This window comes from Melitaea cinxia, chromosome 14, assembly GCF_905220565.1.
Source record: "Melitaea cinxia chromosome 14, ilMelCinx1.1, whole genome shotgun sequence".
Lineage (NCBI taxonomy): Eukaryota > Metazoa > Arthropoda > Insecta > Lepidoptera > Nymphalidae > Melitaea > Melitaea cinxia.
This window is the reverse complement of record NC_059407.1, coordinates 11,134,889-11,277,882: the sequence shown is the minus strand read 5'-3', so window position 1 is coordinate 11,277,882 and position 142,994 is coordinate 11,134,889. Positions and strand designations below refer to the sequence as shown.

Below are 142,994 nucleotides of genomic sequence, written 5' to 3'. Positions count from 1 at the left end.
GCAACGCAAGTTTTGTAGATATTATTTATTTTACATTATTATTGTGATGTCACGAAATATTATTATAATTACATGATAATTTTTAAATTTAAACCACGAAATTTAGATATTATCTTACTTAACTAAACTTTATCGCAACTTTGTTGTGTGTTTCTTTTATTTATTAATAACTTTGTCGATATTCTTACAGAAGGCTAAACATTTTAAAATAATTTCGTTGTTTCAGCCCGTAGCATCTTTTATTTTCGAACATTGGCTGAAAGTCAAGGAACGCGGCACTTTACAGCGAATGATAAACACATTTTGAGTACCGTCCGAGACCCGTCTCATTAACGACCACCAATGGTTTTATCACGTACGAAGATTTTAAAACTTGAATACAAAAACGGTGCCAAAGGAATTATTATAATTTCACTACGAGGCTGTATGTCTAAATTTGTCAATTTCTTATACCTCTACCTCTGTCACGCAACTCGATGTGTTGTGTTTGCTCGTGATAAATACCTACTGACCGCTGGGACTCTAGATTGGAAAATAATATCCTTTATTAATGCGGGGATCCAGCCTTCTAAAAATCTGTGGTCATAGCCAAAAGTACTAGTCGCTCTTATTAAAGGGTTTTATACTCGAGGGTAAATATATTTCGCCTCAATTTTTTTTTGCTGTACAAAAGTTATAAACATACCCATTTATTTTGTGGCTGTATAATTGTATATATGTATAGTAATATAAAACATTATTATGTTTTAAAAATAAAATTTAGTCAATATGTGCCGCCCTAGTTCAGCTCGGCCTCCAGCCTACTCAATCAAAATAAAACGTAGAAACAAAAGGAATTCCACCACTGAACAAACATGAATGTTTTGCAGCGGTGTATCACACATTGACTGATGATTTCATAAAACATCGATAACATAGATATAACATTCATAAAAGCAAAATTATATTTTCCATTGTTGTTTCTTGAACATTGGGTGATCTAATCATTACAAAAATGTGTAATGCAATGATGCAATGTTTTGTTTTAATATTATTATATTTTCCTGTAAAAACGGGGAATATAATAATGATTATTAGTGTAGTATTAAATAGTATAATATATTAGTTATATTACACACAACTAAACAGTTAATACATTACTAACTGACAACGGATGAGTCATGGCTCGCGACCGAAGGTCAAATTTAGAGGTCAAAAGGGACTGAATAAGGAAGGTAAAATTGGTCTTCACCGCTAATTTGTAAATAAGTTTGCGTTTACACTAAACAATATTATATTAACTCGACATTATTATATTTATAACTACTTTTTGAATAATGATTTTGATAACATTTTTTATGTAATTTTTCTGTGATAGGTATGTGTGATGCGTTCATCAACATAAAAAAAGGAGTATCTACGTTTTTTTATAAGAGTCTGTTTTATAAAAGCATGCATTCTTCCTCAATAAATTATTGATTTGGCTCTACGAAGAGTCCTATCTCTACATATCTCTCACAGACTTTGTAAAAAAAAATACTTTTTATTTAGTTATTAAAGATATAAGAAAGAATATAAGATTTTTGCAACTGTTCATAGTCTCTGCCTCAAAGGAACGGAACTAGTATAAACAGGAAAAACATCTATTAGAAATAAGTAGAGTGTGATCACAGACTTTTATATGATGAACTAGATGATTATATAATACTTACTAGTTTACAAAGACAATCAATTACTTTTTTATTTGGTTAAAATTATTACTATTGAGTGGTGTTATAAAGCAAATTGGTCGACTAGACAGTTAATTTTTGTTGGCTAATTACTGACAGGTCTGCAATGTTGTCTGTCTTAGAGCTCTGCTTCAGCCTGTAATATCTCACTACTGGGTATAGGCCTCTTTCCCCATATAGGAGAAGGATCAGAGCTTAATCTACCACGCTGCTCCAATGCGGGTTGGCGGATATATTCCCTACTATGAGTAACGATCGCTATCAGATGTACATGATAACAACCGGGACCGACGGCTTAACGTGCTCTCCGAGGCACGGTGGGGAGACCCACAAGGACTGCACAAACACCCAGACCACGGCAAACACCTGTATGGCCAATACAAATCTTCGTCATGTACGGGGATCGAACCCGCAACCGCCAGCGCAATAGGTACAATCGATGGCTGTGATATTTTATAGAAATCCTATTTTTTTATTCAAGTACATAAAAACCTTAAAGCAGGTGAAACGAATATGGATGTCTATTAACATGCGACTAAAGTTTAACAAAATAAACAATTAAACGTAGGTAATAATCGAGATAGTGTTCAGACGAATAAAAATCTTGTTATACATTTGTACATCTCAAGGTTAAAGCAGAGCGCGATAAGCTCCGGCCAGCCGTACAGTTGTAGTCAATAAAAAATAACGATAAGTCGGCAAATGTCCTCGAAGGGTCAGTGACATTACAAACGAAACGGAACTTGAAAATACTCACGAATTAATTTACTAACCCCGTAGGGTGGATTAAGGTCATTACTGACAGTTGAGGCTATAAAGGTTAGACCTAAACGATAAAAAACATTTCTAAGAACTGAAGTTCATTAAACGTACTACTTTGATTTAAACAGAAAGTAGAGGTGATATGTTTTGATTAAAATTAAAAAATACAACTGCTATTTGGTTTGAACGATATAGATCAATGGTTTGAACCGCTAAATGTTTCATTTTATTTTTCAGAATGAAAATTGAAGTGAAAATTCTCAAAACAATCATATAACCAATAATAATTAATGGCCTGTTTAAAAAGTTGAAAGATTAAATATACCTACCCCATAATTCAGCCATTCGTTTTATAAAATAATTCGGTTTTAAAATCGAGTAAGTATTACTTTATTAGTAGTACTAAATTATTGTATAAGCATTTTTATCAATCAATTATTTTTGGGTGGGGCTATATGTAATTAACTGTCAAAATACTGTATGTATTATGTGTACTGTGTGTACCTGAGCAACGTGCATTAATAAATTAAATTACAAAATACAAACTCGCATTATGTTATAAGTGAACCTTGCCCTCCCAGAAAGGGAGGCGTTTGGTGCCAACATTACTTTTATTAAGGCCATCGTACTCGTAAAACTATTGTATTCAAATATAATGTATAAATATAAATAAATGAAATTGCAAAATATACAATTTTTTTTTCCTGTTTGACTATTATATTTTGATTTATACCGAGCACTTTTTGTAATTTTTATCCCAAGATGGCATTTAAAATGTTGTTCAGCTTTTAGTATTCTCAAAAACTCGAGATATTGTTTAGTACATTGAACAAAAATAATAAAGTACTTATTTGAATATGTCATGTAAATTTTCCAGTCAGTAAAATCTTTATTTGTCATTTATACCTTATACCTAGAAAACACATTTACGCAGATGTACGTTAACTTACTTCGTTGCCTTGGAATAGATTAAAATATTTACTCTGCTATAAGCTGAATACACACACTTATCGAATGTCCAAAACAAATCTGTAATTATAAATAAGGAAGCCATGGTAGCAAAATTAACAAACAATTAAGAAATTGCATCATTTTACGTAACATTACAAAATTAGGTAATTTGTAATGTTACGTAGATTTAGCTCAGTCTAATGAATCTACTACTGATATACGTCTAATACTAATAATAAATAAATTACCTTCATTAAATAATTTATGAATTGATTTGCAAATAGTACGTGAAATCATTTTATTTTTACAACAACTATGTAGGTACTTAATTATTTAGCACTACTTATCACCTTTTACATAATATATACTTACATAACTGTAACTGGTTTAAAATATGCCATTTGTCATTCTCGTAACAAATAATTCAAATTATCTTACATTTTCTAATAGTACTATTATTATAATCTTTTTAAAAAAAGTTAGGTATTTTAAGGCAGCCAAAATAGAAAATTAGTAGCGTAGTAGTATCGTATTTTTAGTAAAGAAAATTTTGAAAAACAATGTACTCCACGTCGTACTTAAGCCTCCACTGGAGACAGGGGGTTTGGTGCCTTTTTTGACCAGACAGTTGGTATTGCGATTCAATGATTATATGAAGGTTAATTAATATTTGATGTATAAATATTGGAAGGAAAGTACTAGGTGTACTTTATCATTCTTCAGTTTATCACAGTCTACTGCTGGACATACATAGGTCTCCTCAAGAAAAATAGCTTTTTAGAATTGTTAACAATTGAATATTATTTAGCTAAATAAAGTCATTGATCTCTACAAAAATGTTCTTAGCCTCACGAGTGTTTGTTGACAGTAAATTGTGAAATTTATATAATTCTACTAACCTCTATATAGTTGTGATTATTTGTTTAGATTTTGTGACAGAGTTATTCACTTTGGAATTTTTGCGAGTTTAAATTTACAAAAGTATTATAAGTAAATACATATAAAGTATATGTATTTTATGTATGTATTTATTTATGTATATATGCGTTTATTTACATATGTATGTATGTATGTACATGTTCATTTAAGTGTGTATGTAGTCAAGTGTACATGTAATATAATATGTGTATGTATATTCACATTTTTTTTTTCTAAACCTATAAGGATTCACAAATTCATTTTAAAGGTGGAGCTGTTATTGAATTCTTATTTTGGTTTAGTAAAATATGCAATGACTAGTATTTTTTTGAAGTCACTGGACTATATTTTGATTGATATCTAATATACTTTTTAATTTTTTTGTTTTCAATAATTAAATTGTTGGTGTGTAATTTAAAAATAAAACCGTTTAAAAAAACGACTGTAACGATTAGACTATTTATTAATGTGAACTAATTGACTGTGACTAATTTTTAAATAAGAAAAATGTTCGTCAACTGTACACTACAATAGGTACATTTGAGTATCTATTATAATAAAAAATTAAACAAAACAATATTTCTTCATTTTATTATTCGTATTAACTACGACTTTTTTAAATTGGGACCAATCCTGTAGGGCCAATCAATAAAAATATGTTGCGTGATCGACGATGTGTAGACTTGCATGTCTGCGCTATATCTATGGCCTTCAATTTTTTATCACTTATCATGTTAAAAGGTCAGATTACAAATTGGTATTATGTATCAACAAAATTAGCGCGAGCTTGTTTCCTGTTATGGCGCATTATATTGAGAAGCATTGAACACAATAATCTTATAATTTTTTAGAGATTTAAAATCATTTCACCAACCGGTTTTTGACTAGCAACGGGCTATTGGATTTCCGCCTGAGTCTGTGTGTAATATGTGTATTTATATATAATATATAAAATTTCCGTGTCGCGGTGTTTGTAGTTAAACTCCTTGACCGGAACGGCTTGACCGATTCTCATGAAATTTTGTGTGCATATCGAGTAGGTCTGAGAATCTGCCAACATCTATTTTTCATTCCCCTAAGTTATAGGGGGGGGGGGGATTGAGAAGGTTAGTAAAATATATGGCCAAACAACGTTTGCGGGGTCAGCTAGTTTATATATAAAAAATAGTTATAACAGTCGGCTGTTACCTGTAAAACAAGAATTAAGTTTCTTAGCGTGGGAACTGACGACCATGTGTGTATGTTATAAGATATTTTCTATTTTTTTTTTTCAAATTGTACCTCTATTTAAGGATATAAATAAACAAGCTTTAATAATTGCTTAAAATCAAACTTGCTTTGGTTGACAATAATTTATCAACTGCATTATTGCCATTAGTAAAAAGCTTTGTAACTGTAAAATAAAAATTGATTACGATACTGATGATTTAAGTTTTCGTCAATAGCGAATCTAATAACCCCAATAATTTTATTTGTTTTAAAACAGCATATAAATTAGCAACTAGAAAAATATTCAAACAAGTGAACATACTTTCATAATAAGTGAATTCAACCTCGTAAACAATTAACATCCCTGTTTGTATCTTTATTGTTTTTTATTGAATAAAAGTTTACAGACAGCTTAAATTAAATTCTATTACCGAATTTCAACAGATAATCAATAGGTCTAAAGGAGGAGCCTATATACTGATTGTATTTAGTATGATTATGATTTTGTCAGCAATATTCTTACATTTACTACAAAGTTGATCTTAGTTAAAATGTTACTTAGCCGAATATTTTATATTACGTAAACAATTAGATATAATATAATTATATAGCTATAAATATGATTATAAGGTATGATAAGCTCATAAATATGTTTTTCGAGCCTATATAATAGCCTAAACTGATAGTGGTTGATATCCAAATACTGAAATCTAAGTTAGATTTAAATTTATATAGAGTGTGAATACATGTATTTCGACGTGCTTACGATGAATTTGATGGACAATACACCCGCATAATTCATTTTCAAGGTAAACCTTGCAGAAAACAAAATGGAAAAAAACTCTAGATTTGTGACCGGAAATAAGTATATAAGACAAAAGTGAGGAAATAAGCATTGAACACAAAATGGCAATTACTTTTTAAAAATATATAAACAGATAAGTCAAAGGTTGTTTGGAAGTTTCCTCAGTATTTCTATAAACAAATATAAATATAAGTTAAAATTCTATTATAGCAATGAATAAACTTAAAACCTAATAATGTTCTCTTATATTTGACGAAACATTTCAAATACCATTTTACGAAGCGTTAATAAATTTTTAATAAACAACATACATATATATGTCGCTTTAATGTATCAATGATCGTTTAATAAAAGTAATTTGTAAAAATGTATAGAATCGCCTAGAAAGCCATGGGCTCCACCTAGCAATAGAGGGCCGCTCACCTCTAGACGTGACCCGACTTTATTGCGTACATTTTTCGATACTATAATAATACTACCATAATGTTGCCATCAATACAGAATATAAAACAAACTGTATTATAAAAAGTATAGCGATCAACATTAATCTTAACCGTAAGTTCTACGCAGTTCGCATATGAAATATTCAAGGTTTTGTTTACTATATCACCGGAACAAAATATTATTTAATGATACATGTAGGTAAGTCCTTGTGACCTTCAAAAGCAAATTCGTTTGATTTTAAAATATCGAGTTATTTTAATTCGAAAACGAATTACATATTCTATTGTAATAATTGTGTTTGCTCGCAAACGAAAAAAAACCGACTTCAATTACATCGACGAGTAGTACAACGTAGATCGACGAAAAAATAGTCAAGTTACTGCGCGTTATTAAAGATTACTCAAAAAGTAGTTATCAGATCTCAATAAAATTTATATGTGACCACATGACAAACATCAGCTTTCGATTAAATTAAAAATTATTAAAATCGGTACACCCAGTAAAAAGTTATTGCGGATTTTCAAGAAGTTCCCTCGATTTCTCTGGGATCCCATAATCAGATCCTAGTTTCCTTATCATGGTACCAAACCAGGGATATCCCCTTTCCAACAAAAAAAGAATTATCAAAATCGGTACACCCAGTAAAAAGTTATTGCGGATTTTCAAGAATTTCCATCAATTTCTCTGGGATCTCATCATCAGATCCTGGTTTCCTTATCATGGTACTAAATTTGGGATATCTCCTTTTCAACAAAAAAAGAATTATCAAAATCGGTATATCCAGTAGAAAGTTATGTGGTATAATACAACGTAGGTCGACGAAAAAAGCGACAAGTAAAAACGCATTATTAGGTATAGCTCGAAAAGTAGTTGTTAGATTTCAAATAAATTAAAATGGGACCAATTGGCACACACCACCTTTCGATTAAAAGAAAATTTGTCGAAATCGCTCCACCCAGTCAAAAGTTCTGATGTAACATACATAAAAAAAAAAATACAGTCGAATTGAGAACCTCCTCCTTTTTTGGGAGTCGGTTAAAAATATGATAATATTAAATATTCTTATTTGTCTAAATAACACGTTTTTGACATTTTATAATTGTGTTTGCTCGCAAACGAAAAAAAAAAAAACGACTTCAATTACATCGACAAGTAATACAACGTAGGTAGACGAAAAAATAGTCAAGTAAATACGCGTTATCAAAGATTACTCAAAAAGTTATAATCAGATCTCGATGAAATTTAAATATGACCACATGATAAACATTGGCTTTCGATTAAATACAAAATTATCAAAATCGGTACATCCAATAAAAAGTTATGCAGTACAATACAATGTAGGTCGACGAAAATATAGTCAAGTAAAAACGCATTATTAGATATAATTGGAAAAGTAGTTGTTAGATCTCAATTAAATCATCATCATCAAAAAAAAATTGTCGAAATCGGTCCAACCAGTCAAAAGTTCTGAAGTAATATACATAAAAAAATACAGTCAAATTGAGAACCTCCTCCTTGTTTGGAAGTCGGTTAGAAAGGAATATCAGCGTGTCAAGTCCACCATAAGAACACCCAAAATAAGACATTGAGTTATACAGCACGTTACGATGAGAGAAAAGTGAATGAGGTTGACTTGTCATTAAGTAAAGTCCATGTAAATTAAAATATCTTAAATTTTAGCCTTATATAAAGTATACCACACGTATCTACGAGTACAACTAGTATGTATATCTACTAAAGTGCGCTATTAACTACAATGCGTTGTGAAGGACTTAAATGTTTAGATAACAGACTAAAATAAAGATTTACTGGCTTTAATTTTATAATCGTAGCAATGAAGATTATTAACACGTATCTTTGTTTTCAAAATGTGGAATGTTTATCATCACATTGCCAAGTTCAAACCTTGGAAGATATTAAATTAGGCCATAAAATGTTTACAAATAAACATTAACTGTAAATCTGTATAAAATTGAAGAGTTCGATCGTTGCAAGCTCTACTCGTGAGATGTTTCAATTCGATTATAAGCATTATACCGTAGGCTAGAAAGTTTATTAAATGAAAAAGTAATCGTTCATCAGTTATATTTAGTTCTTAATCTAAAGGACTACAAATATGTACTTACGTTACAGGTCATAGGGACGAAGAGCGGGATTAATTACCCATACACGTGAATGACCAGTGTGGTTCTTGTGTTATTAAAATTCAAAATATAACGTTATGTATTTTGAATTAAAAGTTCAAACCAGAAATTATTCAAGAAGGCTATTAAAGTACTTTTAAATGTTATCTTACGTACAGTTTGCGAACTAACTAGTTAATTGGTTAAAACTTATAGAATATTTACATTATTCCTAATTATATATCCCTGTTTCATTAATAAATTCCATGGATTATAGCACTCCTGAAAATACACAGTCTGGCCATACTGTTACAATTAAAAATAAACAAAATATTATAATACATTTGAATTTGGAATCTGTCATTTTTATATGATTGTTCATTGTATTTTCTCATGTTTTTCGCCAATACATTGTAAAAAAAATTGTGATATTAAAATGGAGTGGGGTCCTCCCGTGACCATGGTTGCTGTAAAGTATCCGAAACGTCGGGAATCAAAAGTTAACAATAAACCGCGATAAAATCCGAAAAAAGTTGTTTCATTAAATGAGTAAAATTCGCGTAAACATTAGAAAACAATATGGAGTGGGGTTTTAAATTTGTATTTTACCTAAATTTTATTTTTGAAATATTATTATATATACCGAGAAAATTAGTAGCCATGCTAATACAGTGAATTTGTACGTACTCTAAAGGGCCGCTAGTGGGAAAGTTTTGGGATAGTTCTGATTTCTTTCATTTCAGATTTGCGGACAAAATTTACAACACATAGTTAACCGTGTGATACTAATCAGATCATCTAGTCCTATTCTGCCGATATTATTAGTACAAAAGTTTTTTTCATATGGGTCTCCTTCATGCAAATGCTACTCAATCGATTGAAATAAAACATAGTAATAAGTCCATATAGTTTATTGCGAATTTTAAATCAGAATAATATAGGTTATTTTTTATCCCACAATAAACATGGAATCAAGAGTAAAGCGAGTTAATTCGCAAGGCAAAGCTAGTAGTTTATTATAAGAAACTGTTAATCAAACCTAAATCAAAAAGTTATAGTAGGCAATTTCGGTCGAATTCGGTTATAACATTACCAAATGTGGGTTAATTTTCTACTTGTACTTGAGTTTCATGGCTATTAGTAGTTACAGTTAAACCACTAACAGCTTCATAGAAGTCATCAAAAGACAGTCGGGATCCCAACGAGGAAGCAATTGAGTCTGACCCAGAGTGACCTCTGAAATTGGCCTGATTCGACAACAGAATTCTTTTTTGTTCTCTATCTGCTCTCAATGATATACATAAAGCACTCGATTCTAAAATAAAACCAATAAATTATGAAACAAAGATTGTTGGCAGCGGTTTTATGTTATTTTAATAGCGCTCTCTTGATTGCTATTGATTTTTACTGTGAATCATTTTTTCTTTATCGTAGAAATAAATCATATTAAAGAAATATATTATACTGCTGCAAAATAAGAGGTATTCCATCTGAATTATTTTTTAAAAGTAAGTTAGTAACTTAGTAAAAAAGAGTATGACCCACATGATGGTAAGCGGTTACCGTAGCCTTTGGATGGCAGCAACCCCAGAAGCAACGCAAGCGCGTTACCGACTATACCTCCGGTCCTTCCCAGGAGGTCACCACACGAACACAACAATACTTGATAGCAGTATTATTTAGCTGTAATTTTCTGTAAGGTTGAGGTACTTAACCAGTCAGCCTGCTCCAAATTTTGAGCAGGTTATACCCTACTGTGCCTTACCTCAATAAATTTAATCAATAAGTTAATTTTTATGAAATGAAATGTAGAGATAATTAGCTGTTATTCAAATCTATTATTTCCCTAGTTTCTAATATTCTATCACACAAAATTACTACACAAGTTTTTTGTTGATCCTGTTTAGTACCGTTCAAAATCAATAAGCTAGCTAGGTCTACGAGCGATTGTCACCTACGTGACATGATTATAATAGTTGATCTGTTTTAAAGTCACAAAGTTTTGATTGATGTAGAAAATTTGACGGTATTTAATATGCATTATTATTAATTTTAAAATGAAACTAGCTGAACCCGCAAACGTTCTTTTGCCATATATGTTAATAAATCCCCCAATATCCTCCCCCTTATAACTTAGAGGTATGGAAAATAGATATTGGCCGATTCTCAGACCTACACGATATGCACACAATATTTCATAGTAATCGGTCCAGCCGTTTCGGAGGAGTATTACTAACATTGTGACATGAGATTTATAATAATAATATATATAAGATTAAAATAAAATATTATTAAATTAGCAGAATTATTATATCTATGTATTAAACGTATTGGGTAATAACAATACTAACTTTACATAAGAGGTATGGCGTATATTTATATAATTACTTTACTACGTTGCGTGCTAAATTGTGTTAGTTCTTTTCGATACAATATTGAAATTATATGAACGCAATTAAGAATTACGTCAAACGCCAACATTTAAAGAATGAACTGTCGAATTAAGTATATCAATATGTTTTTAGTAGCTCGTTCAAAACAAGTTGAGACTATATATAGAATTGTATACATAACGCAAATACGAATTATACAGAGTCGTAAAATTTCGCTTGAGTTTAATTTTACTATTTATAAATCTAATACTAGTTGTAAAATTGTAATAATTTTTTTTATCTATTCTTAAAACTTTTATCTTCTATTTGCTATTTTCGAATTATATAATTTATTTCATTATATATTAAATAAATATAATAAATATCTACACAATACACACAAGGTCGTTTTTTCCTAAAGTAAGCAACTTAATGCTTGTGTTATAGGTAACAGCCGACTAGTATAGCTACATATTTTTTTAGATAAACATAATTATAAATAATCCATATATAAATATACAAATATATATATATATATATATATATATATATATATATATATATATATATATATATATATATATATATATATTACACCCAGACTCTAGGTGGGAATCGAACCCACAACCCCCGGAGCAGAAAGCAGGATCACTACAAACTGCGCCAACGGGCTAGTCAAATTTTCAATTAGTATTTCAATTAGTTTTTATCTATTTTTCATCTATTTTTTAGTATTTTAAGAACATATTATGCTACTCGTATTATTAATAGTGAATCAACTGAAACATTCATAATATAATTTTATATACGATTTTGTTATGCTTAAATGGAATTCACGCAAAATATTTAGATAGTTTTATGTCAGTCATGGCAGTAATCTGAACTGTTAACTGTTTGGAGCGTTATGGCTGTTATTCAGCAATCAGAATGTTATTTGGATAGTTTGAAAGTGCTAGTATCGATTAATTTGATAGTGGCAATATGTTTTTGTTATGACCCGCACATCGTAGTAATTTTGTAATACATATACGAGCGTGATTGATTGAATTGGTTTGGATTGTAGGTGATTTGGATAATTGTGTTTGCTTGCAAGCGAAAAGAAACCGACTTCACTTACATTTACAACTAACACAACATTGGTAGACGAAAAAGTTGTCAAATCTCAATCAAATTTAAATGACACAACATTGCAAGTACCACCTTTCGATTATTTATTTATTTCAAAAAAGGATCATTAAATCGAATTAACCAGTAATTTATGAAATAACACACACAAAAAAAACACCTGAGAACCTCCTCCTTTTTGAAGTTTGGTAAAAATAGAAAATGATACGAAAAATTAAATTGAAGTGTATTAGAAAATGTTTTATTGGTCAAAATTTTTTAATAGATATAATGGCCATGCCTTTTATTAAACATCATGCATAATAATTATGCTTATCCTACAAACGACTGGCTTGTAAATCTCAATATCAATGTCTTAGGTTGCATTAGGTTTATGACATTTAAGTTTACTTCGCTTATAATACTATTATTGTGGACCTTCTGCTGGGCGCCCCCCTCCCCCCTCCTGGCGGATAGGGGAATGCCACTCGCAATGTTTCCGAGTGGTAGGTGCCTTCGGACCCCCGCGGAACAAAACCAGAAGTAGGCGTTGGGGCTGTAGTCCGCGGTGTACAGCAAGCCCACAAGGAATACCACAAGCCTCTGGGTCGGCCCTAAGTCTCGGACTTAGACTTATCTCCCGGCTCGAATGTGTCTGTTCGGTGGGTGTGTGGTATTGGATGACGCGGAGGTGCGGACAGTGAGACGACGCAGAGAAGTGGAGGGCAGTTTCTTCCCTCCACGCGGAGAGCGGGACCCCCACGGATCAAAACCAGTAGGAGGAGGGTCCGAATGTGCACCGGAGCGTTGAGGCTGTAGTTACTCCCAACTCGCCGGGCTGGCGGGAGGTGGGTTGAGAAACCCGTCATCCGTGCTGATCGGCCCCAATGAGGAGGTGCGCTTAGTGGTCGAGAGCCCCTTTTCGGAGTTCTGTCACCACGATGGGTCCGCAAGGGCTGGCGGGATTGCGGAAGTGCTAAAGCGATCCCGCGATTCCACCATAAGTGCGACGAAGGATTACCCCAGAGATTTTGGTCATTGCAAGTCCGACATAAACCCAAATAATATAATACTACTATTATATCAAAATGTAGAGACATCACAAGAACCTTACAAAAAAATTAATTAATTACTCTTACAATTTATTAAATATTATCAAAACATTGCGTGATGAAACACATTTGAAATAATTACTAGAATAAGAGAGACCATTTAACATTTAAAAAAAAACTTTTTTAAAAATAATATTATGCAAACTACGTCCTACAAATTATCTCGATTGCGTATTTATCTCGAGATAAAAAGATTGAAGTGCAAAATAAAATCTTTAAGAAACATATTTGACATATAAAAATTTAATATAAAACTATGCATATATATATCTATAAAATTGGCTTTGTTAAATGGTATAAGAATGATAAAAATGATCACAGTGCATTTCAAATTTACTCGTACATTATTTCATTTTAAAGTTATCGACATAAGACTTTATTGTCTCTTGTATCTGTTTATTTGCAAAATGTAATTATTATTAAATATAAACTTCGTGTCAACCTTAATAACTGCGATAATCTTGACGAGAGTAGAATATAAATGGCGTAATTACTTGTAAAATAATTTTAATAATGTTTGAAAATGAATGTCTACTCAATATATCCTTCGGACATACTATTGCATAACTTCTGCGTTATATTATTACGTCTTAAATTTGTCTATTCTAAAAAATAATGCGACCTGATCGACTTATTTAAGTCTTAGCTTTTGATGCTTGAAATAGCACCTATAGGTATTGCTCTTATACCACACATCTAAAAGCAGGTACTATGAAAACTAATCCTAGCAAAAAGAGAGGAAAATGTGTATGAAAGTCGATAATGTGTAACACTTTCCTTATTATATTGTAATATTTTTCTTATAGTTTTTAATGGATCTGGCAATTTAACCCTTTACGCGAGTCATGATGTATTACGTTTGGAAATAATAACTAATTAAGGGTTGGAAAAACTTCTGTTTCATAATGCACACATTACAAATAATACAACGTACCTATACTAAAATTTTACTATACTTTTTACTTTCATGTCATATTACAATACAATTATTATTGATACGTACCTATTTAGAATCAAAAGAAGTAGGTATTTTTTTGCGTGTATGAGTGCGAGCTCGGTGCAGGTGTACTAGCGATTCATAGCGGAGTGATCACACCGCGATCAAACGATCATTTACATTGCCTACTACCGCAACCTTGTAAGTGGAAAAATAAAATCAAATAAGCGCGACTATTTGTGACAATTTAGTTTGACTGATAAAATTTTGTGTTAAGTATAATTAAATCTATACTAATATTCTAAAGCTGAAGAGTTTGTTTCTTTTGTTTGAGCGCTCTAATCTCAGGAACTACTGGTCCAATTTCAAAAATTCTTTCAGTGTTAGTTAGCCCATGTATCGAGAAAGGCTATATGTCATTACGCTAAAACCAATAGGAGTGGAGTACCAATGAAGAATGTTTCGAAATCGGGGTTTTTATTTCTTTTGAGAGCTTCCCCAGTTAGCCCAAATAAACTGTTCCACGTAGACGAAGTCACGGGCAGAAGCTAGTTACGTTATAAACACAAAAATTTCTTTGAGAAACGAATTGATCGATTGACTTCGACAACGTTATTGATGTTCTCATTTTACAACGTGACGATGTAAGTTTTATTAAATATATTATAGCATAATCAGACACAAACAAAAATATTTTAAACTGAATTAAAGTATTATATCAGAAGCAGAACTAAATTAAAATAACAAAAATCTAACTACAATTCAATCAACGCTTCAGTAAGAGGACGCTGTGACATAACAGTTGACAATAGGGCTCGTGAAAAATGAACTAGCCACTAAAAGCGGGCAGACGGTTCGTCTCTTCAATGACACCCTTTTTTTATTCTTTTTATCATAACAAAAACCATGCACGTAAGTTTTATTGCACACATAGTATAAAACATCGACTATTTTAAAAACTACCTAGCTCTCTAATATTTACGTCTCTGGTCACTGCTACAAAGTAGTGCCATAAGGTGTTTTTTTTAATATTCGTATTATATATTTACATACATATATGTATTTTTTCTATATATACTTATCATTATTTTTTGTAATATTAATTATATTTATTTAAAAAAAAACGCAAAAACAACATACTTTTATGTACTTAATTAAAAACCAACCAACAAAAAAAAAAATCAAGAACTACAAAATATATATAAAATTCAACATATTTTTTTTCAAATTGTGTTGCTTCTATACTATCCGAAGGAACTTCGTTTATACCTGGTGTCCCATGACACCACATATTTCAATTAAAGCCTTTATAAGATATGACATGAATGTACGTACACTTTTAATTTATCGAGAACCTTATGACAACTTGCTAAGCTTGAATGTTATCAAATAAGCTTAGCTGATAACATACGTTGATACTATTAATAAGTTGAATTATTATTTCATGACATAATTCACGTTAAAGATAAGACACAAAATAAAATTTCTATGAAGTTCTACAGCACATTTAGCTCAGACTGACTGAATTGAATCAGATTGAGATCTGGGTTATAGTAATTGTACATGAGGATATTTAAAGTAGATACACCTATATATATCGGTCGGTTCCTAACTGAAACAAGGAAATTAAATAGCCTACCTGGGGAACCTGATGACACTTGATAGTGTGCATGCGTTTAATATATTTATGATTTATGTATTTGTTACATCCTACCTCCTACAATCACACATACAAAAACGTATATCTTGTTTTAAATACGGTCAGCAAACAAGCGTACGGCCTACCTGATGGTAAGTTACCGTAGTCTATAGACGCCCGCAACACCAAAGGCATCACCAGCGCATTGCCGACCTTCTAAGCTATGGCCACTTCAATCAAAACAGAAATTCAACACTACTGAGAGCAGTATTAATAAGCTGTGGGCTTCTGGAAGGTTGAGGTACTTCCCCAGACCGACTTCTCCATATCTTGAGCAGAATATAGCACGCTGAGCCCTATTTCAATAATTCATTTACGTATATTTTCTCAATTTTTGTTCTCAACTATTGTTATATTATTAAAATTAATTGACACAACAATAACACGAAAATGTATTTATAGGTGTATGAATATCATTTAAAAAAATCTTATAAAGATTTTTAACTTTAAATTTAACCAATAATAGTAAAGGTTTATAATGTAGCTATAGATTGTACCTACTAAAGATGTAGTAGGTTCGCTTGGATAGATTAATTTCAAGAAATATTAGACAGAATATATAGACATTTTTACTGATAATAATTTGGTAAAAACCCGCATGAAACATTTCAAAGATTTATACATATTATCATATACTCGTAAAAATGACATAGTTGGCAACCATTTGAGTGATACCAACGTATCAACTGCATGACATTATTATTTAGTCATTATTATATTTTAATACTAGCTCTGCCCGCGACCTCGTCCGCGTGGAATTTAAAAAAAAAGTTAATTTCAGTTCCCAGTTATAAAATAAATAAATTTTCAAAATAAAAGTAGCCTTAGTTAGTACAAATTACATCACCTATCTGCCAGTGAAGGTCCCGTCAAAATCGGTCCAGAGATTGGCCGGAACAAACAGACAGACAGATAAAAATTGTAAAAGAAATATTTTGGCATATGTATCGTCTATACATCCATATGCATTAAGTAAAAAGCGGTTATTTTAATGTTACAAACAGACACTCCAATTTTTATTTATTTGTATAGATATTATAACTCGTGTTTTTTGGAAACTTTATTTAAACACGAATTTCATACTGATGAAATATGAATAGTATTTTTGGATCTTACCGACGATGACGCAATAATAAAAATATGAACTGTTTTTTTTAATATAGGTACTTACGATAACGTACGAATTATATGCATTGTTATTGATAATACGAATGAGCTGCGTTGATAAAGGAATCCCAATACTCGTAATAGTTTTTCTACGAAAAAAAAAAAAAAAATCGGACTGGAAACATCTAGACTCTCCTGCATTTATACTATTTAATCTGTACAAATTAAAAAAAAAAGTATGCAATATGATACAAGTATATTTTAATTGCACAACTTAGGAACTAATTACGAGTATTTAAAGATAATTGCTATCTATATTAAACAGGTATTTGGTTTATTTTGTACTCTCACCGCTGGGCAAAGGCTTCTTTTCCCATGTAGGAGAAGAATCAGAGCTTAATCCACAACTCTGCTCCAATGCGGATATTTCGAAACTTGTTATTATTCAATAGAAAACAGTTTCACCTAAGACATTGTTACATAACCGTTAATATAAAAATATATAGTGGAATAAATATTTTCTTGTAAGCATTCTAGCCCAATGTTACTTAATATTTTTTTTTTATGTCACTAGGTAGACAAACAAGCGTACGGCTCACCTGATGGTAAGCGATTACCGTAGCTTATAGACACCTGCAACACCAGAAGCATCGCAAGCGCGTTGCCGACCCAATCCCCAATCCCCCCAGGAGCTCTGGTCACCTTACTCACCAACAGGAACACAATACTATAACAACTTTTAAACTTTCGCGTTGCATTATTATATTTTAATGTTCATACGGGGATTAACGCGAACAAAATTTTTTAAGGTAAAATATGCCCGTGGTCGCAGACAGACAGAGTCTGCCTGCGACCACGGCTGGTGTAACCTGGCCGAAACGTCAGGCCTCAAGGTAATATATTTTACCTTAAAAAATTTTGTTCGCGTTAATCCCCGTATGAACATTAAAATATAGGAACACAATACTGCTTGAAAACAGTATTATTTTGCTGTGATCTTCTGTAAGGTCGTACTACCCCAGTCGGGCTGCTCCATATTTTGAGCAGGAAATTCCTGCTGTGCCCTACCTCAGTTGAATTGAATATTACTTATTGTTATTAATTAATAAAAATGTGTTAGTGTTTTCTTTTTTCTAACAAAGCAAAACAGAAAGAAGTGGCCGTGATCTTGAAAATAAAAACAAAGTTAATTTCAATGTTTAGAATATATCTAATTTTAAACCTGAACGATTATAAACTTGTTGATGATTCAACTTGACATAAAAACCTAGTATCTTCTTCCGTAGTTCAGTCATTACTATTATAACCACCTTTTAAGGAAAACAACAAATGCCATTAGATATATATAATGTGTTATATATATACGGTGTTTAGTCATATAGTTTGAATCACGAGGTAAGTAACCTCCCAAGTATTAAAATAATAGGCTAAATACGTAGAAAATTGTTTTATTCATATTTTATTTTATTTTTAAGAAAAATTTCTTAGAATATAACTATAAATGATATAAAAGAAAAATGCTCGTTTATACATTTACTTTAGCGCATGATACACAAACCGTTATACCCTTACAATATCGTAACTTAATTGCAAACAGGTACTTCATGTCTGAAAAGAAAAAAATAGTTACTCAGCGTCTAGTTAGATCGAATCGTCAATTATCAAAACACTCAATATTTTATTATCTTAAGCGTCTGTTGAAGAGATTCGTTTTCATTAGCTAAATCGAATCTAATTTTGTTTCACTCAATACAATCTACACGTTTCATATAAACCACGTAAAAGTCGGCGCCTATGAGATCACTCTTCAATCAAGCAAAATCTTAAAGGAATTATTAGGATGATATATTTCTTATCCACGACTTAATCGTGACCTTGTCGGTTTTAGCAGAGATTCAAATTAATATGCAGCTTAAATTTTCATTTACGGCAGTTGAAAAATTTGTCAAACAGTGGACTGTATAAGAACGATGAAGATGATCTAATAAATTCAAGTTAACGCTTTGAAGACATTAATCTTACTACACCATTCATATTTCAGTTAAATCTGCATCGTCACTTATTTATTATTCTGACGAACTTTGTTAATAATAATTGCTCCATTCGCTGAGAATCAAGTTTCTTCCTACGAGTGGAATCTATAAATACCAATCAGGAAATTGAACTTCATGCGTATGGTTTCTAACAAGTATTAATTCTTTACGATATTATGTAGTACACATTTTTATATTACTCACACAAAAGTAATTTAATGTATGTTACACATACACCTATAGATTGATTGATGTATATATTGATTGATTCACCCTGTAACAGCTCCTCAGTGTTCTACACTTGGGCGATGGCCTCTTTTTCCATATAACAGAGGAGTTAGAGCTATTACCAATTTACACATAAGATTAACTTGAGCATTTCGTCAAATCGAACCTACTCACGAAGATACGGTTTATAATTAATCACTGACAAAAAGGGGATCTGCTGGACTGTTACTCCACCACGCTGTTCCACTACGGGTTGGCAGTTTACATACACCCGTGATAATTTATAACAAGTTACTATTATCAAAAAGAAGATGTTATTTCTTGAAGACTACAATCATAGGAACTACTAGTACTTTTTTTATTTATTTATTAGTCCGAATTTAAAAAAAAAAACGATTCAAAGTGTGTTTATTGAGGAAGGTCATATTGTCCTATAAAACATTTTACTGTAAGCTGTTATAGCTGAACAGTAACACTAAATTTCAACGTTGATAAACAGAGCAATTCAGTTAGAATTAGAATGCACAGTACCTATTTTTGTTTCTTTAGAAACAATTTTAATTCAAAATATGGCACTTCATCTGTATTTATTTCAAGAGTTTGCTCTACATTTTTATTAGAATATTAATCGCATGAATAAATTTGATAAAAGATTTTTGTTTTCGTTTTAAAATACATCTTATTAGTAGTATTTGTTTATTTATTTATTTACAGAAGAAAAAAAAGATACAATTTACAACCTACCATATATATTGCGACTAGCTACACCTCGCGATTTCTCACGTGTAATATCCAATGGCATAGGAATTTCGGAATAAAAAATAGGCTATGTGTTATCCTGGATATATAGCTTAATACGTATTAAGTTTAATTATATTCAAATTAGTAATTTTGCTTAAAATGTCAAACATCTATCCTCAAAAACTTTCGTAATTCTAATATTAGAGCGAATTATCTACAAAGGGAGCCTAATCAGTTTGGGCAACCACAAATATAAACTATTACATTTACATCTTTTGTTCGTTTTCTCATTGATGTACATTGACTTCGTCCCACGTCAACAATTTTTCGGCTAGCCGAGATTCAATAAGGGGGCATCCATTTAATTACATGAACTATTTTTCGATCAGTTTAGACCCCCCTTCCCTTACGTGAGATTGACGCTGAATATAATAGAGATTGACGGGAACTGATAAACTGCTCAAGTATACCTACTAGGTATAGTTAATTTATTTAAATTAATCAAATTCAAAGAAAATACTAAATTATTTTAATAGCCATGAGATTTATTTTAGCGCGACAAATAAACACTCAAAATATATATCTTTTAATATCTGTGATATTTTATATTTTTTGAATTTGATGTGAGATTTTCGAATATAATCCCCTCGGTTTGAATGATATTTGGTGAGATTACATTGGACCCCTCCCGTTTCCCATTCTGAGCTCACATAGGTAATTAATGGATGTCCCCTAAGAGGAACATAATAATTTATATATCTACCTCCCACTACCTAATGTTACTACTCTAATTATAAGTCATATTCGATACTCAATAAACTAAGCCAAACTTCATGATTAATTTGCATTTGACTCATTTGTTTCTATCGAATAAAAGAACCGCTTAACCACATAATCTGTATCATATTACGACAAGTACGTACGCAATTCTTGCACTAGAACAAAACAATGCACCATTAATACGTAAGTAATTTATAGTTTTGTTCCTGACCATTGTAAAGTCTTCCGTTCTTGTAATATTTTGTAATTTTATGTGACACATTCTTTCACAGTTCGAAATGTTTATTCCGAGATTATGCAGCAGTATGAATATAAAAAGCGATTTGCACACGAAATCTTCAAATTATTTATATAAAAATACAAGTTCAATTTATTTCTGGTGAGAATTTATAATAACTACTTTGTATCAAAATTACGAGTAATTTAACTAAAGTTATTTCTGTTTTTATTTTTGCTTATTTTTGTCATTAAAATTTACATAAAATTAAAACGTTTTATCGCAGCCAACTAACTAACAATAAGATACCCTTTCAATTACATGATAAGCCCTTTCATTGAACAATGATGTTCAGTTGAACGTCTACATACCAATGACAATAATAATTATATGCAACACAACAACAATTGCAGCAAAATAAAGCTGTGTGTAGATTTTAAATCATATTTTGGGATTTTATGAAATTTATATAAAAAGTTACAAGATAAACTATTCGTAAGAAAACAAAAAATGTATGCTAGATTGATTTTAAGCGCAAGCCGAGCAAGAGAAGCAACAATTTTACGCCAATGTTAAAAATTTAAAATTCCGTAATTCTTAGTGAATCCAAATTTTAAAACTATTTTTAAAATAGCACTAAAAACTAAAAATGTACATAGCAATGTTAATATAAAGAAAATCTAAAATTCGACGCGCTGGCTATGTTTAAATCCGCGACGTCGAACAATCACATTTGATTGACTGGTTTAACTACAAAACGCGTGTTAGTTGAATGGCATCGTTTAATGACATGACTAGCCGTCCAATTGATCGGTTACTTGAACCATTTAGCTGTGACATGGTATTTATTACCTTAAGTTTTGACCTTCATTATTTAAAAATCAATTTTTATATCATTGATATTACATTTTGTTACTACACCAAGATGAGAAAGTAAAAACATTTACCATGAAATCGTGGGAATCCGATATGTGAATGAATTTGTAATGGTAATAATTGCGTATTGTGGTTAAAACTTTTTGATAATAATGCAAAATTTTCACATGAATTATGAACTTTGTTGACATAATTGATAAGTAATAGCGTTGAGAAAGAATTACGTTGATTTACTTTTTAATAAAGACTATTTATTTATTTATTTTTTTATAAATAAAAACTACTAATACGTTTATTTGCCGTATACCTATTTAGGTTCGTGTAGGAATCCAAACCAGTGGCGTTGTGGTGGTGTTTGCCGGGGGGGGAGGAGGGCATGTTCCTGGGCGGCACACGAAAGGAGGGCAAAATCACCACGATTTTTTTCAATCAGCAAAAAAATAAATTATAAGTCGCGTCTGCAAAGTAACATGTGATCTATTTGATAAAAATAAACGATAAAAAAAACAGTCGCTACGTGCAACAAAAAAGGGTGTAGATTGTTCAACTTGTGTTGTAGATTGTATATCAAATAGATAAAGCGACTTATCTTGTTAACTGAAAGATAACCTTCTGATCCGGTGCAAATTCGGTGTGCGGGCACTTGGCCTCTGACCAACAAACAGTTGATTTAAATTGCAGGAACAAGTGCAATTCGGGCTCGTTAACCGTATTGTTTAAGTAGACATATATTTATTACAAACATGAAATGATTTGGTTATTTGCTTTGTTTAGTTTTATGTTTATTCATAAAGAAAAATTGAACTGCACAACCAATACGAACAATTTTGTCACTACATTATGCAGATGTAATAGCAGGAAATAGAAATTAAACAATATATCAACTAATCTGACTGATATATTATAGAAAACTAGCTGTGCCCGCGACTTCGTCCGCGTGGAATTTAACAAAAAATTTATTGTTCAGTTCGCAGAATTATAAAGTAAATAAATTTCAAATTTTTTTTAGTCTAAGTAACTCGTTACTACATCAGCTATCTCCCAGTGAAAGTCCCGTCAAAATCGGTCCAGAGATTAGCTAGAATAAAGAGATAGAGAGATAAAAATTGTAAAAAAATATATTTTGGTATATGTATCGTCAATACATCAATATGCATTTAGTAAAAAGCGGTTATTTTAATATTACAAACAGACAATTCAATTTTATTTATTTGTATAGATGTATAGATTACACAAAGAAGGTTGTGTCTAAACTGAAAAATAGTAGCAAACAGAAGTTATTTAAGCGGACTTTGAGCTAGGCTTTCAGGTTTTCAGTAATTTTTTTATACCTTTGGGGTGATAAACAAGCATACAGTCTGCTTGACTATGAGTGGTACCGTAATAGTATCGTAGCCTTAGGTAGCCCGACCTTCCCTGGAGCTCTGGCTACCTTATTCACTATAGGAATACAACACCACTTGAAAGCAGTATTATTAGGCTATGGTCTTCGGTAAGGTCGAGGTTCTTCCCCTATTCGGGCTGCTCCAAACTTGAGCTAAATATTTCCTGCTATCCTGTATGCCCTCATTAGAAATTTGCACCAGTTTTTCCGGTATCTAACATGGCTCTTGTAATATTTTTTTTTTTTGGAATATTTTTACTTTACACATTTTTTGGGAAGTTTTGTTTGAGTTCCATTGCGAATTTGGCGCCTAAGAATCTCTCCATGCAATTGTTATACCAGCTAAGGCTGGCTGACTAGCAAATGACAATGACTATTATAAGTGACAAGCTATCTCAAGACGTATCGAAATGATATCTTACGTCGCAATCCTTATAAAAAGTATGATAGAATTCTATTGTACAAATAACTTTTCTTTTCATTACATTTCCATGGCACTCTGCCAGAATATGTTTATTACTGTAATCCAGATGAGGCAGACTTATAGGTTTTAGGATGAGAATCACATGGTTGAACTAGAATTAGATATACTATAAAGATAATTTGACCTTAACGATTATACACTTACTTACTTATCTCTCAACACCGGGGGGGTCAAGAAACAAAATTTCGTTTGTGTGAGAACTGATACGTAGATGTTGTCAGTAAATCACAATAGTACTTAAATATCATCATTATCGTGTCTAAATAAAATAACATTAACCATCAAAACATTTTGACAGAAATATTTTAGCTATATATTGACAGCATTTTTTGGATTTATTTTGGTTAATAAACACCGTTGTTTGAGTATTTACATGTTCTACGTGATTCTTTGAATTGGCATTACTTTTTTATTTATCAATCGATTGACATGAAACAAACACTGTATGTACCAAAACATATTTGTGAAAACCACATTTAGCGTTATTAGCTGATTAGCTGAGATTGGCGTTTACAAACGCACAGACTAACAGACAAAAATTCTAACAATCATTGTTTTAGGTGCTATTTGCGTTGGTAAAGGTCCCAATATTTTTTCTCATATATCTTCCATGTACAAACAGCGATTCGGTACATTTTTATTATATGTATTGATGGTGTATGCATGGTGTATGTAAATTTTAGTTTCGTTAAGAGCCATTTCACAAAAATCGGTAACAATCCGCGAAATTGTAATATTTTGACGTCGTTAATCTCAGTGTTGGATGCAATAATGTAATTTATATTCTTGAAATATAATAGAGCAACCTTTGTTGTAGTCCATAGTCAGATCAGAATTTTGATTTATATTATGTGTATAAAATTATTAACCTTTTCATCAGCCTCCTCCCTGGGTAAACGGTCGCAATGTATACTTTGAAGTCCTACTTTTCAATAACCTCTACGTTGAAACCATTTTAAAAAAATATCATAATATGTGGAATATAATTTTGTTGTCCACTATCATAGATTTTTATTCCATTTGTATCTCTATTAAACGATAAAAAAAATTTAAAGTTACGAATATTTTCCAAATAAGTACAATTTTAAAAGCGATATTTCTCTTAGAAAACTAAGAAATTTTAACGAACTATCTTCATCAAAGTAAACTTACATCATTAAGGAATACAAAAAAAATAATTAAAAGATGTAATTATTTTTAATACATTTTATATTAAATAATAAAAAGATAGTATATATTGCCACGCATCAAGCCCGGTAAATCAGTCGAGCGCTAGCGCTCTTAGAGGTAAGGTCCACGCCAAATTCTGCGCAGCCGTCTCTTTCGCTCACACGCGCCAAGCGCCTGTTGTTATAGCGGATAAAACGCATTTGATACTTTCATAATAAAATATAAATAAAATAAACATATTACGAAAATGACTGTAAAATAATATAATGATAATTTCTGTAAACAAATGTATAATTTAATTTTCTTTTCTCACACTATCAATACAAATAGGCATTTCAATCTGTTTGTCTTGTTATTTGTTAATTAATATGTTTGTCGGTGTCGATGTCATTAAATGCTTTTTTATTCATATCGTAAATATTAGATTCATTCGTAAACTGAAAAAACTAAATCAATTTAAAAAAATTGTTTCATAAAATTGATTTTTTTAATTTTATTTTAAATTTATAGACTGTTGTTATATAACATACTTGAAATTTTTAACAAATTAATTATGTAAAAAACATTTTATACCATAGTTATAATTTTTATTATACATCAGAAAATGATCACGATGGTCTTTTGGTTGTCACACTATACGTACTAGCACAAACATCGCGCGGCTCGCACGACTCGCGCGATACAACCAAATTTACCTAAACTTGCAGAGCGTAAAATTGTGAAATGGCTCTTAAATCAAATTGAATGAAATATGTGTTATAATAGATTGACAGATCTGGCGATTGCTAAGGATTTTTTGTTTACCATTTTCGGGGTATTAAGTGGAACTCATTTTTAACTGACTTTAAAAAAGGAGGAGGTTACTCAATTCGACCGTATATATATTACGTATGTTCGGGGATAACTTAGTCGTTTATGAACAGATTTAATTCTTTTTTCGTTGGAAAGGAGATATCCCAAGTGTGGTACCATGATAAGGAAATTAAGATCTGATGATAGAATGTCAAAGAAATCAAGGGAAACCCTCGAAAATCGTAGTGATGACTAGTGCGTTTGTTAATTTTTTTCGTCTACTTACGTTGTATTACTTGTAGATATAGTTGAAGTCGGTTTTTTTTTCGTTTGCGACCAAACACAATTATTATACACAAACACACATTACACAGTTGTTATAATATAACCTTCATCAATGCAGTAATTAACTAAATAGTTGGTTAATCAATACAGTCTGTCTTGCAAAGCTTTGGTTGAAATAAATCGTAAGTGCCAATTCTATAGTTCACTTAACAACACATTAGTTTACACTATAACAGTACAATACGTAATATTATTAATATTGTATATTAGATCAGATATAATTATATAAACTAATAAAGTTGATAAATTACGCAAAAGTACATCGCCGCAAGTTATAGTAGTTTGGACGTAATTACAACTGCGTATAATACAGTATCCATTATTTCTTTGCGGTTAAATGCATCGTGATCGCATTGTTAAATAACTTAAACGCAACGGTAAAATGTAAATATTCAACGATAATATTTGTATGTTTTTATTAAACTAGAATTTTCAATCGTGCGGAAATCTATGAATGAAAAAAATGTTACTTTTATTTTTCTTATATTTCATTCGTAATTTCATATTTTATTCGTATCTACCTACGTTACAAAATTATCACGCTATTTTTTTGTTAATACATTACAGTACAGCACTATGATATAAATATATATTTATTAATTTCTACATTGTATTAGAAAAATTAAAATATAATGCACAAATTTATTACTAAGTCCTATTTACTACTAGCCTTTAAATATATGTATATTTATAATATAATACTTCCTAAGTAGTACCGCCACTTATTGATTATTTTGATTGGTTTTTAATTAAGTACATAAAAGTATTTAGGAAATTTAGTATTTTAGAAAATAACAAATACCGTAAAATAAAATAAAACAAAATAATAATAATAATATTTTAGTTTTACAAACGTCATATTATATAGTCGTGTGACTGATATTACGTCACTTCCGTTATATATTTTTCTTACGGTTTTAGTATCACATTTTTTTCAGTTCGGTCGCCCAGCCAAATTTCAAGCCTGCCGTAAGGAGGTTCGTTCTAATTGATGTCAGAAAGATGAAAGATGTCACTACCATTAGCTAGATTACTAATTTCTTATTACAAGGATTTACTAGGTACCTACCTAACTAATATTGCCAATAAAAATACTATAATTATATAATATATGCAGTTTTCAGTTAGTTTTGTATAATTCCTTAAAATATGTTTAAACTGAGGTAGCAGCAGGAAATTTCTTGGTGTTGTGTCCTTGTTGGTGAGTAAGATGACCAAAGCTCCTGGGGGAAAAAGGGATGGGGTCGGCAACCCGCTTGCGATGCTTCTGGTGTTGCGTCTTTAAGCTACGGTAATCGCTTACCATCAGGTGTGCCGTACGCTTATTTGCCAATCTAGTCGTATTAAAAAAAATGTTACATTAATGAACTTTACCTTGCTATGCCATATAGAAAAATAAAAAAAAATCCTTGTGCTACACCAGATAATTTGTAGAATTTGTCGTCATTTTAATAGTTCATTACATTTCATAAAGTATCTAATTAAAATTTCTCTAAGTTTTAGAACGTCGTCAACATCTCTTTTGAGGTACTCTATCGTCGAGCATTTAAATGCATTTTGTTATAAAATCTCGTTAATTACTACTATTTTTTTATATAATTTTTGCATTACGAATTTCGATTTTAAATTAGTATCAAGGTTCTAAATAAAACTATGGTTATAATAAAATGAGAATTTTTATTATATTTATCTTAAGTTGGAGTTTAGATTAATTATGAGCGAATAGTCATTATTCTTATTATAAGTGAATAGTAGTTATGTATTAGTATAAATATTATTATTTTATATTATTATTTAAAGTAGTTTTATCGATAAATATTACTGAAATCTTTTTGGAATAACTATACGAACTATTTGCTCGTGAAGTTTACAGTTTATTCTAAAATCATTGATCTCTCTGGTAGAAATATTTGTTTGTAATCTTAAATCTTAAGAACTCTTCATAACTCTGCATAAGACTTTTAAAAGAATAATAGTCTTTATAACTCTGAAAAAGTCAAATATTCTCTAAAATTTCGGAATTTCTGAAAAACTCTTCAATAAAGTAAAGTGAATAATAATATTTGAGTGGAATGAAATAAAAACAATGTTAATTAAATAATATATATAGTAATTTTTATAAAATATTTAAAATGAAAGACCATTTATTGAAACAAGTGAGATTGTTCAAATGTGTAAACTACTTAAAAAAACAGATAGGTCAATTAATCAATTAAGAATTAGTAACTAAAAGTGATAAAACTTAAAGTTGTTCATTTAAAATTTCACAATGACTTAAAAATATTAACAATATATTAAAGATTAATTAATAATTTTAGTGGATTCATTTGCAACTCCAATTAAATGTGCCAATTTAATTAGCTATATTTTTATACGTAACTAAAGTGTATCACAAAAAATGTACATTTAACTTTAACGTGTTCGTTTAGATTGTGTAGTCTTAAGTCTATCATTTAGCACGAAAGTCCCCCGCCTTGATTGCGTTCCAATTCACGACGGACATATTCAGCCTGTTTCTCGCTCAAGCCTAGACGACCAACCTCCTCATCGAATTGTGCCACCCCACCAACACCTACGAGGTACCCGTTGAGTCTTGCCGCCAAGTGTGAGGTCTGTAGCTTTGAGGAATCGAGATCCAAGCTTCGGCAGAGATCTTTATGTCCTTGCAATCGGTATTTCTGATGGTAACTGTAAAAATATTTTTTTTTCTTAATTTATTGAAATTTAAAGAATCTTGAGGTTAATAATTTTTTTTATTTATATTCTTTTTCTATCACACGTCACGCATTTATGTTTTAAAATATAACCAATTACAATGAAACATCACTCAATATAACCAAATATAATGAAGGTACACTGCGCACCGCACCACGTAACCGCACACATCGATAGCAGTGACTTAAAGCGGCGTTGACGCGAACGCAAGTTATGACATTATTGTACTAATCTTTCATCATTGAAATTGAGCTTAGTTTCCTGACCTGTATAAAAGAGCGTGCTTTTAAACATTTAGTTACGAAAGAATTAACGAATGAATGTAATATTATAATGTAACTGTAGTGCTTGTTGTGCTGTGTTGTGTCTTGTAAATTTAATGTGTAAAATTATATTTGTAATTTTACACATTAAATTTACAAGCGGGGCTGTAAAAGTTATTTTTACTCTCTACAACGCTCTAATAGGGTCAATAGTAACTGTAGTCAAACTGAATATAAATAAATCAAAATCAATGTGTTTCGATCAAACGATTCAAATGTCAAATGATCAAGAAGAAGAAGAATCGTCATACGATACGCTAATAAAGAGATTTTCTAAGACTATAGTTTATAGTGACCCGTGCTTTCTGCTCCGGGGGTTGTAGGTTCGATTCCCACCCCGAGACTGTGTTGTAATATATATATATATATATATATATATATATATATATATATATATATATATATATATTTTTATGTCACTAGGTCGGCAAACAAGCGTACGGTTCACCTGATGGTAAGCGATTACCGTAGCTTATAGACACCTGCAACACCAGAAGCATCGCAAGCGCGTTGCCGACCCAATCCCCAATCCCCCCAGGAGCTCTGGTCACCTTACTCACCAACAGGAACACAATACTGCTTGAAAACAGTATTATTTTGCTGTGATCTTCTGTAAGGTCGAGGTACTACCCCAGTCGGGCTGCTCCATATTTGTGACCCCACCTTAAATAAAGCGTTCCTTCACCCAAACATCAATGTTTCATGTTTTTGTTACGCTTTTAAGACAAAAAAAAAATTAGCAAACGAAATTTGTAACAGGTCATATTTTCTTTTAAAAAAATCTTTATCAGTAAGATAGACATTATGATACAAAATGTTCTGATATTTAAAGACATCCATATATTAGGAATACCAATGCCATATAAATAGAGGTTAATTTATACAATTGACGAGCATTCAAAAGGAGCCGACCATGACATGGTTATTGTTAACAGTTAACTTTGTGATACAAATCATTTGAATATTAATACATTGTTACTAAGACTATTTTTCAAGGTCAATTAGGCATAGCACAAGCAGAATTTAATAACGATATCTATCAAGATAAAGTTCTAAAATTACACTCACGTGCCTTACGTGCTTCCATTTTTAAAAACATACATGCGCTGCCTAGATATTGTTGTAATTACGGTCAAACTCAATTTAATCTTAAAGTAGTAAAAATGACCAGTATTCGACAGGTTACGTGAATCTAATTTTGTATTATTTTTTAACGCAAGAATTGAATTGGTCAATTGCTAAAAAAAATTGCCTGGACTCAATAAAATATTGCTCAATTTTAATTTTAGTAATTTGCATTTTTGAAGTTGAGTGTGAAGCGTTTAGTGTGAAGCGTTTAGCCTAACCTTACCAAGGCCTAAGATAATTCAAACGATACTGTGTATAAACCAGCTTACTCTTCTGCGGGATAAAAAACACCAGCTGGTGCTATTTCTGTTCTTAGCTGCTCGTTGCAACGGGTTTGCATTGCTTTGTGAGACGCCTCCGCGGCCAGGCGCTGTTCCTCGTCGTGATACAGGATCATAGATTGGTACTAGAATTTGAAATGATAATAGTAATTTAGTGATTACATTTGACAACTTCATAAATTACAATTACATAAATTATGAAACTGCTGGAATTTATTCTTTATTTTGGGTCAAAAATTGTTCTGGCACAGAGGAGACGCAAGAGGCTTTCTAGCCTCATTATCTACAGATAAATATGAATATGGAAAAATCCAATGACACTGAAAATTAGGGTAACAATTATTTTATTTTAAATTATATGAATTTCGTGAAACTTTTATTTAAACAAAAATATATATTTTTAGCAGCTGACCATTTTCGAAGGTAGAGCGAATTTTCTTGTTTATTTTTTCTACAAAAACCTAAACAAAGTTTTAAGCTACAATCTTCACAAAAGACTATACACATTTTCATTTTACCTACCGACTGACGACGCGACTATTGGACCGACGGTTTAACGTGCTCTCCTAGGCACGGTGACCCCCCCCCCCACCCTCCCACAAGGACAAACCTCCAGACAGGAAAGAAATATTTGTACAAATACAAACATCCATCCCAAACGAGAATCGAAGACGCAAACCATCGGTGTTGTAGGCGACTACACGCACCACTACACTAGAGCGGTTGTTATACATATATTCTTTTATCCTATATTTTAATTGAAGAAATAATAATGTTACTATCTTCTGATATTTTCAGAATGTATAATACCACAACTAAAATAGGCACTTAGTAGAGGCAATAATTGTTAAGAATGATTGAAAACATAACAATAACAATACACTTTATTGTACACCAAAAACAGAAATAATACAAAGTAAAGAAAGAAAAAAATATTAACAATATATTCACGCCGTGAATCCATATCATCGTAAATTAAAAAAAAATGTAATATCACAAGTGTAATACACCCGCACAAGTTATGCAATATCCGAAACAAATATTAACTAACGTAAATTGTAATAACTCACAGCACTGGTTTGTGGCTGTTGCGCTGGCGGTTGCGGGTTCGATCCCCGCACATGATTAACATTTGTATTGGCCATACGGGTGTTTGCCGTGGTCTGGGTGTTTGTGCAGTCCTTCTGGGTCTCCCCACCGTGCATCGGAGAGCACGTTAAGCCGTCGATCCCTGTTGTCATCACTTACACCTGATAGCGATCGTTACTCATAGTAGGGAATATATCCGGCAACCCGCATTGGAGCAGCTTGGTGGATTAAGCTCTGATCCTTCTCCTAAGTACATGGGTAAAGAGGCCTATGCCCAGTAGTGGGATATTACAGACTGAAGCTTTTTTTAGCTCAACTATGCACAGAAAAAGTTATCTGAACGTGAAAACCTTACCAGATACATAATTAAATGTAACTAACACATTTGTGAGTCATAGATCCTGCTATCAGGTGTATACGATAACAAATGGGACCGACGGTTTAACGTTAACATGATTTCCAAGACACGGCTGGGAGACGCACAAGGGACTGCACAAGCATCTTAACGGTCGATACAAATGTTTGCCATGTGCGTCATGTGCGTTGTGCTAAAATTTGACAAAAAATACCTTTGAAGAAGAAAACACACCTGTTTCTTTATCTTCGTGGTAAGTCCGTATTCATGGTTAGCCCAGAACTTGTCAAGTAGCTCCTCGTACGTGATGGTTTTAGGGTCGTAGTCCAACTCTATTACTTCTGTGTGGTCACCTCTGTGGATTATGACATCACGTTCTTAATTTAATGTTCTTTATAACTTTGATAAAAAAATAAAATGTAGAAAGTCTACAAATTTGTGAACTCATTTCAAATTTGTTATAAGTATAGACAAGACTAAAAGGATGTACAGAACATATTTAGAGAAAAAAGTTTGTCTGCTTGTTTAAATATGCTGCTCTCAAATCTACCGACGCTTTTTAAATAATAATTTTGTCAGATATTCTCTATATTGCGGGAAAGTCTATGCTATAAGTCTCACAATGTTCTGTAGAGTGAACATGTGAAACTAAATTATACATATAAAGGTTCAGTGTATTTTCTTATCTATTCATATATAATAATTCTAAACAATTATACATTTCTATCGCGTACTTAATCAACTTAAATTACAGATAAGGGTTATGTTAAACGTTAAATGGTCAAATATATAGGTGATAATATAATAGTGTATATAGTTTGTCGACCGTCTGGCCTTGGCGTGTAAAGATAGCCTTCACGCAATGAACGCTCTATGTCAAATTTAATTTGATAACAACATCTAAAATAATTGTGTTTGCTCGCAAACGTAAAAAAAACCGACTTCAATTACATCGAAGAGTAATACAACGTAGATCGGTCGAATTGAGAACCTCCTCCTTTTTTGGAAGTCGGTTAAGAAAGACTTCCGTCGCCAGTGAATACTAGTAAAAGCAATTTTTTTTGCAAAAATATAAGGTCATTAAGTTTTAATTATATAGAGTACAGACAGAGATATACTCATAATTCTAAGATTTTGTTATTTTCTTTATCCTTGTTTAAAAACACAACGCAGTGTTAATGCTTCATAATGATATGGCAAACTTTGTCTGTGAGTGCCTACTACAATTAAGATCTAAAAAAGTATACATATCGAACACACCATTGGCATTACTAATATGATAAAAAAAAATCTAGATAAGACAAGATAATCAACTCCCATATCGAAGATATGCCATTTTAAAATATAAGATTTTTTTGTATTTCGAAATATCGAGTTTCGCAAAACGAAAAATAAATAAATATCCCGTTATTAAATAATTTTAGTAACAATTTTAGCATTTTAAAATAATTATCAAAATAATTTTTATATATGTATTGAATACAATGATTATATTATATTTAATTGAATATTATTAAAATTACGTTAGTGAATTTAAAAGTTTAACGAGATAAAACATGTGGAATCATCGATGAATGCGAAATATACGTAATTCATTCATAGGCAAACAAGATTGCAACGTATGGTTTACGTAAATGGAAAACAATATAAATACCAATACGTTATGGTTATGTAAAAAGTTATACTTAAAATTATAAATAATTCAATATATTTTATTTAAATTATTTATTAATAAATTTGGTCCTTGTAGTTAAATACAATTATAAATTTTGAGAGACTGTAAAGTCTTTTGAAACATAATTTTATTTAGTTGCATAATTACAATAATCATAGGTATCATAGAGATGTTTTTGCTTCTTATCTAGATTCAGAAATGTATTTACGTTATGTTTTTACAATTATGGCTTTATAAAATGCAGTCGTCATGTCGATTTCTCATGGGTTCATTCATGGGTTTTCTGGGATTAGTTCTATATTTATCTAACTAATTATTTTATTAAAATTATTTATCAAAAACGCCGATCATGAAATTAATTTTTTTTATTATACCAGATAGATTTTCGACATTCTTTCATTTTTAACTGCAGCTAATGACTACATTTATACAATGAGTTACAAAAACAATTAATGCGACTCATACTAAAATTATTAAAAGAAACAGTTGCGTAGGTAATACCTAGTTCTTGTTCATACAGTAAATAATCATAATAGTACGATATTTTTACTAGCTGTTTTCCGCCAATTTGCTCGCATAAAATTAATTATATTTACATAGACGCTCTTATATATTCTTGTCTCAATGATAAATTCAAAAATTACAGATTTTCAACACATATTTCAATTCTTTTATATAAATAAATGACTTATTGAGAGTTTTCGACGACTAGTGTACATAAAGTGGTAGGCAAAATTTAAATAGCGCTAATCTATGTACTAAAATAAAATCTTTTCCTTGACTCATAGCGACGTAACACAGGTATATCTCTATTCATTGACAATGAAAGCAACCTTCAGTTTGGTGCGATAAGCACTAAAAATAAATTAATATTTTTTAATTATGACTATGGTATTTAAAATTTAGAATATCGTATAATGTAGACAGCCTTTATAAGGAGATTTTAGAAATAAATTAATAAATAACTAAAAATAAATATAGGTATGACAATTAACAGCTGAAGATCGTTTAATCTACGTTCTGTCCTAGACATGATCTTCACCTATTTGCTTAATGGATAAAAATTAAATAATGATCTTTTTTAGTGCGTTTAAGATAAATCGCGAAAGGGTTGGCTGGAAAATACCTGGAAATGGAAACATTATACTCGCCAACCGCCATTCAATCAATCCAGATTTTTTTATGACAACAGCGCTCACTTTGGTGTAATATTGGGTTGGATTCAGAATCGTTTGGCACGAATTTTGGCGAGAGATTATTTTTTCAATTTCCACAAATACCTACTGAGTGACCTTCGTTTTTGTGGCAGTACACTGCTGTACAGGCATTCATTAATAATTAATTTATAAGAATTAATTAATAAGAATTAAGAATTAATAAACGCTTCACACTCAACGGATCCCCAGTAGGATTTTCTCCTGTGTTGGGGATCCGGAAATACACACAATACACAAACACAACGCCGAGACCACGACTAACATCATCATTCATGACTTTGGCCGATGAATGTTTTGCTTTTAATTTTGAATTGAATAATTAGGGTTGGCTGAATAATTTGGAATTTTTCAGCCAACCAGTCTGAACGGGTCAATTTTTGATATGATATTAATAATTGTTTAAATATAAGACAATTTTCATTCATTAAACAGATAGGCGAAGTTAGTCTCTAGTTTGGATCTCCTACTAATTATAAAATATGAAAGATTATTATGTAATTTCACACAAGCTTTCGGTTTCAAGCAAGCGGTTTCATTTTTAAAATTTCTTTTTCCCCCATGACTATTATTTTAAATAAACCAACTAAAAAAAATCTTCACTGTTTTTAAATGCGTCAATTAATCAATGTATTTGTGTACAATAAACAACAAAAAATTATTAAAATCTACGTAGAAAATTGTATTACAAGTTTAAAACTAGATCATGCCATTTTTTGTTACTGATACCAATATTGATTTTTAGTACGTGCGAATACCGGTAAGCCTAAATGTCAAATGGATAACCTTGAACTTTAGTCGATACCAAATACTTGTTTTTGCTGCCTAAAGAATGTGCAATGATAATGAGAAAAAAAAAATGTTATGAAGTTTGAAAACAACAGTAATCTTATCTACAAAGTATTTACGTTACTTTAAAATGTTTTCTTTTAAAACTTAAGGCATACATAATTATGTTATAATTTTTATTTATTTAACATCATCAGTATTTGTTATTGCTGTGTGGCTACGGCAGTAAGAATAAAGCCTCAAATAAGCCCTCACTTCCCGTAGGTGTCGTAAGAGGCGACTAAGGGATAACACAGTTTCACTACCACCTTGGACCTTGAAAAACCGACCGATGGCGGGATAGCCATCCAATTGCTGGCTTTGAAATACACAGGCCGAAGACGGACAGAAGCGTCTTCGGTGCGACAAAGCCAGCCCTGCGGTCACCAACCCGTTTGCCCAGCGTGGTGACTATGGGCCAAAATACATGAGTTCACGCCATTTTTGGCACGAACTTGTGGAGGCCCTTATCCAGCAGTGGACTGTATTAGGCTGAAGTAAAGATGATGATGAAGTGATGAGTATTTGTAAAATCTTATCACACAATCAATGAACCTTAAACCATAACACGGCTAAATGTGATTTTTTGGCGAACAACACATGCAAAAAGAAGTGTTTACTTTAAAGCATTTTCTTTATGCTTTATTGCTATGCTTCTTTTTACACATAAATTAATATCTATGAAAGTTAATAACATTGATAAGTAAAGTTACTTAAAAAAGCAGCGAGCTTAAAGACAATTCGTCCATGAGTCACAGAATTGTTTGAACTTTTCTAACGAGTCAGCAAAGACGTCGACGTTGGTTGATACTAAAGAAGTTTGGATAATGTCGGTACCACTAATTTTGCATTTGCACCTAGAGTTGTTTGGCGGGTATGGTGAGTACGCTGGATTAATAGAAGCTCGAGGATAAAAATAAAGAGAGTAGGTATTAATAATTTTTATTTTTATAGAGCGCATTTCGAAAAACAGAAAAGGTGATTTACATGATAATAATCGTTGCTAGCTTTTCTCAAAAATGTATAAACATATAAAATAGGTAGTTCAAACTTCACGGAAAGAAATTTGATACAATTCGCACTTCGACATTTACTGTTTAGGTTTACCGATGCTTGTTTGAACGAAACAATCGTTTCCAAAAAAAGGTTATATGCAAGAACGAAAAGTGCATGATTACGGACTTATATTAATTTTCGATCGATTGTTTTAAAATTAAACCCGTGTATCATACAATTCACTTAAAGGAAGATTTTTTTTAACTGTTACAAATGTGATTGTTACGAGTACATAAGCTACTAATCTAAATGTTTTTTCTTAAAATTTATCATCATGTTTATTTTTATCACAGACTTTTTAAACATAAATACCACTATGACCTTTAACAAGTTTAAAGGTTTCTCTTTATTTTTATGTACCTAAATCACAAACAAACTATATTTATAGACTACCTATCAGCTGTTTACTGTTTTTAAAAATATTTATACGAGTACATAGGTATACGTTTATATCAACTTATTTAGATGATATATAAGAACACAAAACTCACATGTTTCTGTAATTGGGATTCTTAGTAGTCCCGCCAGCATAACCCACTCTTGTTCGAATGATGCCGTTTGTAGCTCCAAAGAGGGAATCATTTGACCAGAAACAACCCATTCCGAATGTCGCCTTCTTCGTCGATATGTCCACATCGTGAAGTAAACCACCCTGTAGTCGATCACAAAATGTTATTAATTTATTCAATAAAAATATTAATTAAAATTATAGAGTAAAACAGCGTCTGCTTGATATTTTATACAAATAGTATGTTAAACAAACGTATTTTGCGCATTATGACAAGTGGCTACAGTAGCCAATAGATGCTTACCACATCAGGAGAGTTATCAGGGCGTTAACGGCGTTATATAGTATATACTAAGACCAGCGTATTAGTATATACTAAGACCAGCTACTCTAGATTTTAAACAAGATATTTCTTGCTGGGCAACTAGGCGCAACAAATTTTATTAATTAAATTATAAGTGATTGTTACATAGATTCAGAGATCATTTGCTCTTAGGGATGACATTTTAAATAGTGAAGTCTCAGATTAATAAACAAAAGGTTTTGTTTATTAATCTAGACTGAAGTGAAGCATTACGCGTTCCAACCTCTTTTCTCTTCTTAAATCTAATTTTATGTAATTCCGATAAAAAGCAGAAATAAATTTTATGCCTTTTTTGTTATTGCCGTTGTGTTTTTGTCACCAATTTTGTAACTCAATAAAGTAATCATGTTCATCATTTTGCCGTCAGCTTTGCACGTTGTGTTTTTCCACAAAGTATATTAACAGAGTAAGATATATTGACAAAAATTTGCGTGTTCGTTAAAAACGTAGATCGCGGGCCCTACCACCCCGATTTGTTAATTTATTTTTCGAAATAGGCTATAAAAACTGACAGTATGACCTATAAGGGAGCGAAACAGTAACTAGTAGACTTTAGTGTTACCGCAGCGATAATCTTACTTAGTTATATGTATATTGGATGTACAAAGAAAAACCACAGACCATAGAAATACTATATACTCGTACTACTCCGTGAGAAAAACATAATACTCGTAATAGATCTTCACAAAAATCCGGAAACACTTATTTCCAGAGCTGTTATCAGCCGGAATTCAATAATTTAAGTTTTCGCGTTAAATATTTACTTTTTAGATTTTATTATCTTTGAATGATGTAAATAGTTACTAATATAAAAAAAGAAATATGAAAAATTTGTTATTTTAATGCACACTGTTTAAAGTCATAAGGTAGTACCTAATTATACCAGAACCGTTTCTTAAAGGTTACAAGATGTAAAGAGTACACAAATTACAATAAAATGTACAGCCAGAAAAACTGACGGTTAATCACTACATAGTATAAAACAAAGTCGCTTTCTCTGTCCCTGCACATGTATGTACGCTTAAATCTTTAAAACTACGCAACAGATTTTGATGCAGTTCTTTTTAATAGATAGATTGATTCAAGAGGAAGGTTTATATGTATAATAACATCCATTAAATAGTGGAGAAATACTGTTATTTTTGAGTTTTCTAATGTTATGTCGTAAATAATTAATTTTTTTTTGCATAAATTGCAAACGCAGGCTGAACCCTACGAGATTTATCAAAATAATGTACTAAGTATTGTACACATTGAAAAGGTCTACAGAAAACTCCGCGATGGTATATACCTATCTCTTATGGATATCCCACAATAACATTTTTTTGTCATTTACTTTTTACGACAAATAATGGCTAATTTTCGAAGCGATTTTAACCAATACAGCATTAATCCTTATCAAATTAAATACCTTAACTGTATTTTTTATTTAATATAGATCTATATGGCCCTTTACAGCATATGATTTAAATGAATATTTTCGAAGATATTACAGATTTAAAAATCGCGGTACGTAGCGTTTGCGGCGGTTCCGGCCGGCTTTTACTCTAAAGTTAACGCGTGCGGGCCACGGGCAGTAATGAATAAATCTAAACTACTGGATCGATTTTAATCATTTTTTCAGTGAATGACATAGGCTATAATTATATTTTATACCCGTGCGAAGCCGGAGCGGGTCGCTAGTTCCTTATAAACAGTTTTTGTTGGAATACTCATAGATATAACGCTTTTAAAAACTAAAAACAGCTGCAACTTCCTTTTTGTAATAATAGGTATGTCCATTATGTTTGTATTTTAAAATGGCTAAAAAAAAAAACAAATATCAATTTATAGAAATAAAAAACGAATATAATGTCATAACTTCCAGTTAGAGAAAGTCGGATAAGCGGTCAGTCCTGGCGACCGTGTATTCACAATTACCCGCAATTTACAAAAAAAAAAAAATGTTTACGATGACGATGCTGTTTACATTTAAATCAAAGTGGACGATCTCATTCAAGTTTTTACATGTATAATTGCATATAAATAAATATTGGAAGTAATGCATTGTCGTTACAACAATATTAATGTTATCAAAAGTTTGAACTCGTACAAGTTAGTCATAAGCAATTGCGTTTAATTTTTGTATAATTAGATATGTCTTATCATAATTAACAAAGATTTACTATATTCATTACTTTCTCGTGACCAGCATGTACCACTTTCGATCGTTGGAATATTGCGCTTTGCAGATTATGGCGAAATTGGTGAATGGTTGTATAAATAAATAAATAAACACCTCATACTCAACGGCCTCGACTAGGATGTGCTCCTTTGTAGGTCCGGAAACACACATAAAACACAAACACCCGGACCACGGCAAACCTCGGTATGGCCAAATTTTTTCCATGTGCGGGGAACGAACCCGTAACGGCAAGCGTAACCGCCAAAGACAAGTGTTGTGACTGTTGCACCAACGCGTAGTTAGGGGGCGTTCATAAAATACGTGAGATGTTTAAGGGGGGGAGGGGGTCGAGTGAAATCTCATCTAATCTTACGTTGGAGACAGGGGAGGGCCTCGGCAAATATCACGCAATTTTTTTTCCGATTGAAACAAAAAAATATATACTATTTTGGTCCATTGAATCCAGATTGTACATGCTTAAGATTTAATCTTAAGCGTAATCGTAATACGATTAAGATCATTCACTACTTCGTTCGAAAGAAAATAATTTCAATCTTACTTCGACGTTATACATCTACTGACTGTCAAACCACCATATTTGTTTTATGCCAACGGCTTAGAGTGGCTAGATCAGAACGAAGTTAAAGGAGCAGATGATTTTACTGAAAATCATATGGACATGTTGGTTCCAATAGTCTCTCTTGAGACCGCGCATGATTCTCCGTGGATTGAATTAGAGTAGATATTCTTTATTTAATCACAATAGTTACGATTTAAGTATTCTATTGGTAAATTTTCATTACACTTATAATTAAACTCTCAGCAATATTGATTACTAGTCTTAACTAGTCGTAAATAAAAGCACGAAACATTTTTTTTTCCTTTTTACAATAACAATCCAACGCGTTTACGTAAGAAACCCACATTTTGAAAAATCTCACGTGATATTGGAGGTTGGGGGAGGGGGTTGAATAAAATCCCACGAAATCTCACCAGAGGGGAGGCAGGGACAGAAAATAAAAAAAACACCTCACGTAATTTATGTACGCCCCCTTAGTCTAATATAAAAAAGTCTAAATAAGCTAAATTGACTTTTTAAACTTTCTCTAAACGTAACTGTTTTTTATCAATTTCTATAGACTAAGAAAAAAAAAAACAATTTACTTATTATAGTTAACAAAGAATTATTTCGATATAAAAGTAAAATTATGTTGTTTTTTTTTTACCAATTGCAACAAATTAAAAGCATTAAAAATATTTTTAAGCCTACGATAATATGGGAAACAAACGTACTAAAATATCATATACCCTTCCAAGGTAAATGGACTATCCATCTCTTTAGCTTTATAAAATTAGTATAGATGGGCAGATATAGCTTTTGTCAGGTAGTCATTTTCTTTTATAGACAACTAAACTGTAAAAATCGTATTTCCAACTGAAAGAAATGTCAAATAAATGTTCTTGAGCTTCGTTCATCGTAGCACATGTATCTAGTCTAAGTCTATTTCGGTCTGAAATTGAAGACTTCCCTTGAGGTACCAACTCACAATTGCTGATACGCATAACCGTATTACAATACTATTTTGAATTTTATTTTCTTTATTCTTCTATCACGCTTCTCTTCTAACTATAACTGATTCGTAAATATGTAAACTGTATTGGCATATGTGATCTGTTTCCCTATTAAACATAAAATAAAATAAATGTTAGGAGGAAGATTTTAACACTTAGATAGAATTAGAAATTCGTTTGTGAAATAAAATAGAAATATAAAATAGATTCTTTAGCGATAAGATCACCTTTATACATATTTTTCTATCATATACATATATGTTTTAATATTGCGATATTGAAGCGAATAAAATAATTATTCTATTATAGAGCCGTTTCCGCGATTCAGATTATACCTATATAATATACAAGAATTACTCGTATAATAGTATTAGATTAGATCATACGCTTGTCGGTTATTCCCAGAGTAAATACCAGAGTACGGTCACAATTAAAAATGTTACAATCATTATACACAATCTTGAGATTTTTTTTACTAATTTTATTTAATTTAAGAATTAACAAAAAAAAAACAGATGCAGAGCCGTTATCAGATAATTTTGTCTTCCTGTACTCTCTACAGTCTTCGTAAAAATGTACATAAATAAATCGACTGTCCCTACGTACAGTATCGAAACTGAAAATTTTCTATTTTTTTATTGCATGAAAAAACTACTTTTAATGTATATTTTCAAAGAAAAAAGAGAAGAAAATGCTATAAAATACACATAAAATCACATTTTTCATGAGCTTATACTCAATATCGATACTTAAACAAATCATTCAGCGTAAAAAATGTAAAGTGCCTTTTTTCACTTTCGATATTATACCTACGTAGGGACAGTCGAAATAATAAAATAAATACGGTTAAAATTAATGTAATTTCATATTGTTAATACTTTTAAGTTGAATTTTCTTTTCACGAAGTGATAAATGAAGCTGTGCAAAAAACCTTGGTACTTCACTTTCTTCCACAAAAATTTCTACAACCATGGATGGATGATTAAAGTACTTTTTGTATATTGACGATGCATCGAATGTAACCAACGTTTTTTTACATGATAGTCAAGTATCAAGTTTATAACCTACTATTCAACTTGTAGCTTTTATAATCCTATCAAAAACAATGAAACCATTTTGTTGTATTTGTAGTGCATAATGCTGTAAATTTTTGAAATATTTTTGTTTCGTACTAGATGTACCCAACGCTTTCAACCACGTAATTAAAAAAAAGAGGTACTAAAATATTATATAGCATATAGCCTTCCTCTATAAATGGGCTATCCAACACTAAAAGAATTTTTCAAATCGGACCAGTAGTTCCTGAGATTAGCGCGTATAAGTAAAAAACAAACAAACTCTTCAGCTTTATAATATTAGTATAGATTATGGACCACTAGCATCAATTTAAACATTTATTTTTTACAAATCGTGTCAATTTGCAGTTTAGTGAAATGATAAATTACGTTCACAATGAAGATATTGAACATAGGCACAAATAATCTAAACAATTTAAAATTGATTTGAATCAGGGCTGCCAGATGTACGATTTTAATCGTACTCATACGATTTTTTTTTGCATTTTTACTCATGTACGATCGCTAGACCAAGATCGTACACAAAATGTACGATTTTTATATTCCTATTACCTGAAAGCATTACATAATTAAAAAAAAAACGTCATCCACCGGCAAGCATGAATTTAGGAGAACTACACCAACTACCTAACGCGTGCCTCGATCTTTTACTTGAATGAAGTCTCTTTGAATAATCATATAAGAGCTGTATTTGTTTGCTTTCTAACAAAACTAATATATATAATATAGATATTTTCTCTTTCGGTAATAATTGTGACTTCAAAAAACAACACACTTTGAAATAAAAAACAATTTGAAAATTATAAAACACTGGCTCAATTTGCTTTAAATTTGTTATGTTTTCCCCATTACAGTGCAGATTGAGAACGAGCATTCAGCGAAGTTTATTTAATCAAAACAAAACTTAGAAACAGTTTATCCAATGATACACGTAAGGGCAAATTATTAGCTAAGCAATTAATTAAGAAGAAACGAAAATTTTACGAAGTTTTACCCAACAATTTCTTTTATTAAAAAATATGACCACAGAAAATTTTGTATGGGTGTAACAAATAGTTTTATTACATTTATTTTCTAAAACTAAACGAATTTTGATAATTTATAATAAAAAATTAGTACTTAGTCTTAAAGGGCCGTACGATCTTTTTATTTCAAAATTTCCTTGGCATACGATTTTTTTTGTAGTTGGCGTACGATCACACTTTTTGTGCACCTGGCAGCCCTGATTTGAATACTGCAATACAAATCATTTACGAAATATATCAATATTATTTTACAACAAAATCGGATTCTACCGGATCAAAGCGTCATGCGCTGTGAAAATATTTTTAAAACAAGACATCCAGAATTAATGATCGCTAATTTAAAACATTTACGGTACCTACTCTATAAAATATAACAATACTTACGTTTGTTGGTGGTTTCATGGTGCAAAATTTTCGAATAATACGCAGCATACACAATGAAAATATGCGAAATTTGTAAGGAATTTCCTGCTGCTAAACGTGTTTCATTTATGGAATCGCGTGTGTAATGCGGTTATGGAGTGAAGCCGCGACGCGTCTCCTTAACGTGGCGGTCCGGCGAACACTGTTCGTTCACTGTCAATGAGTCAATGACGCAGTTATACGGTGGCTATGTCATATTCTTGCGAAACTATATTATAGCAAAATACTCGTATCACGGTAGACATTGACATTGAATTACCACATAACCCCACCTTGCCTCGGAAAGCAAGTTAAGCCGTCGGTCCCAGTTGTTATTATGTACACCTGATAGCGATCGTTACACATAGTAGGGAATATACCCGCCAACCTTCATTGGAGCAGCGTGGTGGATTAAGCTCTAATCTTTCTCCTACATGGGGAAAGAGGCCTATGTCCAGCTGTGAGCTGAAATGATGCATCCAAAAAAGTTTATTTTTAGACTATAAAAATGAAAAGAATAACCAAAAAACGTCAATACATACACAATAAGTTAGTCGTTAACATTCTATTTAAAGATACAAACGATCGATCATGTTTTGTTACACGTTATGTAAATCATGGTCGCAAATAGAGAATGTTAATGATAAATACAATAAATAAGCCTAATATTAGTGTGAAGAGGAAAGGATATCAGCTCTTTCTCTATACAAACGTGTCGACTGTTTCCTCCCTGGATAATGACCCTAGATAATATTTTTGTAACATTAAACCTCTAAGTGCCATGACCATGCCCCTATGTCATGGTTTTTTTCATATTCTTATAATTATAGGGAGTAGGAGTCTTCAAAAACTAAAAATATTGCCTAATTTTTTGTACATTTTCAGACACTCATTAAAAAATACGCATAATTGCAAAAAAAAAACGAGAACATAGGGGTTGATAGCTGAAGGGTTTTTTTAGTTACACAAGAAAAAAAAATAAAAAAATGGCATGTTTTAGGGAGAAAATAGTCGACTACGAAATGCTGTTTTCGTCAATAATTGTCTACCTAAAATGGTCTGAGCTGCAGTTGTCCATTTCTTGTCTCGGGGCGTGGTGGCGGCATATAGCGAGACAGGAACATTTTATTCAAATATGTACCTGTTTTTCAAAAGTCTCTCAGGTACCCTTTCATCTTTATGTAAATTGAAAAAATGCTGCGTCATTGAAGACAAATTAAAAGAACATTAGCTACGAATGTAAACTTACATAAATATAATGTTGCTCAATATAATATAAGAAAAATATCTTATTTTTTTCATTTTTAATTTACGACATGGTCTATTTTACTATACGCACATACCATATTATACCAAATCGATAATCGAAATGGTTCATATATGTAGTATGAACCAAATTTTAAACATTGCGTTAAATTATGACTTTTTTTTCGTATTCCTAATCTGTTATTCCTGACCGATACAAATAATTGTCGAATTGTCATGTGCGGGGATCGATCTCGCAACCGCCAGCGCAACAGTCACAAACCAGTGCTGTGACTGTCTTTATGTATTATAGTAAAACCACAGTAAAACGATAATATGGTTTATTTTTAAATTAAAATAAAATTAAAAATGTTCGTAATTAAATAACAAGTATAAGAAAAGTTTCACTGTATTTTTGAAATTCGGAGATATACCTATTTTCAATTATGTATTTATAAATCGTAATCACGTATGTTTTGTTGTACGTCACATGGGGACTTTCGTTTCGTATTAACATTTGTTGAGTAAGTAAGCAGACTAGAATTAAATCAACTTTTCTGCTAAATTAAAGGTATAGTTCTTTTTTTTTTTATTGTAATTAAAAGAACAAATTTTCCAACAAACAAAAACCTACAATATTTTTGTATACCTCGTTACATTATTTGCAATAATTGTGTTTGCTCGCAAACGAAAAAAAACCGACTTCAATTACATCGACGAGTAATACAACGTAGATCGACGAAAAAATAGTCAAGTAACTACGCGTTATCAAAGATTACTCAAAAAGTAGTTATCAGATCTCAATAAAATTTATATGTGACCACATGACAAACATCAGCTTTCGATTAAATTAAAAATTATTAAAATCGGTACACCCAGTAAAAAGTTATTGCGGATTTTCAAGAGTTTCCCTCGATTTCTCTGGGATCCCATCATCAAATCCTGGTTTCCTTATCATGGTACTAAACTAAGGATATCTTCTTTCCAACAAAAAAGAATTATCAAAATCGGTACACCAAGTAAAAAGTTATTGCGGATTTTCGAGAATTTCCCTCGATTTCTCTAGGATCCCATCATCAGATCCTGGTTTCCTTATCATGATACTAAACTAGAGATATCTCCTTTCCAACAAAAAAAGAATTATCAAAATCGGTACATCCAGTAGAAAGTTATGGGGTATAATACAACGTAGGTCGACGAAAAAAGCGTCAAGTAAAAACGCATTATTAGATATAACTCGAAAAGTAGTTGTTAGATCTCAAATAAATTTAAATGGGACCAATTGGCACACACTACCTTTCGATTAAAAAAATATTTGTCGAAATCGGTCCACACGGTCAAAAGGTCTGATGATCTGTATAATACTGATATTTTGGTTCACACTTTTTTATTGATTTTTTAGCTTTGGAATTCAAACTGAAATAATTCTGCAATGGAAGATCATGATAACGTATTTATTTCAACTTCTTTAAATGAGCCAAATAGAGAACCCAGCTATAGCCCTGAAATGGTTTTCAGAAAATCAAAAACCTCATTGAACGCAGCTACTGCATCTATGGTTTCAAAACCAAATTGCAAGCACCAAAAACAATTGATTACATTACATTGCTACTATCCTTTGAAAATGTATGTCCAGTTTTTGTTTTGATCCTGTATCATTCTTAAGGTAGTAAGTTGATGGTTCATCATCACTTCAGCATATCGCAGTCCACTGCTGGACATAGGCCTCCACAAGTTCGCGCCAAAAATGGCGTGAACTCATGTGTGTTGCCCATAGTCACCACGCTGGACAGGCGGGTTGGTGACCGCAGGGCTGATTGTGTCGCACCGAAGACGCTGCTGCCCGTCTTCGGCCTGTGTATTTCAGAGCCAGCAGCTGGATGGTTATCCCGCCATCGTTCGACTTTATAAGTTCCAAGGTGGTAGAGGAACTGTGTTATCCCTCAGTCGCCTATTACGACACCCACAGGAAGAGAGGGGGTTGCTATAATCTATACTGCCGTAACCACAGCAGTCGTAACCACACAGCAAGTTGATGGTTAAAATGCTTTTTTTTCTATAAAAAGATACTTTAACTAAAAAAATAAGACCTGCTGTTAACGGGTTACGGGTTAATTATAAAATACCTACTATTTCTACGATCTTAAAAGTCTATGTTGAACCGCATCAATTAATTTCCTCCATGTCTACCCCCATTCTACGAAATCATATGCGCTACTTTGGCACTGTTGGAAGGATTCATCTGAATGACTGAATTAATAAATACTTCTCTTTCTCATCCGTCGTTGGCTACAGTTATAGTTACTTTAAAATTGACGTCGGTTACAACTTTATTAAAATTAAAAAGGATTTTACGATTATGTACCGTAAATCGGTGTATAGTCGTATACTTCGGCATGGCATGGCATAGAAAGCACAGTGATAACACTGACTAGTGCTCGCCAGACAGCTACGCTGAGTAAACACGTCGTGGCTTCATTCCACAACCTCATTACACTCGAGATTCTCCAAAAAAACACGTTTAGTAGCCGAAAAATTGTTATAAATTAAGTAATTTTTGCGTACTGATTATTAAACGAAAATCATACACAATGAACCCACAACCGAACGTAAGTATTGTGATAATTTAAAGACTAGTTTAAATATTTAATAATTTATTTATTTATGTTACGATATGATATGATTATGATATACGTTTATCGTTTTTTTTAAAGTAGGTATATATATTTTTTGTGCGTATCATTTTACTGAGCGTATCGATTTTAATTATTGCTGTATAATTCGAAAGTTGGTGCTTGTTGTGTTGGCCCATTTAAAGAGAGATATCTGATGTGTAATAAAATCATTGAGTTATACTTAATAATGTGGTTAGTACTATATTGTCAGCGTAAAGTGAGTTTGGTTTTTTATGTGTACAAATACAATTATTACGAAACGCAAATGTACCCACCTATTTTGTGAATGACGTTTTAGTCCATCATACGAAATACACATAAATATGTAAAGAAATTTCTCAATGTTATTCGTACTCTAATAATATTGTTTGCTTGCAAACAAAAAAACCGACTTCAATTACATCGACAAGTAATACAACGTAGACGAAAACCTAGACGAAAAAATAGTCAAGTAAATACGAGTTATCGTAGATTACTCAAAAAGTTGCAATCACGCATTATTAGGTATAACTCGAAAAGTAGTTGTTAGATCTCAAATAAATTTAAATGGTACCAAACACCACACCGACACGCACCACCTTTCGATATTTTTTTTCTCGAAATCGGTCCATCCAGTCAAAAGTTCTGAACATACGGTCTACATAAAAAAAAAATAACCTCATACAATAAAACATGAATAAACTTACCATCTTTAAGATCGAATAAGCCATAGGGATGATCAAAGGTAGGGCTGCAACGCACTATCGATGTTTCTGTTGTCGCAGACGTCTATAAACTAAGGCAACCGCTTACCGTTCAGCGCACCGTACGATTGTTTTCTCCTTAGTGGTATAAAAAATCAACATTATTTATTTTCAAATTTTCATTGACTAAATAAATAACATTTCATAATCATCTACAGGCTGCTTTACTTCACGATGTGGACATACCGACGAAGAAGGCGACCTTCGGGATGGGCTGTTTCTGGTCCAGTGATTCTCTTTTTGGGGCTACAAACGGCGTCATTCGAACAAGAGTAGGATACGCTGGTGGTACTACTAAGAATCTCAATAAAACAAACATGTATGTTTAGCTGTTATATTATTATGCAGTATAATATTAAATTGATACACAGGGATAGTAAAGAGAAGATACGAAGCTAAATCTTTAAATAAATTACTAAGCGATCTTCGGGGTTTCACCTGCTCACGCTTAAACGTCGTGTGTCTTTACGTATCGTAGTATAAGTAGGAAAATTATACTTTGAAAACTCATCGGTAGATTCGGAGATGAGCGTTTTAAACCATCCAAACTCTTTTCTTTGTTGTCCTCTCATACACATTAATCTTTTCCCTAGTATGTATATTCAGTAAAGAAATTCAGTATTATCTTCCATTATAAAAATTTTGTAATGAGTATTAATTTGTAAAGACGCTCTCTAAAATTCACTTTCTTGACGAAATTATAAAATAAATTAAGTTACCAACGTAATGTCATAATCTACAGAGGTGACCACACAGAAGTAATAGAGTTAGATTACGATCCGGAAACCGTCACGTACGAGGAACTACTTGACAAGTTCTGGGCCAACAATGAGTATGGGCTTACCACAAAGAAAAAAACACAGGTGTGTTCCTCTTAAAAATGTTTGTTGATGTTTATTTCTTTTTACAGTATCAAAAATAAATTCTGATACACATTTGTGTATCACACAAAGTAAATGAAATAATTTCAAATATTTAAAATAAATTATCTTTAAAAAAACTAAGTGTCAAAAGACGCATTTTTTTTAAAGTAAAAAGCAAGAAAATATCTTTAATATTTGGCAAGGCGTGAGATTGGTATAGTCTATTAAGCTTCTTGGTATAGTCTTAATCTTAAATCACTTATATCTAAAGATAAAATATATTTCGTTTATATATAATAGGACTAGGTTTATGATAGAATATATATTATATTTTTATTCTTCTTTTTATTTATTTATGTATTTTCTTTTAGTATTAGAATGTAGACATTTGTATGTAAGTTTATTATACATCTACACCACCTACCTAATTTAAATAGTTATTTAGATAAGTTTCTATTTTATGTCTGGATTGTCTGGAAGAAATGGATAATTAGGCATAAGTCCGCCTATTGTACTTCACTGTCTGTAACTATCTTTATACTTTGTTTGTAATATATTTGTGGTGTACAATAAATTATAAAAGAAAAATAAATAAATAATAGGTACAATAGACGACTTACGCACATGCTTGATTTTGTCGATGATTTTTTGCAAATTAGAATACCTAGAATACGCTTACAGAAAATTAAACCTAATCATTAATTTCCTATTTTAGGTGGTATGATTGGAATTTTTACCATATGACTATTTTACCAATTAAAATCCTAACGCATTAACGATTTTTAAATGGAATTAGTAGACCATGTGACAGGAACATTCAAACAATTTACTAAACAAATAATTTAGATTTATAAGAATTTTTAATTTGCTGATATTATTGTTAATGTAATAAATACTAAGTTATTACTATCATTTAAAATTCTAGTACCAATCTATGATACTATATCACGACGAAGAACAGCGCCTGCTCGCGGAGGCTTCTCACAAAGCAATGCAAGCCCGTCACAACGAGCCACTAAGTACAGTAATAGCGCCTGCCGGTGATTTTTATCCCGCAGAAGAGTAAGTTTATGTAACTGTATCACTTCAATTGTCTTCTGTCTATATAATGACACCAGTCATTTTATTTCTGTGGAATTCGTCCGTCTGTGTATTTTTAAACTCTTAAAAGTTTCCAGATTGATGATCCTCCGTAACAAATGAGTTTTTGTGATTATACCTTCACACATAATAGTAGCAATAAGTAGTAGCAATATATTTATTTAATTACCAGGAACTAATAATAAGAACGCATAAAACCTTCAGATTATCCAAATTACTATGAATTAATTAAAAAAAAAAAACATATATTTTACAGTTACCATCAGAAACACCGATTGCAAGGACACAAAGATCTCTGCCGAAGCCTGAACCTCGATTCTTCAAAGCTACAGACCTCACACTTGGCGGCCAGACTCAACGGGTACCTCGTAGGTGTTGGCGGGGTGGCACAGTTCGATGAGGAGGTCGGTCGTCTAGGCTTGAATGAAAAACAGGCAGAATATGTCCGCCGTGAATTAGAACGCAATCAAGGCGGAGGACTTTCGTGCTAAATGATAGACAAAAGAGTACAAAGTTCCATACATTGCTAAAGAACATTATATACACATTTATTAAACGTGTGCTTCTTCGTTGCGACAAAGGCAGCCCTATGGTCACCAACTCGCCTGCCCAGTGTGGTGACTATGGGCAACACACAAGAGTTCACGCCATTTTTGGCGCGAACTTGTGGAGACTACAAGATTGCACTGTAAACTTTTTGATATTACTTTATCGCTGGTCGATAAATAGAGACAAATAAACGTTAAAAGTTATTCAAACAAAACATATTCCATTCATCTATGACTTAAATAATTGTTTATACTAGTAAAATAAAATAAACTAAAAAAAATTTGATGTTAAACGGTTTCATTACAATAAAAATGATGTAGTTAGGTATGTGCTAAAAGCTAAAAAATAATTTAATAATTAAAATAATAATAAAAATTAATTAATTTAATAATTAATAAAAGTCCTAGCTACCAGATCGTACCAATATTCTCATCAATCTGGGGTTATGATCAGACAAATATAAAATCGTGGGGCGACATTACATAAATTTGCATTCTTTATTATGTAAAGAGTGCAAGGTTCGGTCAGCGTAACTCCGAAATCAGCCTAAATGACACTGGAAGAAGGTTTGTTCTTTTTAAGCTTGAAAAAAGTGTATATTACACATCATAAAAAATAAATAAAAAACAATTAATTGAAACAACTGATTTATTTATATATTTAAGTAAATTAGGAATCACCTTAATAATAAGCACTACCGTTCAAAAGTCAGTCACTAATTTACAAATTATTTATTATTATAAGTTTTATATTAACTTTACAAATAGGAATGAAAAATACAACAGGCGCTTGCATTACGTAAAATATTATATAAATTTGTACCGACTCAACTGTCATGCTCAAACAGTAGTGTGTTGAAATATACATGCGTAAGTACAATGTTCATAAATCACAATATTTATTTATTGAGCCTTCAGTATTAATTTAAATGTTTTACCATTTAATAAATATTCTTGATAAAATTGACGTACAACCAGTTTGAAGTAAAGGACACGCCAAAATTAGTACCTTACTAATGAGTGTTTTGAGTATAATTTAAGTCATAGACAAGATATTGTTTTTAGTGTCTTGAGTTTCATGTGTGTATTTATGGCAGACTTTTTATTATTATTTTTGTGCTATTGATTTTATAGAATTAAAAAGAAAGTAATTTCGTATTAGGCTTTGTGCTCTTGCACCAGTGATACATAATTAGAACCTTTTTTATAATTTGATTTATTGATGACTTTTTTAATAAGTTTGAGATAAAGGCAAGTTCCGAAAAGGCAAGGTTTTTTTTTAGAAATTTAGGCAAACATATACGACAATTCAAAAAATATACATCCTTCAACGCCAATTATTCCTACTATATTTACTTAGTGAAGTTTCAATAAATTTTACATATATTTACATTTACTTCTATAAAGGGTATTATAATTTCTGAGTTTACAATATATCACTACAAATTTTAAATGACAATAAATCTAATAATGTTTTAGTTAGGAAATATTTAAAAATATAACATTCTTAAGGCAAGACTAACAAGAGGCACTCATTAAACCTATGTTTGATTATGTACAGTCATTAAATATTTTGTAAAACAGGAATATACGTTTAAGACTAAGGATATGGAAAGACAAATATACGCAGTATTTAATTTATAGTCAGTAAAATTGTTATATTAATAATTTTGATAATTATTTGATTACAAATAAAATTATTTTGTTAACTTAATAATCTGTTAACTTAATTAGAACATGAACAATTGTCAAAAGAGTTGTGTTTTATAATCAAATTTTTATCAAAATTATAAAGTCAAGATATGTTTTATTTTATTTACATTACTTTGTGTATTGGTTATTATTTCTTTATACTTAATAAAAAAAATATAAACGATCTCGATATAAGAAAAACATTGATCGAAATATAAGTTTATCACAAAATGTTCAATGTAAAATGCTCTCGTAAAATAATACTGTACGAAAATAAACGATAGTAAAGAATAGAAGATTTTGTGCTTAGATATTTATAAGGCCATTTTATATTGCTTTGCATGTTTCATTTTAATTTAAACATTTTATATATATTTTATTTGCGACATTACCTGCCATTAGAAACATTACAAGCTAAGTACTTTTTAAGTACTCGCGATGCACTATGAACTATTAAAATAATTAATTTAAACTAGTGACTATGGTATGGACGAATGATTTGCTAATGGATGGGTACTAATGACTTCTACGCGATAAATACGTTATGAAAAGCTTATTTACATAAATATATTAATTAATTTAATGGAATGTGAAGCTGCCATTATATTCAAAAGTATACCACAGATATTGAACACTGAATTCTTGATAGTAAAGTTTGATATCACCCCTTTAAGATTATAACATTTTCAATAATACGTTTCTCTAAAGGACTACAATACCCATTAAGTTCAGACATTTAAAATATTAAAATAATTTAAATTGTATATAATAAAGGATGAAAAAATTGGCACACAGAGTATTTAGCATTTAAAAGATATAAAAATTAAGTATCGATTGAATTATTCTAGAAATGAAGAAAAATAATCACATTTTTAGGAGTTAATAGTCACATAATCATTACAATTGTAGGCATATCTTGTTCTTGGTAACACTTTATTCTTTGAGTATTCAAATACAGTGCTGGCATTATTTAAATACGATCAGGTAAAAGAAAGACAAATTTATTTTTCTAACATTAACAAGAAACACGAAACAAGGCACACAAACACACCCGCGCGTTACATATAATATAGTAAACATTTAATATTAATAACATATCACTTAATTTTATTCAATGGGATTTTTATTGGGGTCTACCGGGGTTTCCAGTACCATATATTATTGTAAAGCGCGGATGCAATAATTTTGCAGGAATGCCATGGCCCCCTCCCTCTGTCAACAAACAGCTGCATTTTGAGAAAAATAAAATGCGATTCGTTAAGCAAATATAAGGACATTACCACATTCTATCACAATATTATAAAGACATATATCTTTCTTATTCCTTAGCAACGTTTCATATTTGCTCAAAAAATCGTTTTCAAATATATAGATAACGTTTCCAGTCTTAAGAGTCTTGAATAATTTAATTTATAATTTTTTTTGCAAATTAACCTCTTAAGAAAAATTGTACATTTGACAATTATTTAAAACTTGTATAAGATATAAAAATTAAGATTGAATTATTTGAAAAGTTTTATTCTTACATGAACAACGCCATATACAAAACGTTTCATATATTTATTTATTTTATAACAAACGTCGAGTAGATTATAAAATAAGAAGTTTTCGATTTCAAATTTTACGTAATTTAATTTCTTATTAAATTTATTTTTTATTAAATAACTGAAAAATTCTATTTCTTTTAAAAGATTTTGCCTAGGAACAGATTAGAGATTATTAATAAGAAATAGGAAAGGTAGCGTATCGGCGAAGTATTGCCTCATTTGTTGTAGTTTACAATAGTAAGACCACAGTCTTGTCAAGAAAATTCAGACACAATTTTAAATAAAAATACCCATTATTTTTGAACTTATCCGCATAATAAGTCAAAAATTTTATAATGGAAAATAGAAATTGCGAAATTATTTAGACAGAAATAATTGCATTTCAATAATAATAAAATAAATTTCAATCTTTGGAATTCTGTTTGACTTCATTAAAAGAGAAAATAATTCAAGTTTTAATAATTGAAATCAAGTTAGTTAAAATTTTATTCTACTACATAAATACACAAAAATAATCAGCGAATTTATTTAAATTAATGGACCCGACTGGGGAAGTACCTCGACCTTACAGAAGATCACAGCTAAATAATACTGTTTTCAAGCAGTATTGTGTTCCTGTTGGTGAGTAAGGTGACCAGAGCTCCTGGGGGGATTGGGGATTGGGTCGGCAACGCGCTTGCGATGCTTCTGGTGTTGCAGGTGTCTATAAGCTACGGTAATCGCTTACCATCAGGTGAGCCGTACGCTTGTTTGCCGACCTAGTGACATAAAAAAAAAAAAAAAAAACTCGAAATTTAATTCCGCGGATTTGATATTAATCAACAGATTAAATATACGTATTTAATTGTGTAAACTGATTCTAAAGTATTTGTACAACCTTTCCACCTTTTTTACCTTTTCCATAATTTAGATAAATAAATGCAAATTTCCATTAATCAAAATTTAAAATGCTCTTTTGTATTGTATGTTCAAACTAAGAACGAAAAACTGTCCAAAACTGTCTTCTGTCTGTTCTGTCGAGAGTCTTGAACTAAGTTGAATCATTTCAAAATATCGGAATGTTTACACTACAGAATCAACATAAATAAACACAAAATATCGTATAATTTCACAAGTAACTTATAATTATACAAAGTAATAGCAACCGTATAACATTACTATAAGCCTTGAGCTACAACACTATCACACGTTACTCGCACATTGGCAAGCCCTTGCTTCGTGAGCAAAAATGGCAATATACGTTCCACGAATAATAACTAAGCAATATCGACACTGTATTGGTAAATTATATTTAAAAAAGTTCTTATGAACGAGTTTGTTAAAGTTACATATCATTTATGCAATAATTGTCCTGTGGTTTGGGTGAAAAAATTGCTCTCAACAAAAAAAAAAGGAAGGTTTCCCCAAGAAATTTTTATCACCGCCCAGCACAAAACGAAATATATATCTCAGCTATGTAACATTTAGGTCCAGTCTCTATGTTCAGAAAACGATTCGTTTATTACTTACGAACCGTTAAAATACAAACACCACATGGTCCAAACTTAACGGATAGTGAAACGAATCGTTTTCTAAATATAGAAACTGGGTATTAGATGATTAATTATCAAAATAATAATTTAAATTACAGTGTCGATTTGAGCCCCTCTTATTACGTCGAACCCAAGCGAGTGCGGACTAATCAAATTTTTGGAATGACGGTCAGACTTGTGCGCATCGAATGGTTTCGTACGATAGTGATGGGAAACGATCGACAAATTACATTATGATACAGCATCGACGCGATTTCGAGTCACTGACGACGTCACTAGTATGGCCAGAAAATCTTGGCACTGCTCCAGTACTGGGTGTTAAAGTAGGTGGACTTATCTGCACTTGGGTTTCTTGTTTTCCTTCCGGTATGGATGTGAGGCTCGGGTTCGTTGTGGAGTTCGCGCTATTCTCAACTGGACTTCCGTTTGTTCTTATCTGTGCTCGCTGTTTTTTCAAATCCGCTAATGTTCCTGTAATGTTCAAAAGTATGATGACGATAGTGACTAAATTTGGGCTCGATCTTTGGACTTTCGGTACATCCATTTTTCACTACTTCTATACATTTTTTTTTGAAATAGCGAGTAAACGTAATAAAAAAACTAGGTCAATGTAAATTGAAATGCGCTACTAAATTTCTCAATCTGGACTGATTTTCAAAATGATCAGATTAATTGTTCTATAATTCAAACTAAATGGTCTAGTTTGCAAAAACTGCGGCATTATAAGTATAGTCGTTCTTACGAGATAAGCATAACTGTAAAGGAATGTGATGTTTCTTAATTGCGCTGCGTTACTTTCACGTGCATGTACTAAACATTACTCATATGCATAAGACTAATGATATTATTTACGAAAGTATAACTAGAAGCAACAGAATGTGATGTAACTTAACTTTTAACATGAAACATGTACAATACAAAAATACATTCAACTACATACACTACAAACTAAACACAAAAGAAAATTTTGAAAAGAACAAAACGTGTTAAGAATAGAGAAGACGCGAAAATTTTAAAGTTAAATAAAACCATGCAAGATAGTAACGGCACATTGGTATTTAGAAAAGTTAAAACAATTACTACAAAGTAAAAAGATTACTAGACACAGTACACGAATCATGCAACTACAATCGAAGACCGCTTGCCTCAATATGCATCCTCGAGAGATATCCTGCTATGGTTCTCAGTCCCCACTTCCGAACTTCAATATATTTATATAAACCACTGTGCAAAACTGTTAGATAAACTTTACCGGTAAAATTGTTAAAAATTTTTGTGCCTTACACGTATATGTTATAGTGCTTTAAGTGAAATGGAGATTCGTAAGGATGCATATAATTACCTGCATTAATCATGACGGTGACATGAACATTGATTTTACCATTATTGTCTGTGGTGTAGGTAGCTGTTCCACCTTCAGCGATGGCGATCGGGTTTTGGCTCATTATCACATCTTTCCTACCGTCTATTGCGTCCTCATTTTTGAATGCTTCATTATCTTGACCTTCGGGTGCCTTCCTTACACCGTTGGGTAGTCGTTCAAACATTTTACCATCGTTTGCTTCGTGTATAGGGCCCGGCGAGTAATGGGAGGCGGCGTTCACCCCAAATAAGGGGTTGGATATCTTAGGTTGAATGTAGGTAAGGTTATCGTTTGAATCGATGGTGTCTAGTCTTCCTTTCTGGTTGTATGAATGTTTGGGTACCGCATAGTCTACGTTTCCGGATTCGTAACTCTGGTTGGACACGGTCGAGCTGATTGATAGACGAGTATGCGACAGATCGGCGGATATATTTGCCGTGTTCTGGTCGTTTTCCACGCCATTAGACAGCCCCTGTAATTAATAAAACAAACTTGATACGCATTAATAAAATTAATATGGACATAGCTTGCAGGTAATGGTTAAGTAATGTTAAGAGTATTTTATATAATTATGAAATATATTATTAAATTCCTGATAAATTACTTCAAGGGTAATAAAAGATAACGAAAATTTATAACTGTTGTCATCATTAATTATAGAACATTTGAATTTATTTGTTACATATTTATTTATGCCCGCGACTTCGTCCACATGAATTCAACAAAAAAGTTATTATTCAGTTTGCAGAGTTATAAAATAAATAAATTTCTAAAATAAAAGTAGCCTAAGTTACTCCTTACTACATCAGCTATCTGCCAGTGGAACTTCTGTCAAAATCGGTCCAGCCGTTTCAGAGATTAGCCGGAACAAACAGACAGACAGACAGACAAAATTATAAAAAAAATGTTATTTCGGTATATGTACCGTGTATGTGTCCATATGCATTTAGTAATAAGTGGTTATTTTAGTATTACAAACAGACACTCCGATTTTATTTATTTGTATGTATACATAAGTTGTATTATTTTTTAATCTGTAAACTCTTTCTATTTTTATACTATTATTAGTCTTCATCTTGATTATCTGCAAGTAGCAGCTGATTAGCGATAAGCCTGTTAACATTTACATTTTGTTGGAGCAAAAGTTTTTTTTTTGTAATAAATTACAAATTACAAACGTAAACAATTTCACACATTAATAAGGTTAGTCTGATAATAATCTGTATGTTGACAGGGAACTTCTTTCTTTTTAGTTTTACCTAATAAATGATATTGTTAGTTTAAAAATATATTCATTTTTGAGCTTCTCTAGCCTCAAACTAAAAAAAAAAACATACAAATTTAATAAAACATGTTAATGATTTCAAAGACTTATTCAGTGATATGAATGAGATAAAGGTTACATCTTCACTGATTTTGTAATAACTGTAGGTATACTGCATTTAGTATTATTAAATAATTGTGTTTGCTCGTAAACACGTAGATCGACGAAAAAATTGTCAAGTAACTACGCGTTATCAAAGATTACTCAAAAAGTAGTTATCAGATCTCGATAAAATTTATATGTGACCACATGATAAACATCAGCTTTCGATTAAATTAAAAATTATCAAAATCGATACACCCAGTAAAAAGTTATTGCGGATTTTCAAGAGTTTCCCTCGATTTCTCTAGGATCCCATCATCAGATCCTGGTTTCCTTATCATGGTACCAAACTAGGGATATCCCCTTTCTAACAAAAAAAGAATTATCAAAATCGGTACACCCAGTAAAAAGTTATTGCGGATTTTCGAGAGTTTCCCTCGATTTCTCTGGGATCAAATCATCAGATCCTGGTTTCCTTATTATGGTACTAAACTAGGGATATCCCCTTTCCAACAAAAAAATAATTATCAAAATCGGTACATCCAGTAGGAAGTAATGCGGTATAATACAACGTAGGTCGACGAAAAAAGCGTCAAGTAAAAACGCATTATTAGATATAACTTTAAAAGTAGTTGTTAGATCTCAAATAAATTTAAATGGGACCAATTGATACATACCACCTTTCGATTAAAAAAAAAAATGTCGAAATCGGTCCACCCGGTCAAAAGTTCTGATGAAACATACATTAAAAAAAATAAAATAAAAAAAAATACAGTCGTATTGAGAACCTTCTCCTTTTTTGGAAGTCGGTTAAAAAATAGCCTTTACTATTAAACGGTTTAAAATACATCGACAAGCTTTTAATAAATTCCGTCAGCCAATGCGATACAAAGTTATAATTTTTTTTTTGCGAAAACGCTAGAAAAAACACATCTCTAGTATGGCACAATTATGTAAAAAAAATATTGTTCTTTGTAATACATATTCATTTCTTGGTAAAAACGTGTGATTGATTGATACATCCTATAACATCTCACAGTTGGGCATAGGATTCTTTTTCCATGTAAGAGAAGTATCATAGTATAATTTATCACATTGTTCCATTGCGGGTTGGAGAATATATTACCCCATATGAGTAACGATATCAGGATATAACCCTATCAGGCGTCTATGATAACAACCGGGACCGGTAGCTTAACGTGTAACGTGCTCTCCGAGGCTCGGCGAAGAGATACATATAATATAAAATACATATATAAAAACGTAACATATACAACAACACAATATACAAACGTAACGTATACATAGAATAAAAACGTAACAATTAATGTAATATTTAAAGATTTTCAAACTTTTGTTTATTTTAATAATTGAATTTTACTACTATTGTGATTCCTAATATAAAAAATGTGATATACCTAGCAAACATTGCAGTGTTTTTTCGATTGATTAAAAAAAGAACAGAATAAAATAAAATTTTAAATATATTCTATGCCGTATTATTTGCTTGTAACTTAAATATTTCTCAAAACGGATATTGAGCTAATCTTAACAGTATTAATACAATACTATTATTTCTGAATTTACTAAGTCACTAATTAAATTTGTTGTTTGGCATAACGCTAGCTAGCATTACCGTCATCATTTTAAAGTCAATTTGCGACGACTTCATAATAAAATATTTTATATCGGTGCGATATCCCGCTACATGAATATTGAAAACCAAGGAAAATACTTAAATAATTATTAACAAAAAATATTTTTATCATATTTATATTTTTCCCTATAATTTAATTCTCAAGACATATGTACAACGTTTCATTTTACTAATATAATTATGAACGTGCAATAAAGTATTAAATCACCGAATAAATCGGAAACTAAACATTTCAAATTTGTAACCCAATATTTTATGTAATAGCCCCTTTTATTTAATCCTTAATTACATACCCTGTACCGTAGACCGAGCACCTGCGGCTCCTTGCGCATGCGGTGCAAATTATCGTTTGTTAAAAACATTATATCGAGCGACATTTTCCACTATTAAAATCACAATCTCATGAACATCATCACTGAATTACGCACACATGTCAATTTTTAAAATAAATTAATAACACACTTTTCAACATCGTAATGCATTATCTGGTAAATCGTTGTGGTATACTGCGTGCGCGGGAGACCCGCACCGACTGCGCATGCGTCAACCGTGCGTGAAGCAAGCCGAGGGAAATCGCGGGAAAAATGATGAGTCGTCAATCAATGCGCATCGGATCGGGCGTATTTCATATTTATTTCAGCCCAACTATTTTATGTACCGAATGTCACATAAATCTTGATTTAATGTTTTTCTTTTTAAATAAATATCTAACTGTTTTTTTTTTTTTTTTTTGTTTAAGTGACATTACTTGTTACGCTTTTTCTTTCGTTGATTTCGCTCATGCGATCTTGACAACGTTGAACACCTTGCTTTCAAGGTATTAGATAGGTTTATGATTAATATACTGAGGTAATTTAGGTCATACACAAGAGCTAAGCTAATAACGCACATGAAACATGCTCTACGGATATAGTAACGTTATAATTTAAGTCTAAGCCTTGAGAGTTAAACAAATACTTAACAAGATCTAAGTAGACTATCACGATTTAATAAAATTATTTCTTCCATCATTCATTTCCTAATACTATTATCACAATATATTTCAGCTATTATTTTTAATAGGATATGAGCTAATATACGCCTGTATTCAATTAATGTAATTTTTATAATAAAAAACAGATCTTACACCATTTTTTAATAAGATACGATGAGAAATCATGATAGTATTACGCTTCAGCCTGTAATATCTCACTGCTGGTCATATGCCTCTTTCCCCATGTAGGAGAAGGATCAGAGCTTAATCCACCGTGCTACTCCAATGTGGGTTGGTAGATATATTCCCTACTATGACTAACGATCGCTATCAGGTTTACATGATAACAAACGGGACCGACGGCTTAATTAGCTCTCCGAGGCACAGTGGAGACCCACAAGGACTGCACAAATACTCAGACCACGGCAAACATCTGTATGGCCAATACAAATGTTTGTCATGTGCGGGGATCGAACCCGTAACCGCCAGCGCAACAGGCACAAACCAGTGCTGTGAGTTATTACAATTTACGTTAGTTAATATTTGTTTCGGATATTGCATAACTTGTGCGAGTGTAGTACACTTGTGCTATTTTTTCTAGTATGTAAATAAAAATGAATCGCCGATATGTATATATGCGCATAACTTCTGGACGACTGCACCAATTTGGATTTTTTTTGTTAGTAAGGTGGAAAAAAACGATATATTTGTGAACAAAATATTGCATTATGAAGTTCACCGCGTCAGCTCAGTATATTTATATTTTGGTCAAATTCTCAATCGTTAAGATAATACTTTTTATTTCACCTCTCAAGTTCAAATAGAATACATTTTTTGGAGCGAATGACGTTTGATTTTATAATAATTTTGTAATTGAAAAATGAACCACTATTGACTTTTTTTTTTTTTTTTTTTTTTTTTTTTTACTTTATTGGGAAACAAACATACTACATAGACTTTATAATTGTCATCGATAAACAGATGTTCAAATTGAGATGATATTTATGTAGTCACGACATTGTACACTACTGGTGTAGACAAAATGCCTTAACAAAAATATAAAATAAAGAAATATATTTTATTTTTTACATTACATGTTTATTATAACACCGTATTAGTAAACGGGTGGTGTGAGCAATTAATTGTCTAAGTCCGGTTAATTAGTATCGGACTCGCGTCGAAAGTGGAGAAAGTACGGGAGCATAAAAACGGCCTACTTTAATAAATCACATTGTTTAAACAAAGAATTATAATTCTAATATTATTTGATTTAACTTAATACATTTTTTTATCTTACTATTAATTATTATTAATGTATATTCTTCACGAACGAGTAAGCTGATTTTGTAGTTTTTTTTTTTCATTTTATTTTTTAACGGCACATATATTTACAATGGTCAAGTTATACTTAATAATTGATGTAGATTCTTGAGATTGTTATTCACACAAAAAAAATGTCTGTATTGGTAATGCAGGTGTATTTTTTCACAAATATTAAGACTCCTCAAAGCGTCCTATAATACAAAATCAAATCAATCAAAATCAAATCCCTTACTTGAACACTGGTTACTTTGCTTAGAACTTACGGACTTATGAAGAGAGATAATACATATAGATACTTTATTACAATTCAGCCTGTAACATCCCACTGCTGGACACAGGCCTCTTTCTCCATGTAGGAGAAGAAATTGGAGCTTAATCTACCACGCTGCTCCTCTGCCGATTGGCGAACACATTCCCCTCTGTGAGTAACGATCGCTACCAGGTAACTCCGAGGCATGATACAGACTCACAAGGATCTGAGACCGGAAATAATTATTTGTTACGAACACAAATATCCCACTCGGAAAGGGAATCGAACCCGCAACCGATGGTGTTCAGGCGGACACAAGGGACACACACCACTACACACCGCGGTCAGTCATACGAGCGGTCGTCATCTTTAAATTTACATACTGGTGGTTTTTAGGTAAAGACAAGTACAAAATTCGATTTCGTATTTTTGGATAGCGTCAATAAAAAAAAAACAATTTATAATTTTAATAGCGATTAATATTCATAAAATCAGCACAAAAAATTATCTTTTATAACAATTAATCATCTTCATATCATCTTAAAGATACAAGAGCAGATAAGAACGGTAATTTTTGTACCATATAGGACAGAACCGAGCTAAACAAAAACTACGTCATAAGTAAAGTTATAATTAGGCGCAGTCGGGGCGGCACACATACTTTCTGCCAATTAGTTTCATACCAGATCTCGATATTTGTTCGCGCGTCCGTTAACATTAGTTACTGTCCGACGGACATACATTAAAATAAATCATCTTGTTATATCGAGTGAATAATAAAACGGTTATATTGTTTTATTACTTTTTTGTATACTATCAGAGCGGCAAACCGCAATTCGGCCTTATGGTAAGCGATTACCGTAGCCTATGGACGCCTTAAATATAGGCTTATATAATATAATATATCCTTATATATTATAATATAGCCTTATATATACTAGGAGCATCAAAAGAGCATTGCTGACCCTTTTCCCGCTGTCAACACAGCGTATACCCAGGAGTTCTGGCTATCTCACTCGTTAAGGATGACAACATTACATTAGTGCCAGATTAATTTTATAAATGATCTTTTTAAGGTTCTGCCCCAGTCGGGTTGTACTGTATTAACGTTGCTTATATTGCATAATAACCGCTCCGGTGTAGAGACGTATGCGCGATGTACGTGCCTAAACATCAACTGTTTGCAGGTTCCATTCCCACTCGGGATTAATATTATTGATATTATTTGTATAAATATTTGGCCGCGCCGCGTTGGCGCAACGGTTACAGCCATGGATTGTATCTGTTGCGCTGGCGGTTGCGGGTTCGATCCCCGCACATGACAAACATTTGTATTGGCCATACAGGTGTTTGCCGTGGTCTGGGTGTTTGTGCAGTCCTTGTGGGTCTCCCCACCGTGCCTCGGAGAGCACGTTAAGCCATCGGTCCCGGTTGCTATCATGTACACCTGATAGCGATCGTTACTCATAGTAGGGAATATATCCGCCAACCCGCATTGGAGGAGCGTGGTGGATTAAGCTCTGATCCTTCTCCTACATGGGGAACGAGGCCTATGCCCAGTAGTGGGATATTACAGGCTGAAGCGGTATAAATATTTCTATCATTTTGGTATGGAATATATCCGCCAACCCGCAGTGCAGCAGCCATGGTGGATTAGGTTCTAATCCATCTCCAGCATGAAGAAAGAGACCGAATACCGATGGAGAGCAGTGGAATATGGCAGGCTGAATTGTACGAATCGCATTACATATATATTATATCCTGGATACTTTAAAGAGGTGAGAAATCTCTAAGTGATTCTTGTTATATAAGACAAGCTTTTTGCTAAAAAACATTTTTTACTTAGTTATCAAACATAATAAGAATTTATACTCCCACTTTAATTCAATAATTTAAAAATCAAAGCAAATAGTTAAGTATTTTGGCAAAACAAAAAAACGTCCTACTTTGACTGATTACATAATGGCTTAATTAATATGATTTTAATTCTCTGTATAAAAAAAAATTACAACCAAAAAGAAAACAAGAAATTTACAATTACATTACAAATTACATAACAATGAAAAAACATACGAACTTAAAATGATAAAATCAGTTAAAATTAATGTAACAACGTATGACGTGACGTCGCTGACAGTATTAATTAGAGAAAAAAGCATTAACTAACCAAATTTAAATGATATTGCAACGTTAGATGGGAGTACCCATCATTAATGTAATTAGACAAAATATAATTACTTGTTTTGACTAAATTGCTAAAAGAAATAACTGCCGGTTCCGAAAAATATAAAATACATTTTTCATCGATTTTGATGATTTTTAAGTTAATCAAAAGCAGATGTTTATCATGTGGCCACATTTAAATTTCATCGAGATATGATTACAACTTTTTTTTAGTATTATTATTAAATTTTTGATATGGAACTATTAATGTGAAGCATCTCTTCTGAACTTTGTTATATGTTTTTTTTTAATATCGGAAACTATTGTTTTTTGTATTTCGGTATATTTATGTAATACCGTTTGTTTCCAAAATAAGGTAAAAAAAAAATAAAAATAATAAAAATAAAACTTTTGGAGTAATCTTTGATAATGCGTATTTACTTGACGATTTTATCGTCTACCTATACGTTTATTACTTGTCGATATAATTGAAGTCGGTTTTTTTTCGTTTGCTTGCAAACACAATTATTAAATAACCGCTTCTAAAGATTAATAAAATAAAACATGTTCTATTTTAATAACCGATTTTTGTTACAGCGTATCTAGCTAAAGAAAAAAAAAAAGGAAATGCCAATAGTTGCTAGTGATACTAAGCTGACTAAAAAAATCTTGAAACTTCACGAGAGGGGTGGGAGTCTGTAATGGCATATCATGTGTATTTATTTTTCATTGAACGCGCGATTTATAAACCAAAACACATAAACATGTATTTTCCGAACTAATTTCCGAAAATTTAATTAGATTATACTTGAATTTAAAGACAATATTCTTAAAATTTCAATTACTTTTAACAAAACACGTAATTGGTTTTAGTGGAAACTATGAGTCATTTTTTAAAATTCAAATAACTAACGCGATGTATTTGCGGTCTTTATTTTCTGTCACTTGCAATCCATGTTTGCACGCCATTTGCGTAACACACAAGGGACGAAATACATCCTACTATCATAGTACATATTGTATGAATTTTTTAAAATCATCTAGCTAAAACTAAGTTAAAATACTACCTTGATATGTTAAAATGTTATATTATATCTACGATTTTATTTTTGTGTTACCCTCACATTAGGAATTCTAAACATTTTGAATATCATATCAAAAATTGACCGCTCCAGCGGGATTCGAACCCGCGTCTCCGACTGACCGTGTCGGTGCTCTAGCCAATTAAGCTATGGAACGATGTACCCGCCAGAGCGAAATTCTTGATATGATGATTTTTATTTTCGGTTTAAGCGAACCGTGGCGTCGTCTATAGTGAGTTCTTTACAGAGACCCGTAACTATTCAAAGTTTCATATTACAATGAAAATCTTTGACAGGAGACGACACCTTGCTATTTTTAATATGTACGATTTTATTTTTGTGTTACCCTCACATTAGGAATTCTAAACATTTTGAATATCATATCAAAAATTGACCGCTCCAGCGGGATTCGAACCCGCGTCTCCGACTGACCGTGTCGGCGCTCTAGCCAATTAAGCTATGGAACGATGTACCCGCCAGAGCGAAATTCTTGATATGATGATTTTTATTTTCGGTTTATTTATTTCGGTTTTTCCATAAAATATACTATATTTCATATGATAAAGATACAGATCTTAAAATAAAATGTAGTTAATTTTTTACGGCGAATTGTTTCATTATAAGCGTATCTTAATTACTCGAAAAATGAAAACATTTTAATGAACTGCTTCTGAACTGCTAAGTAATAAGTGATTACGAGTATATAATTAATTATAATTATAATATTTTGATATGACTAATTAAAAAAATATCAAAAATACGTTGACAGTTTTTTACGTCTCCACAATTTCTGTAGTAATGTTGTTTCATTTTCTCTTTTATTGTTGGTTTTTATTTTTATATTATCACTAGCTGTACCCTGCGCGCGTGGCTACACTTTTTTTTTTGGTCGTACCAACTCAGAAACCTTTGTGGGCTCATGCACAACACTTTGTTGAAGATAATAACATGGTCAAATGCATAGTTTACGATTCTATAAAAGGCATACAGACATTCATTTCTGATAAAACAAAGTCGCTTCCTCCGTCTGTATGATTAGATCTTTAAAACCACGCAACGGATTTTGATGCGGTTTTCCTTAGTAAATAAGAGTGATTCCAGAGAATTTATATGTATACACTGTAATCAGCGTGTATGTCTCAAATAAAGGTGACTTCATTCGATTTAAAATGAAGAAATCGAACGTTCAAGGTTGTTTTAATAATATAGGAAAAAAAATGATCATGCGTAACCTTCTTTGATCATTGTTGATTTGATTTGATCTTTCATAATATTTGATATACTTTTCTTTTTCTATACATAAATTACCTGCCATTTACCCTTTTTTTTTTCAAGTTGACACGGCAAAAGTAAATTATGACAACGTGATCGGTACTTTGTCCTGAATACAAGATTGGTTCTAAAAAAAACTTTAACTTAGTTTTGAAAACCAAGAGAACCAAATGTGTTGTTTTTGCGTTGCCCAATGTTAAGCAGTCTCGTGTAGTGGTGCGAGGAATCGCCTAAAACACCGACGGCTTGCTGCTTCGAATCCCGTTTGGGATGGATATTCGTATTTGTACATATATTCCTACCTGTTTGGATGTCTGTCCTTGTGTGTCTCCCCACCGTGCCTCGGCGTGCACGTTAAGCCGTCGGTCCCGGTTGTCATCATGTACACCTGATAGCGATCGTTACTCGTAGTAGGGAATATATCCGCCAACCCGCATTGGAGCAGCGTGGTGGATGAAGCTCAATACTTCTCCTATGTGGAGAAAACCTATGCCCAGCAGTGGCAGTCCGCTGGGACACGGCACACGCACCATTACACGAGAGCGGCTTTTGTTCGATAGTGATAATTTACCTGATATTCGTCATCGACGGCCGAGTCAAATGTTTCCCGCAGCCGCGCCTCGCCCCTCGCGTCCGCCTTGGCCGCCAGCTGCTTCTCTCGTAGTGACGTCCGCCGCACAGAGCGAACTCTACACGAATAGACACGGATTAATTAGAATTTTTTCCTTATTTTACATATTTAATTATTTTAAATCATTACATAGTACAAAACAAAGTCGCTTTCCGCTGTCTGTATGCTTAGATCTTTAAAACTACGCAACGGATTTTGATGCGGTTTTCCTTAGTAAATAGAGTGATTCTAAAGAATTTATATGTAGGTATAATACATGCATAATATAGTAGAGGAACACTGATAGTGTTTGCTACCGTGCGAAGCCGGGACGGGTTTATAATAAAAGACAGGAGTTTTTAGCTGATTCATCTTAAGCAAAATAAATATTGCGAATCGGTGGTAGTTTCAATTTAACTATAATTGATTAATTAAATCAAATATAATTTTAAATTGCAAAATGTCGAAACTTTTGAAACCTATTTGAAGTTATTTTTTATTTTGATTTTTGATTTTAAGCTTAATGAGGTTTTCTGGAAGAGATCGCTCTTTTAGCGATAAGACCGCCTTTTGTACATTTTTTTTTTATGTCACTAGGTCGGCAAACAAGCGTACGGCTCACCTGATGGTAAGCGAATACCGTAGCTTATAGACACCTGCAACACCAGAAGCATCGCAAGCGCGTTGCCGACGCAATCCCCAATCCCCCCAGGAGCTCTGGTCACCTCACTCACCAACAGGAATACAATAATGCTTGAAAACAGTATTATTTAGCTGTGATCTTCTGTAAGGTCGAGGTACTACCCCAGTCGGGCTGCTCCATATTTTGAGCAGGAAATTTTTGCTGTGCCCTACCTCAGTTAAAATTATGTCATGTACATGTCTATATTTTCTTTTTTGGTGTAAATATTTTCTCTGATAGTGTACAATAAAGAGTATTTGTATTGTATTGTATGAAATGGGGTCACTGTTAAAAAGCCACAGAATATTTAGGCATTATAGTGCAGGCGACAGTGCGGTCTGCCGCGGGCAGCGCACCTGCTGGCGGAGGTGCTGGACGAGGAGCGGTTTTTTTCTCTGATAGTGTACAATAAAGAGTAATTGTATTGTATTGTATTGTATGAAATAGGGTCACTGTTAAAAAGCCACAGAATATTTAGGCATTATAGTGCAGGCGACAGTGCGGTCTGCCGCGGGCAGCGCACCTGCTGGCGGAGGTGCTGGACGAGGAGCGGTTTTTTTCTCTGATAGTGTACAATAAAGAGTAATTGTATTGTATTGTATTGTATGAAATAGGGTCACTGTTAAAAAGCCACAGAATATTTAGGCATTATAGTGCAGGCGACAGTGCGGTCTGCCGCGGTCGCACCTGCTGGCCGAGGCGCTGGACGAGGAGCGGCGCGCCGCCCGCAGGCGCTCGCCCGCCGCGCTGGCCGCGCGCCGCCGCCCCTCCTCCTGCTCCAGCGCCAGCCGCAGGATGCGCGCCCGCATCTCGCCCTCCTCGCATATATCTGTACGAACACACTCGGATCGGTATTTGTTCGCTTTGGACATTAGAATACTATATAAAAGGTCATTTGAAGTTTTTTTTTTATCTTATAACAATAAAATATATAAATAGATAATTATATATAATTATAAGATTAAAAAAAATTTAAGATTACAGTTCCAAACGCTGCTTTTAGGTGATATTGTATTCCTGTGTTGAGTAAGGTAGGCAGAGCGCCTGGAAGCCGGAAGGATAATAGGCTATGGTCACCGCTTATATATATATATATATGTGTTTTAATGTGTTTTAGTATTTTATACTCCTAACTTTTGATTTTACACTATTGTTGTTACCTGTTTTGATTTTAGTTTTTTTTTGTGTAATGCATACTATGTCCACATCTAGTAGACTCAATTGTACATACATACTTTAAACTTTATCCTTTCCTATATATATCTATATTAAACGATTGTAGTCAGTTTTGTGGACTAATAATAAAAAATTTAAATATAAATATATATATATATATATATATATATATATATGTATATTTAAATTTAATTTAATATATATATATATATATATATATATATATATTGCTTTGCTAAATATGCTTTTTTTCTGAAAATTAGAACCAATTTGATTACTTATCAAGTCTAATATAATGTATTTGTCCCTAAAAAAAAAATAGTCTACTACAAACAAATACATAATTATGGGTACGGTTATAAACCTAACATACAAATGAAAGAAAGACTGATGTGTGTGTGTGTGTATATGTATGTCTATACAAACACGGGCGATCATCATCATCATTTCAGCCTATCACAGTCCACTGCTGGACATAGGCCTCCACAAGTTCACGCCAAAGATAACGTGAACTCATGTGCTTTACCCATAGTCACCACGCTGGGCAGGCGGGTTGGTGACCCTAGAAAACCTAAAAATTGTTAGAAACTTCGCCTAATGGCGCCGCGCTTTGAACACAAATGACTATTCTCATTCTATTCTAACAATCGACTTTAAAAGTATTCTATTTGAGTTTATTATGAAAATCTTAAAAATTACATTAAATTACATTAATATTCCCATAGGTTTCAATCAAATCCCTGATGTAAGATATCGATTAAGTTTAGCATAATTTTGCTCGGTGGACTCACGTCTGCATTACTAAGATAGCATAATTAGTTCTCTTAATGTAAGCTGCAGTAGTGTAACAAGTAAACGATCAGTAATAAAACTAAAAATCGGAATAACAAAAGCACGGGCACTATAAGCCTGTGGGCATAACTTTATATATATAAAAAAATCAAATCCCTGATAGGTGTAAAACAAAATATTGAATAATAATAACAGTTAAAAGTAGGAAGTATAGTATTTGGTTTATTTTAATATTTAGCAAGAATTAGCGTCAATACTACATGTTTCACACATTTAACGCGTCCACGGACACGCAGAAAATAGACACGAGAATTTGCTTATTTGTAATAGTAATAACAAAATAAAAACCTGCTGGCGTTTCATCGTGCTTGTTCCTCACATTGAGGTCGGCTCCATAATGTACTAATAGCTCTAATACTTCTAACTGCAACAAAAACATTTGCATGTTAAATTTAAAAATATATATTAGACTCACAACACGCACGTACGCACGCAAACACGCACGCACGCACACATATATACTACAGACACACACATTTTATTGTAAAAATATAAAAGCTACAAAAATCCTGTTATTTCATAAGGCATACGTTAAAACTCTACGAATGTTATTTGTCTAATGACACGGATGCTTTTTTCTCTATACATAACTAATGTCGATAAATTCACCCCCAATGTCAAGTGGGAAAACGAAAGTTAAGTCAAAAAATTTGTCTACATTTATAATGTCAGTTGTTAGTAAGTGGACAAACATTTGTACACAGCGCCTTTTTTATTCCCGACTCTGTTCCAGACAGAAGTTTTCGGAAGGTTTATAAATTTAATCGAAGTAAACGACATCAGTGATATCAATATCTATCCTGTCTTAAAACACTATTATCTCATTAGTTATAAACTTTTTTTTATACTTGGAGGGTAGAAAACAAGCACACGGCCCACCTGATGGTAGGCAGTAACCGCTTACACATTGCAAGAACGTTGACGACCCTCCCGATAACTCAACACTACTGCAGCGCAATACTATTTAGTTGTGATCTTTTATATCTTTGTGGTACTTCCCCAGTTGAACTACTCCAAATTTTGAGCAAAATATTTCATCAGTACGATGTTAATATCAATCCTGTCTTTTTACTGTAACTTTATTTATTTATTTATTTGCACACCAACACAAAAGTAACATAAGTTTAATGAGGTTAAAAAAACAATTTTGCATTAGTTGCAACAGGCGGCCTTATCGCTAAAGCAGCGATTTCTTCCAGGCAACCTTTGGGCAGAGGACTAAAATTGATTGTTATTGAGGATAGGGGCGCAAAATAAGTGCTATCAGTCATAAACATAAGTATATATTATATATATTCAGACATACACATATACATACAAATACACCTACACAAATACACACATATACTTTAAAACATTATTACATCAGTAATTGTTTAGAATACTCTATAGTATCAACTCACATGTCCCCAGCAAGCGGCGGCGTGGACCGGCTGCCACATGTCGTGGTCGACCACATCGGTGGACGCCCGGTGCTCTAGGAGATACTCCACTACTTTTATATAGCCGTTCGCTGCGGCTACGTGGAGCTAGAAAAAAAAATCCTTTTAAATCTATGGTATTTAATTACATTTATACCAGGACTATTTTTTATTTATTTAATTTATACTCATATATTATTATTTATTAAATAATGCGGAAGACTTTTCTTTCAAATATTAATTTTCAATAATAACAGTTTTTTTTTTTTTTATTGAATTAGAGACTTATTACTGCGGGAATTTTCAGGCTTTCTTGACGAATAATTTCTAAAGCTCCTCACGCTCCTTCTAGATTATATTCACACGTAAATTTATTCATTGATGTTGACAACACATTACAGCTAAATCATATGACAAATATCACTTCGACGATAGCTACATTTTACTAAACATTTTACTCAATATCATGTACAAGCACTATTTGTAATAACTTTTTCAATTTGTTATTGTTAATAGTCAGTATACATGAAATGCTATAAAAAATGCCTTCTAACATGATCATGCATATGGATATATATAAATTAAAATTATTAGTCTGCAGATTACAAAAAAAAAACGACGGCAATAAAATCGCAAAAAAATCTTTACTTGGTCGTCATTATAAAAATCGATTTGTCTGTTATACTTTGAGCGCGCCTCACTGTTAAATACTTAATTACAAACTCGGTAAGAAAGTTATTCCGTTATGTAGAATCCGTTATGTGGGTCTTTCATCATCATCATTACAGCCTATACAGTCCACTGCTGGACATAGGCCTCCACAAGCTTACGCCAAAAATAACGTGAACTCGTGTGTTTTGCCCATAGTCACCACGCTGGGCAGGCGGGTTGGTGACCGCAGTACTGGCTTTGTCGCACCGAAGACGCTGTTGCCCGTCTTCGGCCTGTGCATTTCAAAGCCAGCAGTTGGGTGGTTATCCCGCCATCGGTCGGCTTTTAAGTTCCAAGGTGTTAGCGGAACTGTGTTATCCCTTAGTCGCCTCTTACGACACCCACGGGAACAGAGGGGGTGGCTATATTCTTTAGTACCGTAGCCACACAGTACACAGTACACAGTGGGTCTTTATTTTATTAAAATAAAAAAAAATACTACAACTTTTATCACTCCGTAAGTTAACTGAGATATCCCCGTTTGAACTTCATTTTCTTTGCAATAGAAAGCCTGTTAAATCAACATATAGTCTATATCTAATACGACTTTTTATATAACTGGGTCGGCAAACAAGCGTACGGCTCACCTGATGGTAAGCGATTACCGTAGCTTATAGACGTCTGCAACGCCAGAACCAGTTGCCGAGCTTATCCCCAATTGCCCCCCAGAAGCTCTGGTCACCTTACTCACTATGAAGAACACAACACTGCTTGAAAACAGTATTTTTAGCTGTGATCTACTGTAAGGTCGAGGCACTACCCCAGTCAGGCTGCTCCATATTTTAACCAGGTTCTGTACCCTACGTCAGTTGAGGATTCAAAATCGTAATTTATAAAAGCAAAAGAAACCGCGGGAGTCGTATAGTTTATAAGAAGAATAACAATCAATATACCTAATCGCAAAATTATAATAAATAATTTAATCGTAGCCAGTTAATACACTTGTTCAAACAGTTGGCTATTATAAGTAACTTGATATGCGCGTCGTTTCAAATTTCAACAGCAATTGATTTATATTCGCTCGTTAGCAATGGAAATGACAATAGTACTTACATTAACTACTTAAAGTAATAAAAAATTCCGATGGCACATCTTAGATATGTTTAATGCGAAATATTACTGATATATTTATTTTTATTTTAAGTACGTCAACGAAAGATTTTAATAAGTAAGTAAAGCTAACAGGCCCACAAAAGGATGAAACCCTGTCTCAAAATTCCGAAAAAATATACACAATCGCTTCAGCCTGTAATATCACACTGTTGGGCATAGGCCTCTGTCCCCATGTAGGAGTAGGATCAGAGCTTAATCCACCACGCTGCTCCAATGCGGGTTGGCGGATTTATTCCCTACTATGAGTAACGATCGCTATCAGGTGTATATGATAACAACCGGGACCGACGGCTTAACGTGCTCTCCGAGGCACGGTGGGGAGACCCACATGGACTGCATGGCGTTGACGCAACGGTCACAGCCATGGATTGTACCCGTTGTGCTGGCGGTTGCGGGTTCAATACCCGCACATGACAAACATTTGTATTGGCCATACAGGTGGTTGCCGTGGTCTGGGTGTTTATATACACAACCCAAACACAAACGCCTAGACCAAATCCTACACTTATATGGCCTAGGTATATAAACATATAAGTGAAGTCACGAAAGCTAGTGCAACAAGTAATCTTTGGTTTCTATGTTAAAGAAAACCTTAGATTATTGCCAAAAACAAAACACTACTAGGCATAGTACAGGAATTGACTATATATGTAATTTAATTACTTACCAAAGTCGCACCCTGATTATCCCTCGGCTCGTCCAAATCCATCCCTTGATTGACCAATTCCTCCACATCTAGTAACATTTGCATCTCAGTAGCGGCCCTCGTTTCATCTATCAACGCTTGAGTTACACCCCTAGCTGCCATTTCGCTTTCGATCGCGTCTAACGTCCTTTCTTCCTCGCAAATATCATAGGGCATGTTACCATCACCGTTAACAGCGAGAAGATTAGCTCCTCGTTGTATTAATATCCTAACTAAGTTGAGGTTCCCGCAGGTTGCAGCTGCGTGTAGCGGTGTCCACTTTTCGCTATCCTCCGCGTTCACGTTAGCTCCGTGGTCGAGGAGTAACCTCATCATGGCTTCGTTGTTGTCGATACAGCATTGATGTAGTGCGGTTAAGCCATCTTCGTTCGTTGCATCCGGCGTCACGCCGCGTGCTAATAGTCTTCGAACTGTAATTAAGATTATTGATAGTATAAGTATTGTTTTCAATTTGTATATCTATTTTATATTATTTTTTTACATTTATCTAATACACTTTCTTGCGTTTCGGCTGCTAGCAAAGATTGCAAAGGTGAGTAAAACTTTAAGTCCGCCTTTAGCTCAATGTTTTATATTTTAAATAAATATTTATTTCAAACCAAAAAGTGCTTACAAAAAGTACTATTTTCTAGCAAAATTGTGACTGTCCATTTCTTTATTTTATCGAGTTTGATATTTTAATATTGAAATATCAGTAACTTAAAAAAAAAAAATAATTAAAATTATGTAGATTCTTTGCGTATTAGTTGGCACAAAAGAGCGAAAGTTTTCTTGGAAATAACATAAAATAATTTTTGGTTTACATTGTGTAATAAACTATACATTTGTAAGATTCTTTAGATATTTTGTATATCACTGCAGTAACTGGAAACCACGAATTTTAAATAAAAAAAATCTGTGACACAATCATTTTTGTATAAAATGAGCTAAAACATCTAAAAATCTATAAGATATCTACAGACTTCTCACAACTGCGAAAACTTCTATTCTCTAGGGTGGACAATAGGATTGGGATTTTATCCTACTAATTCCTTTGGTTTACGGAGTGATGTATGTGTTTACGATGACATCCAGCACAAAGTTTCACGTGCTCACAGAAATTCGATGAAAAGTAACAAGTATAAAAAATAGAATAAATGAGAAAAAGATATGATGAGTTAGGAACACTTGGACCAACAACATTTTTAAATAAATGTAACCTAAGTAATGTTGAAAAGAAAATATAACAATGACATAAAAGATAAATAATAAATATTCTGTGTCCAATTTCATGTTATGCGTTGTTTCACAGTATCTAAGACCGATAGTAGTTATGTATATAAGCATAGGATGAGGTCACCCATATGGGACTGGTCGTAAGCACATAATCTATGCACTAATCTACAGAGGTAAACAAAGTGTTCCGATTTTCAATATTATTTTAAACGGATACTGAATTGTTTTATAATATAATTTTAAGAATAGCTATTAATATTTTTTATTTATTTAATATTTAATGGCACACTTACATTATAATATTTAAAAACAAAAAGATACAACAGAAACATGTACATATTATTTCTAACATAATTTTTTTAGTGCCCAATTGTAACGTAATTTATTTAACATTCGTTAACAGTATTTATAAAAACATACATTAAATTAATAATTTATGATTTTTAAGTGAAAACGAGTTAGCGAGATATTGTTTACGTCATTAAAATGTTCTTGACCCGAATTATATTAAATAGCATCTACGCTTTTTTCACTTTCGTCTAATTTCGTACGCTCTTTACTTTCCCCTGTTCACCGTTAAATCTGCGAAGTCTCTATACAATTACAATAAAGAATCGTCAAAATATGTGTACGCGCATAACTTCGCGGCGACTATACTAAACCAGAGTGGGTTTTTCATTATTTGGATTCATTATTGTCAAGGCAAGATTTGTATAAAAGAAAAAATAAAAAAAAAATAAAAGTAATATTCGCAAAAAAAAAAAAATAACACAAAACGAAGTCTGCCGGGTACATAATTGTTTCTCTCTAAATGTTAACTTATCGTTATCGCTTGTTTGAAGTAGTTAAACAAGCGTGGGTTGCGTATAGGGCTAACTATACTTTGAAACCAATACTAGAACTATTTAATTAAAATTTTATTTTTATTTTGATAAAGTTGTGGTCAGTTATAAAATGATACATAAATAAAAGTTAACATAACATATTTTTCCATTATGATATAATAAAAGATAAATATTAAATCCGGTAAGGAAACAATTATCAAAAATACAACTCGGTGTAAATAATAATATCAACCTTTACAAGTACGTACATAAATAAGGTGAGTATAAAACTTAACACCTATAAAAGTTAACACCTAGGGGTGTTAACTTTTATATTGGTCGCTAAAAATAATATATATGATGTATATGTATGAATATGCATAACGTATAAGTATTGCAGATCATACGTATTCACCTTCCTCGATGTCGTTTCTCGCCGCTGCCTCTAACAACATAACGCTATCACTGAAGTATATGCTTCTCTTGTTACTCTTCTCCCGTTTTGCTCTCGTCCGCGCCCACTCCTTCTCTCTCTGCTGCCATAACTTTAACTGCTGCATACGGCGTCTGTAAAACCAAACATCAATATTTAAACAATAATATCAACATAAATGCAACAGTCACAGGATCCTGTTTAATCCAGTTTTGTTATGAATTTTTCGACAACTATGAAAAAATAAACAAAGAATAAATACCGGTGCAACATCTTGACATGTTATATTATACTGCAGAAATATATACAATATACATCTCTAAACTAGCATGTGATAGCCACTCTATTTATCACAAACAGCATCAACCATCTGATAATAATGTCAACGTTTTGAAACGAAAACTATTTCTGTAGATTTGTTATACTTTTTTATATCTCTATATGCAAGATTAAGCTACCTATATCCTTTTATCCGATAAAATTACGTACATAGAATGTTGTCAATATTTTACTCGTGTTAATAGGAAATAATAAGTTAATAGGTATGTTAGAGCAATGCCGAGTACAAATGTAATGTCCGGTAATGTCGTAAAGGTCTTGGTAAAAATACGAACACTACAATTAATTATTATTATTCAAATCTCTCGCTTGGGTAGGTTTTGTAACCAAAACCAACGGAAACCTATTACTTAGGGTTTAGAGTTCATGCGTCTGTTGTCACAGCATACACGCATTTTTGAAACCGGAGTAGATGTTTCACATGCCATTTTTTTTAATTATAAAGCTTTTTGCCTCAATAAAAAAAAGTATGTGTGCAAGTTTTACTCGCACTTGACCTGTTTTTATTACATCCTTTTTAACCGACATAGTGAGTTGATGTCCTTATGTGACCAATTCATATACGTATATAGGTCATTTCTTCACCTTGCAACATCGTAAATAGAATAGTTTTTAATTAACTCAGCTATAACATTGTGTTTATGGAATTGTACATGTACATGTACACAGTGTACGTGTAAAAGGTTAAGATTTATTAATTAAAAGCTTATAAATTGTAATATGAAAAATGACAAAGACGAACCTCATTCAACAAATCGAACATTTAAGCAAACGCTGTTAAGTTATTAAAGTTGCATTTATTATAGAAGTTAGTTATTTCATGTCTGTGCGGTAAAAATTACTAACAGAAGGTATACACGCAAGCGTGACATACCGGACGAAACCGGTTATGGAGCGGGGACATTTGTGTGCCGCCGATCCAGGATACGGAACGTGTCATTAAATCTTATATCTAGAAAACTGGAACACTTACAAAACTACACATAAATTGTAACTCTTATGACAAGTACATTACGTGCTTTTACAATAAGGTGTACATTACCTTTGATGTAACAATTGTGACTGAGTAATTGACTGTGTTCAAATCAAAGAATCGGATCAACATCGTGATGTTCGTATCAGCGATGTTGAATTTACGAATAAGCGCTCGTGCCGTCACTTTTCGCACTGTGATTGTGACAATTATAATTATTGAATATCAATTTGCACATACGGTCTAAATTTAAATTATTTATATTCGTTTTACCTGAAATAGTTACAGAATAAGGTCATTGCGTCAAGTAAGATTCCATTGCTGATAACTGTGCAATAGTTGTAGGGTAACTAGATCTCGCGTGGACGTATTAGATAACCGTAATAGCAGGCGTAGAAGATGATTAGATTTATATCTATGAGATTATAATGTACCTATATTGTATTATAAACGGGTTTGATATTTTAAACATTATTCATTGATCTTTCAAATGTTTATTTAGGTGTGTATAGCAGAAGATGATGGCGAGACGTAAAATGATTTATCTTCAGATATGTTTTATCTGAGATAATAATTCGTTCAATTCAATCGTAGGTAACAATTGTGAGATTTCAACTAAATATTTAATATTTTGCTCTCTCATTTTATTTACGATTCTGTATTAATAAGCAACTTATTTTCCAAGTAAATAATTAAAATGAACACCTGAACGAGCCTAATGACAGTCTTAAAGGAGTATAAGTTTATAATTTTCTCGAAAGAAACGAATTGTCATGGACAAATTATAGCACAAGTAAATGGTTTATGAAATATTTCATCCGCTAGCTTATAGGTAGGTGACACGAACGTGCAATTATGTATATATCGATTTCCTCAGCAGCCTTTTATATTTTACACTCAATCCCGCATGGGGTAATATAACAGTTAGCTCTCATGCAATCGTAAAAGTGAAAACGACTTCACTGCAATATGTTCATATCAGGGAGACATTTTCTATTAACTAGAGATTTGATTCATGGAGATTTTAATTATCTAAACTGTTCACATAATATAATTCAATTAAGTATTCATTGGTAAATAATAAAAATTGATTAATTAATTTTTAAAAATATTAGTACGTATCATAATTGCAGATTTTTTTTGAAAAGATTGCAAAAAGATATTCTATGAATTTGTTCATGACCTTAATTGCTATTTAAAAAGCAAGTTAAGTCTTATATTATTAAACTACAATTATTAACGCTCTAATGAATATACAAAGTTATCAAAGCACCGTTAATCAAAAGATAAATAAGCCATAGATAAATGATAACCTTATATTAATGGGTAAATTTTTATTTATTTATAATTTACTATACACCATAAATAACTACATCATTAAATGTATAGTTACAACGGGCGGACTTATCTCTAATTACCCATTTCTTCAAAACAACCCAAAGTATCCAAAAGTGATATGTAAAAATTAACTTAAGTTCGAGTATCTATAAATGAACGTATACATCATTTTGTCTCCCATCACTCCTTACTCCTACTTATTTAAAACGATATCATTATAGTCATTTTCAGAAGTACAAAAGAATATTAATATCGAAAAAATACACATTTCAAACTGTTGTTGAACCGTTTTTCTACGAAATATTCAGAAATTTAAATTGCTTTTTACCCGCCTATGGCGCAGCAAATGGTGGGTAATTATTTTCGTTCTCTGTATATTTATGTAAGTATACAGTCACAATTATTGGTACTTCTAGTTAGAGGCACGTGTAATAGAATGGTAGCGAGGCCAATTGTATATTGAATATTTTTCAGTTATATTTTTATGTGTACTCGTACCTACTACACAAACTCTTGTAAACATAATAATTTCAGCGGCTTTGAATTAAACAAAAACTTTTTTGATAAGCTTTCAGTCTTTTTCTGTACTTAAGTTTTAATTTTTGTAATCATCCTTAAATTTTATATTCTTAGATGTGAAACAATAACAATAACTCTGCTCGTAAGGCCTAATTATTTAATTTAGATTTCTAACTCACCTATTTTAATTAACCATAATACAATACAATCGTAATTAAAACATAAGTACATATTTTAAATAATATCAAAAAACATCAATCAAATTAAAAAATATCAAAAATATAATGTATAGTTTCGTGGAAACATGAATTAAAATTATTAATCAATATAAAGAAGATTTATATCTTACGATGTTATTTGACATTAAAGCGATAAGGGAATAAAAATTATTAGTTGTTACATTTAAAAATATTTTATAATATTACATTTATAAATAATTCCAGAACATTTATATGCATACTTTTTGGTCTAAATAATTTATTATAATATATTATTATTACTAGCAAACCCGACAAACGTCGCATATGAATCGTCGCAATTGAATGATTTATATTATGTATCTAGATAGAGCAAACTATGTGAGTTGGCGTGTGTCTAAGTGCAGTTAGAAATGGAGCCACAATCAATCAATGAAAAAAATATTTCGACATTCGAAAGATAGATTATCAAAAAACGACAAACATTATGTACGCAAGGAGCACGTACCTAAAATCCTAACGTAAAAAATCACTGGGAACTTCTAATCAGTATACATATAGTGACGTAACGCTTGCTATTGGTGTTAGAGCGTACTTACAAGATAAGATATTTGTATTTTAATTATGAACCCGTCCTGTCTTCGCTCAAATGCGAATAATGAGAAGTGTCCTTAGACTTCTCAGTAAAGGAACAAATTAACGAGTATACATTATATCATCTCTTATTATTAAGATTAAACTTTCATAGAAGAATTATCAAACTAAATGGAACATAATTTTTATTAAATTCCTCCTACAAATCTCATACCAATTACCGTCAAACTGAGCTTTTTAGTATTTGATCAAAACGATTTCTCAAAAAAAAAATTTTTTTTTAAGAAAATTATAACTTTTATTTAGATTCAAGTGATAACTTCATGGTACACGCGTCGAATTATTTATATTTTACATACATATACTAAATATATCTATACACGTCTGTATTGACGTTATCATCATGGGGATTACGATAACTGTGTTGTAAAATTCATCTTATATAACAAAATAACAATATTCCATTGCCATTGATAATATACCATATCGGTTTTGAGATCGTAATACCCATTTATTCAAGCACAATAGACAATGATAAGACTGCCTTTTGCACTCCATGATTTGTTAGTTATATGATTTGTATTTTTGTATCCAATAGAATCAAATAAATAGTTTACTTCTACGCTTCAGCCTGTAATATCCCACTACTGGGCATAGGCCTCTTTCACCATGTAGGAGAAGGATAAGAGCTTAATCCACCACGCTTCTCCAATGCGGGTTGGCAGATATATTCCCTACTATGAGTAACAACCGCTATCAGGTGGACATGATAACAACCGGGACCGAAGGTTTAACGTGCTTTCCGAGGCACGGTGGGGAGACCCACAAGGACTGCACAAACACCCAGACCACGGCAAACACCTGTATGGCCAATACAAATGTTTGTCATGTGCGGGGATCGAACCCGCAACCGCCAACGCACCTTTTTAATTGTACAACACATACTATTTACGATTAGTATAATTTTTATACCTTAGTATAAATTTATAAAGCTTTTTCCAAAGATAAAGAATATAAAGGAAGAAAGAATAAATGGTATGCCACTATATTATTCATTAGGTATGTTTATGTATTAGGAAATTTTATGATAATTTTCTATTTCAATATTTAATTTATTTTTATTTGAATTAGTTTTAACAGAAATTTAATAAAAACACAGTATACTCATGCAGAATTTTAGATTATTATGTACAGCATACTACACTATTCTACAAATAAACTTAATAGTAAATAATAACTTACTGTCACTATTTCATTGTGACATTTATTTATGTTGTCACGTGATCATTACGGAAATGGATACATATATCTTGCAATTATATCCGGTGATTTATAAGATATATGTTACAGTCTACTAATAGTGAATAGGGACTTGTTTGTATATTTGTAACCAATAATAATATTTGAGCACTAACGATAAGCCAATTTTAGTAATTATTAAAAAGCGTAAAGTTGTTTAGATCAGCAGATTAAAAGTAAAAAGTATATTAGGTAATCCACTTGTAGGGTATAAAACATTACACATAAGGTACAGTCGTGGATGGTCAGACAAAAAAAAAATTTAAGCAAGTAAATCTGCGTATAAATTCCACATATTGAAATATAGGGCATCAGTGATAACTTCCACTAACTTAATTAAAATCGTTAATCTAAACTATGCGAAATGTCCTTTCCTACAAGGGCGCATTTCTATATCCGCGGAATATTTAATTATAATCGCGGAGTATTGAGTAAAAATAAAAATTATTTTTCCTTTTCAATATATTGTTGTTCCCGATGGAGTTGCTTGGTCAACGATAATTCAAGGACTAATAATAACACTTTATTGTACACCAAGGAAAAATATGTAAATATATATTGATAATAAACAGGTAAACATTTACAAAAAGCGGCCTTATCGCTCAAAAGCAATCTCTTCCAGACAACCTTAGGCTTAATACAATTATTTAATTCAATCAATTAATTCTCATCATTCCATAGAAACATTCTGCAAAGTATTAGTAAACTTAAGAAAACAAAATAAATGACATCGGTAAAGTCGTTCTCAACTTATGGCGTGACCAAGGGAAATAAGGATTTACACAAACATATATATATATATATTGTACATTTTGTACATCTTTCTTCGTATGTATCTCTTTTTGTAACGTTTCTTTGCGGTGTACAATAAAGAGTATTTATTATTATTATTGTTATATATATAAATCCTAATATATATAAATTACGCGTTACGTTTGTTTGTCCGCGATGGACTCTTAAACTACTTAAACGATTTAAATCAAATTTGCACGCCGCGTGCAGTTTGATCCAACTTGAAAGATGGGCTATATTTTATTTTGATATATGTAATTTTCATATTTAAGAAAAAAAATAAGGCGGTACGAAGTTCGCCAGGTCAGCTTGTATATGTATAAATATACATATTAATATATATGATAATAAATACTATTATAATTATGTATGTAATGCTCGGGGCCCGTGGGCGTTCTCTATAGGTGAAGGCGGCCGGCACTAGCGGGTCAACCGTCGGGTCGGCACGGTCGTCGTGAAAAAGCGATCCTGTGGCGCCCAGCTATGACGAGAAGGGCACTGCTGGGTTTTAAATACCCACGTATTAGGCCGGGAACACCACTCCCGCCTACCTCGTCGGCGGTGTACGTAAATGCATTTTCTAGCGATCAAAAAAGCCATATCTAAATCATTACCTATTTTTCATTTTAGCTGAATCGCGTTGATATGTCACCGTTATTTTAGGATTCGATATCGTTTGATAGGGATAGATACGTTCTATTAACACAGATAATAATTTCAAACATTGCTAGAACAGGTGAAAAATACGCGCCTTTCAAGTAAACGAAGTAGGTCGATACGCATTTGTTTTCTCTCGTTGGTCAAGATCTCGCGCTTTCAATATACCTTGATACTAACTCAATTTTCGATTGTTTTGCGGAGAAAATACAAAAGCGTGACAAAACGATTACCTTACTTCATGATGTTAATAGCTAAAAATACATTTTTATCAATCGAAGCGTAGCAACGGATGGCATATTGTTACTGTAGTTACTGTCGTCTTTAAGTGGTTTAGTTATTGATCGCCGGTTCAAACCTGACTCGTGCTCATAGGTCAAAATATTTTTAATCGTCATCTGTGTCATTCGTGTGCTAGTATATAAGGTTTTCGAAACTGAATTTATTATTATTATTTACTTAACAAGTATTTTTGTCTATTATTTACTTTATAAATATCCAAATAGTAAGTTAATACAACATTTCATAGTCCACAAAATCTGTTTTTATACAGTTTAAAAAATTGACGGACATGTCGGAATTTTTATGACAAAATCTTATTATTGTTTGATACTTTTTATTTTTATATTACCTAATCAAACAGAAAACTAGTATTTCCTTACTAGTGATCGTTTTTACTAAGATATTCAATGAAGCGAAACAATTCTAAAGATTTTTTTATTGTTATTGAATACTTGTACTCTTATTATTTGATAGGCAATTAGGTATTTACAATGTTTAAATATAAAACAAATTCAAAATGTTTTAAGCATACTTGAATAAATGCGTCAAAATCTCTTTTAAATTGTCATATTACAAAGTATTTTTAATTACTTATATAATTATAGTTAATATGAATTTTACATTTAATGTAAAGTGATTCTAGTTCTTGAGATACATTTCTGCAAATTTTCGCCTTTCTGAGTCGGCATATACTTAAAATTGGAAGACAAAGAAGACTTCGGCTTTTTTTAACAACTTTTTGTATGTAAATGTCAAACTAGGTCATTTCCGGAGTAACAGAATAGCAGCCCTAATCATAAAGCGTTCTGTAATACTCTGTATACATTAAGATATTTACGATTGTATCATGTAGAGAAATGTCCGTCCGGTTTTGTAACAAACAAGTCATTTGTAAGCGCATTCTGACGGAGGCTGGGACAATTGACAGACGTTTCTTCGAGATATTTCGTTTAAAAAGATAATTATAATTAACTCAAAACTTCCATACAAAAAATCCCGCATTACAATCTATACTTTTGCTATAAATAAATAGATGTGCTATGGTTCAAAATTATTTAATACCTTCGGAACGACTACATCAAATTGGATAATCCATTTTTGTTCAACAGTCTCTATTTTAAAACTATAACTATTTTAAACGGATTAATCTCACTGTGTCGGATTAATCACAAGTAACTATTTAAATAATTTGCTCTACATAGCCTAATTACTGTAGAAGGCTATAGGAAAAACCACCGATTTTCCTGGCTGTTAAACAAAATAAAATCCACGTAATACTATCGAAATAGGTACATAAAAACAAAAAGTAAATTTTGCAACGGTAACAATTGAGTATGTGCGTAGCTGACCATTCTGCGTCGGGTGAAAGTATGAGAAAAAACGAGTATCATAACATGACTAATATTACGCATTACAAAGTCTTTTATCTCATTATTCCACACATTGTACGAGCCTTCTAACGATTCACTAAAATTAGTAGTTTTATTGAGTGACGTCATCGTTTGTTTAGTCACTATTACTTTCATAGATATAATCTATTCTGACCTTAGTGTTAACTATGTTTTTAAGTAGCGTTTGTCAACGTAAGCATTCAAGGATTGAAAACCTAATCCCTTTACCAATGCTATCAATAAAAAGTGTAAGAAGTTATTTTGTTCATTAGTTTCAACGCTAATCTAGATAGTCCGATGTAATAGTCTAGTTGCGTTAAAAAACTTGGCAACTGTTATAGGCTATAAAAAAATCACTAAAGATGGAAGGACCTAAGGTAAATACGGACGAAACAGCATGAGCCGTCTAGTGCTATAATAAAACTGATACCATGTGTTTGAACATCACTTAAAAAATCTTATGACTTAAAACTGTTACTAATTTTAACTCCCTGCGATGACGAAAGCCGGACACTACTATTAAAACAACAAAATTAAAGCCTCATCTTAAAACCAGCGCTTCATTGAATACTGGTAATTTTTTAACTATTCACGTTTTTCTTTTGATGTTGGCTACGAACCGGGACCGTTCAACTTCCTGTAATATCGTCCATAAGAAAAATACTTTGATGCGTGTAGTTAAAATAAATATTTATTAAGAATAGGAAGTTAAAATAAGGGGTATGGTAATCATTCAAACGGTATGTAGTCATCATTGTACCGCATGTTATCTCTACCCGTCCTACTGGTACGGGCAACTAATAAATTTAAGTGATTATTTCTTCTTGTATTTTATTTGACATATTATTACACATAGCATTGTGGAGTTTGGATTACTTTTTCATGTTTGTTTTATAAAACAAAGAAAAAATATTTTAAAATTACGAACAAGCTATATAAAAAACCGCGACCCCATCTCGACTCGGCGATGGCTCACACGTGGTGGTTTTGGTCAGTAAAAGTCTGACATAATCTCTCCGGTGCCCCCGCGCTGGAAGGGTATGATCCATGAGGATTTCCCCCACGTTAAAAAAAAGGTACCCAGAGAACTCTATAGTTAATCCTTGAAATGTATCTTATTTATCTTGTAGTCTAGCACCTTAATCTATAATATTATTAAAAAAGTTCATTTAAAACAACATATTGCTGGACGTAACAATAATAACGTTTACTTTTTTCACGTTTGTTAATTTAAATTTTAAACGGATGGATGGTCATAATTGGCAATATAATTTTCACGAACCCCTAATGAGACACCACGTACCCCCAGGGGTACGCGTACTATAAGGTTGAGAATCTCTGTCCTATGCAAACGACAAAAGCGGAGACGTTATACAGCGCGGCGCGATGCGATAACATCAAATAGCCCATTGTATCTAAAACTTCTACGTTGTCATATTATTTCACACTACTAAACAGATGATCACTAAGGCCAGTGTCTTATGTATGTAATACGTATTTTAATACAGAACTATACAGTCACATTATTAGACGACTTTAAGGAATACAGATTAAAAAAAAAGTTTCAATGATTAAGCGACATTTAGATAAACTTGGTTCAACCTAAAGTTCATTTTAAACCTGTCTAAATGCATTGAAGCGTGGGTGAAGATAGCCTTAAAGACAAAATAAATAATGCTGTTAGATACTGACCTTGCAACATCTATAAGACTAAAGCCGAGTTGCACGAAAAGAAATTAAAATTTAAGTAGTGATTAAACTAATTTAATCGCAAGAATTGTATGAAATTCATGCGATTAAATTAGTTTAATCTCTACTTAAAATTTAATTTTGTTTCGTGCAACTCGGCTTATGAAATAAAAATTAAAGCAGGTTTGTAGATATTTATATGAAAATCAAATATAATTCGACAAATCAACAATTAAAAGGATTTTATGTAATTTTAGAGAAAGGAGAAAAAATATTTAGAATGAATTTAATTATTTTTTTAAAATTATTTTTGAAATTTTTTAAAAGAATGATCGTTTAAATTAATGACTTACAATAGTGCCAAAGCAAGCACGGATGATTTTGCCAATGTCACGTAGGATGAAATGAATAAATGAATGGTTATTAAAACTATATTAATTTTATCTAATATATAAAATTCTCGTGTCGCGGTGTTTGTAGTTAAACTCCTCCGAAACGGCTTGACCGATTCTCATGAAATTTTGTGTGCATATTGGGTACGTCTGAGAATCGAACAACATCTATTTTTCATCCCCCTTAATGTAAAGGGTAGTCCACCCCAATTTTTTTTTAATTTTTAGAGAGATTATTTATTTTTTTATTTTATTATGATTTGGCGTTGACAAATACGGACAACCCTAAATTTTCACCCTTCTACCAAAAACCCCTATTTTTAAATAGCGTTTAGCGGCAAGACAAAGTTAGCCGAGTCAGCTAGTAATACCATATACATATTTAGTTCGAAAAAGTCCAAAACTTTTAACTCAATGTTACCAGATTTCGATACTTATACTTTACTGCCTTTTACCTGACGAACACTTTGGTGAAATGGTACGTATGCCGCATCGGTGTGGATATTTATGTTTATACAAATATTTATTTCCCGTGATATCTGTCCTTGTAGGTCTCCATACCGTGCCTCGGAGAGCACGTTAAGCTGTCAGTTCCGGTTGTTATCATAAACACCTGATAGCGATCGTTACTCATAGTAGGGAATACATATACCAACCCGCAGTGGAGCAGCATGGTGGATTAAGCTATACCTAATCCTTGCTCCTACATGGGGAGAGAGGTATATACCCATCAGTTGGATGTTACAGGAGGAATCGTGATCGTCGTATAACTTTATCACGGCAGTATAGAACTGTTAGTAAATACTAGGTTTTTTACGAAATAACTTATAAGAAAATATATACGAAAAAATTCGCTCTATTTTTTCGTCTTAACATATGTCACTGTAGAAATGTTTCATTTCTTACAATTAACTGACTGCATTCTTAAAGATCTTGCGAATATTTTTTGTTGTATACTTTACACGAATATTTCGATTCGGAATGTGGTTTCTCCCAAACAAACCGGTAAGAAATTCAGAACTTTACATTGATACAATTTATACATTATAATTGAATATATTCTGTGTTAATAACCATTATAAATTCTTTACTGTACTAAATCAGGATATACACATCGAACTGCATAGAATCGTTAGCAGTTAGTGAGTTAGGAATCAGTATTAGAGTACGGCGCTTCACTGCAACGTGGCAGACAGTTATAGCAAAACGATTTTTAATTCTATTTTCCCTTATTATTCAACTTCCTCAAATAAAAATGTGACTACATGTGTGATGCAGTCAAACCTCTGTAGCAACTTTGGGTTTCGATACGTATCAAAATATCGGACTGCTTGGTTTTTTAAATCTTTTTTTTAATTGTAGAACTCATAAAGGAGTCTTGATGACTAGAAATTTAGAGAAACAGTACAGGACTCATATATACAGGACTCACATATACATATAACTTTTAATGGTTTAAATCTGCAAGGCTCATCATACAAACCCACTTTTACACTTGATTTGTAAACAATTATATAGCAACAAACAACGCCATGTGATTCATGCAACAGCAAGCTCAGCAATTTATGTTTGACAAGAGCCCCTAATGCTATTTTTTTCTATGATTATCAAATTTTTAAAATATTTTCATTGTAAAATATTATATATCATACTAGCTGACCCCGCAAACGTTGTTTTGCCATATACCTAGGTTATTAACCTTTTATTCCCCCCCCCCCTCCTTATAACTTAGGGGTATGAAAAATAGATGTTGTTCGATTCTCAGACCTACCTAATATGCACACAAAATTTCATGCGAATCGGTCAAGCCGTTTCGGAGGTGTTTAACTACAAACACCGCGACAATTTACAATTTTATATACTAGATTTCAATGGGCTATTACTCTTGGAACTAATCCAATATAGTAACACTATTTCATAATCTGTGCGACATTGGTGTACGAACATTCGGGCTTTTGACATTTATTGTTATTGAGTATTGACACTACACTATATAACCTATATGCCTAAAATAAAACTAATTGGTTTATGTCTGTAATACAGACTCTGTACATAGGTGATATTCGATAAAGAAATAGGTATATGGAGTATCTTCAAGGAGCCAATAGAAGCCTAATATACTATTTTTAGAATTTATGTTTGTCTGTCTGTTTGACTGTCCGCGCATCACGCAAAAACTGTAATGAAATTTTATGCGGTTTTCCCAATTGAATTGCTTGAGGTCTAACTTTTTAACTTAGGCTTTTACAAATAAAACAAGCAGTAGGTTGCTTATCTTAGTGACAGGCAACCATGAGAGTACGTTAAAAATATTTATTTAATTTATTAATATAGAAAAAGACAGTTTGTTGCGGGTTTGTACAATGTAGGTTATTACTCTGGATTACTGTGACCTCACTGATATCGCAACACTTCATAACCTACCTTCACCGTTGAAGGTCGGTTTAAATCAGTTTATTGTGTTTGGAGGTTAATCATAACCGATAAAAATATATCTATTTCTTAGTAAAAAAAATATACAAAAATAGTATACTTCCTATACGGGTGTAAAGGTGTTTGATATATACCCGACCGATATTCACGGTATATGTTTCTATGATAGAAAACTGCCTGTACTTTAGGCAACAGCCGATATAGATAGCGTATTTTAGTACTAGATGAACTTGGACATATTACATATGTATACAAATAAAAATATGTACTACAACCAGAATCAGGGAAGGTATCGAACCCACGACCATTGAAGCAGAATGCAAGGCATACTGCCTAGTCCTGTTCGGCGCCAACGGCCTAGTCCACATTACATATCTTTAATGTTAATGTTAATATAATTGTGAGTCTGATAATAATCTGTATGTTGACAGAGAACTTCTTTCATTTTAGTTTAACGTAATGAATGACATTGTTAGTTTAATAATTGTGTTTGCTGGCAAACGAAAAATACCGACTTCAATTACATCGACAAGTAATAAAACGTAGGTAGACGAAAAAATAGTCAAGTAAATATGCATTATAAAAGATTACTCAAAAAATTTAAAAGTGACCAGTGGCTTTCAATTAAATTAAAAATTATCAAAATTGAGTAACCTCCTCCTTTTTTGAAGTCGGTTAAAAAAAGAGAGTGTCTGGAAGACATCTCTCTTTAGTTTTTTTTTTATTTATTTATCAAATAAACAATATTGTACATATTTAATATAAATAGCATTAAAAACCACGCAGGTTTATGACAACACCGCCTCTTTTTTTTTGTTCATGCACAATTCTATGTTACGTTTAAATATTGTTTGCGGTTGTGCAGTAAAGTACATTTGTATTTGTAGAGCTAAAAATTACTATTAAAATCTTCTTGATACGATAAAATAAATCGGAGTTGCATAATTCATTTAAATAGTTCAACGGCCGAACAATACCCATAGCAACCACATTCAAACAACTCATTCATATAAATATAATAGGTACATACACTCTTAAAATTTCGATCCAGGAAACTTTATGTAACGTATTGCGTAATCTTATTGAAAACAAAAGTGATCATAATAAAATGTATGAGAAACCAGTCTACATAAAATGTATTAATACATACTGTGATCGTCTAACTTACCTTAATCTATACTAATATTATTATATTAAATATATTATAAAAATATTATATAAATATATTATTGTATATTATTATAAAGCTGAAGAGTTTATTTGTTTGTTTGTTTAAGTGCGATAATCTCAGGAACTACTGATCCGATTTAAAAAATTCTTTCAGTGTTAGATAGCCCATTTATCGAGGAAGGCTATAGGCTATACATCATCACGCTAAGACCAATAGGAACGGAGCACCAATAAATAATGTTTCAAAATCTATTTTTTTTCCATTTGATAACTTCTGCTGCGTGCGCTGCGTAAACAGTTTCTCAAATTATTTATTAAAGTTAGCGTTAGCCCAAAGTAACTATTTCACGCGGACGAAGTCGCGCGCAGAAGCTAGTAAACAAATAAACGTCATATTACGTAGACGAAATACATTAACAAATACACTAGTCGCCACTACAATTTTCGATGATTCCCCTAGATTTATCTGGGACCTCATCATCAGATCCTCGTTTCCTTACCCTTACCCTTGGGATATCTCCTTTCCAAGAAAGAAAGAACCAGCAAAATCGGTTCATAAACGACGCGAACACAAATAAAAAATACATAAATACGGTCGAATTGAGAAGCCTCCAACTTTTTTTGAAGTTGGTTAAATATATATATATTGTTGTTTAGTCCAACGAAGATTTAGTGCAGCGATCCCAACACCGGCTGTTGCGCTTCGCAATTCGTGGATTCGATGCCCGCTTATGACAAATATTTGTTTAGGACAGGTGATTGTCCTGATCTGGACGTTTGTTTTGTGTGCTTTTCTGGACCACTGATATATGATTTCCATTATTATGGTCTAGTCTTATATTAAAAGCGCACTCATGTATATTAATTGCAGTTGAAAATAATCATACGTATTTAACAATCGCAATTGCTAGTATACTGCGTGTATACTGGGAGCGACTATCATCTAGTTTTTTTTTTTCTTATAACACTTTTTATAATCGCAGAGTTATAAAAAAGTATCCTAAGTTACTCCTTATTACATCAGCTATCTGCCAATGAAAGTCCCGTCAAAACCAGTTCAGCCGTTTCAGAGATTAGCCGGAACAGAAAGACAGACAGCAGACAAAAATTATAAAAAAAATTATTTTGGTTTATGTACCGTGTATGCATCGATGTGCATTTAGTAAAAAGCAATTTTAATATTACAAACAGACACTATAATTTTATTTATTTATATAGAGTATAGATATAATCTGAATCTCGGAAACAGCTCCAACGATTTTCATAAAATTTATGTAAGGGGTTTCGGGGGCGATAAATCGATCTAGCTAGGATTTATCTTTAGAAAATGTCGTTTTATCCGTGTTTTTAGGCAATGAAAAAATGCATCATTAGAATACGAAGGTAAATTTAACTCTTGCTAAAATTCAAAGCTCAGGTTGGACATCGGGCGGTTCTAAAACCAGAAGATCGAGGTTCGAATCCAGATGTCTCCAGTTCGTTCTTTTCTTTCCTTTTTTTCAAATTCCTACTTTTGTGAGAAAATCTATTCTTGGAAGTTAGGACCTCTTTATCAACGCATATAATTCGTATCTAAGTATACATATTCCTTTAAATTTTTATATCTTATTATTATTATGTCAGTAATATTAACCATATTTCACAGTATGTAGTTCGTATTTAAATATAATTTCCGAAAGACAAGATTTACCAAAAAAAAAATACCATGCTAAGCTCGGTCATCCAGGTACTGTTACTGGTACTGCTATGAATTATAATTATGATAATGGAATATTCTAAAATAGAATATTATTAATTTGACTAGCCCGTTGGCGCAGTTTATAGTGGCCCTGCTTTCTGCTCCGGAAATTGTGGGTTCGATTCTCGCCTGAGCCTGGGTGTAATATTTGTATTTATATATGTATTATTTCTATGTAAATTTATCAATATATATATATATATATATATATATATACTAGCGACCCGCCCCGGCTTCGCACGGGTGCAATACTAATACTAAATATACTACAGAATGTCTCTATTTATAGTGTGAAGCTAGCTTATAGCATGGTTAACATAATAACATCATTCATATATGTGTCGTTAGATTACAGGTTGTTACAGAATGCGTTGAAGAAATAAAGGTTCACTGCTCGTTCCCCGTAGGTGCTAGCGTGATAATTTGTAGCCTATATGTTGACCCTTCTTGACGACGACTTCTTAATAATATTCGTGCCAAATTTGAAGTAAATCCATGCCGTACTTTTTGAATTTATCCCGGACATACATACAGACAAACAGACAAACAGACAAAAATTCTAAAAACTATATTTTTGGCTTCGGTATCGATTGTAAATCACACCCCAAGTATTCTTTAAAAAAAAATTTCAATGTACAGTTTTGACTTTCCTACCATTTTATTATATATATACATATATTTACTTATAACAATCGGCTGTTACCATTAACACAAGCATTAAGTTGCTTACCATAGGAACAGACGACCATGTGTGTATGTTATAAGATATTTATTTATTTATATACTTTCTAAACTTTGACTTACATATTTATATTACTTTAAATTTAATTTAAAAAAAAATTCAAGTTTCAAACAGACAACTGTTTGTGTATATCAGAGACATTTATTCATTATTATTTATATTAGTCGATAATTTACATAAAAACTTTGTAACTGATTTTATTACTACCTCAATTTAATAGAATTGATGTTTTTGAATTTTTGTTGACTAAAAATTATTATGTAGTAACTTCATTAAAACGAAATTAATTCCCAATAAAGATATAATTATTAAAAATATATATTGTTACTGATACTTTAATTACTAAATATTACCTGCGGGCCAAGTGAAGCCTCTCCTGTGTAGTCAGGTGCTCCACTTGGGCCATTTCGGCCACCAAATCTGAATGCTCCATGCTTGCTGGTATCCTAAAAATATTATAAAATCCATTACACAAGCTTTTATTTCAGTCATTATCTTCTCTATTTATTTATACATGAAGCAAAAACTTTGTACCCCTTTTTACGAAAATTGAGGATGAATTGAGGGCAAAAATCGAGATTAAAATTTCGCACACTAATAGTTTATATAGAGAAGGAGCAGAATGTTAATATTTCTTTTAATTAAGCATAAAAATACATTAAATTAATAAAAAAAAAATATTACACACACTAGCATGTATTTGACACACAGACATTTATACTCTTTTGTTTATTGTTAAAGTCTAAGTCAGTGGTCGAATTGATTAGATTATAGATTAATATTGTTTGTCTATCCTGAATGTCAAACATCACAATAATAAATCCATCAACTTATAATTTGAATTTATTATGGTCGTATTTCGACCACTGGATGACCATTAGTTATATTTAAATATATATTTACTAGTCTATACCCACAATCGTGTTTGAATTTCTTATTATATTATAGTGTAAAATACAGTACACAAAGGCAATATATAAGTACGTGTCAAACACTTTACAGCAAGAAATATACATCATTGACTAAGTTGTGCTTATAAAAATCACTTTATTTTAAAATTTAAATGACTTTTTGATTTAATTTTTAAAGGTCAAGTGTCTGTAAAATATTACTTGACTTAATTGATTTCAATCCAGTAATTTTTCCATGATATATTCAAAGAATTATTTAATTCAAGTTGACTTCCATAACCATTCTCTATAGTCATAATATATTGATTGACTGTCATATTGGCAACTATAGGGCTTTATTGTCATTATTTATATGTACATGTGTGTTTATACTTAAAAATATATATATTTGAAATGCAAAATAGCTTTAATATATGATTTTAAAATAATGTATGATATTTACATAATTATATATTAATTAAATACAAAGAAAAGAATAAGTATAATAGGTACTTCGAAGATTTTAATTAGCATATTAATATTAAAATAATAAACATACATAATTAAAAAACTAAGAGAATTGATTATAGCTTAAAACAGAAGTTTTGCACTAGGCACTAACTGAGGTAGACGCTTACGCTTCAGCCTGTAATATCCCACTACTGGGCATAGGCCTCTTTCTCCATGTAGGGGAAGAATCAGAGCTCAATCCATGACGCTGCTCCAATGCGGGTTGTATGACCAATAAAAATGTTTGTCATGTGCGGGGATCGAACCTGCAACTGCCAGCGCAGCCGGCACAATGCTGAGGTAGAGCACAACAGGAAATGTCCTGTTTAAAATCTGGAGCAGCCCGACTGCGGAAGTGCCTACCTCGACCTTACAGAAGATCACAGCTAAATAATTCTGATTCCAAGCAGTGTTGTGTTCCTGCGGTGAGTAAAGTGACCAAAGCCTTTGGGAGGGATTGGAGGAATGGTCAGCAACGAGCTTGTAACATTTCTGTGTTTGTAGGCATCTTTATGCTACGGAAATCGCTTATCGCCACGAAAGCTGTAAGCTTATATCGCCTCTTTGCTTCAGTAACGTGATAAGTCGGAATTTTCAATTTTTTTTTAATTTGATATTTGAAACCGCCGTGACCGATTTTATTTTTCCAAAAAACGTGGTATATTTTGGGTGTGTAATGGCGAATTTATGAGAGAAAGAGACAGTGTGACTGTGTCAGATCGCGATATCACGTTGTCTCTTTCTATGCAAAGATTTGTTTCTACAATGAAACAAAACAGTTGTCACTGCGCACTTGTAGTGGAAGGTGCTCTCAAATTTCAGCGAAAACGTGACATTACGACGATATCACTGTTTGGTTGCAAAGGTATGTTTTAATTCAATAATATTATTTTTTATTTTAATGTGATATTGTGGGTTAACACAGTGTTGTTGAAAAAAATGTGTGATATGTTAATTGTTATAAATTCTCATGTTACACTGTTGCTGAAAGAATTAGAATTTTGCTTTGTGTTATCTTATGATATAACATTGTAGATGATGAAACTTTTTCTAATACAAAAATAAAATTATAGTTATCTGTTGATGTTCCGCTATGGAACAAAAAAAAAAATAGGTAAAAAAACTTTTTAAGTTAAACGGTTTTATGTTAAACATACATTGCAATGTTTAAGATAAATGTACTAAAAACCAAAAAATAATAAAATAGATACAGTCGTGGGAATTATAAACATATGCATAGACTAGACTAAAATAAAACCGTGGGGCACGTCAATTGTCTACAAATTATCGACTTAATGTGCGATAGAAGAATCGTTTAATTCGTCGTTAAAATAGGCAGTTGGCCCGCAGACGGTGAGGAAATTACTTACTATTTTCTTACTCTTTGTCGGTTGAACAACTGCCTAATTATAGTGTAACATTACAAAACAAACATTTTAATCAACGATTGTAGACAATTGACGTGCCCCACGGTTTTATTTTAGTCTAGTCTATGCATATGTTTATAATTCCCACGACTGTATCTATTTTATTATTTTTTGGTTTTTAGTACATTTATCTTAAACATTGCAATGTATGTTTAACATAAAACCGTTTAACTTAAAAAGTTTTTTTACCTATTTTTATTTTCTAGTTTTTAGTTTTTATTTCGCATTCTGTTTAATTCATTTAGTGCTTCATTATTGCAAGGCCCATCTTAAATATTGAGGTTGTATAGTGCACTGTATTCTTCTTGTCAAGCCCTTTTATTTGATACCCATATTGGTGGGATTGATAAAAAATTGTTATCAGACATTTGGTAGCGGCGGCCAGCTTAGATTTCAATTTTACATAGTAAATTGTATTCTACTTGTTGAGACCTTTCATTTGATACCCATGTTGATGGGATTGATAAAACCTAAGTTATCCGCCATTTTGTAGAGGCCGCCATCTTGGATTTTAATTTTATACAGTACATTGATTATACTGGTTGAGCACTTTCATTTGATACCCATATTGATGGGATCGATAAAACCTACGTTATCCGCCATTTTGTAGCGGCCGCCATCTTGTATTTCAATTTTTTATAGTATATTGTATTCTGCTTGTTGAGCCCTTTCATTTGATACCCATATTGATGGGATTGATAAAACCTACGTTATCCGCCATTTTGTAGCGGCCGCCATCTTGGATTTCAATTTTTTATAGTATATTGTATTCTGCTTGTTGAGCCCTTTCATTTGATACCCATATTGATGGGATTAATAAAACATAAATTATCCGCCATTTTGTAGCGGCGGCCATCTTGAATTTATAATGATAATGAATAAACATAATTGTATTGTCACCAAAATCCAAAGTGTATACAAAATTTCAGATTAATCGGTTGACAGGAAGAGGGTGAAATTTGAATTACTAAATTTGACCCAAGAATAAATAATAAATAAAAAATAAAACAAACGGGGTGAGCTAAATAAAACCGTTTAATAATAATTAGACCAGTAATATTCAGAAATATTGCTTTGTTAATGCTAAAACAAAGTAACTAATTCTACTTATTTTTCCAGATGGAATCGCGATGTAAAAGACTTGTTAATCTTGCATTGACAACAGAACAATCAAATATTCCTGTTGCAGGGATAAGTGCAGGTATCTATTTGTGAATTGAACCATTATAAAACTACTTAGTAGGAAAACTCCTCCGCCACCGCATGGCTGAGTTAAATACCTATCTACTTCTACTTTTTTTAACGCGTGGTAGGTACTCGTACAATTAACTACTCCCGCGCGCGTTATAATGTAGGCACTAAGTTTGGATTATATTTTTTCTGTCGTATTAAAATTAAATATTTAAACGTTTTTTTAGATAAGGACACAACGTTAAGCTTAGGGGATGCAAGGTCAAATACAGAGGAAACAAAGTTAAATGTGGATGATGCAGCAAAAAATCGTCATCGTTGTGATTCTACGAGCAGCAGTGGTAGTTCTTCGAGTGACTCATCATCATCATCGAGTAGCTCAACAAATACATTTTTTTATGAAGGTACCTAAATTTCATCGGTGTTTTCAATTTTTATAGTAATTTACCGAATTATATTTACATTCAAACCGTAATTCATTTTGTATACAGATAGTAACGATTCAGTTAAAGACCCAAACTACGAAGTTGTGGAGCCTCGACGTCTTAATCAAAGTTCTTCAGATTCTGATGAAGAAGTTGGTAATGTTAACAAAAGACACCACGATGGTGTTTTACAAGAAATTGTTATTCGTGCACCTACAGAAGAACACGAACTGATTATTAATAGGCTTGTACAAAAAGCCGATGCAGTCCCGATTGTACATGAACCGTCAGCTGTTGAAAATATTAGCCCCACTAAACAAAACTCACAAAATCCAGATTGTAGCCCAAACAAAAAAGGAAAAAAAAGGCGAAGACTTGAAGGTAGCTGGAAGAAAAATATAGCGAAGAGGCTGAGAAATAGCGGTAAGTCTTATCAGTCAGTAAAAACAAAAAAAATTATTCCAGAACGGAAATTGAGACCGCCTTGCAGGGAAAACTGCTTATTCAAATGTTGTTCAAGTATTACAGATGACCAACGTCAACTACTTTTAAAAGAATTTTGGAATTTGGGCGATATTGAAAAACAGTGGTCGTTTATTGCAAATAATGTCGAAACAGTCATCCCAAAACATCGATATGTTAAGATAGATTCAGATGGAAATGTGGCACCAACTCGCCAAAATAATAACGCTTTCTTTTTCACCGTTTCCGGAAAAAAGATAAGAGTATGTAAATTATATTTCAAAAACACTTTAGCAATAAATAACCGACCAATAGAGACGGCTTTAAGAAAGAAAAATAAAGAATGCAACATTTCTTCAATGAAAGATGAGCGGGGACATCATTTAAATAGATATAAAGTCGATGAAAATATAAAGAATGATGTAAAAAAATTTATAGACGCAATACCGAAAATCGAATCACATTATATAAGGGCCAACTCAAAACGACATTATATCGATGGCAGCAAAGCCATTACCGATCTTCATAGAGACTATGTTGCAGAATGTAAGTCGAAAAATGTACCTTTCGCCAATTACTTAATGTTTTACCGTATATTTACGCACAATTACAACATATCGTTCTTTGTTCCTAAAAAAGATTTATGTGATGTGTGTGGAGCTTACAAAAATAGCACTGATGAAGAGAAAGAACGATTAAAAGAAAACTACGAAACGCATCAAAATGAAAAAGTTCTCTCACGTGCAGAGAAGGAGAACGATAAAAAGAATGGTGAAATTCTCGTTGCTGTGTACGACCTCCAAGCAGTTTTTCAGTGTCCCAAAGGGGACATTTCTGTCTTCTATTACAAGTCGAAATTGAATGTATTTAATTTAACTATATACAACATTCAGAGTAACAGTGTTGAAAGCTATATTTGGGATGAGTCAAACGCTCACAGAGGTGTAAACGAAATCGGTACTTGCGTTTACAAATACCTCGTCAAAATTTCAGAATCAGTCGAAAATCTAGATGTTGTATTCTATTCGGATAATTGTGGGGGTCAACAAAAAAATAAATTTATGATCTGCATGTATTTATACGCAGTAAAGACAATACCTAATCTTAATTCAGTCAGTCATAAATATTTAATAAAAGGACATACCCAGAATGAGGGCGATTCCGCCCATTCCCAGATTGAGAGAGAAATTAAGCGGCAATTACGATCTGGACCCATGTATACACCAGATGCATTTATTGGTGCCATAAAGGCTGCCCGGAAGAAAAGTGAGCCCATCCATGTGAATGAAATATGCTTCGCAGATTTCTATGATTGGAAAAACTTAACTAATCAAATGAACTTTTCGTTGCTAAAAGACGAAAATAATGATTCAGTCAAACTATCAGGTTTAAAGGTGATTCGAGTTCAAAAAAGCGATCCTGAAGCTATATTTTTTAAAGATTCATATGCTGATAAACAATTTAAAAAAGCTATTGTTATAAAAAAGAAAAGGAACGTCACTTCAAATTTGGAATTAAAAAATGTATACAACCAAAAACCTGGGATATCTGATAAAAAAAAAGCAGACCTAATGGATTTGGTTGAGAAAAATCTTATCCCCAGATACCATAGGCCATTTTATGAATGTCTGTAACTTTTTTGTATATATATATATATATATATATATATATATATATATATATATATATATATACAACACGTTAACGGTTAACAAACAAGCGTATGGCTTGCCTGATGGTAAGCGATTACCGTAGCCTATAGACGCCTGCAACACCAGAAGCATTGCAAGCGCGTTGCCGACCCTATCCCAAATTCCTCCCAGAAGCTCTGGTCACCTTACTCATCACCAGGAATAAAACACTGCTTAAAAATAGTATTATTTAACTGTGATCTTCTATAAGGTCGAGGTACTACTCCAGTCAGGCTGCTCCATATTTTGAGCAGGAAATATCCTGCTGTGCCCTACCTCAACTGAATTTTTGAGAATAGCGGGTTTTTTTAAATATAGACTGATTTTATTAATTACGCCAAATCGAAAGTAAGACTGTTGTACATAACTTAAGATAAAGTGATCATTGTAAGAGACTGATTTAATGTAAAGTTGTGATTTTATGTTGGTTAAGTTAGCTGTACTGAGTTTATACTCTAAGTGCCATATTATTATTAAATTAATAGTTTATTTATTTTTGTTTGAAAATTTTATATTCTTGTTTTGTCTTAGACAATTTAGATATAAATTATTAATTCTTCTAATTGTATTTTTATAGGTGTATTTTGAAATCGCAGTGTTTCCAATAAATATTGGTACTGAAATCTAAAAGTTTTTATTTCAACAATGTTTTTTCATTATATAACTCAGTTTAATAACCGAAGTAATATCATCAAAATCGTGACATTTTCGTTTGTAACACTTATCTTACTGTATATTTGCAAGAACAATGTGACATGTTTTCCCCTTATTTTCAAATAAAGCCAATTTCTTACTAAACTTCTAAATTATCAGTATTTTGATAATTTTTCACATAGTATATTTGTTATAATTTACAATACATTGTAGATTTACAGTAAAAAAATATTTTGTTTCGACGCAATTATTTTTTGAAAGTTGAAAAACGCTCTCCTCTAAAATTTCATTTTTCAAGATAACACGTTATTGAAGCAAAGAGGCGATATATAGTAAAAATTATTTTATATATAAAATTTTTTGCACTTAATATTGATTTAAAATTTTTATGAGGTAAAATTAATATATCTTAGGACTTTTATAACAAATATGAACAACAAATAAGGAGACAACTTTAAAATTCTCTCCTTAATTTATTTTTAAGGATTTATTTTTATTTATTTTTTTATTCAATTTTTAAATTAAAATTCTTCTAAAACAATATTATATACTAATAAATATTTATTAAATAAAAAAAAGCATTTAAGTGGAATGTTGTCACACTTCTTTGTATAGGTAAGAATTTTGTGAATATTTATTATATATATATAAGTGTGCTTCTTTATAATATGAATAATCAAAGGATTCATATATATTCTTCTTTGTATATTACTAATATATGTAAAAAAAAAAATAAATATAGAAAAGGACAGGATGAAGCACACTTGTTGATATCAATCCTGATAAGATTACAAGCTGTGATAAACAACTGATGATTGACTGATTTTATTCCGTAATATAGGTATCCGTATTAATCCGTATAATTACAGGTACGATAAAACTTATAAACCTTTTGCATAGTATACAACTATAAGTTGATATAATAGCTCAAAGATCGTAAACAATAACAATGATTTAGAAAGGTCCCTTTCTTTTTAAAAAAAGTTGACGTATGCAAACTCTGATACAAAAACTCGCAGTTCCAATAAAAGACGCCGATAGATAGCATCTTATTCTTCATTAATTTTAATGACACTCACCGCTTTAAATATTTATTTGAAAGCAAAAGTATGTTTCATTCTTGAGTTGATAACTTTACCACACATAGCACAAAAAAACGAACATCTCAGCACATAATGTTGTTAAAATAATTAGGGTTTAAATCTCAACACGGAAATTTACAGTTACGCGGCATTTTCCGTTACTTTTCATGAAAATTATAAACAAGAAGAAAAACTACAAGACAACAAGCATACGAGCTAGTGAGCGGACAGCGGACTACAGATAACCTAAAGCTAAAGAACAAATGTCTAAACGATCACGTGACATTAGTCGTTCAAAAATATGAAATAAACCAAAGAGTAAACTATTAATAAGATATAAAATGTTTTTTTTTTCTTTATATTTATACATAAACGTATAATAGTTTACATCTCTAATATCTGTAAATTCTTTGAATTTTTTAATTTGGTATATATTTTATGCGATAAAGATTAGAGAACTCACTTACGCCATCTAGTTTTGTACTTAAGTTTCTTTACCAGAAGTCGGTATTGCTCCAGAAGCGGCTTTGCTATTGCGGTAAATTTAAATTATGTACATGATACATTTAATCCAAGTTGTAATATGAGAATATTATTTACAGGTAGAATTTGTGGTTACAAATTTGTTTTTCGCTGATCTTTAGGTTTAATATAATAATATAAATGGTATATTCGTAAATTCAGAAAACACGATATCTAAAGAAGAATTAGATAAATAAATGAGTAATAGTTTCAGTTAATTATATTTATTTAAAAGAAATGCTTTACACTCTATTATTCAACTAATTAAGGATAGTATAACAATTTTAAGTTTATTTAAACAATGAGCTGTGGTTATCTAAAACTAGGCACTATTTGTTTTCAATTGACACACTATTAGTTCACGATCATAGCTTATTTTTAATTAGTGTTAAAATATTATTTGATACAAATGTTATACGACATAGTCAAATTTATTTACTTCTCCAAATGAAAAAAAAAGAAAACATTTTCCTAAAGGTTGTATTAATAACCAGATACCAGGCTTAATAACAGTAGGTGAACTCAAAAAAAATCTTTCGTTATCTTTGTATTTACATATTTCTTACAAAATTTTAAAATCTAGTTCACTAGCTTTAAAGTACCTTTCTCTGATTAAATGTTGTTATAGTTTTATATACCTATTAGTACACTTCACAAAGACAAAAGTAAAGAATACCAAAACTATAGAAGGAGTCAAATCGACAATTATTATTATTTTTTTTACTTTACAGACTGTACATAACCAAATACTTAAGTTATTTACAGCTTTGACATTTTTGATACTAAAAAGAGTAAATAACAATATTAATGTCATAGAAATTGCGATACCCGTTTTCAATGTTGTGGTGAAAATTGACTATAGTAAGTAGTTACTTTGAATTACAGCTTTTAGTTTTACAAAACGTGTAGCTAGGTAGCTTAATCCGACTCACTTCATCAGCATAGTTAGTTAGTCTGCCATCAAACAACAATTACAAAACGTAAAAAAAGGAAGCAGACCACTGAAAAAACAGCCACGTTACTGCAAAAAAAAATATTTTTGTTAATTTCATACATTATTTTGAAGTTATTATGGGTGGATATAAAATGCATATAAAATAATATTGTTTAATTGCTGTCTTTATGTAATATCAAAGAAAAATGAATAATATACCGCCCGAATATTTTCCTCCTCCTTTTTTTCAGTTGATTAGTTTTTTTTTACAATCATTAAATCATCGTTACAAACTCACTACGTGCTTAAAAAAGTAACACTACTGCTATTGTCAATTTCTATCTATATTTCAACAATTCTACTAACAAATGACTTATACACACAGTAAACACATAATATTAGGACACTATTTACAATAAATATCACAACTCTCGTGATGGATTAAATAAAAATAAAATTATTATATACCTACTCTACTACGTTGTATATAGGCGTATAAACCTATATTCTTGGAACAGTCATTTTAGTATAAAATTAGTTGCCAAACTATATTTTTCTCAGAACAATTTTATTCAATGTCGTTAAAAGCAAACAAATGTAAGTTAAAATTAAAAATGTTATGAATAGGTATTATTTTTGAAGTTATACTTCTTTTGGCGCGTTAGGGAAAAAATATGAAAGTAAATTTTTACGATGCGAACGCACACCGTCACAAAAACCCGACACCCTGAAGTTAGCTAGTCAATAAAGATGAAGTTAGCAACGTGAAGTTAGTAATGTGAAGTTAGCTAGCCAATGAAGTATAACTTTTTACGTGCGCACATAAGTACACACACACTTTTTTGTGTAGTTTCAAGTCACTAGCCTTTTGTATTTAAGTTCAGCATAATTTTTATTACATTATAATTTTCAATTGTTAATTTAAAAATGTAAACAAAAACAAATTGTCTGTAAAATTATTAATTTATGTATTTTTGACTTGCAATATTATCAGCAGCTTTCAGACAGCTTTATTTGTTGCGGACACACATACCTACAGTTTTAGTCTCATTCGAAAGCCCAAAAACTTAAGCAGAGTTACCAGAACAAGATTATTTTTGCAATATCAACAAACAAACATTAATTATTAATACTAGCCCTATTATTGTACTAATTGCCTTAACTTTATTTATAAATATTACTTAATAAATATAATTACACAAATCAATTAACTAATGGTAACAATTCAACGTTTAGACTAACTATTATCAAACTTACAAGCATTATAATGAGCCCAATATCTAATATTATACAACTTTCTAAGAGTGTCGAGACGTCACTTTGCCAATGACAGTACTGTTAATATTAATTCTATGAAATACGTAGTTCCGGGAATTGATTGTTGTAAACTGTAGCTATCGCTAAAAATATATTCATTTCACTAATTTTCTGATTTACTATTGCCGCACAATTATATCTACAGTAAAGATTGTTCTGGTTAAAAGTAAAAATCAATTTTATATGACACTAGCTGACCGGCAAACGTTGTCTTGCCACTAAACGCTATTAAAAATAGGGGTTGGTGGTAGAAGGATAAAAATTTAGGGTTGTATGTAATTTTTAATGTCAAATTATAATAAAATAAAAATAAAACTTTTTGTCAAAAAATTAAAAAAATCTAGGTGATCCTTATCATTTAGTGGTATGAAAATAGATGTTCGCCGATTCTCAAACTTACCCGATATGCACACAAAATTTCATAAAAATCGATCCAGCCGTTTCGGAGGGGTTTGGTAACAAATATCGCGACACGAGAATTTTTATATAGTAGAAAATACATATACACAGTATTATGAATGCTTATTGTACGGTATAGTACAAACTGAGGTAGGGCACAGCGTGAAATTTCAAAATGTGGAGCAGCCCGACTGAGGACGTCGATCTTACAGAAGACCACAGCTAAATAATACTGTTTTCAAGCAGTATTGTGTTTCTGTTGGTGCGTAAGGTGATCATAGCTCATGGGGGGATTGGGGGTAGGATTGTCAACGCGTTCGCGATGCTACTGGTGTTGCATGCGTCTATAGGCTACGGTAACCGCTTACCATCAAGTGAGCTGTACGCTTTTTTGCCGACCTGGACCATAGAAACGCTACAATATTTGGGAGCAGTATTATTTATCTATGATCTTCTGTAAGGTCGAGGTACTTCCCCAGTCGGGCTGTTCTTGATTTTTAGGAGAATATATCCTGCTGTGCAGTTTCTTAATGAAGAAAAGTGTAACATGCGTAGTATTCAGCATTGAAAAATGGGTTAAAACAAAATACAGACATATATGTCTATAATATGGCTTCCGTAATAAACTCCTGTATATAATTTCTGTGTAAGCGATAAAGTTTGTGCTAGTTTCTGGAGTTAATTAAATCAAAATTATAGGTAACAAAACGAGTGTGCTTTAGACCACACGACTGAAACAAAACTTCTTTAGCTCCATCTAACTTACATCTCCCTCTCAACTTCCGTTTGCCTCGCCTAATCACACTTTTCGTAACGCTCTCGTCGCGCATTCACCAGCTTACTCCCTAAGTCAAGCGTGCGTAATGAAGTTTTACTTCAAAAGTCTATTTTTCTATATCTAAGTGTAAAAAGCTTTTATTCGTGTCACAAACAATAAAATTTCGAACGCTACTACAAGGGTTTCATTAAGGATATTTGAAAATTGTATTGTAATATGTTGTTCAACTTAAGCACTGATTGAATAATAATAATTAGCTAAATAATATTTATCACAGTTAACTATATGTATTGTCACTGGCAACAGTTGCCATATTTGAAAAAATTTCAAAACCTGCGCTATTATTTTATTTTGCTTATATAAATATTATTATCTATATATAATTGGTTAAAGAATATCACCATTTGACAATTTCATATTTATTAAAAGAGCATAGAAAAATACTGAAGAGTTTAATAGCTACCAGCAATGCGTATTTCTATTTTTAAATTTATTGATTGAACCTAACCATACCTAACAAAACCCATTGAGTATGTTTCAATACTGTTTGCACTTGTTTTATAACTTTAACACTTCACTTTCCGAGGAGAAATGTTATTTATCACTGTCCATGAAACTGAAATTAAATATAGAAATATGTTTTATACCTGACTGTAAGATTACATCAGCATGGTACAGATATACATATATGTGTATATATAATAAATAATCATTTCAAACATAAAACCTTAAAGTACTGTGCGTCATCTTTCATTATCTCAGTTCATATCCTAGGTCTTTGACTGTTCACCAAAATTCCATTACATACAAAAATATGAAACAATTCTTGAGATTCAGCACCTACTCTAGTGTTCTGTATTTTAGCAGTGGCAACCTATCTTGGTCACCACGGCGGGGCACTCAGGTGTTTTCGTCCGACGAATCATCGGATGACGAGCTTGTAAGGAGGTTTGAAGCCATGGTGAGTTGGCGACTAAAGGGCTCCCTGGGCAAACTCTGCTGACCCAGAGCTAGTCTCCTCACACCCATTCGTTCACTTTCGGGCAGTGATTTACTACATTTTTCCTCTGTTATAGCGTCACGAGACAATGACCTGAAAATATATAACACAAAATTTTGTTTTATAAAAGATCTAAAATCTCTTTAATATCCCCAATAAATCATAATAATTGTATTATAATTTATAATCTTATATTAAAACCTCGTTTTATTTCATTAATAATACTTAATAACATAGGTACACATTAAAGCAGAAAGTACAAGAAAAAATTATGATGTAGTTTAAGGCAAAAACAGGATATCAAGAATCCAAGTAAAAGCCATTACACCGATAACAATCAAAGGACATGTATATGTTAAGTATATTGTATATCCCACATGAATTCTCCAGAATCTCTTTCACTGTTATATCTATAACTTCCATAGAAATCAAAATGAATGGTTAAATGTGTTGCTAAACAAAACTCGTGAAATGCTGGACCGATTTGGCTAATTTTTTTTCAAGTTTTCATAGACTTTATGGAAGGTTCTTACGAAATGAAAAATGAAGAAAATGTTTGCAACTCCACTTATTTAATAAATTTAGGTGAGGAAAATATGTTCAACAGACACGGTCATCGTTACAGATTCAAACACGTCACTTGTTTTTAATTAATAGAGAACATTTGCTTTCAAACAAAAATGAATCGTAAGGCAATCTTCATGTAATTAAATTTCAATCTTAATAGTTATTTGTAAAATAAGAATACGAGAAACTTTTGATGACTTTTAAAACATACAATAATTTGATGTACATGCAAGTGGAAACGAAAGTTAATCAATAAATTAATTTTACAAGGAAGTTCTTTTAGATGTTTAATGATTTCCAAGTCTAATTTCTATAATTTTATGTGTCACAAACAATAAAACTGAAATCGCCACTACAGGGGGTTATTTTTTTATGTATTAACAATAAAAAATTAACTTGTATTTGAATTGTCACGTTCGTAAAATATTGCATGTTCTGAAATTTTTACTCCTGGGTCGTGCCAGATAAGGCGCTAATAACCTAACGCATTTTATACTAGTATTCAGAACATACTGCATTGTGATATAACATACCCAGTCAGTTCCAACATTGACCCTCGTCTGCATTGTCCTCGGTGAGGACCCTGCATAATACTGGCTGGTCTTGAGGATGCACCGAGAGGATCTGAGTGGGCTACATCTTCCATCAAGAGAACAGACGGTCCACCTAGACTGGTACTCCTCTTGGATAACAAACTTGGTCCTTGCTTAGGCTGTGCATACAATGATTCTCCTTTCATAGAAGAACTCTCGCCTTTACTAGAATCAGCCTTTCCTTCAGAGTCAGACACGACCGGTAGTTCTGCTGCTTGCGTTGAACTAGAACTCTCTCTTCGGAAAAGACCTATTATAGATTTTGGATGTTTTGGCTTCTCTATACCACCTATTAGGATAATGATGAAGGTATAACGATGGATAAGGAGAAGTGAGGGAGAGAGAAAAGAAAATTTATAAGACAGTGCTTAAATAATACACCATTATAAGCTAAGAATTTATATGAATAATTTAGTTTATCAGCGCATTTAAGCATTTGTTGCAATTTGTTTAATCGGGTGCTAAATACTCGTAATAATTTAAACGAGGATTTTTGTTAACTAGTATTGTGATTTTAATTTGTTTTAGTTAGAAGAGAAATTTATGTTTGTGATCGAAGCTGCATTATTTAAAATACTACGCGCTTGTGAACTTAAATGTTTGCATTTTTAATCCGTGTAAAAGCTAAGCTAAGAAAATTGGGTTCTTCAATTAATATCTATAATATTAAGTGAGTAAATAATGCTTAAAAATCAATGTTTTAATGAGAAGATCCTCATTAGGATTACAATTACTCATCACTTTCATCTGCTTCAAAGGTGACTTTTTCACTTGGAGGCTATACCATTACTAGTGAATAAAAACTGTCGCCATATTCTAAGGTTGCAATTAGTATGAACTTTGTGTATCTCTGTATTATTTATAGGTACTCGTTCTTTTTCTTTTTTTGTGTAATATTTATTTTCCAATCTAAAGCACTACTTTATATTCGTAAGTTTAAGTGTGATCAAGACCTAAAACGTATATATATTAAGGGGTTACATGTTACATGCATATACATTGCAAATAAAGGTTGTTCTATTAGTAGATGGTAGAAAGGGGACATAATTATGAATATCTATTAGGTTCCTACATGAAGTAAACTAATGGCATAAACATTTTAACATCAAAACATAATAAAATATTAGTAGTTTTTTTGATCTTTAAAAAGTTTCTAAACGATATTTAATTATATCTTAACAAAGTACTTTCTAAATGATACGTACCTAGAAAAGTAGCTGAGGGTGAGCTATATGCTAAATATTCCTTATTCGAAGCCCAGGAGGGGAACTCGGATTGCTTGAGAGCAGTTGTCCCTTCAGCTTCCTCCCGTTTCCATGGTAACATCGTCTCGGTCGCAGTCGGAGTTGCGACGCGTGCTTGCTCCGCTACCGTCATATACACTGGACCGCGAAGAAAAAGTGTCGGTTAGAAAATGTTCTATATCTTCAAAACATATTTACAATTCATTATAATAATATGAAAACATTTGTAGTATGTAACTACAAAATTCTATTTATAAATTAATTTATAAGCAACACTTATCTGACTAGTCTAATCGTAATATTAAATAAAGTTTTATTTTTAAATCACTTGATTACATCAGGACATATTTACTTAATTAACTTAAATACTTTTTTCTAACTTAGTTCGTCTTTTACATAGGTCTACTTAAGTCAAAATCACGGTATCGTGACATTACACTCAAAGATGAAATAATATATATAATACTATTTTTTTATAAATATACCAATTTATGTTAGATTACCATTGTCATCCGACATTCGTCTCTCGTCCTCTTCAAGTATATCCTCATTGGGAACTAAAAAAAAATAATATTACTTTCTCCCTTAAATGTATTAACGTTAAAATTATCTCATGCTTCTATTACTTGGCAATAGCTGCGGAAAATGCACTTGCTATTTTGATATTGGCAATGATTCAAACGGAAGGGTATATATAATATATTATTTTATGAGTCTACTTAAACACGTGATATACAATTATTACATAATCTTACTGTGAAATGTATTATCAAAATACGTTAAACATTCAAATACTTACAAATCCTATGCGAATATCTTTTAAACAATTTTAAAAGTCAAATTATTTAGATACTAATGAAATAAATAATAATAAGAACTCAGATAAGAATGTCATTAATACTGTTGGATATTATAAAATAGAGCAAGAAAACCAAATATTCAATGATTTTAATGAAATGTGTATGTGTAAATAGGCTATGTGCAATATTTTTCTGTCCGAAATAATTGGAATATGTAACAATACTTCACCTACCTAACGTTTGAATTATTGGTTTCCTTTATTTTATTTGAATATAAATTTTATTGATATTTCCATATTAACTATATCTACACCAACATTACGATGAAGACATACACAACACATCAACATGCTTAGAGATTTCAATTCTTGTCGGTCAGATGACCAAAAAAGCGCCGACACTATATAATAAAAAACATAAAATATAGCTTAAGCAGGGTGCACTTAACATAAACCTTTGGTCATCCATAAGCGAACAATTGTTGATACTTTTGTTAGTACACATACCGAAGTTATACGTGGATCTGTCCCTTCTCCACGGTAAAGATTTCTCAACGGCTGTCGGTAGTATCTCTTCGGGTGTTTTAGCGTACTGCTTTACGATTCTCGCTTTCAGAGGATTGAAGCCAGGCAGGTTAGCCAATTGATTTAGAAGTGAACTACTATTTTCTTTATGCGAGGACGTCGGACTGACTTCATCATATCCAGCTGATAATTTAGTAACGCCAGTTGTCGAGAGCATTTGTTAGTTTGCGGTGCCACATGAAGTTGCCAGAAGGGAAGAAAACGACGATCAAATACAAAAAAATGGTAAAAAGCGGATATGAGCAAGTGAAAAATACTTATAAAGGGTTAAAATCACATAATTGACACTAGCAGATTTAGCGTTATTTTTAAGTTGGACTTAGTTAATTAAAACACAAAATGAGGATACATATGCGATAAAAACAAAAGCGACTAAGCTATCAATTTGATTAAACAATAACTCATAAACGAAATCGTCAAATTAATTAATTTAGGAATTGTTAATTTCAACATGCTATCATTCCCATATCAATAGCTGAGTCGAAATAGGGGTTAATTTAAACATCTTATACATACGTACCGATTCGTTAATCCCATATTATTTTAGTAATTTATTAAATAAAATAAATATGTAAAATGCATACCACATTATAATCACAACAACAATGTTACCTGAATTTAAACATGACTTTTAGAAAATGCCTTATGAATTTTTATAATAATTGATGTGATTATTGAAAATAGTACCTAAATTTCGTTCAGAACGAGGACAAGCCATGTTAAAATTCAAAAGTAGGAAAGACGTCGTATTACATGCAAAATACCTACGCGGGGATTTTGCAGTGAAAGTAATACCGCCATCGTCGGCATCTCGACGGGGTTGCTCTTCATCCTCCTGCAGAACCTCATCTATGTAGTCTGTTAACAATGGAAACAGACTGTCATCTAAGTAATCAACTATACATATTCGTCATGATGTAAACAATTATTCTTTAACTTTGTTTATTAAATTTTTATAATTTATTTACTAACTGTTATTTTATTTGGTTTGTTTATTCTAAATTGTATCTGTTTCTATATGTATAGTCACTTCTAGCAAGTGTTAGTGTACTTCTAGCATATAGTTACATTGTGGTAAATAAATAAATATTATTTTCGTTGATAACTTTAATGGATTAGTATAGATTGTGTCATGTATTATTTTATAAGAATTTTGAATTAAGCTGTTGTTGTCCCAAACAAAGAAAATAAAATAAAACATAATCTTTAAAAAAATTATCTACAATTCTTGTTCAACACTATAAATATGATGCACGAATGCAACAAAATATAGCGTATGTGGTAAAATAAAATAAAAATTTGCACTCAAACAAACCTTGTGATTCAAAAAAGCGTACTACTAACTTTTATAAATAGCAAATAAGAAGTCGATAAATTGCAAATTATACAAATCAATGGTGCCTGTGAAATAAAAATTAAATCTGATCCCACACGTGCATGCGACTGACACTCGTGTTAGTATTAAAGAATCATTAAGTACCTAATCTATAATATTTTTTTTTACCGTGCGTGAACTGTTTGGCCGAACCGTTTTGCTGGAATTCGGGAAAAGTTACGTGATTTTTTCCATCCTGTAATTTAAAGAAATATTAATTTAAGCATAAGAAGAATGAATATCTTTTATATTTATGTATTAATTTCTACAATGCTATTAATTTAAAATTCTGTACCAAATACAGATATATACAAGCAAGAGGCATCACAACTAAACAACGTGTACTACCTTATACTTATAATTACTAAATTAAATAAAGTGGACACTGACAAAGGGGCTAGTCCACAAGTTTGAAGTCACTCAACGTGCAATGGAAAGGGCTATACTTGGAGTCTCTCTCAAAGATAGGATTACAAATGAGGCTATCCGAGAGAGAACGAAAGTAACCGACATATAGCCCACAGAATTAGCAAGTTGAAATGGCAGTAGGCTGGCCACAACCGACCGCTGGCGCAGACGTATTCACGAGTGGAGACTGCGTTTTGGCAAACGCAGTCTGGGACGTTCTCCGGCCCGCTGAACCGACTATAGATTGACGTAAGAGTGTCGATAGAGGCTGGATGAGGATTGCGGAAAACCGGGATGTCTGGCGCGGGCTTGGGGAGGCCTATGTCCTGCAGTAGACTGCGATAGGATGAACTGATATAAATAAAATAGTCAAGTAGAGGTAGCGTAGACTCGAGACAGGTTTTCAGTTTTACTAAAATAAAACACCGAATACATATTAAAAATCATATCGAATATCTCTCGTAAGTATCCACTCTATATACTTTTAACATATGTACATATAACACAGTTAACTCCTTTTCTACTCACCTGTTTGCCTCTCTTACTGCGCTTATGATGATGCTTTCGATCGCCAACGAGTCGACGTATATTCATATGTGTTTTGTAGTTCACCTGTGTGCCCAAATCACGATCATTTACGGCGTGTCGACTGTAACTCAAACGACGGTGCTGGAGACAAATTAATAAGAAGATTTACTTTTGTATGGTAACATCATCGCTTTTATCAGAATTTACTTCGAATGAAGACAATCATTAATGAACATAGCTAGAGTTGTAGAATTGAAATTAATAAAAACAATTAAACTCTGGAAGATATTTGTGTAATTATGAAACAGCGAAAGTTGAACGCTTATTAAGGATAATATTATATTTTGATTTGTTAAGAATTAGTAATGAGACATTTTAAATATTTTTAAAGCGCATAAGAATATTTATACAGACTAAATATAAAATTTAAGACTAGTAGTATAATTATACACTTACGCGTCGGTATGGCTTGCATAGCTCTTCAGCAAGAAGATGATGAATTCTAGCGTCTGTAAGATCCTTTTTGGACGGATTGTACTCCAATTCCTGCATGTCAATATTCCAAGTTGACGAGTCCAATTGACTAAAACTAGGACTGAAAAACATATACAATTTATATAATAATCTGGTTTTAATCAGTCTTTAACGTTATATGGGCAAAACAAGACTTTGGAATTTGATTGCTTAAAACTCTTTTAATCTATTATTTTTACTGTAATATGATTAATTATCGGATTATCAGTACATACCTTCCATTAATGTTAGCGTTGGTATAATTTTTAAAGATAGCTGACATTGACTCAGCGCCGGAGATATTACCAATTGTCGAGGCATTCCTCTGCATATACTCTATAGCATCTCTCATAGCGAGCTTGGAATATGTTTCGAGAATTTTCGGCTCAGCTCCCTAACAATTTAATCACATAATTTCAATAATATATTTCATGCCCTTAATATTTATCATAATTTTAACTATCACACATTACCTGATAGTTCCTTAGCAAGAATGGTCTTATAAATCGATTGTCAAATCTTTTGAATTTATCACGCATGTGATGGTTTCCATGCCTTCCTAAAATATCTTCTATACCTGCCATCAAGTGATCCATAAACTAAAAAGAAGCGATACATTAGGAAATTTTAGCTATTTTAAATTAAGATTATCATATTTACTGGTTCATGTTTAACTGTTTATATTCATTGTTTTAGTAAAAATACTATACCCTCTCATGTATTCGCTCATTCATTGTTGGTTTTCTTTTTTCTACCGTTTTAACATTTAATATTTTTACAAGTGGTTTTATGGTTATTCCTTGAATGAACACCGTAAAATATATGACCGCAATCGTAGTTGTAACAAACATTGGCTGAAGTTTCACTACTTCTGGATCTATTAATAGCACTAATGCAAATGCGACCGCGCCTCGAAGACCTGTGTATTATGAGTAGATTTAAGTCTAGGGTGTAGTTGTTTTGATAAAACGATTTATTATTTTCACACATAAGGAAGCAAATATGTATAGAATATTGCCTGTTGTTTAATGGCGCTAGTATGCCTACTAAAATACTGAGTGTAGAATAAAAAGAGATATCACGTTAAAAGTTACATTTGTATGAAAAAAAAAGAAACACTATAAAATAGTTGTCTAATTTTCTTATATTTAAAAATCTTACCTCCGTAGGACATGACAAATTTTTCAACTGTGTTTAATTTGTGCAGGCGAAATTTATTAGCAAATGCACTAAATATGTACACTCCTAAAACAAGAAAATATTATTTTATCATACATACTATCACATGGTCGTTGGCGCAGTTGGCAGTTACCCTGCTTTCCGCTCCAAGGTTATACTTTACGTATATATACATTTACTAAAAGAAAACATGAATATGTACATCAGTCAGCTGTTACCTAAAACACAGGCATTGAGTTTGTCTAATTTAGAGTAAAAACACCAAATTTGTATTTAGAAAAATACAAAAATCGTGTTGCTCTCTTAAGCAATTAAGCAATGCTTTCAGTTGTTTGGTGTTGTTCTTTATCAATCAATATTTATAAACGGTTTCAACTGAAAATTCTTTCTTTGTTGTATTCAAATATTCCCACATACCTATTATTCGAAAGACTGAGCAAAAGACGATGGTCAACAAGACGAACCATGTGTTCCAGACATGGTTGTTGTTGACGGTAGCGACACCGAGAAACATGAATATAATAGTCTCAGACGAAGAAGACAACATTTTCATAGTGTATTTGATGGTGGTGTGCGATTTGTGCGATATGTTAGCTTCCACGTAGTTTTTCATTGTTATTCCGCAAAATGTTATTCTAGAAGAAGAAAAAAATCTCAGTCTCAATTATGACTGTACATGAAAAACCTTATCTACAATCTGCAATTTTAAACTATAAAAAATATGTTTAATTTCTTATGCATTTTAGCCTAGTCCAGATAGACCTATTTGCGCATTGATGAAAATGTAAGTTTTAAAACTTCTTTTGGAAAAGAAACTCCCTTAATTTCCTACTTGATCTTTTTTTTTAAAGAATACTTCTAAACTCAGTAGTGCTATTCCGAAATCGTATCTACGAATCATCTGGTATCAATTTAAATACATTTTCTAATTGCAAAAAAATATTTTAGTATATTCCTTATGTTTCGTCAATATTTCACATTGTTCAAAGTTATTTTAAAGAAATTCTTAAAAAAATTCAAAATACTTACGCTAAAATTCCGCTCATGTGAAACATCTCCGCATTTAGATATGCCAAATATGCCATAACGAATATAAATATTGGCTCAATAACTCTAACTTCGTGAGTAAAGCGAGTCACAAGACCAGTAGCAAAGCCCCATAGGCCACCGATGCATGTACCTCCAACTGCTACTACAAGGAAAGAAGCGAAACCAGCCAGAAAATCTGTATACATCAACCGAGATGGACCCATTTCTCTGAAATACAATATCATTTATTAAGCATTATGAAATACAATTAACAAAAAAATAATGTTTTGCTCGCTAACATTGATTATAATTACCTAAATGTTTGTTGTGCACCTAATGTTAAAGTTTTGCTAAGTACTAGACACTAAGTCTTGGACATTTAAAAAAAAAATGTTTGGCACTCTTTATGTGTGTATGGTGTTGTAAAATTTTATTTCACTACTTACGTGTATGCTTCAAACATATGGTACAAGACAACTGTAACGGCGTCATTGAGTAATGATTCTCCGAAGACGACAATGTAAAGAACTTCATTTACATGTATTTCCTCAAAGACCGCTAGTACAGCGACTGGGTCTACCGCAGAAATTAATGCCCCAAACAGCAACATGTCTAACAATGGCGTCGAGCATCCAAACATTCCAGTTTGACCACAAGCCCATAAAGACGCACCTATTACCAAATGTTAAATGTATTATAAGAACAAATGAATGCAATAAAAATCCATTTAATGACTTAAATATATTAATACCTTTTGGTGATTATTTCTCAACAAAACAAACTAACTCACCTATTGTTAAGGTATTGAATACAGTGCCGACTACAGCAAATAGCAGAATAGTTCCAAGATGGTCGAAAAATAATCTATTAGGCATAAAATAACCAGCGTCTAAAATAATCGGCGGTAACATGTAGAGAAAAAAAGTGTCAGGTGTTAGTGGCTGCACGTGGACGCTGTGAGTGCTCAAAAGGAGAGCGCCAATTAAAACTCCAACGAAGATAAGTAAACACGACTCCGGAAACATTTTAGACAACTTTGGTGCCATATGAAAACCTGTAAAATAAAAATGTTAAAATTGTTTAGCATTTATTGTACTACATATATCTGCACTTTTTTTTGTATTTAATATTACCAGTATTGCGAGCGTCATTGTAATACAAATACTAGTACTGCTGTTTTTTGTATCATAATAGTGGCACCGCTCATTGTTGAATGGACATATTTTAGTGAAATAAGTTACCATTGCCTCTTTGCTCATAAAAAAATAATATTTTAGGTTCCCTTTATAATGTTATGCTACTATAATATATATAAATAAACTAGCTGTGCCCGCGGCTTCGCCCGCGTTGAAATCAGTGTGTCACAAAGTTTTCCCGGCAAACTTCCAGTGAAACTCTAATCAAAATCGGCTTAACCGTTCCGTAAACTGAAGCCCACTCTCCATTGGTGAAACCGCATGAAAATCCGTTCAGTAGATTTTGAGGGAATGGATTACATACACTTTTAGGGACTGTTTTATAATACACTAACTGTCGCCCGCGACTACGTTCCCGTGGTTATGAAGATATGCATTACTATTAAGATGATCAACGCAAATTATTTTTTTATTTCAGTCACTTGAAATGCTTATCACTCTGAGTAACTTTTTAAAAGGCGCAATTTAGTATAATTTAATAGTTATTTTTATAAAACCTCTCTATAAACTACATTTTTAGTTTTCAGGCTGCAGTATAAATAGCCTATCAGGCGAGCTTATAGCTGCTGTATATGTTTCATACAAACTATCAACGCCAATTAAACCCCCTTAGCGGTGGAATATCGCAAAATCCGTTCTTAGCGGACGTCTACTAACTATAATCTACCTCCCTGCCAAATTTCATTTTTACCCATCCTTGATGGATGGACGCTCCAGCGGTTTTTGAGTTCTCGTGATGAGTGAGTCAGTGACTTTTCTCTTTTATATATATATAGATTACGATGCATTATTTGGACACCTCCTCACCATGTATAGAGCATACATTTTAAATTTCAAGTCTCTTACTTCAAAAACATAGGACTTTCATACAAACTTCCAACCCCCGTTTTATCCCCTTAGGAATCGAGTTTCGTAAAATCCGTTCTTAGCGAATGTCTACGCCCTATAAGGAACCTACTTGCCAAATTTCAAGTTTGTGCTGTTATAGTTTCGGAGATTTAGTGATGAGTGAGTCAACGTACCATCCCCCGTTTTAACCCCAAAATGGAGTTAATTTCTAAAGATACATTATTTGGACACCTTTTCACCATCTATAGAGCATAGATTTTAAATTTCAAGTCTCTTACTTTAAAAACATAGGGCTTTCATACAACTTCCAACCCCCGTTTTATCCCCTTAGTAGTCAAGTTCCATAAAATCCGTTCTTAGCGGATGTTTACGTCCTATAAGGAACATACCTGCCAAATTTCAAGTTTGTAGGTGTTATTGTTTCAGAGATTTCATGATGAGGGAGTCAACCTACCATCCCCCGTTTTAACCCCGAAAGGGAGTTGATTTGTAAAGATACATTATTTGAATGCCTCCTCACCATCTATAGAGCATACATTTTAAATTTCAAGTCTCTTACTTCAAAAACATAGGACTTTCACACAAACTTTCAACCCCCATTTTGTCCTCTTAGGGGTCGAGTTTCGTAAAATCCATTCTTAGCGGATGTCTACGCTCTATAAAAAACTATCTACCAAATTTCAAATTTGTAGCTGTTATAGTTTCGGAGACTTCGTGATGAGTGAGTCAACCTACCCTCCCCCGTTTTAACCCGAAAAAGGAGTTGATTTCTAAAGATATATTATTTGGACACCTTCTCACTATCTATAGAGCATACATTTTAAATTTCAAGTCTCTTACTTCAAAAACATAGGACTTTCATACAAACTTCCAACCCCCGTTGTATCCCCTTAGGGGTCGAGTTTCGTAAAAACTGTTCTTAGCGGATGTCTGCGTTTTATGAGAAGCCTACTTGCTAAATTTCAAGTTTGTAAGTGTTATAGTTTCGGAGATTTCGTGATGAGTGAGTCAACCTACCATTCCCCGTTTTAACCCCAAAAGGGAGTTGATTTCTAAAGATACATTATTTGAACGCCTCCTCACCATCTATAGAGCATACATTTTAAGTTTCAAGTTTCTTACTTCAAAAACATAGTACTTTCGTATAAACTTCCAACCCCCGTTTTACCCCCTTAGGGGTCGAGTTTCGTAAAATCCTTAGCGGACGCCTACGTCTTATAAGGAGCCTATCTGCCAAATTTCAAGTTTGTAGGTCTTATAGTTTCGGAGATTTCGTGATGAGTGACCTTTCGCGTTTATATATATTATAGATAATAATAATAATATAATATATATAAATATTTTTATCAAAAACTGAATTTTATAAAATGCGTATGTGTCGATAAATTAGTACTTTTATATATCTTAACCTTTATTTTATATTAAGTATAATGTATTCATTTATATTTTCACTAAACAAAAACCGTTAACAATATTATGATAGTCGAAATTGGCATAAAGTAACAAAATCTATCGTATCTATTCTATGAATATAAAGTGAAAAGATGAAAGTTTCTTGACGCCGTATGTCAGTGTCAATAAAAAATATTGTATAATTACAAAATATTTCCAAAAATATGAAATATGAATAAAATTTCCAGGTAGCATAAACATACATTATTGAAAACTTTAATAATGCTTTAATTTTGTTTTTAATGAAAATTAAAACTAGAAAACATGAATAATTCGTCAAACAAAGTAAAGAAAAATCAAGTCAAACTATTTACTAGCCTTTTTGATATATTTGCTCCGAAACAGTTTCAAGACGTGTATCATTTACGTTCTCAAGAAAATAAAAAGCACCAAACAGTTTTTAAGGCTTCTTGCGATAAGAAAGGTGACAACAATTTCAATACAAAAGAAAGTAATTTCTCGGAAGAGACGCCGTACATAACAAGCGAGAACTATCATTCTCTAAATAACAAATTAAGCAATAAATCGGTAATAAGGTCAACAAGCACCTTATTTTATGATTTAGATAAGTTAATTAAAAGGCATTCGTACCATTGTATAACACAAGTAAACATAGATAGAACCGTTAATATAAGCGATAAATCAAATATAACCTGTTTCGGAGGTATATCTGAAACTATAGTTCAAAAATGTGCAGCTCAGGTTCAGCCAAAACTAAAACCTAAAGATCATTTTCTAATCGATGATAAAAAAGTAAAAAAGAGTCGCTTAAAGGATCCAATACTTTTTTCGGAAATTTGCTTGCATGATAACAAACATGGAAGTTACAACTCCAACTTTAAACATAAAGATCGTAGACAAAAATTTTGGTCGTATGCTAAGTATGAGACTGAATACATTAACCCGATTCCAAAGGAAAAGAAACGTAAAAAGAAAGATCGTGGGAAGCGTATTGAAGATCCTTGTCCGTGTCAATTATTTTCATATGCTTGTCCATGTACTAATAAAAAATCCCTAACTGAACTAGCTAAAAATAGTAAATGTTTAACAGTTGCGGATCAAATTACAAGTACAACTAAATTTATACCAGAAGAGGTAAAAGAAAATAGATACAATAAATCCAAAAATTCTAAATGTGAAGCCCATGATAGTAAAGTTATGAATACAGATAATAGTAAACCAACAATAAGATACGAAATGTCACCCGTTTCTAAAGAAGCAGTTTCTCAGATAATTAGCCCACGACTAGTTCCGAAAGAAGAAGACAGTTTTATCACAAATAACGATTCTAAAATCAAACGAAAATCTCACAAGAACATAAAACAAGTGTTTTGTCCTAAATGTAAGGAAAAGATAGAAATTTTAAGTACTATGGAAGAGGAAGTAAGTTATGTCAACGCACAGAATTCTCCTATAAACCAAGAGACTGTTTTTAATGAAAATTTATCTTATAAAGAGGATAATGATATCTGTAACCACAATCCTACATGTGAATTGATACCTATTTGCCAAATTTTGCCTAATGATACCTACGTCACCTCCAAAGACGTGGCAAACGTGTCAACAGTAAAAAATAAAGCAAAAATGATAAGAATAACAAAAGCTTGTAGGCACCATCCACCCTGCACTGTTGTGCCTTCGTGTCAAAGAATAAATGTTTTAAATAATAATTGTGAATTTATACCACCTTGTTTGCACCAACCTCGATGTATAAATTTGCCATTGTGCGTACCGTTTTCTAAAAACTTTTACTACGATGAAATTTCAAACAAGCAAACCGAAGAAGTTGATACAACTAACTATCCACAGTATAAGTATACGTCCGCATATGATCAAGAATCAATAAATAATAATAGTACTATAGATCGCCAATTTCACGCAACAAAAAATACGTGCGAGTATTTCAGTGACTGTTCACCAAGACTAATTTTAAACCCTAAAATGGCTAGTGTGTCACCAACATTTTCACCATATATGCCATATCCAATGTCCTGTAAATGCTGCATGACTAATAAATCTTGTCAATACGATTGTATTGATTGTAAATGCGCTCCACAAAATCATACAAAAGAAAAATCAAGAAATGATTCAATAATATACATTAGGGATGTGGGTTGTCAATTTAGAAATAAAAGTTTTTCTCCGCAAGATTCGTTGCTTTACTCAAAAACTTCTAGTACATCTTTCAATATAAACTCAATAAAAAAGACAGGAAAATATTCTAATGAATTCCATACACTAAGATGTGAAGACAAATTTACAAATCCCATTTCTGGTGAAGAGTTGTCTATGTCAACATTTACAACATCATCTTTAGAAATCGATGTTGATTGTCCTTCACACGGCAGACATACTAATAGAGGGCATACTGACTTCTGTCCTAAACCGACAGTTGCTCCTTTTGTAGCTGCTTTTACTACATACACAAATCAAGTACTTCCCAATTATCTATCAATATCTGAAGAAATCAATCAGGAACCAAAAAAATCTCGACAAGTTAATAACAGTATACATATAATTGCACATCCAACTAAATTCCGCACAAATTTTTTGAAGGGGAAACGCAGAAAAGTATGTGCTACTAAACGGCAAAGAAAGACTAAACTTGAATCAAAATCAAGGTTGGGTTCGCAATCGAGTTCATAAAATATACATAACTTTATTCTTTGTTATATTTGTTAATATAAAAACCAAGTACTTGTTATGCTTGTGTAAAAAAAGGTAATAAAAACGTCTTTTAAATAAAATCTAAGTTTTTGTTGTTGTTAATTTATTAATTTCCCATATTAATTAGCTATATCATTGTTTAAACAATTATTTCATGCAGTTTTCCAACAGGGAAGGGCAGGCGAAAGTCCAATTAGGCATACTTTTACTTGTAACATGCCAATTAGAGATGGAGGACTGTGTTGTCAAAACAACAATCTTAATATATATAAATCTCGTGTCACAATGTTTGTCCTCAATGGACTCCTAAACTACTTAACCGATTTTAGTCAAATTTGCACACCGTGTGCAGTTTGATCCAACTTAAAAGATAGGCTATATTTTATTTTGATATATTATGTTATTATTATATTTCAGAAAAAAATAAGGTGTTACGAAGTTCGCCAGGTCAGCTAGTCTTAATATATATAAATCTCGTGTCACAATGTTTGTCCGCGATGAACTCTTAAACTACTTAACCGATTTTAATCAAATTTGCACAACGTGTGCAGTTTGATCCAACTTGAAAGATAGGGTATATTTTGTTTTGATATATGTAATTATTATATTTAAGAAAAAAAATAAGGCGATACGAAGTTTGCCAGGTCAGCTAGTAGGTATATAAGATAAAACATAAAATATATTGTAAATTGGATTTATAAACATATTTGATTCTTTCAATTTGTATTTTAACTGTCGAAAGCCATTCTTATAAAGCATCATAATCGTACTTAATTATATGCAATTATCACATTTTAAACATCAAAATAATTATTGTAATTAATCTGTATAAAATAAGCATATATCTTGTTAATCATTTGTAACATAGAGGTGTTTTTAAGATAAGGTCTGCACATAATATATTTCTAGGGGTAGCTCAACTTTTAGTTACAAGAACGATATTAAGTTCCCGAGCGAGTCCTTTTACAATAATGTATATTATCTATATAAACGTCTTCGTCTTCTATAAACGTCTTGCTAACCCTTTTGGAATAGTAATTAATATTTTCATTGTTCTATTTATATCAGAAACATGAATAACCTATACAGACATATTTGCCAGCGGTTTGTACGGCACACGTGCCGGTATAAATAACGTCTAATGCGATCAAACTATTAACGACCAATTTCGCTGTTCGCTGCGGCCATTTGTTTCTATTTTTCTATTTTTTACATAGTATATTGTTCTAGCCGACTTAAAAAAATGGAGGAGGTTCTTAATTCAATTTAATTGTTTTTACTTGATTAACCGATTTCGATATTTTTTTTATTGAAAGGTGTTATGTGGTCCCATTTAAATTTAATAAATATCTGTCAAGTACTTTTTGAGTTATCGTTAATAATGCGTATTTACTTGACTACTTTTTCGTCGACATACGTTGAATTATACCTCATAACTTTTTACAGGGTATACCAATGTTGATGATTTTTTATTTTAATCGAAATCTGATGATTGTTTTGTAGTCATATTTAAATAATCGAGATCTCATAATAAATTTTTGTATAATCTTCGATAACGCGTATTTACTTGAATATTGTTTCGTCTACCTACGTTGTGTTACTGGTCCATGTAATGGAAGTTGGTTTTTCTGGCAAGTTGGCAAACACAATTATTAATTGCTGCACGTAAGCGTTAAATAACCTTTTTTTATTTCTGACACAATTTTGATGATAACGCTTATAGATGATTTTGATCTAAGTCCATCAATGTAAATTGTACATATATAATTACAAACAAATGACCTTCCATTTGTACTTCTATTATCACACATTTTGTATATACTGATTCAATGGTGCAATTCCTGAGCCGATAAATAAAATTGAACAATTTAGACCTTGTGTGTGTGTGTGTGTTGTGAAAAATAATTAACTAAAATTCTTATTTACTTTTATAGGCGAACTGCACGTGCGCAACGCACGCAACTGTGCATTGCGTTTGCGTAGATATTAAATATAGAAGCACGTTATTGCATCCTGTTTAGCTGGATGAAATTAACTGAGTAAGATTCTCTTTTTCTACGCTATGTCCTATGCCCAAAGACTGTCTGGAAGAAATCGCTCTTAGCGATAAGCCTTTGTACATCTTTCTTTGTATGTACCACTTTTTCTGTAATATTTCTTTGTGGTGTACAATGAAGAGTATTTATTATTATTATTAATATTATTAAAATAAGCTGTGTGGCTATGGCATCAAAGAATAAACCACCACCTCTCTTCCCGTGGGTGTCGTAAGAGGCGACTAAGGGATAACACAGTTCCACTACCACCTTGGAACTTATAAAGCCAACCGAGCCAAGCGGGATAACCATCCAACTCCTGGCTTTGAAATACTCAGGCCGAAGACAGCCAGCAGCGTCTTAGGTGCAAGCCAGCCTTCGGTTACAAACCCGCCTGCCCAGCGTGGTGACTATGGGTAACATAAATGAGTTCGCGCCATTTTTGGCGCAAACTTGTAGAGGCCTATGTCCAGCAATGGACTGCAATAGGCTGAGATGATGATGATGATGAGTAAGATAAAATGAAGATGAGAGTGTATGTACCTGGGAATTTATAGTGAATTGATACACCAGTTTTCGTTTAAAATTTGCATAATTATTAACAGACAATTTAAAAAAAATTAAATTCTTTGTATATCTTTCTTCTCTATTTCTTATATTTATTGTAAGTAGTGGTCGCCCAGAGGTTGAAATTCGACCATAATTAAAAATTAAAATTAAAGAAAACCAAAAAATAATGAAAATATCTTTTTTAAATTTGACTACAGACTTTGACAATCAACAAAAAAATATAATAAGCGTGTGTGTGTCAAATACATGGTAGTGTGTATAATAATTTTTTAATTGATTTAAGGTACTTTTTATGCATAATTTAAAAAAATATGAACATTCTGCACTTATTCTCTATATAAACTATAAGTGTGCGAAATTTTATACTTCTCTGTCCGCGTAATTTTCGTAAAAAGGTGTACAAGTTTTTGCTTCACGTGTTAATATATAGATATAAAATGTTTCCACTTAAATTTTACATCTTTAAGTCATTACTCCATATTGATTTCATTTCATAAAGCTGCTGAAGCCGTATAAGTGTTAATAGTTTTTAGTGACAAGGCTATCTTATTCATACAATTATAGACTTTAACTACAATTTCCCCGTATTTCCGCGTATATTTAAGAATAAAAACTATTTAGTCTTGAACCAAATCTGTAACTACCATTTACTTACTTATCAAATATCATCGGAAACTGTCGAATGCATCATACTCTCATTCATTCATTTATTTATTAATTTCTAGAAACATTTTTGATTACATTACGTATAACTTACATATTTTCCACTACTGTTAATATACTATTACTAGCAATACCCGTGCGAATAATTTTCACTAAATAAGTAAAAAATTTACCGACCGTCAATCATGTTGACGTTGTTTTAAAATTAAAGCCGTCATATAGGTAAATAATTTTAATAATTAATTAATTTACAAAAACAAAAGCAATAATAAATTATTTAGTTATTGATGTCGGTAGAGCAAGCGATTATCTATAAAATGATATATAATTTATGTGGAGTAACCGTATGAGGTTTTTCTAAAAGGGAGGCAAATATCTTAACCTTAGCGTATTAATATATATGATTTTTATACTAGAAAGTCATACCTATTTTAGCGATACTGGCGAAGAATATCCATAGACCGATTAGAAATGGGGTCTCAACCCTATGGAATTCCACAGCCGCTATCACAAATGTTCTCTCCTTCTTCGGCTTGGCGGTGGTCGTGGTTTCCACGGTGGTTTCCTGTTGATGACGTAGCTGGGTGCCTGGTGGCTCCCCTGGTAGAGGAGCCACGGGACCCATTGGCCCGAAACCGAGCCCTGGATATGTAGAGATCCCATCGACTGTTATGGACGGAGTCGTTTTTGTAGTGCTCTAGAAAAAAAAAAAGAATTATTCATTAAGTACCTCTACCTACTAACTTTTTAAGTAAACTATAAGACATATGTAAAAATAACTACAAAAATATTACATTTAAGATCACCTGTAAGTGTCTTATGGCGTACGCAGTGGTGCCTGAAACACTACTGTAATTAAGTCTCAACATAAACACCCAGACCGCATAGACATTATTACTAATGTAAAAATCGTAATATAAATAAAAATTCTTTCCCTGAATGTAGACTCTCGAAAATTATGAGAACGATCACTCACTAACTGTTGTGCTAATTATACATATTTTTCTATAAAATATAGTTGGAGAATATAATATTACGTAACTATATTTTAAAATTACTAATTATATAATATTATTTACTAACAAACTGTTATTATACCAAAAACCAGTTAATTTGTTTGTGGTTTATCTTTGACCTTAAACTAAATAAAGCCTTTAATTTTAGATAAAGCAAATTTGCCAAAGGTCACGGTAGACAGCGTGTATTACTAAATTTTAATAAGAAGATGAACATACCTACTATATAGGTCATGAGGGCAATCTTTAGGTACGAATTTATGAAAATCTTGTATGATCAATTAATCAGTGACGCACGCATTTATATGATACTAGCTGACCCGGCGAACTTCGTATCGCCTAACACAAACTTTATCGTATGGTATTAAAGTTCAAATTGACTTTTAAGTATTATCACAAATCTTTTGTATGGGAGTATAGAAAAGTGTTGTTTTTAGACTTTTTCATGAAATTTAAAATTTTTTTTTTAGAATTTTTCTCTCCGTAAGAACCATCCTCGTACTTCAAGGAATATTTTAAAAAAAGAATTAGCGAAATCGGTCCAACCGTTCTCGAGTTTTCCGCTTAGCAACACATTCAGCGACTCATTTTTATATTATAGAGAATACATTATATCTATACTAATATTATAAAGAGGTAAAAGCTCTAATTTTGTTTGTTTGTTACACTATTCAGGAGGCAATTGGACAAAAAGTTCAGTGAAAAATAATAGTATATATAAATCACGTCGGAGAAATGCGAGCGAGATGAAAACTTTACTATATATTTGCATCACACAAATAATAATTAACGGCCAAAGTGGGCGTCGGCTTGTTAAACTATAAATGTAAATTATTACAAGTATTACAAATTTTTACGCTTATTTAATATTAAATATTTCTTGCGATCTCAATCGTGTTGTTATTTATGGACACTATAACACGACTAAGAGTAACGCTATATTTTATAGTCATAGTTTATTTTGCTTACTGTACGTAATTGTTGAAACTAAAGCTATAATTATAAAATGCTCGTACACGCTATATCTGTATGCACTAGTATCAGAATGTATTGAAATTGTTTTTGTTTCTGATAACTGTTTCTTTATGAATGATTAATACCTAAATAAAGAAGAATTATTACAAAAGACGCATGCGATAATACGTTCTTTAATCTATTCAAAATATTGTAACAAATGATAGATTAAAAATGAAGAATATTTTTCTATAAATAGTATGACTATTTATATAATGTCTGTTTCATATTACTATTTAACACACCTTCGCTTTTCATTAATTGGATATTCCGTAATATCAGACAGGAAAATATTAGCCTTTATTATTACCTAGAATTTTCTATTTTTTAGCAGGTTACTTGTTACTTTACTTTAAGTCTGACAAGTTAATAACCAAGCATTTTTCGGCTTCCTTTTTTGCACATAACTTTGCAATTTTTGACAATAAAACAATATGTCTTGTTCGAAAGCATATTGGCATTGGTACCTTTCAAAGATAAAAATCATTATTTAACTTTTATGTAATCAAGGCCGTAAACTCTATATCTTAAACGAAACACAACAGAAAGATCTACAAGAACCAATTCCCAGATGAGAAATAAATAAGAGAGATTCGTACGAGTAAGTTCCCAAACAAGTAACAAATATTTGCAGATACTATTACCATACCAAATAGGAATAGTATCGAATAACAAAATCTTCAGACATATGTAAACACTTCCGGAAAATTAAAAATATATATATATATATACTTTACTACTGCTTCTTACATATTTTTTGGAATGAGTAATGAATACCCAGACTTATCATTAGTGGATCGTAAACAGCTATTTGTGTCTTAGAAAACTATTTCAAGGCAATAAAAGAGGATTTTATGTGAATAGTTGGTGTGAATAGCTATTAAACTTGTTTACTATAATAACTATAGGTACACACTTATGAATAAAGTGTAACAATCTACAAACTTTGAAGTCTGGCACAGCAGGACATATCCTACTCAAAATCTGGAGTATCGTGTCTAAGCAAGTACCTCAACCTTACAAAAGATCACAACTAAATAATAAGTTCCCAAATATTGTAGTGTTCCTATGGTGAGTTATGTGGCCAGAGCTCCTGGAGAGAGTCAGGGTTAAGTTCGGTAACGCACTTGCGATGCTTCTAGTGTTGCAGACGGCTACGATAATCACTTACCATCATGTATGCCGTAGGCTCGTTAACCTTGGTCATTCGGTCATAAAAAACAATTCAGAATTCTCCCTATTACAGGTTAATTTTTTTTAAATAGTACTGAATTTGATTTAGTATTGTAGGTACTTTAAAAACTCACTTTTCTCTATTTGTTTGTGTATACATTGACCATTTGACACATAGAAACTACTAAATGAATTAATAAGTTGAGATTATTTGGGTTCATACTACGAGCTAAGACTCTAGACTACTTTTTTTTAAATTCTCTTGAAAGGGAATAATGAAAGCCGATGTGTTTTAGTTATCATTTATTATTGCACAGTTGATTTCACCTTTTTTTAAAATAGGTGTTTTAAAAATTAGGGCTTAAACAGTTCAATTGCCATTCTGTAGTAGCGGCGCTAGCCCTTAATTCAACGCCGGCATTGTGTCGTTCTATTCGGGCTAATTATTTGTACTTGAACAAATATTTTCTTGTAACCAACTAATTAAATAAACTGTATTTTATATTCTGCTCTAGGTACTGTCGATTGGAACATATATTACTCAAAATCATCAAATGCATAGTTTACGATTCTGTAAAGGACATACAGACAAACTTTTATATATATATATATATATATATATATATATATATGTGTGTGTGTGTGTGTGTTACTAGTAAATATTTTGGTAACGTACTTATTTGGTAAATATAACTCTCAGATTTTGCGGCGTAAGGCTGAATTCTTGCCAGATGCAGATTGTGTCTTGACCTTTCTGCAGACACTTTGACGGTTTACGTGACCTTGACAGTAGATGTTCATTACTTATCTCTAGATTGCATAGTTTAAAAATGTTTTGCTTATCATCACGAATAATTTCGGTGATTCTCAGTTATTTACACCAATTTTTAATAGTTAACATTAACCAACCTACTTTTTTTCTAGACCTACAAACTACTCAGCTCTTGTAAAGACTTAAAATATACTGTTAGAAATTACATGCTCATTATAATTTTTAGCACGATTATTTATTCTAATTTTTTTTTTCATGTAAAAAGTTTATTTATTGTACGCCTCCAGGGAGATTGTGCTGTACTTTCACAAAATGGACAATACGGGAAGTGCTTACTCCTAAAGTTATGTATATTTAATACGCTTTAGCCTGTAATATCCTAATGCTGGGCAAAGGCCTCTTTCCCCATGTAGGAGAAGCCTCAGAGCTTAATCCACCACGCTGCTTCAATGTGGGTTGACGGTATTTTTATAACAAATCATTAATATGCTATAAAATACACACTTTTATACAGAATACACATCAAACTATAAATTAAATATCATTAAAAGTATTTTTTAATACTATTAAAGTAAAAAGAATAAATTAAATAAATGTTATGTTGAACGTCAACATTTTGGATCTACGGATGATAGCAAAATAACACGAGGACCACTTGACGAAATAAGCTGTTTTTTATATCAGAAAACTATTAACTAAGAAGCCTATTGAATGTGAAGGCTGAATATTTTTTAATTGTTTACAGTAAATATTTTGAGTTTCTACCAAAATAAAGCATCATGTTATTAATACATATTAATCAGAGTCATTTGCGATTATCTGCAAAAACAAAATCAACTAATCAAACTTATTATAATTGTATGGTCGATTATTAGTTCCTAAACAAGCTATTAGAGGGTACTGCAAAGTATAAGCTGCAAACAATAGTTTTAAAGGAGTACGTGGAGGCGTGCAGGTTTGGATTTTCTAAATATTTATTTATTTATTTATACTTTGTTGGTCACCATAAATACATTATTAATTACATAAAGATAAAAACAGATTGTGTGACAAAATGAGCAGATTAATGGCTAATTAGCCATGATTTCCAGACAACCCGTAGTTTTTCGGTAAAAGAAGTTAATTGGGAAAATCTAATTCGTAATTTACAAAACATTATAATTTGTATTCATAAAACAGTATAACGGTTGTATTTAAAGTTGGTAAATTTTGAGACATAACTTGGGAACTGCGGGAATAGTCTAACTTTACCGTAAATATAATTATGAAAACAGAGCTAGATCCATATTTGACCTCAATCGTACCGAATAGATCGTCAGCGTCGAGGCCTAAATACGTTTCCCCCAAAAATTAATATTATCTCATTACAAATGAGACGTCCCGAAATTATTAATTAACTAGCTGTGCCCGCGACTTCGTCCGCGTGGAATTTAACAATGAAGCTATTGTTCAGTTCGCAGAGTTATAAAATAAATAAATTTGTAAAATAAAACTAGCTTAAGTTACTCCTTATTATATCAGCTATCTGCCAGTGACAGTCTCGTCAAAATCAGTCCAGACGTTTCAGAGATTAGTCGGAACAAAGAGATAGACAGACAGACAAAAATTGAAAAAAAAATGTTATTTTAGTATATATACCGTTTATACATCCATATGCATTTAGTAAAAAGCGGTTATTTTAATATTACAAACAGACACTTCAATTTTATTTATTTGTATAGATATGTTTAGCTTGTTATACGTCTCCTGAAAATAACCTTTAAACGTAAATGAAATATTTTTTAATTAAATTAGCGTTTCACTTTGAATACAGTGTAACTCCTAATAATAAAAAATAATAAAAATAAAAACTTTTGATGTCAAGCAACATAGGCTCATAGTTGGTTAGTACAATATAATTACTTAGGGAACTATGTTAGTAAAACAAAATACAAACAAAAATAGAAATAAATAAATAGCTACCACAGGGAGATTGATCCAGTCACATTTTGTACATGCAACTTGATAAACCTCCCCATGGTCGGCTAATGCAATAGTTACAACCTTAATGCAGAAAATCTAATGATCGATTGGTATACTTGGTAACCCTGTAAAAAATATTTTTAAATAAGTCTTAAGTTATTTTGTGGTATCAAAATTAACACAATTATCCAAAAACATATAGCAGAATAATTTTTGATCCATTTCAGTAGAACTTGTGATATTTCTTCTATATTCTATACTAACGTTATTCTTACAAGAACTAACTCTTTTAGTGACAATTCGTCTTTTAATAATTTTTTTATAATATAAATTTATTTTATAACTAGCTTTTACCCGCGGCTTCGCTCGCATTGAATTTTTTTTTTTTTAATAAATGGTGTCCTTTGTTACTTCTAATACTTCCATGAATATGTGTACTAAGTTTCATGATGATCGGTAAAATACTTTTCGCGCGAAAGCGTAACAAATAAACTTACATTACATTGTAATAATTTAATCCTGTACTGAATGGAAATTTTGCACCTATTAATTTAGATTGATGACAGAATCAGGTGTGATGCAATGATCGATTGATCCGTCATTCGAACTTATATGTGTCAATAAATCGATGTACATATATACTTATAGGTGGTATGTGGCACAAATTATTAGAATATAAAGCTATTTAAATAATATTTAGAAACAACCCAAACCGAGTGCAAATGATGACAACTTTCTATACCCAATCAATATAATTTTACACATAACTATGGCAATAAATAAAATCGTAATTAATGTATAATGATCCGTGTCTAACTGAATTATTTACATTTAAAAGAAAATAAAAAATATTTTTACTATTGTAAATATCTGAATAATGTAGAAACTTACATAAAAATCTAAGTAAGTTATTCAGATACAAAGCCGCAACCAACTGAAATCAATTTGATGCAGTTTATTTCCTGTTATATTTACTTCAGAGTGTAAAAGCAGCGTAGGTTAACAGTTTTAAATATAGTTGCAAAGTTAACTGTTAATAAAAACTATTTTGATGCACTTATAACACGTTTTATGATCTCGGACGAGATAGTGCGATAGATTAATTAGTTGACTTTAGATTAATTTACCTCTCTCATAACTCAACTTATTAAAAATCACTAACAAAAACTACATAGGTATTCCAAAAGAAAAATAAACGGTTAATAAAACATTTTAAAAATGTAAAAATATTAAAATAACATTTTTTCGATTAGTATGAATTGTTACTACTTATTTAATTTAATTGTGAATAATTTTTAAAAAGAAGAGAAAGATATTTTATTCGTAAAAACTAAAAGTTTTTCAAAAGACATTTGTAATCATCAAATGTATCTACAATCAGAAATGTTGGAGCACATAAACACGTCTTAATGCGTTCTCAAGTGTTAAGTTCCTTAAAAGCAATCTTGCATTGTAGTTTTAAAACTTTATACGACAAAAGAATGATAATAGTATTACGTTTATCATACAGAGAAACATTTAAGTTAAATTATTCATTATTAACCATTTATATAGGATTTTTCAATATTAGCGGGTAGATATTGAAATTAAATAAAACAAGCTCTGTGTGAGGTATTAACAAAATTCTTTTATATATTTGATAGGCCTATGTATGACATTTAATGTGGCATGTGAAATCATTCAAAAAGCTGCCTCGGCTTCTTACGGTGGTACGTATTCGAGGTGATCCAATTTTCAATGACTCTTACGATTAGTCACGTCTGAGTTTGAGCGATGGCCTAGGTTATGTTCATCTTTATTGGATCGGTTGGTTGTGTTTTACTACCATAAACTTGCGTTTTCAAGAAACTCCATAAGAAAAAGTCTTGGAGGATAAAACCGCATGACCTTCTTGGTCAATTCTACCCCTCCCCCCCCCTGCAAAAGATAACCTTACCATCACATTGTTCATGCAGATTGTCATATTTGGATTCTGTGTGTATCAATTGGAAGATCCAATTACGGATACGGGTGTAGTCCAAAGTCCAGAGGCAAATCTCCCCAAGTATTTGTTCCCAAAGCCGGTCGATTCCTCGACTGTCTCAGATTCTGTTAGCTAATTATTTAACAAACTCTTGACCAAATTTGACCACTAAACATTGTAAGCTGTGAAGTGTTGGCCATGTCTGGCGTAAAATTGATTAAATTTAATACACTACAAAAAAATTAAATTTTACCATTTGGAAGTGCTGTCTGATCGGGTAACTAGCAATGATGACATGGCATAAGTAATTCTAACTGAATAATAAGTAACGCCTACCTTGAAATAGAAAAAAATAAAAATAAAAATTGCATGTTTTTAGGATAAAAAAGGACATGGGTTCATAAGCCCGTGCTAATAATTAGGCGTCCCACATGGGCCGAAATGCATCTAAACTGGCGTCCACCTCCTTTAGACGTCCGCATATCGGACGCCACTTTTTTAATCGATGTCCCATTAGTCCTTTTGGCTCTAGCTACCTGTACAACAAAAATCGCCGGAAGGCAAAAAATCGTTGAGACATTTGCAGTTGTATAACTAAAACTTCCGCGAAATTCCGCACCAACGGTGCAGCGCTAGTCTAGCGCGTATATCGACAGAGCGTATACTCTGCTAAAACTCTTCCGATACAACCGATTATTTGACGTCCTATTGCGACGTTGCCAAACTGACTGTATTTGAAGGTTTTGAAATATTCAATTAAGTCAAAACAAATCATTTAAAAACAGTTTGCCGAAGTTGCTACTCACGTGTCGCTGCTTATTTGACGCTCGGTTGCAAAATACTGCTTAAGTAGTAAAATAAAATAAAAGTACACTTAAAAGGAAAAAGTGAGGCTTTAACGAATTTACGAATTGAATTTACATATTAAACGGAAAAGTGACACTATTTTGTCATAAAAATAAAAATATTTCTATAAGTTAACTAGCTGACCCGGCAAACGTTGTCTTGCCGCTAAACGCTATTTTAAAATAGGGGTTGGTGGTAGAAGGGTGAAAACATAGGGTTGTATGTATTTTTCAACACCAAATCATAATAAAATAAAATAATTTATCTAAAAATTAAAAATTAAATTTAGGGGTGGACTACCCTTAACATTTAGGGGGATGAAAAATAGATGTTGTTCGATTCTCATACCTACCCAATATGCACAAAAAATTTCATGAGAATCGGTCAAGCCGTTTCGGAGGAGTTTAACTACAAACACCGCGACACGAAAATTTTATATATTAGATATACATTATCTATACTTTTTTGCATGAATATGGAAGCCAGGCTGGGTAGCAGTCTTTGAATCTGAAAAAACAAAGGTTCTGTTACATTTAATACATTTTTGCAATGATTTTTTATTTGGTTACTGAGCGCCCCTACTGAAAATTTGTGTTTTTTGTTTAGTGACGGTTTGGTCATGGACGTCGAATATGTAGTGGTTCGAATAGTAGGTATACAGATTTACGACGTCCGTATATAAGGTAAGGGCTACGCAATACGTAACACATATAAGGACGTTAGTTTGACGCATACTGTTATTAAGGATACGAAGTTTTTTTTTGCAGCTGTTCTGGCTTTTGACCCAATCCAGGGCTACACGCAATGCCGTCAAAAAACTTTGGGACACTTTTAGACAATGAAAGTCTTAAGAATTGCTCTCGGTCTCCGGTTGGGAGCTCCACTGTGCTTTGAACACAGATCTCCGTGCGGAAAAGAGGTCGATTCTTTCGGACTACACGGCCTTTCCTGTAACAAGAGTTCAGGTAGGTTTTCCCGCCACGGTTCCCTAAACGATACCATAAAAAAGCTCTCGCCACCATCGACGTTCCTGCTCTTATCGAGCCTACTGGAATTAGTCGCAATGATGGCAAGAGACCTGATGGATTGACGTTGGTTCCCTGGGAAAGGGGACGGGCGCTTTTGTGGGACGCAACCTGCGTTGTCACACTTGCTCCTTCTCATGTCAGGGAAACAGCCTTAAAAGCGGGAGCCACAGCGGAAAAAGCTGAAACGACTAAACGGCACAAGTATTCGTCATTAATTTCAAATTACATCTTTGTGCCATTTACAGTCGAAACACTTGGACCTTAGAGTAGCAGTGTTAAATTTTTTTTAAATGAGATAACTCCTCGCCTTATTGCCTCCACTGGTGACAAGAGGGCTGGTGCATTTTTTTGCCCAGAGAATCGGCATAGCGATTCAACGAGAAAATGCTGTCAGCATTCTTGACACGATTCCACGCGGACATGATTTATACCAAAACTATCTGTAAATATTTAGTTCTTAAGTTGTGAATTGTAAATATGTATAATGTTTAATAAACTATTGTTATCCACTTAAAAAAAATTAGAAACCTACTTAAAAGATATACTTTATATTTTATAAGTAAATATTGTTTGACGACGTTTAAATTTGCCAGACGACGACTTAGGTAAATCATTCTAGTGAAATAGAGTTAAGTAGTTAGACTATTTAGTCTGTATAAAAAATATTTTAGCCGTGAGACATTTTTATATTAAAAATGATAATATTATGTTGTTTGTAAAAGCAGGCAGCACAACTATTTGTGGCTATAAAACTTAATTAACCTATAAGATTCGTCAGCGAAGAAGAAAAAATAATATCCTCGTATTCTTGGATGCCCAGTTACCCATGTTCTAAAATTACTTGAAATCTGTTTAGCTGTTTTGGCGTGATGAAGACACAACGACACATACAAACATATAAAAAAAATGTTCGATTCAGTAACCTGTATTCATAGACCGTATCACTTTTTTTAAATATCTTCAATGTACAGAAAGTATCCGTGGCAGGATAAGGGAACATTATTTATTATTATTCTTTGACGGTTCGCAGGAAAGTGGACATAACCTGCGAACCGTCAAAGAATACTTATAACAAATGGACACAACGATAAATAATTATTTATTATATTATTATTCTGATGATGTGCTACGTCGTCAATAATTAAAATGTTAAAAGCCTAAATATAATATATGTTGCAACTCATTAAGAGAGCTATTATAAGATGAAAAATTGGAGGTGTTCCTATGACCGTTACATGTTAAAATTTCAACGAGCGTAATAGAATTATTTCTTAAGTTAACGATAGATGATCACACCTACTAGGCAACGTCGCATTTCAGCTTACTTCTCACTCATTTCATCATTACTTATATAGGACGCTAAATAATCGGTGCATTAAGTGATGCTATATGGATATATGGAGGAAGCAATAACATAAGTATCATGAAAGGGGTTCATAAATGGTTGGGCACAACTGTAAGCAGAATATTCTCAAAAAAGAAATTTAAAGAAATTGATATAACCCACGGAATTTAAAATGAAAAAAATAAGCAACATTCGCAGAAAAAACATATAAAATGTAAGCATAACTGAGGGACGTCGTAATAACGCAGTTTGTGCTTGACGCCAAAAATGTATCTGGATGTATATATATATATATATATATATATATATATATATAAAACTGAATAATAAACGAAATACTTTAGAGATGTCTCCAAAATAACTTGGTCCCACCAAAATCCACTTGCGCTTCTTGAAAAACCCTTTATAAAACAAGCAATTTTCTTAAAAATTTCATTGATAAAGCAATTTTATCGATTATTTTAAGTTAATTTTTAGAAACTTAAAATAGTTAACATTAATTTGAAAGACAGTTGTTTAAGCATACTGGCATGTAAAATGTATACAGCTTTCTATATTTAAAATATTTTTAAAAGAACTATAAAATATATATCTTTTGACGTTTATTGTAAATTGTAAAATTGTTCAGGTCATTTTTTCTTGTTGTAATAAAGATGTTTTTCATAATTAAATTAATTGCCTTTTCCATTTGTGAGAATAATACAGCAAAGAATTTTAAACCTAACAATACCATTATATCCCCATTCATAAGTGTTATCAACTATTTTTATTTATTAATTTTATTTCAAGGTTTTTTCACGGCCGCAATAGTAACAATTACTAGTCAAGTTTTACGAGTCTTTAGAAATTTCCATCTTTGCTTGTAATACCTATATGTAGATTGGCTGTCCCACTTTTCTAGATAGGGTACAATGTATTGTAGGAACAAAATATTTACCTTCCTAAATACGATATCTTCAGGTTCAACCGTAAAACATATCTATGTATGTCATCATCATTACAGCCTATACAGTCCACTGCTGGACATAGGCCTCCACAAGTTTACGCCAAAAATAACGTGAACTCATGTGTTTTGCCCATAGTCACCACGCAGCTGGACAGGCGGGTTGGTGACCGCAGTACTGGCTTTGTCGCACCGAAGACGCTGCTGCCCGTCTTCGGCCTGTGTATTTCAAAGCCAGCAGTTGGATGGTTATCCCGCCATCGGTCGGCTTCTCAAGTTCCAAGGTGGTAGCAGAACTGTGTTATCCCTTAGTCGCCTCTTACGACACCCACGGGAAGAGAGGGGGTGGCTAAATTCTTTAGTGCCGTAGCCACACAGCACTCTATGTATGTACATTACTTTAACTCTGATCCACGTAAATAAAATTGATAAGACTACACTTTTATTTTTCAGGTATAATTAACACTTCAATGTATAATTAGCACACTGAAGTAGGTACTGTAGTATTGTTAAAAATATTTAGATGATATAGCTATTCAAATATAAATGAATCCCTATTTTTTTTTTATCATCAAATAGCTAGGAGCAACTGGTAACTGGTATTGGTTCTTGCAGGATCAAAAATTAAGAAAATTGCACATAAAATTGGCAAATCGTGCAAACTGTACGTGTTTTTTCGAAATTCAGCATGTCTGTTGGGTCTGCTAGTAAATAATAAATATTAAAATGGTAAATTAAACTTACTTCAACAGGATTCGCTGCCGCACCAGCCAGAAGAGTAGCAATTGCCAGGAGGCTAACGTGTTGCCTACACGCTCTTCGGCTCAGGTTAACTCCATGCTTGAGGGAAGTCATCGCCGAATCTCGTTTCACCTCATAGATATGATTTAAATCGTAGAACACTCTAATCTATAACACCTTAGAGTTCCACTGTTTCAACATTATATTCAATGTTACTTTTTACATTTACTTTAAAGAAAACCAATGTGTACAATGAGTTTACTGAGAAATGCGAGTGTTCAAATTCTTCACCATTTACCGTTACGAATTCAACATTCGTTATGCTGATAACTAACGCTACCAAATCCTTTGTGACAAAATCAAGGAAAATACTTTTGTAATAATAAGAATAGAGAAAAGCTAAGTGTCTGTATGTTGTGGTAGTGATTTTTTTTGAATATGAAATTAGTATGTTTTACAACTAAGACCATGTTAACAAAATCCGTGTCGCATTTATTTAAATTTATTAATATGTTACTTTATAAGCCTTATGTGACAAAATATTATGATAAATAAAATAAAACGTAATAACCAATTTATTGTGAATACTAATAACTAAATTAGTTTAGAAAAGACGAGTTAAAATTCTTTTAAATTAAATTAAGAATTTTAATGTAACAAATGTTGAGATTTCGTAAAGAATACTTCCTTAACACTGTTTTTTCGGTATTTGACATGACTTACAAAAATTTTTGGAAAATATTTATAGATATTTGTATTAATAAATTAATGTTAAATTCATGTCTGAAGGAATGAGGCTAAGTGCTTGGGAGCGACTAAGCGGCGTCTAGGCGCCGCTACGCCTCGCCTTGAAGACATTACATGCAGCACTATTAGTTGTTTTAACCTTGTTTATGACAATTTCGAATATTTATACGTGAAGGTTAATGAGTAAGAAGTTAATTGAAATAAAAAAAAATCATTTTGCTTTTTTTATTTTATTTAATACTTTTCGTAGCAGAATTAAACTTTTTTTCATTATTCTGTACCTCTGCTAATTATTAACATAAATATTAAATATATTATCATGTTTTGAAATAATTTGAACAGTATTTGAATATAAATTTTACTCTCATCTATGGCTTATTAGTATTGTTCATTCATTTGCCCTTTGTGTCACTTTACTATTACACTATCTAATTTTCTGTGGTCGGACTTCCGTACTTACGTCATATTTTTTTACCATTTAGGAGACTTCCAAAAAAATGGACGTAACAAATAGACACTACACCCCAACGATAGCTATTAATATTTTATAATTAATATTATTATAGCGTTAATGTTAAATGAGTTCGACTTTACATGCGTCATATTATACAGTTGTGTGACTGATATTACGTCACTGCCGTTATATATTTTTCTTACGGTTTTAGTATCACTTTTTTGTCAGTTCAGTCGCCCAGCCAAATGTCAAGCCTGCCGTAAAGAACTTCGTTCCAAAAATTATTCCTTAATTGAAATCAAAAATTGTCATATTTACAAGTTTTTGACTAATTTGCTGAAAACATAACATTAGTAGATAGAGCGCTTTATACTTGACACTGGTAGAATGTCGCTAATGGCGATCGTATGCCAAAAATAAAAGAAGAAGAAGAAGAAGATAGAGTGCTGTAAATAATCACGTCAATAAAATGTAACAACATGTATACATTATATTTTATTACTAGAGGTAACTTTTGTATAGAATGACATTTTAAAATAATATAGATACAAAGCAAGTTCTCTGTTAACATACAATGTTGCAAGTAATAATGTGTGCAAGGCGCCAGTCGTTTGCACGCAAAGCTATGAACGACAAATGTCAACCACAAAAGTTGATTCATTAAAACTCTAGCTGTGCTGATTTGTTTAGCAATTTGACCGCATAAAGAGGACGAAATTAAAACGATTCGTAAGCACGTGTACACGTTGCTTTGGAATACAACAAAGTGCTCGTCGTACCCACGCAATACCGTGGACCGGCTAAAGGTTCTTTATTAATTAGATTTTGTATTCAAATTGAATATAAACAACCACTTCATAAAATATTATACAAAGGATTGAGGCTGAATAATATATGCAAGTCGGCTACAATTGAAAGCCACAAAATTAAAATTGAATTAAATTAAATTTATAATGTTATCAGTATTAACAGATAATACAAAAAAATCGATGAAAGTTGGAGTAGGATTTTATATTTTAAATAAATGTACTGTATTATATATACATCTGGCATTTCTTGCACACTTTTAAGAAAACGGTATTAGAGCAAATTGCAATCGTGACTGCTCTTAGAAAAATAGAGAAAAACATCGTCGTACTCGTTTCACGCGACAATTTTTACAAAAATCGAAAAAAGACGTTTATTTTCTGTCTAGCTTAAACAAAAATATTTAACCTTAAAGAAATTCGTTCCACTATATTTATCTTTTCATCAATAAAATTATATTGTTTTAATTTTCCTTATATATAAACCTAGTCTCGAGTCGAGACTTTCGTTACTACTAATGCATCCAAAAAGAAAAAGAATAACCAGATTGTTGCAGTCGTTCTGAGATTATGTATGTTCGTATTACATTTCGATGATTAATTTTTATTTATTTACTAGCTATGCCCTGCTCGCGTTGCTACGCTTTTTTATTTGGTCGTACCAACTCAGAAACCGTATCACCGTAGGACACAATCATATGCATAGTTTTTACACTAGGACTTTACAGTAGGACATAATAATATGCATAGTTTACGTTTCTATAAACGACATACAAACAAACATTCATTTTAATGCATATAGAAGTTTGCTTGTATTTATTTAGTAAAATTATACTAAGAATGTGACACAATCTAACATATTTAAATAAATTTTCTAAAGGACCTTTTTATGAGACCTACAATTATATTTATTAGAATTTTATTGGTCGATTTGAAAAATATTTTTACAACCCGTATGAATGTCGCTTCTAATCTCTTTACTGAGATTAGTATTACTTAACAACGTTTAGCTTAGTATACTCTCACTATCTAGTACTCAAGTTCAACAAATTGATCCACTTAAACGAAAATATTTAACACCTGCAAATTTAACTTTTATAACATACAAAATATAACATACAATTTATATACAATATGTTATCATCAATATTTATATTTCATTACTTTGTTGTTCTACTTAGCAAATTTCTACATTAATTTCTAACAATATTTTTCTAACTAATTATAAAATATGATTCACTGCGTTCATTCGGCACTCTATTGACTGGGTTGGGATTAACTGATGGACTTTGATTGAATGGTTGGTTAACCTAATAAAAAATATCAAAATGATGTAAAGAAGTTTCCTTAAACTTTTTGACATTTACATAAGTACGTAAGTAAGGTGGCATATATTGTATGTTATATTTTCGAATAAGTTCAAATTACACTCCAGTGCTCGGTTAATACTATAGAAAAAACTGCTAGTTTATATAAAAAAGAGTAAAGTAACTGGGGTAGGGCAAAGCAGGAAATTTCCTGCTCAAAATATGGAGCAGCTCGACTGGGGTAGTACCTCGACCTTACAGAAGATCACAGCTAAATAACACTATTTTTAAGCAGAGGAGAATAACATTATTTTCAGAGTAGCGTGATCAGAGCTCCTTGAGGGAACTGGGGATGGGGTCGGCAACGCGCTTGCGATGCTTCTGGCGTTGCAGACGTCTATGAGCTACGTTAGTACCTTACCATCAAGTGAGCCGTTCGCTTGTTTGGTGATCTATAGTTACATAAAAAATAAAAATAAAATTGTTACAGCTATTGGGTAAAGTACCAGGCCTTTATAGGTCTTAGAAAAGCTAATTGCTTAAAAGCCTTTAAGAGAATATAAATATTTGTGGCTATTTTTAAGTGTAAAGTTTTACAAACTAGTATTGCAGTAGATACCTAGCAGGTTTTGATTTATTTATTTTCAGGTTTTTCAAAATGTAATCAACGAATAAGAAATAACTTGCCGAATGGACTGTGTAACAGCTTAACTCAGCTGTTGAACCAAAAAAAAGACGTAGAAGAATATTTATGCCCAAGATGTAGGAAAGAACATAATATTAAGATAGAAAATCCTATCTCAATGTTTACTTCTTCAATAATCTTAATAAAGCCCACCGACATTATGAGATTTTTTATGAATTATTAAAAAAAATTTTGCTCTCCAAAATAATCGTAAGAATAACAACACAAAAGCGTTCTTTGTTGGTTTTGTTAGAGATGTTTGTTTTGTAGGAAGATTAGGTTTTGCTAAACTTAAATTGACCACCAAATTACACCAAAAAAACTATTGTAACAAACTGATTATCTAAGAATATTTATTATATGTCAGGCTAAGCTTTACGTATATACATATATTTTGTTTCTATAATTTTAAATTTGTATGTACATTTTATTACTAAATAATCATTTATTGTGGTAAATTTGTTTTTGTAAATTATTTCCATATTTTTGTCTATTTCAATATTCTAAAAAATTAGCCTTACAAGGCTTAACACCTACCGCATATCTTCTTACTTTTGCTTTCTATTTAACCGACATATTCTATGCTTAGTAAATTACTTAATATTTAATAATACAAACATTCACTCGCAGTTTACGCGTGGCTAGCCCAGTGGATGCACGTGTAGCACTGCGGCGCTCGATTTAACCAATATCTACGTAACAGTCGGTGTTGTTTTACGTAAACGAGTTATAGAATTAGTGTTATAGAATTAGTGTTTTTCCTGGCAACAGGAGTGCCTTAGTGTAACAATGTCTCAACCCAATCAAGATTTTCAACCCACCGCTATATCTCAATCCACCGTTATGTCTCAACCCACCGCACAATTACAACCAGCACCTAAACTCACAAGTTACGCC

General features: G+C 32.0%; 5 protein-coding genes and 1 long non-coding RNA gene across 7 annotated transcripts; 2 read left to right on the top strand and 4 right to left on the bottom strand.

Annotated features, from left to right (window-relative positions):
• Positions 1-27,959: 27,959 nt before the first annotated feature.
• LOC123659583 (peptide methionine sulfoxide reductase) lies at positions 27,960-44,289 on the bottom strand. The gene is made up of 5 exons (XM_045594791.1): positions 44,060-44,289; positions 37,458-37,618; positions 32,428-32,548; positions 30,738-30,874; positions 27,960-28,990 (listed from the first exon to the last, which is right to left on the bottom strand). Exons 1-5 carry the CDS (start codon positions 44,105-44,107, stop codon positions 28,756-28,758), a joined length of 702 nt encoding a protein of 233 aa, XP_045450747.1. The 5' UTR covers positions 44,108-44,289; the 3' UTR covers positions 27,960-28,755.
• A 3,624-nt stretch (positions 44,290-47,913) lies between these two features.
• LOC123659400 (peptide methionine sulfoxide reductase-like) lies at positions 47,914-51,268 on the top strand. Its single transcript, XM_045594616.1, has 5 exons — positions 47,914-47,931; positions 48,899-49,059; positions 49,483-49,603; positions 50,529-50,665; positions 50,961-51,268. Exons 1-5 carry the CDS (start codon positions 47,914-47,916, stop codon positions 51,193-51,195), a joined length of 672 nt encoding a protein of 223 aa, XP_045450572.1. The 3' UTR covers positions 51,196-51,268.
• Positions 51,269-56,249: 4,981 nt separating this feature from the next.
• Positions 56,250-94,193, bottom strand: LOC123659953 (protein phosphatase 1 regulatory subunit 16A). Its single transcript, XM_045595110.1, has 9 exons — positions 94,114-94,193; positions 77,198-77,349; positions 74,705-75,153; positions 72,196-72,321; positions 71,081-71,156; positions 69,452-69,593; positions 68,044-68,161; positions 57,366-57,858; positions 56,250-56,494 (listed from the first exon to the last, which is right to left on the bottom strand). The coding sequence occupies exons 1-9, from the start codon at positions 94,191-94,193 to the stop codon at positions 56,250-56,252; spliced, it is 1,881 nt and encodes a 626-aa protein (XP_045451066.1).
• A 1,618-nt stretch (positions 94,194-95,811) lies between these two features.
• On the top strand, positions 95,812-98,267 carry LOC123659637. Of its 2 annotated transcripts, XR_006744048.1 has the most exons (3): positions 95,825-96,025; positions 97,707-97,788; positions 98,006-98,169. XR_006744048.1 is itself a non-coding variant. In XM_045594837.1 (2 exons), the coding sequence occupies exons 1-2, from the start codon at positions 95,848-95,850 to the stop codon at positions 98,188-98,190; spliced, it is 363 nt and encodes a 120-aa protein (XP_045450793.1). In that variant the 5' UTR covers positions 95,812-95,847; the 3' UTR covers positions 98,191-98,267. The 2 variants fall into 2 exon arrangements, 1 of the variants encoding a protein (XP_045450793.1); XM_045594837.1 differs by lacking the exon at positions 97,707-97,788 and having other exon boundaries at positions 95,812-96,025; positions 98,006-98,267.
• A 6,225-nt stretch (positions 98,268-104,492) lies between these two features.
• On the bottom strand, positions 104,493-105,083 carry LOC123659772. Its single transcript, XR_006744084.1, has 2 exons — positions 104,986-105,083; positions 104,493-104,948 (listed from the first exon to the last, which is right to left on the bottom strand). It is a non-coding gene; the product is annotated as an uncharacterized LOC123659772 (long non-coding RNA).
• A 1,362-nt stretch (positions 105,084-106,445) lies between these two features.
• Positions 106,446-138,212, bottom strand: LOC123659732 (sodium/hydrogen exchanger 3). Its single transcript, XM_045594913.1, has 18 exons — positions 138,102-138,212; positions 125,722-125,992; positions 116,653-116,916; positions 116,309-116,534; positions 115,863-116,090; positions 115,251-115,468; positions 114,816-114,899; positions 114,365-114,573; positions 114,128-114,253; positions 113,891-114,048; positions 113,598-113,736; positions 113,142-113,282; positions 112,335-112,401; positions 111,599-111,688; positions 109,950-110,003; positions 109,408-109,584; positions 108,143-108,491; positions 106,446-107,135 (listed from the first exon to the last, which is right to left on the bottom strand). Exons 1-18 carry the CDS (start codon positions 138,210-138,212, stop codon positions 106,943-106,945), a joined length of 3,105 nt encoding a protein of 1,034 aa, XP_045450869.1. The 3' UTR covers positions 106,446-106,942.
• Between the last annotated feature and the right edge of the window lie 4,782 nt (positions 138,213-142,994).

Excerpts from the sequence above, each read along its gene's own strand:
- LOC123659400 (XM_045594616.1), top strand. Across the intron at positions 49,604-50,528 it reads CCACAAAGAAAAAAACACAG|TACCAATCTATGATACTATA; the intron begins GTGTGTTCCTCT and ends TTAAAATTCTAG. Across the intron at positions 50,666-50,960 it reads GATTTTTATCCCGCAGAAGA|TTACCATCAGAAACACCGAT; the intron begins GTAAGTTTATGT and ends TATATTTTACAG.
- LOC123659583 (XM_045594791.1), bottom strand. The coding sequence starts at position 44,107 with ATGCTGCGTATTATTCGAAAATTTTGCACCATGAAACCACCAACAAAC. Across the intron at positions 37,619-44,059 it reads CCATGAAACCACCAACAAAC|GGTGGTTTACTTCACGATGT; the intron begins GTAAGTATTGTT and ends GATCGACTACAG. Across the intron at positions 30,875-32,427 it reads CCACGAAGATAAAGAAACAG|TACCAATCTATGATCCTGTA; the intron begins GTGTGTTTTCTT and ends TTCAAATTCTAG.
- LOC123659732 (XM_045594913.1), bottom strand. The coding sequence starts at position 138,212 with ATGACTTCCCTCAAGCATGGAGTTAACCTGAGCCGAAGAGCGTGTAGG. Across the intron at positions 125,993-138,101 it reads CGGCAGCGAATCCTGTTGAA|AGCACTACAAAAACGACTCC; the intron begins GTAAGTTTAATT and ends TTTTTTTTCTAG. Across the intron at positions 115,469-115,862 it reads CACATGAGCGGAATTTTAGC|AATAACATTTTGCGGAATAA; the intron begins GTAAGTATTTTG and ends TTCTTCTTCTAG.
- LOC123659637 (XM_045594837.1), top strand. The coding sequence starts at position 95,848 with ATGAGAGAAAGAGACAGTGTGACTGTGTCAGATCGCGATATCACGTTG. Across the intron at positions 96,026-98,005 it reads ATCACTGTTTGGTTGCAAAG|ATAAGGACACAACGTTAAGC; the intron begins GTATGTTTTAAT and ends ACGTTTTTTTAG.
- LOC123659953 (XM_045595110.1), bottom strand. The coding sequence starts at position 94,193 with ATGGAGCATTCAGATTTGGTGGCCGAAATGGCCCAAGTGGAGCACCTG. Across the intron at positions 69,594-71,080 it reads GCACGATGAAACGCCAGCAG|ATATATGCGAGGAGGGCGAG; the intron begins GTTTTTATTTTG and ends GTGTTCGTACAG. Across the intron at positions 57,859-68,043 it reads CCGTCGATGACGAATATCAG|GGGCTGTCTAATGGCGTGGA; the intron begins GTAAATTATCAC and ends TATTAATTACAG.